This window comes from Cinclus cinclus, chromosome 10, assembly GCF_963662255.1.
Source record: "Cinclus cinclus chromosome 10, bCinCin1.1, whole genome shotgun sequence".
NCBI classification, from domain to species: domain Eukaryota; kingdom Metazoa; phylum Chordata; class Aves; order Passeriformes; family Cinclidae; genus Cinclus; species Cinclus cinclus.
This window is the reverse complement of record NC_085055.1, coordinates 3,371,676-3,501,731: the sequence shown is the minus strand read 5'-3', so window position 1 is coordinate 3,501,731 and position 130,056 is coordinate 3,371,676. Positions and strand designations below refer to the sequence as shown.

Sequence of the window (130,056 nt, the reverse complement as noted above, 5' to 3'; positions counted from 1 at the left end):
TTTTTTCCTTTTTTTTTTTATTTTTTTTTTTTTAATAATGATGCATAGCAATGTTTTTAGTTCAAATTTTATATGAATGTAATTTAATTCATTTTTCTACTAACTTGATTATATTATGTTTTATAGTTGGTTTCCATTCATTGCAATTTTCCTAATTGTCCCAGATCCAGTGCTTATGTTTCATAGGAAGATTTTTGTCCGTGAGTATTTTGGGTTTTCTAGTTACCATAAATCAAATTTACCTTATGTATAAAAAAAAAGTTTACATGAGACTGTAAAATGTATAATATGTACATAATCTTCAGAATACAATTATTTTGGTAAATTGGCCTGTATTTTTAATGTCATGGTTGCAGTATTTAATTATTTGAGGCATAATAAAATTTGACTGCAGTCAATAAACTGGAATGTAGTTACTGATCTTTCACAGGCATGAGGGTTTGTGTCAGTTTTCCTAATGAGGTGTTTGGATTTCATTTTAACTCAGGAATCGGGGACAGGCAGGGGAAGGGATGGAGCCCTGGCAGCATTTTCAGGGAAGTGGAATATTTTTGTTAGTTATTTTACCCCTGTGCCTGACGAGGGTCAGAGTGCCAGACCCAGGGGGACTGTGGGGGAGCTGAGCTGCTCCTTATTGCTATAGGATCCCTGAATTCAGGGAATGCCAAATACTTGGCTAAATCAAGAATTTAATGAGTTTCTGTGACCTAAAAACAAGTGGAGCTGAGCCACAGCCCTAGCCTTGGAGCAAAGGATGAACAGCAAGGGGAATGCTGAGTTTTCCAGCTCCCAGAGCGTGATCCCAGCATGCTGCTCTGGTTTAGGACTAACAGAGGGGAAGTCAGAATTCCAAGGAAAATGTTCCATCCCTTTGGGATTTGGCAGCAGCAGAGCAGCCATGGGCATCGCATGCCTGGATGTGGCAGGGACTCATCAAAATACTGGAGACACTTCAGGGAGCAGAGGGAGAGTCCTGGGAAAACTGCTGCTGGAAGGAAAATCCACACTACAGCCAGCTCTGGAGAGCAAAGTCCTGAGCTTTGATGAGAATACACAGGGAAACACCCAGTGAGGCAGGAGCCCTCAGCCTCCCACTGGAACATGAAACAAAGCCCCACCATAAAATTCCAACCACAAACAGTGTGTTTGCTCACTGAGTTAATTAGCCAGTCCAGCGATTAATTTAAAAGCTGTGATGAATTTTTGATCGCGAGGTGTCTGAAAAGCCTCTCTGGTTCAGCCTCAGCTTGGGCATCACGAGAGAAATCTGCCCACCACAAGTTGAAAGGTCAGTCAAGAGGATGATAAGAGCTGCTCTAGCCATGACCACATGAAAAAATACCACAATGCAAAAAATAAACCCGGTGGAATTCATTGCAGAACTCACCTCGGTGAGGCTGCTCTGTGAAAAGCAAACCGGGAATGCAGTGGTTGGGAGCACAGCCTGTCAATCCATTTGTCACCGAAGCACAAACTGGGGGCTGACTTGTCCTACCCACCTCTGCTCAGCTTTCCAGGGGAAGGAGCTGCAGGGCGCTCCCAGCTCCAGACGACCTTGCCTGAGCTTTGCAAGTCTGAGCACGTAAATTCGGTGTTTACAGAGCTCCTGGAGCTGCTTGCTCTGCTGCACCAGGGATAAATGGGCACACGCAGCAACTGCAGGGTGAGGCCGGGAGAAACCAAAGCTCTGCATCCAGAGCAAGGTAAAAAGTTGCCTTTGGTACATCTGGCACAGCAGGAGCCCCCAGATTTCCCTTCTTGCCGGCTCAAATACAGAACTTTTCATTATCATCATCATCACAACCAAAGAGAATAAAAACCCAAATAATTTTGCTGTGTCTGCTAGTAAAGTTTGGGGTTTTTTTCCTTAGCAGTTCAGCACATTCCAGATATCCATCAGCTCTGTTAGAGTCAGCTGATGAGAAGAGCAAGAGCATCACTTGTTCCTGTGTGCTCAAACACACCCCAGAGAAATCCACAGGCATTCTGGTATCAATAACTTATCATTCCTTGAAACACAGTCACTGGACTTGCATGCATGTTTTGTTCTCAAACCATTTTAAGGAAGAGCTAAACCCTGCAGCAAGAGGTGCAGAGAGAAGCAGCACAGGGATTTGGATAAGGATTTTTGAGAGGAAACGTCCGGACTGGGCCCAAGTTTTGTCTGAGTTCTGCTGAACCTTCTTATAACATAAAACTGGATTTTCTGTAGTTTTCAACCAACCACACAGCAAATGGTTTTGTCAGTTAAAAAAATATTTTGCAGCAGAGTTTTGACCTGGGGTGATCCCTCATTGTTTTAGTCCCCATCCCTTGCATGTACAATCTCCTGGCCTTTCCTCGCCTCCCCTCTGCTTCCAGCTGTGTTTTCTCAGCTCCACATCTGCATTTCCACTGCACGAATTTAACGTTCCACCCAACTGTCAGGACAGTTTTTCCATCATAAATGCTCCATTTGTCAGCCACGTACGTGACCGCAACACCCCAAAAATATCTGGAACGTGCTCCTGGTGCCCTGGGAACTGCAGGAGCAGCCCCTCCAGGGAATGGCCATCCCTGGATCCACAGGATCAGAGAGCTGCCTTTGGTGCAGCCATGGGGGTAACTGTGAGTTGAAGTAGATACTCAAGTATTAAAGTGAACTTTAATGAAAGGTTAAGTCTCTCAGGGAGTTTTATCCACGGTCTTGTACCAAGAGAACAAAAAATAGTCCTGGATGGCACTTCGGAAAAGGCAGCAGCTTTAATTAATGAACAAATGCTACTGCTGGGTGCTAAGCAGAACGAAGTGATCAGGTCTGTGAAAAGGAGGTTATGGAATTAATTCCCAGACTGTGTGGGATCCATTATCCACTGGTGTCAGAGAGAAGGGCAAGACCTGCAGGTTCTTCCCAAGCTGTGGAAAAGCCAAGCTCAATGTTTCCCAGCAGGGGATGCAAAGTGCCCCTGGAAAGCTGCAGTTGTGGTGAGGGGCCCAGGGCAGCCCTGGCCAGGACGCTCCTGGCTGCAGAATCCACGAGCTGTTTGTGTACAGCAGACATTCCAGTGGAATTCCTGCATTTCAGGCAGCCAATTTTCCAGTCAGTTGTGACAGGTGAGGAATGTGGCAGCTCCCATGCATGAAGCTGAGATGGTTTAATATACATATATATACACTCATACAAATATATATTGGGCACAAACTGGTAGAGGGAAAATTTAGGCTGGTTATTAAAATAAATTCTTCACTGTGAAGAATTAGAAAAGAGTTAGAAACAGGAACAGGTTTCCCAGGGAAGCTGTAGACTCCCCATCCCTGGAAGTGTCCAAAGCCAGGTTGGATAAGACCTTGAGCACCCTGGGACAATGGAAGGTGTCCCTGCCCATGGCAGGGAGTGGAACTGGAGGAGCTCTGAGGTCTCTTCCAACCCAAACCATCCTGGAATTCTACATCTCTGAATATACAGCTATATAGAAATATCTATTACATGAAGTAATTTGTGCAGAGTTGTGTTTACCTGAGCCTTGTGCAAAAGGCTGTTGTAGATGAGCTCAGTTCTGAGTTTCCAGACTCTCCTACAACCTTTTATGAATATCTGTATCCCACTGACCTCTTTCCCTGAGGAACATGAGCATTATTATGTGGCACAGAAGAGCCAACTGCACTCCTTGGGCTGCCAAATGCTTTAGGAGACAAAGGCAAATTGGAAATGGCTCCTCTCCCTGTTTCATGCCATGCCAGATGGCCCTGCTAATGGATAGATTTGGTTGTAAAATGAAGGGATGTGGTGCAATAATGAAAAATGTTGAGATGCTTCCAGCCTCAAAATCAATATTTTGATGAGTTTTAAAATAAATTTGTTGAAAATAATGATGTGATTTGAAGAAAGTCTTTGTGGAAGTGTTATAATTCAGAGTGACAGATCTGCAAAGCCTCAATCCGTGGTGTCCCTGAAGAGACATTGAGATTCATTCTGGAGAAAGTTTAAAATTAGAATACTGGAAAACTCATCATCGGTTTCAAAACTGGGAAGTTGTTCAGAATGGAGTTTCTCACCGGTGTTTTTATATAAAGCCTCAGGAACCCAACCAGGGGATCTCCAAAGCCCAAAAACCTGAGTTCCTGTGGATTATTTGGGGGCAGTGTTGCAAAGCAAGGAAAAGAGCAGCCATGACTTTTATCCTGCTTCACTTTCCAGGTGGGTTTGGGCTGTGCTGTATTTAGCAGCTCTCCAGGTTATTCTGCATAGTGTTTCCACACTGCCAGAGATCCCCCTCAGGGCTTGTCCTCACAGCAAACATCACCACATCTGCAACTGGCAACTCACCTCAGTGCCTGCTGCATTCCCCATCCAAAGCTCCCTGTCAGATTGCCCCAAGGAAACCTCTGCTCTAGCACTGCCTGAATGCAGCACAAAGCCCAGTTCTAGCCTCCCTCACCCCGTTTCATTCCTCCTGTTCAGCTTTCCTGCCTCCAGCAGCTGTTCTGGCTTTCCAGTGCTCCACGTGGATCCCCATGAATGGCATCGACTCCCCGGTCATTCCCCTTATCACTAAAAACTGCTTTATTGAGCCTCGTGGTTTGGAGGCTTTGCAGGTGACATCCCCATTAAATTAACCCCAGCTCCACACCTGAGCTGCCCCCTGTTCTGAGGGGACATCTGCACCCCAGGAACTGCAGTCACTGTGGTGAGGAGAGAAGGAAGGAGGCATTTCCATCTTGCTGGGCAGCAAAGGTTACACAGCTCAAGCTATTGAATGTTACAGTGTGGAAAAAGAAGAGGAGATTATTTGACATTCCTCTGTATCTTAGCAAACTGCTAAAGATTCATGAATATTTCAAAGAGCTCTGGCTTTTTGAAAGGTGCCTTAAATCTCTTTGGTGTGCAACAGATGTGGTGGTTTCCATTCCAGGTAGAGCATCACAGATTGAGCTCTAGCTTGAGTTGCTGGTAATTTAAGCAGCAGAGGAGAAAAAAAAAATCAGTTTTTTTTTTTCCCCTGACAGGGCAATCCCACAACTGCCAATTCTGAATAAGGTGATCTGTGATTTGCTTATCCCACATCATCTCTTCCTGCTCCCAGTAGCTGCACTTTGCTGAAAGTGCCTCCTGGAGAAAGCAGCATCCAGCTTGGCTAAAAGTACAGAGTCAGCTCCCAGTTTTGTTTCCTTGCCTCCACAAAGCTGCATTTTCCCTTCTGATGCTGTTTTCTTGGGATAATGGTGCTCAGACCCAAAGGAGCTGCCACCAGGTCAGGTTCCAGGGGGATGCAGATGTCGCCTGTGTGTGCTGATCCCTCAGCCACACATTGACCCCTCTGGTGTGGGCAGTGGGCTTTGGAACCTCCAAAACCCACAGACTTCATCTCAGAGAATGTGGGCCAGGAAAATACAGAAAAAAACCCCAAGGAATCGATGGCTCAGGAATGGCAGGAAGAGCTTGGTTTGTTTGGTCCCTTGAGGGTAAGGAGGGAAATTCTCGTTTTGTGTTGTCAGCGTGAACTCAGCAGTGAGCAAAGCGCATCCATCCTCTGCAGGGCAGGACACCCATCCCACTGCCTGGGGTGGGGAATGGCAAACCTTCCATGAATTGTCCCCATTCCTCACAGCTTTGGGCACATCTGGGTATCCCCTCCTGCCCAGCACCCACACGAAAGGATTGCTGGACCATCCCTTTGTGTCCAGGCCATTTAAATGTGCTCAGAGGGGGACAGCTCCTGCCTGCCTCGCCCTCCCCACCAGGCAGCCAACTCTGACAGCACAAGAAATGCAATACCTAATAAGAGGATTAAGTAGAGAGGAATTCTGTTTAATATTGTATTAGCAATGGCAGATCCTTTCCCTGCCCAGTTCCAGCTCCCTCACAGGATAAAATGTCCGTGCTTGTAAGGGAAGCTTATTGACATCTGATCAGCCAATAATCTGTTCTTGTTTTTTAATGACCCCAAGAGCTGTTTCCACACGCTCACATCATCTTACCAACAATTTACCCTCGTAAATTAATTATTTCCTTTAGGGCCTTCTAAACCCTAGGACCTGTTTTAGCTCCTTTGCAACAATTCTCATTTAATTGTAAACCGAGGCTCAGGGCAGAGCAGGGTTAAATGTCACCAGCCCAGACAGGGCTGTGCAGAACCAGTAACAGAGAGGCAGAGACACCAGGCTGCTCCTGGGCACAAAAACTCTAGCACAGACAGCAACAAAAACCTCCTCAAAGGATCCAGGAGCCAGCTCAGAGGGATGGAGCACGGCTGCTGTGAGGAAAGGCTGGGAGAACTGGGGTTGTACAGCCTGGAAAAGAGTTTGGGGTGGCCCAGTTGTGACCTTCCAGGACCTCAGGGGAGCTTCAAGAAAGATGGACAGGGACTGCTTTAGGAGTGACAGGACAATGGGAATGGCTTCAAACTGCCAGAGGGCAGGGTTAGATGGGATTTTGGGAAGGGATTGTTCCCTGTGAGGGTGGGCAGGCCCTGGCACAGGGTGCCCAGAGGAGCTGTGGCTGCCCCTGGATCCCTGGCAGTGTCCAAGGCTGGACAGGGCTTGGAGCAGCCTGGGACTGTGGAAGGTGTTGGAACTGGATGATCCTGAAGCTCCCTTCCAACCCAAACCATTCTGTGATTCTACAATTTAGAATAAGTGGGTTTGAGTCCTCTGTCGGTAAATCCTGCACGTGACTTTTACAATAATTTTCCTTTCTGTACCTGAGTTTTCTGCCTGTGTAAGTGGGGAGGACAGTTCTCTGTTGTCATAGAAGGACTTGATCAATAAGAGTGTATTAAAGATTCATATATAGGTGTGTGTTAAAGCATCCATGCTATGCTAATGTCTCCCATTTAAATACTATAAAAAGCTCAGTGGGCTCTTGACTGGGCCATTAAGTGAACGATGGGCAAATTGGAAATGTCCAAGAAAAAAGGAGCAGAATTACACTCTGCTATGAAACACCAGGCAGCTCCCATAAAAATCAATGGCACTGCATAGCAGTAAATTGCAGGGGAGATGAGCTTTATTTCATGGCTCATAAGTGAACGTGAATCTCTAACAACCTGTCAGCCCTGAGAGCTGTGCCTCTGCAAGGATCTGGATTTTTGGGAGCTGCCTCCATCCCCCGGACCTGCTCCTGTGGGCAGCACTCCTCTCCAACAGGGAGAATCATTCAGGGGAAGGAATATTCCCCTCCAGGTTTCATTCCGTGCACTCAGCTGGCAGAAAGCCTCTCAAGGCTCATCCCCTGAAACCTGAACATTGCTGGAGTGGCTTAGTTGTGCCAAAACTCCTTTAAAATGTTGAGTTCGTTTCTGTGTGTTCTGCTCTCCAAGCACCTTCTCCTTCAGGCAGAAAAGTTATTCCCTAATAATGTTATGGCCGCACCTTAGGGAGGGGCAGCCTGCCTGAAAAGTGACACAAAAACCTGTGGCAAGGCTACAGAGGGAACCAGGAGAGGGGGTTCCACACACCTTGGTGTTTTGTCCTGCTCCAGGATAATCCAGAGCAGGAGGCTGCAGTGTTTGCACCTGGGTTCATGGCAAGGAAATTGCTCACACATGGCAGGCACCAAATCAGGCTGGCAGCAGCTGTGGTGATAAAAACTCACCAGGGCAGGAGCAGAGGCGTTTCAGAGGTGGGTTTTGGTGAGGTGGAGGTGAGCTGTGCTTGCTGGAGTGGGATGGCTGAGGGCACTGCAGGTTAAAATGCAGGATGGAGCAGCTTTGCTTCTCCCAGAGCTCCCTGGCAGAGCTTTTCCCCAGCCACAAACACAGCAAGTGCTAAAAAGTTCTCTCCTTTTGTATTTCCACACGCACAGAGAACTTGTTTTGATGCTGGCTGGGCACTCGGGGAGCACGGTGCCAGCTCCAGAGTCAACAAGAGAAGCCAGCAGGGGATCTGCACAAACCAGCACCTTGTGGCCTTACCTGGAGATAAAGATAAACATAAAAATCAAGTAAGTGACATAAATCCCTGAGGTTGTGGAGAAACCCCCTCAGATTTAACCATTGCCCCCTACTTCATCACACACCTTTTCATCTGATGCTGAAAAGCAGGAGCTGTCAAAACACTGAGAGGACAAACCAACCTAAAAAACTTTATTTTCCCTCAAGCCAGGCTCTTCCCCTTATCCTCTCCCCAGACACTGCTCTTGCCTTCAGATCCCCCTTCAAGCTGCCAATTTCCTCACACAACCCATGCCAGGGGGGCACTTCCAGCTCTCTCAGCTTCATCTTTCCACTATTTTCCTTTTCTATAGTGTTTTAGTTCCCCTGATGATTTCTTATTATCCTCCAAAAGGTGTTTGAACCAGTTTTCCCAACCCATCCAGCACAATAAATTATCAGGAACTAAATTAGCTATCAAAGGGCGAATAGATTTGTTCCTTCAGGGGCTAAATTAGTTATTGCAAACTTTATCTGGAAGGGGGAAGGTTTAAAAATGTGTTCTTCCAACAGGTTTTAGTCCTTATTGTCCACTCTGAAGCCTATCTATGGCAGCCACTCGAGGGACCACAAGAATCAGCTGCTCAGCACAGATGGCCTTGCACTAAAGGTCAAAGAAAAGAGCATGAAAAACGTGAAAATACTTTAAAACCACTCCTGCAGGCAGTGGTTGCTGGCTGGAGTTACTTTTGTGGAGAGGTTTCACTGCCTTTGAAATTCTTCCTCAGTGTTACTCATGTAATTTCATTGTACAAGAATTTTGTTCTTGTTGTTTGGCTTTGCTTTGTGTTTTAAGCAGGATTTCTGTTATCTCTCAAGAAGGGAAAATATATTTGCTTTATTGTAAAAGGATTAGGAGCTGAGACATTGTGTAATGTTAAAGCACCATAGACTCTCCATCATATAACAGCAACTTAGCAACAAAAGCCCTCAAAAACTGATTATGAGAACAATTTTCCTCTGTATATAACAGCCTGATTCTCACTGGCAGCTGAGGGTCTGAAAAAGCTGTACTGGACATTATTCCACCTGGGGAAAATGCTGGGTAAATAAATACCTGTTGACTGAGTGAAAATATCCATTGGGCTTCATCCGAAGGTGAAATTATAGGTGGGAAAACCTTGAATTTCTTAATTCTTAGGAAGAAATGGTTAAACAGTGCCCAGCAGAAACAGCCTGGGAGAGATCTGTGGGGTGCTCTGAGTGTGCTCAGCCCCACAGAGGGTTCTGGAAGTCTCTGTGCACAGAACCAGCACATTGTGACTCCAAAAAAGACCTTCCACATGGACATCTAGGTAATTTAAGGAGCCCCATAATGAGGGGATGTTATCCTTTTAGGAATCCTATGAAATGGAATTCTTTGAGGCGCTGGAGAGTAATTTGCACAACCCCAAAACTTAGCACAAAGATCTGAAAAGGCACTTTAAAACCAGCACCTGGTGCCAGGTTCCCCCAGGTGGGCTCTTTCAGCCATGCTGGGTACAATTTTCAGCAGAAACTCAACAACCAAGAGACCCAGAATGGCTTAAGGAAGAAAGAGTGGCAAATTGCAGCTGGTTATTATTGTCCAAAAGTTCAGCATTTCTCTGTGAAATCTGTTTCTTTTGGCTGTAGTTCATTCCACTGAATAAAACATTTTTTTTATTTTTTTTTTTTGTCCCCCCCAATTAATTTGAACTTCTGGCAGCTGCACTTCAGTTCACTGGCCAGGGTTTCATGGCTGCTCTCCTCTCTCCAGTTCTCATTGTTGGATAGCTCAGGTCAGGTTATTCACCTGGGCCAGCATAAATGGCTGTGACAGCTCCCAGTGCTCAGACAGGCATTTATCAAATAGATGAGCCCCTAATTCTGTGAATATCTTCCAATAATGGGGTTTGTTCAAACAGGATTATACAGTGAAATGAAGAAAAGGAGAGTAGGGAGTAGCTAAAATTGGTACTGAGGGAGCTGCAAAGCCCCGTGGCTCAGAATGAGCCTTGTCCCAGCTGGTGACAGCAGAGTTCACCTCTAGGAAAGGACAAGAGCTGAGGATGGCTGGAAGTGATTCCTCCTCTCTGGAACTGCACCTTGGCTGTCCTGCAAGCAGCACAAATTACAGGATGCACCTCCAGGTGAGTGAGGTTGGCTTGTTTGAAAGAAAGAGATGAATTGCAACTTAATTAAAACAACATAAGGAGGCTGGAGGGGGAAGGCTGGATTCAGCTCAGTCCTGAGGGAGCTCCACAGTCCTTGCAGGAAGACATTTGGGTACCATACATCCACAGCAGATATTGCCAGGGGGCACAGCTCTCCTCAGCCTTCACAAAGACACCTTTTCCCCACAGCACACAGAATTCACTCACTCCAAAGCCAGATGTATCAGAAACAAAACAAAAATAAAATAAAAAATAAAAAGAAAAGGGGAGGAGGTGTTGGATGGGAACAGAACAGCAACAGCTCTTGGGACATTTCAGTGGCAGCAGAGGGAATTCTTACAGGGGAAGAAAGGCACCCCTGACCAGGGATAAATCCTGGCACAAGGTCCATGCTGGAAGCAGACAGAGCTCCTGGAAAGTGGATAAAAGCAAGGAAAGTGTCAGCCTTCAGCAAGTCTCTCAAAGAACTTGGTTAGCAGCTGCTTCTCCACAACAAAGTCACATTCAGTAATTAATAACCCAATGTTTATGGCCTACAGAAAGGGAGTAATAATCAAATTGCCTTGTTCTGCATCTCTCCTGCAAGGAAAGGCTGAGAGAATTGTCTTTGTCCAGGCTGGAATAGAAAGGCTTTGGGGCATTCTGGTACCTGAATGGAGCTACAAGGGAGATGGAGAGGGACTTTGGAGTGACAGGACAAGGAGAGCTGGATTCCAGCTGAAAGAGAGCAGGTTTGGATATTCAGGTATCAGGAGGAAGTGAAGGTGGTGAGGCCCTGGCACAGGCTGCCAGATTTGTTGTGGACTCCCCATCCCTGAAATTGTTCAAGGCCAGGTTGGATGCACCTGGGCTGGTGCAAGGTGCCCCTGGAACTCGATGATCTTTAAGGTCTGCTCCAACCCAGGCCATTCCATTATTTTATGATTCCACACTCCCCAGAGAGTGCTGCACAGGACTTTGCAGAGCCAGAAAATTGTTCTGGATCTCGGACAAACTTGGACACAATTCCTCCAGTAAACTGCTCCCTCCAGGTGAGTGCTGCATCCAGCACCAAAACTGCTTCAGCCACCCAGGCATGGCACTAAACCAGGATGTGGAGGTTCAGAATTAAAGGCAGGGTTAAGGAAGACTGAATTAGGGCCTCCTCAAAAACTTTCAGACATCTGTGGTGTAAATAAACCCAGCTAGAATAAATAGGATTATATCTGCAGATAATTAAATCCTGGATTTATTCTGGCACGTTCCAGCTGACAAGTATTAGGCACCAAATATAATAATTAGGCACTCTGATACTGTGAGGTTTTTGGTTCAGAGTGCTTGAGTGTGATACTGTCACAGTAAAAAGCTTGGGACATTTGTGACACGGGATGTGGCAAGAAATTCTGCAGAATTTACATTATATTCCATCTTTTCCTCAGGCATTCATCTACCCTTTGGAACTTCTGCTCTGATCTTATGGTTGTGTTTGCTGCAATACTTAAAGGAAGACAATAAAATAAAACAAAATAGCAGAGGAGAGCAAACTGCTGGAGCCAGTGGTAAAATACTGAATTGTGTGTAGCAAAAATGCACCAGGGTTGAGCAACTTGTTCTTTGTCTTTTAGATTCCAAATATCCCCTGAGCTGAACACGTTGCTGTAGAATGTGCCCTGCTTGAGACACCTGTCCTCACCTGGAATTCTGCCCTTGGAAGGTAAACAGGGGTAGCTTGTACAGACAGGATGGTGTTTGACTGATTTGTTTAATCCCACAGAACTTCCTCCACCACCGATTTCCTTCTGTCCACGCAGCACCAGACATCCCAAATGCTGTGGTGGCCCTGGAGGGAGCTGCAGGCAAGACCAGGGAAGGGACAAGGAGAGAACAGCCTGATCTGGAGGAAATGCTGGTCCTGCAGCAGCCAGAGCCGGCCTGGGATGGAGTTTGAGGCTCGTGGGAAGCATCAGCCCAATGTGAGGAAGGGCTTTGCACCCACAGGAGCCACTGAGCTGGCACAGAAACAGCAGCAGGACAAAAGCTGGGAGGGCAGAGCTCAAAGGTGTGTGATGCTCAGAGAAGGTGAGAGCCAAGGACTGGCTGAGGAAGGGCTGGGAGCCCTGAGAACAGGTGCAGACCCTTGTCCGAGTGTCCTTGGGCTCACAAAAATGGAGAGTTGTACATTTTATACAGAAAATTAAGTTTGCATCAAAGAAACTGACTTCAACATCATCCACATGTCTTAATAGGAGCATCCTTGAATTAGTTCAGTGCTCAGGTTGTAAAGAGTAATTACAGCAACCTACTAGGAAAAAATATAGATTTTGTGTAGAGTAGCAATGGGAAATATCACATAGTAAAAAAAATAAAATAATCAGTATGAAAAAGAATCAGGAAAAAAGCCCAAAATCCTGGCTAGGATTTTACTCCCCAAGGCTGACTAGACTATTTCCTGCAGCTTGATTTATCATGAACCTTCTGGTCATTCCCAGTTTATTACTATCCAAGATTCTCTCATCCCTGTTCAGGTTATCACATTTATTTTTAAGGGTGTTTTTATTTAAAGTGTTTGTTGTTCATGGACTTCATGGACCTTCAGGGCTTTCAATTGCATAATGTAGTGTGTACCTGGCAATTCCAAACCAAATCTGCCTGGAACGATAGATCACAAGTGAAAAATGAGTGATCTGGGATATCTTAATAGATTTTTTTTCCACCATGCTTCCTGCCGTGTGCCTCTGCATGTCCCATACATGTATCCAAGTGGATCAAAGTGTCAGTCAGCATATTCAACAAATGCATTTTTCCTTTTGGTGTTGATAGCAAGGAAATCATTAAAAATGCTGAAAATGCTTTGTTGAACAGCAAAAATTAAGTGATGATGATTGAAAGCTGCCTTACACAGACCAGGAGGTGTTTGATTTTAATCAGTCAGGAAGGAAATGGTGAAATGAATGGGGAAATGAATGAACAGAGTCTGATATATTCAGACTACAGGTTCTCTGGGGAAAGGGGAGAGTGTTCTGCTTCTCCAAGGTTAACAGCCTCACAGTGCCCTTGTTGGTGACCTGGTTCCTGCTTTGGGAGTGCTTTCCTCCCTTCCATCCCTGCAGCAGAATGGAGATGTGCTCCAGCAGCTCTGAAATCCCTGGAAGCTGTGCTGCTGAATCCAGCCTGGGCAGGAGCTGGGTCCTCACTCGTGCTGGGTCAGGAGGAAAAAACAACCCCAAGTGCCCCCTGTGCTGGCATTGCCATGGACAGGAGCCAGGGCAGGACAAGGGCAGGAGGGAGCCCCTTCCTGGCCATGGGAATGTGCAGGTGGCCCCTGGGGGACAGCTGGGCTGTGGCTCCTGCCAGGACTGACCACAGCACCCCCAGCACATCCCAAGGGTGTGCCAGCCACACTCCTCACGGACACACCAACCTGAGAGTGGACGGGGACCTCAGGCAGTCTCTGGTGATGTCCTTGGAACTGCTCTGTGCCCCAGCACTACCAGGCTGAACCCAAGGGGCTCACTGACAAGTTATTTAATCCCTAGCACTGTGGAAATGTGGGGTGGGATGATTTGCACGGGAATTCCTCAGGATGAATTACAGGCTGAGCTGATCAGCTCTGCTTTGCCTCTGGTGCATTCTCCAGCCTCTGAAGCCCAGTGTGAAGCACTAAAAAACTCAATTCTCTTGGGAGCCCCCTGCTTTCCTCTTTGCTGTGCTCACACCCTGTCAGGGCTGCAGGGGAGGGTCATTGCCTCAAAGCCTTTCTTTCCTGAGCGATTTAAATAATTTGGACCTGTAGGACCGCTGGGTGTTTGTCCTTCATGTTCTGCAAGGTGAGGTGAGTGTGAGCAGATGGTTTTTGAAATGCTTATCAGTACTTGATGGTTTCTTCTCTGGTACAACTTTGCTTCCATGACCCGTGAACTGGAATAATTACAGATCTTTTAAGCCCTGCTCTGAAACTCCTGGGATCATAATAAATGATTGAATGAAAAATCTTATTTTCTTTCTATTCATTTAGCTAATCTCTTTTTTTTATTATTATTTGATATTGCTCAAATTTTTCTATTCATTCTAATTTTTACTGAGAGATTTAGACATAATGAGAAGTGAAGAGACAGCTAAATGAGACAGTTTTGGGATCATCAACCCTGGACCTGCCCTAGGATGTTAAGCAAGACTTTGGGAGCACTTTGCTAAGTTTTCATGAAATGTCAGGTTCAAAGGAATCTTTGTAAGTAATTGGAAATTGATTTCATGCCACTTTGATACTGAGCTCACTGGTGGCTGCTGTTACTTCACATTTCAGAATGGTTGGAGGAAATTCTTCCTTCTGAGGATGGGGAGGCCCTGGCACAGGTTTGCTTGTGAAGAGAAGCTGTGGCTGCCCCTGGATCCCTGGAAATGTCCAAGGCCAGGTTGGATGGGGCTTTGAGTAACCCATGGCAGGGGTTTGAATTAGATGGGCTTTTCTGTCCCTTCCCACCTAAACCATTCTGTGGTTTTGTGATTTCCTTCAAATCCCTCTGCAACAAAATGACTCAAACATCACCAGCACATTCTTGCTCCTGGATGCACTTTAAATAAAATCAAAAAGGTTCCCCAGAATTACCTCATATTTCCCTGGGATCTTAGAGCCAGAGCATTAAAAAAATGAAACAAGAAATTATGAGAGCAGAACCAACTTCCTGCTTGGAAAGAATAAATCAGTGTCTGTGCCTTTGTCTCGTGACTGTCCCAGCACTCAGGTCTAAGCAGCAGAACCCTCGTTCCCAGGAGAGACTCGAGCCTCCCCTAATTACATCTGCAAGAGGTGGGTGGTGACTTTACCAGGAGCTGCTAAATGAAACATCTGCCCCGGCACAGCAGTAATTTCCCATCTCAGCCTCCCTTTCTGATGCTGATTTCTGGGAAGAGAGCCTAGTCCTGGAGTGCTTCATGCTGTGATTTCAGCAGCGCTGGTTTGAATGCCCCTTGGGTCTGGTACTTTGGGATAAGTTTGTTCCCCTTTCCTATTTCCAGCCACTGACCCACAGCAGTGTCCAGCTGCTCTCTGCTCTTGGCTTGGCCAGGTAAGGGTCAGTAAGGTGGTCAGTGAGGTGGTCAGTGAGGATGGGGTGGTCAGTGAGGATGAGGTGGTCAGTGAGGATGGGGTGGTCAGTGAGGTTGGGGTGGTCAGTGAGGTGGTCAGTGAGGATGGGGTGGTCAGTGAGGATGAGGTGGTCAGTGAGGATAGGGTGGTCAGTGAGGTGGTCAGTGAGGATAGGGTGGTCAGTGAGGATAGGGTGGTCAGTGAGGTTGGGGTGGTCAGTGAGGATAAGGTGGTCAGTGAGGTTGGGGTGGTCAGTGAGGTTGGGGTGGTCAGTGAGGTTGGGGTGGTCAGTGAGGATAGGGTGGTCAGTGAGGATAAGGTGGTCAGTGAGGTGGTCAGTGAGGTTGGGGTGGTCAGTGAGGATAAGGTGGTCAGTGAGGATGAGGTGGTCAGTGAGGATAAGGTGGTCAGTGAGGTTGGGGTGGTCAGTGAGGATAGGGTGGTCAGTGAGGTGGTCAGTGAGGTTGGGGTGGTCAGTGAGGATAAGGTGGTCAGTGAGGTGGTCAGTGAGGTTGGGGTGGTCAGTGAGGATAAGGTGGTCAGTGAGGATGAGGTGGTCAGTGAGGTTGGGGTGGTCAGTGAGGATGAGGTGGTCAGTGAGGTTGGGGTGGTCAGTGAGGATGGGGTGGTCAGTGAGGATAAGGTGGTCAGTGAGGTTGGGGTGGTCAGTGAGGATAAGGTGGTCAGTGAGGTGGTCAGTGAGGTTGGGGTGGTCAGTGAGGATGAGGTGGTCAGTGAGGTTGGGGTGGTCAGTGAGGTGGTCAGTGAGGATGGGGTGGTCAGTGAGGATGAGGTGGTCAGTGAGGATAGGGTGGTCAGTGAGGTGGTCAGTGATGTTGGGGTGGTCAGTGAGGATAAGGTGGTCAGTGAGGTTGGGGTGGTCAGTGAGGATAAGGTGGTCAGTGAGGATGGGGTGGTCAGTGAGGTGGTCAGTGAGGTTGGGGTGGTCAGTGAGGATGGGGTGGTCAGTGAGGATAAGGTGGTCAGTGAGGTGGTCAGTGAGGTTGGGGTGGTCAGTGAGGATGGGGTGGTCAGTGAGGGTAAGGTGGTCTGTAAAGCTGGTTCCCTCAGGCTCTGTTTCCCCCCTGCTCTAGCTCCCCCTCCCAAGAACACAGCGTTTTCTCACACATATCCTTAGCTGAAAAAATATATGTTTAATGCTTTGTGTTCAACCTTCCACTCCCAGGCACAACAGTTCTTTACAATGATAATGTGTTCTAGGGTATCTGGATTCATTTCTGGACCTGAGGTAGACCACTATCCTCTAGAAAACCTTCATGTTTTCTGTTCCTATCCCCTCCACAGCAAAGATTCCTGCTCTCTGGACCAGTTTGCTATGTACAGCACATGATGTCCTGTTTCCCTGTTTCAATGCTCTCCTTGTGTTGCTGTTTCTGTGTAAACCATCTCTCTGAACCTGTAAAAGCTCTTTGCAGTGTGTTGTTGAATTTCCCTCCTGATCCTGAGGTGTGTTTATGGAGGAGTTTGTCACAGTCTGCTCTGTTCCCAGTGCTGGGGTGGATTCTGTGAGCATGTGAATACTGCTCTGCTGCTCCCAATTTCAAGACTATTTCCTGAGGGTGACCGTCAAGCTGACATCTCTTTGCAGTGCTACACTGCCTTTTCCTGTCAAAGCTGTAGAAAATCCTCTGAGCCAGATCCTGCAATACATTCAAATACATTCATGATTTCATTAGTGCAGTATTTTAATCGCCTGTTTTGGCTGCTAAGCTGTGGAAGAGGCAAGGACAACCCTAAGGGAGAGCCTGGAAACTTCCCAAGCTGGTGATTTCTCTTGCCTGGATGCAGTACAGATGTTGAACAGAGCTGCTGTGACCTTTGAGCTGCTGAGCCATGGCACTGCAGAGCCCTGCAGGGCTGAGCTCTCACTCCTCCTCCCTGCAGCCGAGCCCCCTGCAGCCAGCACACAGCAGAGAATTCATTGACTGGCTCTGGAACTGGGCAATTCCCTTAACTGGCTTCACTTCCAGGACTCTGTCGTTGCCCCCTGCTCTGATGGTGGCACAGCTCTTTGTGTGCTGCTTGGGATAAAAACCCCTAAGATTGGACAGCAGATCAATCAAAGCCAAGGAGGATACCTCTCAAAGGTAATTGCAGCCAGAGATCCTGAGAGCCTTTACAATTCCCTTGTCAGCTCCCACAGGTCTCTGCCTCCTGTGGCTTTGCTTTGAGGAGCCTCTATTAAGCAACAGGACATCCCCAAATAATGCCAGCAGAGAGATAAAAGACTCCTTTCCTTTTCATGATTTACCTTCCCAGTGCTCTCTGGCCACATCAAATTCCAGAGCAAGATCTATTTATTTTAATTTTATTTTATTTTATTTTATTTTAAAGGATCAAAATTATTTGGGTGGCTCAACTTTTCCTATGTACAAAGCTCATTAAAGAGCACTTGGACATTGGTGAGGCTTTTTATTCAGCTGTGGGATTTGTTTTCCTTTTCTTTGGATGTTCATCCGTTTGTCATTTCCCATAATGATCTTGGGGTCTGAGTTTGGGTATGTTTTAATTAAATGCAGAGGGAGTCAATAATTATGAGTTGTTGTGACACAGAGTTCCTAGATGAGAAAATCACACATTCTTTTTAATACACCAAACTCATGATATTCAGTATAACATTGTCTTATTTATGTACCCATATCCATACTTGCTATCACAAATGCACTCAAAAATGTTTTATTTCTGTTTCAAAGTCTCTTTGACCAGTAAAGAAAAAAAAAAAAGAACTTCCATAAGCAGGATTTACTGTCTCTTTTAAGGAAGGTGGTTGTAGCACAGTTGTGATCCTACAAAAACACAGTGCTAGAGTATAGTGCAGACTCTGTAAAAAAACCTGACATCAGGGGGTGAACAGTCCTCTGGCAGTTTTGGGATACCATCCAGTATTTTCAGGTTTGGCAAATTGGAGAACACACTTGAAGAGAGACAAAAGAAAGAACAGAAATTGAGAAAAAAAAATCTTGGGAAATGTTGAGAGCAAAACTGATAAAAAAAGTAACAGTGAATTCAAATATATCTAAAATAGATTTTGGTTTTTAGAAATCTTGATTTTTCATTTGTTGCAGAATTTATCTGATAAAGAGCTAATTAAAACTCTCAGATTTCACTCTACTGTACCACTTTGATATCATCAGACTCAATAAAGCACTTCAAGAGTCTGTCTTCCAACACTAAGAAAGAACATAATACCACAGTTACACCAAAAAGTACCAATATTTAATTGCCCTAAGAACTGGCAGATTGAGAGCAGAAACACAATTTGGAATTGTTAAAAGCTGGTTTTCTGCTTTTGTTCTCCTGGACTTGTAGATATGCAAATAAAATGTGAAATCCATAGTTCAAGGTTTGCTTTTCCCCTTCCATGCTGATATCTGCCTCCCTGCCTCTAGAAAGCACCAGCACCACAGTTCCAAAGGGATGCCCACAAGACTAAAGGGAAAACATACTGGAAACTCAGAAAGGTTTTCATTAAACACTTCTTTGACATTTCTTTTTTTTTTTTTCCCCTTCCAGGAAGTGATGGGAGGAGATGTGTCCCATTTGCAGACACACTCTGCAAGGTTTATCTTTAAAATATCAACACCTGGCTGTGTTTGTAGTGGGGGAAAACATGCAAACATGCAGATTTTCTGGGAGTGAGACTTAGAATAGAATAGATTCTCCTGGGTTTTCTTGGATTGTAATGTCTTGGATTAGAATTTCCATTTCCAGTGTCTGGGGCTGCTCTGTTAAATCTCCAGCACATCCCAAAGCCTGCATCACAACTTTCACTGAGGGGCTGCTCAAGGCAGTGCAGCTTCCACAGCCCTACCACAGGGACAGGGAGAATCCAGAAAAATCAAATGAAGGGAACTTAATTTTCCCCTGCTTTTGCTCCTGTCTTTCAAGACATCCTGCTGATTCCATCTCTGACATGTAATGCAATTTGGGCTCCTTGCAGAGCCCACCAAGGATACAATGAGACTGAAGAGAGATTGAGTAATAGGTAGCTTCTATTAATGAAAGGGAATCTAATTTCTCTGCCCTGCTTGCTGTCTCCAAGCCTGATCCATGGGCTTAGTTCAGCTCCAGAACTGCCAGTCATGCCATTAAAAACCATCACAGGCAGTTTCTGAATATTTGGGGTCTTTCATCACATAGTAGCTCACTAACCCACATTCCTGGAGCATTTCAGAGCATTGAAACTGTGGGAAAATGAAAAGCTTCTTCAGAGAGCTTGTTTGATTTGAGATGCTGTTCCTTTGAAACTCTCACAAACATTTTTTTTGTGTGTGTTTATCACTTTTGTTAGGCACGAGAGGCTCAGACTTACAGTTGTCTGTATCTTTCCTGGAACTCACAGGGATTCCTCTTGAGGATGAGGGATTCAAGTGGAGTGTGTCTGAAGTCTGAAATCCCACTTAGGGTCGTGATGTTATTTTCAGCAAGAGATAAGTGCTGAATCTGAGGGATCTTTGGCAGCTGTTTGAAGGATGTAAAGTGGTTTTTATTTGCATTTAGCTCTCTGCATCTGCAAAGTACAAAGTGTATGGCATCACTGTCACATCTGGGACAGAATCCCTATAACAGGGATGGGTTTTACATGCTGGTTTTACATTTGTGCTGTTTTTGCCTAGTCATGGACTACCAGATCAGATTCCCACATTTTATACTGATTGCTTCATTGCTTTCTATTGCATCTAATAGATGCATGATTATTTCTGTTCTCAATGCTACAACTCTCCATACACCTAAACACACAACAGCAGACTAGCAACAGGTGGATGGTAAAATAAATTCATAGTTGTCATGGTCATGCTTGGCCTCTCTGCTTGGGTTATGTTCCACCATCTTTTCACAGAAATTCCTTCTGTGTTCAATAATTTCCCCTTTTGGCACAGATCTCCCTGAAGCTGACAAGACTCATTAATTACTCCCCAGGAAAAACGGGGACATCATCTGATCTCCTCCCTGGATATTTGCAGCCTGGGGATGGTGACATGAACCCAGAACAGCAATAAACTGATGGATTCTCAATCCAACACCCCCCAGAGAGCAGGTCTGGCAGCTCTCAAGAGCCTGCTCTAGCTGCCACTTCAGGAAAATTTTGATTTCTGTGACATTACATAAATATGGAACGTGAAATGGGACATTCTGTCTACCTTGGCAACCTTATGGCACTTAGGTCTGTCAAAGAATTGTCCACCAACCAAAGCTTTTCCACCCGAATTAATCTTCGGAGGATTCTTTTGAAGTTTTCCACCTGGTAAAGATCACCCAGGTCCTGGAAGGAAAGGTTCAACTCCTGGGAAGGGAAAAATAAGAGAAATCACTTTTTTCCCCCCTTGCTTTCTAATAGCTGTATCATTGAATATAGAACTAGTCAGAGGTAGTTAAAATGAGGATACTCCTTATGCTGCTGCTCTTATAACACTTGGTAGTACCAAGTGCCAAAATCAAATCAGAATCATAGTGATGGACTCCTTGATTCTCTGAAAGGAAGAAAGAAACCACCTTTCAAGCATGAATTTTAGTGTCCATCTCCTCCTTCCTCCATGAGTGGGGTTACCAGGGTGTGGGGAGGGAGCAGGACTAGCTGATCCTGGCCTATTGGTTTGGCTCCTAAACTCATCTGGCACCACAGTGCTGTGCAGCAGCCAGATATAAATATTCATGGAGTCCTCACAGAATGGTCTGGGTTGGCAGGGAATTTAAAATTCACCCAATTCCACCCCCTGCCATAGCCAGGGACACCTTCCTTGTAACAGGTTTAAACCTATTAAATGCAGTGAGCAGCACATCATTATTTAGCTCCTTTACAACTACAGACCAAAGTGTTAATGAGAAAGTTTTACAGCACAGTTTTCCCAGTTCTCTTGCAGCCTCTTTTCCCATTTCTCTGTGTCAGTTACTTGTTTTCTTTTTTTCAGAGTGTGTTCTTCTTTTCTGAAAAACAGCTCTTCTTCTGAGGGCCCTGGTCAGAGAAAAAGATTTACAGTTGAGGATGTGATACAGAACTGGCACTTAGTCATTTGCTGGAAGAATATATATACATATTGCTGGGAAGATTCTGTAATGAAGAAATATATATAATATTATAGGTGTGTAAGTTTCCAGGCTTCTGAGATATAAATTAATGGGAAGATTCTTCTACCATTTCCAGGCCCATAATTCAGCCACCAATCTACAGTTGTGATGATTTTGTGCATGGCTGATAGATGACAGATCTGCTACAGCTCAGAATGAAAACTATTTCTGAAGGGCTGTTCATAAGGACTGAGCTCTAAAATCCTTCTCATTCCTTGCCCTGCTGTGAGTTAGCTTTCGACTGTCCTGACAAACAAAAATGTTTGCAGCTCCCAGAGCAGTGACAAGGACCAACACCCCACTCCAAACCTCATTTATGCTGGGACGGACACACACAGGAGACTTAAAGCCTCAATGAAATGTTTAGAGCTATGGACACCTTCAAATTCTTGATTAAAGCAAGGACAAGCTGGAAATTTTCCACGGTTTGCTCCCAAACATGCAAATACTGGATTTAAAAACCCATCTGCTCTTGAGTGTGTCTATAGATTGTAATTGAGCCAATCCTGTCTTAAAATACAATACATGTGCCACTGTTTGCAGGACTGGGTTTCCCTCTTGCTTTCTTGTTTGGCTGTTTGGCACATGACTACTGCATTCTGAACAGTCAAATGTTAATGAACTTTTGAGAAAAGTAATCAGCACCACATTAATACTAAAAATTATTAATTTGCAGTTCAGGCGGTTGTTTTTCATTTTGGAAATTTCAAAGGGTAATTTCCTAATGATTAAAAAAAAAAAAAAAGCATGGGCACTATGAGATGAAATCCTGCCTATTTTCAAAAGAATGGCAAACTCCATGATTTAAGCTCATCCCTTTTAAGGATGTACTCCCTGACTCTATTGAGCTGGGGCTGAAATGTCAAAGTGTCTTTTTTGATCTTTACCTTCCCTCACTCTGGGGCAGCGGAGCTGATTTCCTTGGACACCGTGTTCCTCTATGTCACACCAGCCAAGGTACTTGAAGGAGTCAGAAGGAAGCTTAAAAAAAGGCAAAATAAAGACATAAAAGTATCAGTAAAAGCTCTTGAGGTTTTGACATTGTACTTTCTCTTATTTCTGCCCTTATTACAGCAGAAACCCCTCCAGTCAGAGCCATATTCAGGAGCTGGGAAATGCTCTGGGAATTCACATTTAAGTGGAGTTTGTCACAGCTCATCCTGGTTAACTGCAATAAATTGGCTCAAATATTGGGGAGAGCCTTTTTAGGGCTCATTATCCACCTGCCCATGGCTTCAGTTTGGTGCTCAGGGCTCAAAGGCTGAGGCTGGCCCCAGAGAACAGAACTTTGTTTATATTCCACCCCAGTTTTGGAGGATAAAAGGAGGTAAACAAAATCCACTTCAATGCTGAGGAAGAGATTTCTGCCTTAGGTCCTCTTTGCCAATCTGTCCTCTTTTCTACAAACCTGCAATCACACTGGAGAACCCAACACTTACTGGGAAAGGCAGCCTGGAGTCCCAGTTCTGCCCGAGGATTCCTCTGTTTTGGGGTAAAACTGGTGGAATGGTGTGTGCATCACTAAGGATGGAGCAGCAGGAGGAATAGGATTTAAAAAACTTTGGGTTGCTTGTAGTCAGACCTGAGGAACTAGAGAGGAGATGTTAAGCCACTGTAGATTCTGTCTAGAGAAATGTGAATTTTATCGTTTTTGTTTTATAATTGCAGAAAATGCAGAATAGCTCAGGGTAGGACTTGGCAGCAGGCAACAGCCACACCTTGAGGCCAAACCATGGGCAACCCCCTCACCTCTCACCTGAGCTGCATTTCACAGATGCTGAGCCTTTCACAGATGTGTCCAAACATTGGAAAGAGGAATTCACTGGAGTTTGTTAGAAAAACTGAGTCTTGGAGAAAATTGAGAGCTGAACTTGTTCAGCAGCATGGTGTGTTTGTTCCCTTCTACCCAGGAGAGCCCTGCTTTTATGGATCCGGGTTGGATGAACAGATAACTCAGTTATTTATTTTATTCCATTGTACCTGTGTTTTAACTCATTATCTTACTAATATTAGTATATTTGTTTTAACCTCTTGGATATGTTCTAGGGGATTCTCAGAGACGTGGAGAAAAGCTGAACTTTGTTCAGTAGGTTTCAAATCACAGAATCATTAGTGCTGGAAAAGACCTCCGAGGTTATCAAGTCCAACCTTTAAGCTTGAAGTTGTGTGTTCATGTGCTCTCTTAGTCCCTTGCCTAAGAATACTTCCAAAAGTCACATTTTATAGACCCCAAATGGGGCAATTTCTCCAATTGTACTTCAGAGGGATTGATGAATTCCCAGGCTGGCAGCTGCAATTTAGGAATTTGCCACAGAATAGCTGAAAACAATGATTTAATTTAGTCAGGGTGTGCATCCAGCACTGTAATTTGACGTTTACTCTACAGGCTTAGGGAGCTTTGCCAGGGAGCCTCAGCTGTCAGTCAGCATCACAAAACAAGTCAGGAGCAGGAATACAGAATAAAAACGCAGCTTAAAATGGTTTGGGGAGGAAGGCAAACGAGGTCTCACACTGGGAGAGGCAGACAGGCTAAGTAGAACATGGGTTAAAATGGAAATTACAGATTATTGAAGAGTCGTGTCCTGGTGACCTCAGAGAGCAGGAGCAGCTCAGACAAAGAGCTCTCCCTCCTCCTGCCTCCTTCACCTCTTTGTGGTGGGGTTTTAATGGGGTCAGAGCAGCCCCAAGGACCTGTAGGTGACTCCCAGGAAGCTGTGTGAGCTCAGCATTTTGGAAAACAGCAGCTATTTACTGAGACACTTCTTGAGGTCACCTCGAGGCAAGCAGCCCCGTGTGGGGTGTGCATGCTGCAGAGCAGCAGGGGTTCACACACAGCAACCTTGTGAAAAGAGGATTTACATTGGGTAAACGGTAAAAAAAACCCAGAAAATAATAAAAATGTGCTGGGAATTCCTGTTTAGATTTATCTTGGTGTTTATTCTGCTTTTACCTCGTTATATGCTAAATGAGATCAGATCAAAGAAACTTGTAGAAATTCTTTTGTGTTTAAGAAAAAGATCTTATTTTTCTCAGTTTGGAAGTGATCTTTTAGGATGTATTCAAATGACTATTTATAACTGCAAGACTTTTCAAAACCTACCTTCCTCTCAGCTAGATACTACCTCCTCTGCCCAGACAGGAATATACACTCCCAGTCCCTGGAAATGTGGGATAGAACATTTTAGCTGAACCATTTAACATGGTATCTATTCTGATCTCCTGGCAGGAAACCCACTCACAAAATTCTGTATCGGTGATGGCAAATAAAACATAAAGTTCCAGAAAAAAAAAAAAAAAAGAAAAATGTGATGGATACAACTTCCCCAATCAGGTGGGTAGTGAGATTTCCATGGGAGAGAGTGACAGAAAGAAACATTTTTCATCTCAAAACTGGCTGAGTTTAATAAGCACCAGCTGGACCCCCACATTATGTCACAGAAGATTTTTCTGGAGGAGCAAGTGCCACACAGCTTTTCTCTCCCTTCCTTTGTTTACCTTCCCATTTTGCTGCAGAATTGATGCAACAGGAGTAGCAATGAGCAAGGCAGGATGCAATTCCAAGCAATTACAGATCACACAATACATGAAAGGAACAAAATTTCCTGCCTTGATTGTGAGGCCCTTTGGCTGGATATGAATCTCCAATGACACCTCTGGGAGCAGCACACTAGATTATGTCAAGCATTAAGGGAAAAAAAAATTAGATTCATGATGTCTGTCCAGGCTGAGTCATTTCCTCTCACTTCGCCTGCAGTGAGAAATTGGTGGTTATCATAAATCATGGACCTAAATTCTTATGAGAGAAGAATTAATTTCACTAATGGAAACCCTCTGTGGCAATTGCATTCCTCCATTCTCCCTCTTTTTAGGGGGTGTGGGGGAGTATTTATGATGTCTTTTAAGCAGAGGTACTTGACTGTATTTTAAGAATTCTATAATAGAGGTTTGGAAAGGAAACTTCAAAAGGTAATGGGGGGGGGGGAATCTTGTGTGTGACCAGCTTCTAATTTCTGAGGCTGCCCCTCAGTCCAGTTCCTATCATGGCTACAGCTTTGCTGCTGACACCAAATCAAGATACATTTTTTTTCCCATCTCAGTTATAAGCAAAACCCCACAAAATTGAAAGCACTCATGGCCAACCCCTTGTATTTTACATTATTCTCCTCAGTGGAAGCCCCAGCGAGGAATTCAATGCCTGAAGCTTTTTGCAAAGTGTCAGGAATGAGAACAGAGCAGCTCCTGCATTTTTCAGAACATGGCTGAGGAGACATCAGGCTATACCTTGGAAAATCATGCTGAGCTCCCTGATCAAAGTCCCACCTCATCAAGATGTCAGTGTCAGCTGTGTGGCTGGGAAAGCTTCTCCTCTCTCTCACACCTTGGCCAGCTTTCCAGAGAGCCCAGAGTGCTCCAAATTTCCTGACTGCAGTGCAAGTCCATGTGAGTCCAGCTGCCTTTAAGTGTGGGATGCATTAAAATCCCACAAAAGACTTTGAAGAGCTAAAGCTGAGCTACTTCTGAAACTACACCAGTGAAAGATATCGAGTGAGAAACAGAGTGAAAAGTCCCTCCTGTGTATATTTGAGATATTTAGCTGTTAAAAAAAGGAGTGTCAGTCAAAAGACTCCTTTCTCCTGTTAAAACAGCAGCTCGACAAACAAACACCTGAGACTTTACAGCACAGGTTCACAGGTGGGATTGTTTGAATTCACAGGTGGAATTGGATGAATTTCAAATTCCCAGCCAACCCAGACCATTTTGTCAGGGTTCCATGAATATTTATATCTGGCTCTGCTGCACAGAAAATAGGAAGCTCAGTTAAAGAGGAGTAAAGATAAAGGAGGTTATGAGCTAACTCTTGCATTTGGGATTTGAAAGGCTTTTTGGCCCAGCCTTTTGAGCAGTTTTGGGGTCTGGTCTAACTTCCCACAGCCTTATCCCCAGCTACTCTTCAGGAATCAGCATCCTTGAGCAGGCTTAGCTTTCATTGAACCGTGGCTGCATTCCCCTTAAATGTGAAATGATCTGGATAAAAGGTTTGGGAACAAGTAGTGGGGCTATTTATACTAACTCTTCACATATCCAGTGTCAGAATTCCTGTGGTGCTTGCTGCATCCCACTAAATCACAGCCAGATCTGATGGAAAGGCCCCTGCTCCTGTGAGGCTGATCTCAGGGAGGTCTGGTCAGGTTCTTATTTAGCAGCAAAGTGCTCTCAGTGCATTCAGTCCTGATAATATGGAAGTGAAAAATGTGGACCATTCTAAAGGAAGGAACCAAATCAAATGTGTTTTAAGATCATCTTTAGGGAAAAAAAAAAAATCCATACTAGAGAAACTAAGAAAAGAGCAATAAATCCTCCCAAACCAAACAGTTTGTATCACTGGGTGAGAGCTGCTGATTTTGCAGGCTCTAAGAGAGCTGTTCTGGATGTGCCCAAACCACCTGCACAAATGAGTGCTTGCTCCCAGGTTCCAAACACCCAATTATTTCTGTTGTCCCAGTCAATGGCAAATGCCAAAGCCATCCACATAAACGACCTGCAGGGATAACTTACCAACACAATTTGTGGAAGTATTTAAAAGATGGCAAACTCAGAACTCAGGCTGTGCTTCATTTCAAATGCACACAATTTACTGCTCCAGAGCAGCTCTGCTTGTTTGCAAACATTTATTATGAGGACTCTCTGAACTTAGGAGAGTAGAAGATATGGGCATTGTGTTTGCATGCTCTATTACCTTTCAATTATTTTTGTAGGAGTTTTATGAGACATGATGCGACATTTTGAAGCAGTTCTTTTGAGTGTAATTTAGTGACAAACACACCTGTAAGTTATGGCTACAAAGCATCCTTGCTGATAGCTGCAGCATCAATTATCTTGCTTTATGCTTCATAAAACTGACCCCCCAAAGATATGATTAACTTAATTAGGTCCTATCACCATAATGATACACTCTTAGCATATTAACTAACATTTTCCTCATGGATCCAACCTGCACCAATACATAGCCCACATCTCCATCCACGTTCCTTTCACACATTTCCATAACAAACCCAACTTTTTTTCTTGGGACAGCTTTTTCTTTCAGCAATCAGGCAATGACACCAAGAAAAACAACTCTGAATTCCTGTTTCCCCTGCACAGAAGTCTCTGTTAGCAATACAGGCTGGTACATTTTAAAAAGACACTCAATCCTGTAACTCTATCTTTGTTGTCAAAGCATGTCAAGCAATGACTACAGGCTCGTGTCTCCTTTGCACCCTCCTACCTTTCAGACATGTCTGGCTGCTGCATAAAATCCTCACATCTTGCACAGGGCTATTTGTCTACAGGCAGAGTTTATCTTCCCATCTCTGCCCCTGCTCAGGGAGGGAGTTCCACGGCCTCTGGAGAGGGGGAACCTGCCGGGATCCTGGATGGATTCGCTGTCTCCAAGGGAACGCTGTCACCTCGCAACGCAGTCACGTTAGGAGCTATTGTTACCAATCTCTTAAGTACATCAAACAAATTCCTGGGCTGATCGAGCTGGTATCAGTGAGCTGTCTTTCCAGAAGGTGCCTAAAGATAGGTTGGTGATACCTGTAGCAAGATACGTGATCATCCAGCTGAATCCCTGGTCTGCTCGCTCTGGCGACTTCACTTTCACCAATTGCTGTCGCAGCTTTGCCCACTTGAGTTCGAATTTTTGTTGCCTAAAAGATGTCCTGCTTCATTAATGGCTTGTTAAATGCCTTATGAATGTATCTATTGGATGAAGAGGAAACACTTAAAAGAGGCTCACATTTTATGTAATGTTCAGGAAAGTTCTTTGTGAGCACCTCTTCGCTCTGTTGGGCGTTCTTGCCTCATTTGAATGTTCTCAGACATTTTAGGAAAATCTTCCAGGCTTCCTTCTTCGAGTCTGCAGCTGAGAATGAAAACAAGAGATTCTTCTCTTGGTGGGAACCAAGAGGTCAGGTTTGTGTCTGTTTTTATATTGTATTTTTCTTAAAGCATTAAAGCTGTAGGTTCTGAGAACCAGCCCAGTGAATTATTACCTTCAAAATGAGTTTGATTTTTGTTTCTTCACCCAGACAAAGTGCAGATGCTGGCAGGGTTCCAGGGTGGAATTGCAGCAGCCCAGTATGGCTGTGGGCACTGGTTAGTCCCTGCTGAAGTTCACAGATGCCTTTTAAACTCCAGCAGTAATGATGGGGCCCAGGTTTTTGGGGAAGGCTGTAATGGAGCTGTAAATCGTGCCCTATTGATCAGCAACTCCCACTCCACAGGCACAACCTCTTCCTCACTTGAGCTCTGCACTGAAAAAAAGAGGGGATTAATGTAAAAAAAGTACACAGTCCCCTCTGCCCAGGGATATTCAACTGGAAATGCCATATAGTCAAAACCTCTGTGGCTTAGACTTCCACCTTTCAGCTTCTTCACAGAAAAATTATTCCTTATCGTCCTTTTTCCTCCCATTCTCTTTTCTCTTTTTGGTCATTACAAAGGCTGATCATTGTAGATTCTTTCTGTATAGAAAGGTCTGTGCTTTCCCCAATGGTTGCTGAAAGCTCCAAAACCTTCTCCCAGAAATTCTGCTGGAAATTTCACCATGCCAGTAAAGCTGAGGGGAATAATGGTAATTAGAGAATTTCAGCTCCATGCAAAGGCATTCTGTGGTTACAGATGTTGAATTGACAGATCGTTATGTGAAATTTAACAAAGTAGTCATTCCACACAGGTTACATTAAAACTTTATGTGCTAAGGACTGCGTTTATTACAGGGTGGGTGAGGATGGGGCATTAAGAGATTCATCAGGTCGCTCGAGCGAATCATTTCTCTGTCTGCTAAGAATAAAGAAATTAATATCTAAATCAAACAAGATTGTAATTTGGGGCCTTTCTACTTACCATTTTTCCTCTGTCTATAAAATGAAAGCTATTGGTCCCCATCACAGCCTAATGGGCTTCAGATCTTTTATGGCAAATGCATTCCTCATAAAGCCCATGAAAAATTATCTCTGTGCTATTTCAGAGGAACGGCATATTTTACATGGTGTCGGCCTTTCCATTATAAACACTATATTTCAGATCTTTACAACCTGCCCATAAAAATGTGCTTCTGACAAGAAATTCAGCAGCATGCCCCAGCTCTGCAAGAAAGAAATAGTTTTTCCCCCTTCAACTAATTTTGACCAGTAGTTTTGTCTTTGAATTGAGTAAATACAGGGTGGGCATCAGTCTCAACCCTGTGTCTCTCGCATCTTTTTTTGCCCCGTTGGATTCTTCCCTGCATGTCCATGAAATATGTAGGAACTGGGTAGAATCCAGCTCATCCTGAGGTCTGATTAATGACAGAAACAATCCCAATTATTCTCACTGCTGTAGGCCACCGGAGGCCCCATTGTTCTGGGCACCACAGAAAGTCAGGAAAACAGAGTTTGCTTCAGAGGGTTTGTGCTTTAATTGAACAGAGCAGACAGACAAAGAGTAGGAAGAAAGGAAATAATATTATCCCTCCTCCTTTTATACAGAAATAACTGAGATGCTCAGACCATGAAATCCTGGCACTGTGGTAGCAGAAATTCTGTTCCTGTGCCCAGGGTCAGCATTCACACAGGATTCCCAGCCACGGACTTCGTTAAGACCAGACTGGATGAACAGTCTGGCTTTAAAGTCTGCATTTACTGACTGAGTTTCTGAGCTGACATTTTGTCAATTGTCATTAAAGAATATTTAAAAGACATTTCTCTGTTATAACATTTTTCTGATTCAGGATTAAATGAGTTTGTTAATAGAATTTTATGTTCTTTATGTAAAATCCTTTTTTTTTTGGTGTAAACTTGATACATTTGGTAATATCAAACCATTAGGTTGATGGCAGCAGTAAAATCAGACCTAAACACCTAACAGCACTTCATCACCAGCAGAAAGTTAACCTTTATTGATCTTACCTGGTGTGAACATATCCAGGAATCCAGGGCATTCGTGTTGGATGAGTCAGTCAGAATTTCTTGGTCTGGTGTGCGTGGCCCTAGAAAAGGAACACACTTTTTATTTTTTGATGCACAAATGCTCATTTGTGCCTCAGCAGATAAGCAGGCACACTCACTCACACTCACTGGTTATTTTGCTGAGTTACCCAGGCAACAACACATTTCTTTTTGTCCTGCCCCTTCAGGATTGCAAGAAAGTATTTGATTCCCTCTGGTAGGACTTGGAGAGCATTCCCAGGGAAAAGCCAAGGACAACAGAATAAAGCCTTGGATGGGAGGAGAGCAGAGTTAGTGAAACATTTCATCGGGGTCACCAGACAAAAAGGAATCAACAACTAGCTGCATAAATAATTGAAGTGAAAACTATATATGTCTGCTTTTCGAAGGTGTTACAAACCCATGGATTCCAAGAGGGCTGGAGGGGATGTAACCAAGCAACAAGGACTGAAATTTGGTTCTCTCTTCTGGAAAAACAATGGGCTTGCAAGTCATGATGACAATGTCTGGCACTGAAGAGTGAGCCTTTCCTTGATTTAATAGACTTTGGATGAAGCTATAAGAAAAGATGTTTATGGGATGAAGAAAGCATTTTTATTTGATTGAGGAGAGGCCTATTCCAGTACCAAACCTGTCTTTCCTAACAAAATGAAGGTCAACAACTTCTGGATGAATTAAACTTTTTCTAACACTGAGGAAGGACAGCAACTAAGTTACATTTCAATAATTTCTTTCTCAAAACTTTCTTTTCAAAAGAAAAGAATGGATGTAACTCACTGTCTCTTCATTTGCCTTTATGAAAGAGAAAACATAATTGTATCCCAAGTGGAGTTGGTGGCACACAACACCCCTGATGGATGATTTCTCCCATTATTTACCTTCCTGAAATGAGGAATATCTTCCCTTTTACCTCAAAACATGACTTCTATATTGATTGAAGTCACTTCATCCCTTACTCACAGATGCACACAGGATCCCCATTAACCTTGTAGCCCTCAGGAGCAAAGCCATGGAATCCAGCTGGAGGAGAACCAAACCCGTGTGTGAGTGTGGAAAAATCCCAAAGGTACCTGCCAGGTACCTGCCAGACCTCTCAAGGAGGCTGAGCCTCACCCAGGTCATGGTTTGGGGATCCCTGGAGCTGAGTGACAAACAGCCACACATTTTCATGAGATTCCTGTCACTCTCCACTTCCCCAGCTGCCATCCCTGTCTAATCCTCAAAATTCCAAACGTCTCATCCGGAGCTGCCAGAACAAACAAATCAGGGATTTGATGGAACCACCCAGGGATGGAACCTCCAGTGTGAGGTCAGTCTCATTTCCTCCATCCACATCTTTATTGTGAATATCATGTTTCATCTTTTCACGAGTTAATTGTTAAAAATTCCCCATGGAGTGCAAGATTCATTAAGTACTTCCTAATTTATCAAGCATAAGTCTCATCAGGTAATTTTAATCATATGAAAATCATTCTAAATTCATTTTGATAGACAATTTCCTGTTGCAGCCCAGTAAGCCTCCTTTTCCCCTGTGTTGCTGGAAGCAGCATCTCTGGTTATTCTCCTCTCTAACTTCCATCATTGCAGATACCATTACACTTCCATCATTTTCTTGTATTTATCTGAAACTGCTGCCAGCTGCTAAACAGATATGTTTCCTTTTTTTTTTGTTTGTTTTTTTTTGTTTTGTTTTTTAAAAAATATAATTGATTACCGGAAATATATTTTAAAAATTGGTGTATTTCATCCATTAAACCCCTGCCTTCCTGAAAATTGTATCCTGCAAATTCAGGAATACTTGCGAGTCACCAGAGCACCTCTTTAATAAAGTGGCTTTGCCAGGTTGTCGTATATGAGATATTTGAGACAAATAGACATAATCTCTTTAAGTATGGGATGGGAAAACAATTGTATTGCTGAGCCAATGTGGTAAAAATTACCCAGTTCTACATGAGCTTAGAAAGGAGGGAAAGGACAGGAAAATATGGAAAAAACAATGCAGTTGAATGACAAACATAACTCAGTTGTTTAAAATTCAGAGCTGCCTGTCCCCATTCCAATCAAAGAAGGAGCTGAGAACTCTGAACGTGTATTTACAGGCAGAACTTGTTCCTGACATCTCCCATTTTTTTATCCCTATTCTTTCCCTGATTCTTATTGCCAAAAAAAATTACGTTCAAATGAATGCCTTGTTATTCACTGTCTGCAAGGATAATAAAGATGTTCTCTAGCTGAAGGCAGCAAGCAGGGCCTCCTGTGATCATGGGGAGAAGAGAAGAGGAGCATTATGAGAAGAATCAACTTTTTGTTAAAGGTGTTGTGTTCATGCAGCTTTTGTCAGAAAATCCAAATAATTTACTCCCACTTGCTTTCATTTTGAGCAAATGGTAGCCTTGTGTTACATAAAAAAAGAATGAGCCCTGCTTCTCTCCAGTTCTTCTTTAATGGGCAGGAGACAGACACGCTGTAGCTGTCCACAATTCCTGCATTTAAAGTTAGGAGCTGGCACGGCCTGCCAAAAGAAATTAAATGTAATGAAAACATGTTCCTGCTCAAAGTCAGGGGCTGCATTTGCTGTATGCCATCGTTGTGTCCTGAGGGCTGCACCACCTTCTCCTCCCAGCACTGCTGGGGGACCTGAGCCATTCCTGGGCTGATTTTCCACTGCTTTGTCCCACAGCTGAGGAGCTGCACCTGCCAAGCAGGGGCTTCCTCAGCTACAAGCATTTCCCATGCAAAGGCACAGCTATAAATATCTATTTTAAACCAGGTCCACCGATCTCAGTGCAGAAGGGATTGTGGACTGGGATATATTCAAAAGCCAAGAAGACCTTGAAGCATCTTCATCTGAATGATTCACCTTGGCCTTGCCCTCCACAGCAGCTCTGGCACTGCAGGACACCAGAGCTGCTGCTGGCACTTCCCAGAGCCCAGGCTGCACCCCCTGGCAAGGGCAGGGCTCCATCCAGGTGATGGATGAACCTGGCTCCATCCAGCTGTTCCTGGGTTTCAGTCAGGGCCCAGGGAAGGCAAACCACGGGCTGGACGTGGAATGACTTCACCCAGTGCCTCAGTCTGCTTTGGCTCTTTTCAGCCCCAAATCCCCTCTGCAGACAAATCCCTGTTTTTCACAGGTCATGCCCCACTTCATGTTTTTGCTTTAATAGAGATGAGGTGATAGGAGAAGCAGCTTTTCTTTAAGGGAAAATGAAAAGGATTAAACCCCACACACTTCACATTCATCCTGCTCCTTGGACTTCAAAGAGGCTCCAAGCCCACTGCTGGCCTGGAGGGGTATGAAGGTGCTGTTAAACTACTTTATGTCACTATATTCTCCAGTCACAGGCCTGCCAGGTCACTGAACCAGTCTCAACCATTAACTACATCATCTTTCAGCTGCTCCACTTTGCTGCCAGCTCCATGCTGTATTCCCAGCTGGGAAATTAGAATTCTCTTTTTGCCTTGCACTTGGGGGAGAAGAGATCCATGTCTTCATTTATTAAATGACTGAGTGACCAGGTGTTCTTTTCTTGATTAAGGCAGTTTAATACTTCTGCTGATACCTGTACTTTAAAGTCTCCTTTCAGACCTCGTATTTTTTGCAGTTGAGTTGTGAAAGATCAGCAGCTGAGCTTCAGTCATGTTCCTCCTCATTTTTCATGCTGCCTTCACTGTTTTGGAGAGCTGCTGAATACAAAATGAAGCTGCAAGAGCGTGTTTGCTCTACAGCCAGCAAGGCATGAAGCCTTTTTTTCTCCAGCTGTGGAGTACAGCCAGAGCATTGCTAACAGAGTCGCTGGGGATGTGACTCAGAGGGTGACATTTCCTACTCCACTGTGTGACACCAGATGATGAATGCTCACAGCAAAACACGGGGCTGGTTTAAATAAACAAAATTAAATATATTTCTGTGATTATAGGCATCGTGTTACATCTCTGAGGGAGCATCAGCTGCTGCTCCTGAGTGCTGCAGATTTGTCAGCTTGCTTTGAAACGCTCTGCTTGTTCACTGGATTTTCCTGCTGCATAAATCCATTGGCACGTCGGCCCAAGCAGGCCAGGGGTGATTTGGCCAGTGGGTGATTAGGCCAGCAGGTTGGGACAGGGCCTGCCCTGCACATCAGCCTTAATCTTGTTTTACAGTCAGCAATTTACAGCAGCTTATTGTTCCCAGTTTTAGAGGGACACCATGGGAGTGTATGGGAGCAGGGACCTTAGCCCAGAGCCAGACCAGAGGGGATTCTCCCATTCCTGGATTCTCCCATTCCTGGATTCTCCCATTCCTGACACCAGGGCATCAGTGGGGGTCACCCCCTGTGTTCCAGCAGGTGTTCCATGCTGTCTTCTGAGGATGGGTGGCTTGGGATGCAGCCAAAGGGGCAGAGCAGAGCCCAGTTCTGAGCCCTGGCACTGCCCCAGCTGCACCTGGGGCCAAACCCCACATCCACATCCCCTTCCCTCTGCAGTGCCCCACCACAGGAAGGAAATGCAGGCAGGCAAAGCCCTGGATTGTCCCAAATTCCAGCCAGGGATTGCAGAGGCTGGAGCACAGGCTGAGCCATCACCTACCTTTGGCTCCCAGATGTGACCAGCTGGGAAAAGAGCATTTCCCTTCACCCCACTGAAGGAAAACTTTAACAGCAAGGTGCTGGTTAAGTTCTGAGATGGAGACCAGGAATAAATACTGGTTTTATCTGCTCTGGCAGCTGTGTTGGGTGGGAATGAGCTTTAGCTGCTGTGTCTGTGCGGGTTCAGATAGTGTTACAGCAGCTGAAGTCACCACTGCCATGACACACAAAAGCACAAGGCTGTCACAGATACCCCTTGGTTTATCAGATGGTGTCTTCAGATGTCTGTGCTGAATGTGAACACACTTGCAAAATTAATACTCCCCAAGCTCTGGCAAAAAAAATAAAAAAATAAAAAGGCTTTGTACAGAAACCCTAAGAAATAATCCAGGCTTTGCAACAGTGAGGGAGATAGAAATGTAAAACAACCTTTCCACTTGAAAACCTTTCTCCGTGGAGTCATCAGGATGCATTTGCTGGGAAAACAGCAGAGACTTTGATCAGCTTCGTTCCTGAATGCTGTTCAGATTATCATGCTTGCCATGAAGGCTGGAAAACAGGATGCCAGCTGGTTAATGGCCCTTCTGAAAAATAGCCTTCTATGTTGCTTTTTGAAGTCACTTGTCATGGAACTATCAAAATATAATCTCTGTACCCTTGTCATCCATAGGAGGAAGCACATTTTAAGCAAGTGTCATCAAGGCTAAGAGAGCCTGAATTAACTTGTGCTCAAGACACTTAGTGCACTGCCAATAAATCTACTAGAAAGTTGTTCTATCTAGAAAATACGAAGCAACACCAAAGCAATTCTACCAATTCTATCAGGAGAGCTCCTCCCACAGGGGTTGTGGCTCCTCTTCAGGGCCCTCAGTGTTGCCATGGCTGGGCAGCTTTGCCACTGCCCCTCGTGTTAAACACTGATATCCCTTTATTTCCCCAGGGCCCTCTGTCTCCATCTGTCTATTCCTATTAACTTGGTGAATTCCCTATGCAGTGGTTGCAGGCAGAGGAATTTGCTGCCATCAGTTTCAAGAGGCCAGAATTTATCATTTAACTCGGGGCACTGAAAGAGGGGAACCCAGCCAAGGTAGTGACTGAGATAGGGAGGGGGGAAAGAACCTTTTTATTCCCTTACAGGCTTCCTGCACCAAGGAAAAGTCCTCCAGCCTCTAAAGCAAGAGGCACAGAGTGGCTTCATTATTTTATATTGCATTATCTCATGGTTTCATGAAGTAATAGTTTAGCAAAATAATAACAGGGTTTGTGGATCCCATAATACATCCACATTTAATGAGTGCATGTGTACAGAGAAAAAATGCAATTTTCTAAATTCTACATCATGCATGTGTACAGTGTTCACATTGTTTTTCTGTAGAAACCCTGTGATTAGAAGCCCATTTCAGATTTTCAGGTAAGTGTCCTAAAGTTATTTTTGCAAACTGGGCAAAATTGGGCAAAATTTTTCTAGTCGTGAAAAATCCTGGGTGTGTCAGTTCCCAGCCAGTCCTTTGAACTCAGGCTTCAGGACACAGCCTGAGAGAAACCTGCCCAGGGTCCAGAACTGACTGAAAGTAATGGCAATCTTTTTATGATGGACCACAGAGGGGTTTGGAACAGGCTGCAGATGACAATGTAGCTTTTTCTGATGATGCTTTTGCCCCGAGTTCTTTGGACGCTACAAGATTGTCTGCTCACTTGAAGCATTTAAGGTTATGGAACCAGACATTCCCTAATTTCTGTACGGAGCTCACTGCATCTCTCCCTTAGGATGATGTGCCTGGATGTGCTCATCAGAGCTGGTGACATCCCTGCCTTCCTGTAAGGCTGACACAAGGCTGTTCTACTCATGGCTCCAAACTCTCTGTCCCACATGTGTCATGATTCAAAAGCTCACTGATTAGTAGATCCCCTCCTCAGAACACTTTTATCTATAAGTATATGCACATTAAATGTGGAATGACACTGGAAAATAAATGAATTAAAATCACTCCAGTCAGCCTGGTCACCTTGCCCCCCATGGAACTGCAGCTGTAAAATTTGCACTGAAATACTGGGATGATTTGTAAATTATTTCTGACCAAAAAACCTGAAGTAAGCTTATAAACTGGAGCACACTGCCTCTGATTTTCTTTTTCTATAGACCAAGGAGAAAATTCTGTGAAGGAAAAAGCAATGGAGACAGATGTAAACCAGGCAGCAGCAGCAGAACTGGCCTCTTTTACCTCTCTGGATTTTGCTGAGGGCTTTAATAGAATCACAGAATCATGGTTTGGGTTGGAAGAGCCCTTGAAGCTCAGCTCATTCCAAGTGTCCTGCCAAAAGCAGCTCAGCTGATGAAGATGTATCCTTGGCTTGGAGTTGGCAGGAGAGATTTATGTGGTCCTGCTCCTGGAAAATGACAGTAGGCTGTCACTACACACTGCTGATTCCAGCCTGACCCAAGGAGAACATTTCCCAGCAGAGCCAAAGAATTTTGAGACCTGTATTTGTCTTGTAATAAACTTCAGAAATGTTATTATTACTGTGTCAAGCTATGCTGACTTTTTGGCTGTTGCCTTTAGAAATACGAATTTACAAAATACACTGACCATGACCAAAGCCTCAAATAAACAGACTTAGTGCCACACTGTCGGTGACCAGTGACATTTGGCTTTGCCCAGAGCATGATCCTTACAGTTCTCAGGACAAGAGGGACTTCCTAATATCTTTTATTTCTTATCATGATTTAACATATTTCATTCTCCCTGTTCAGGCAAAATTGTCACCCAGTTAGCACTCACAAGGATTCCAGCTGGGGTTTGAAGCATGACTTTTAACAAATACCTGTAAACAAAGTAAAAATTCATGACTGGCTTCAAACTATTTTGGTAGTATTAGAATACTTGAAGGAATGGTTGAAGCTTACCTCTTTCCATGGGCAATTCCAATCCCTTAATGAGAACATTAAAAACACAATTTAGACACAATCCAGATTTTCCTCTGTATATTTTTCCTTCCTTTCTTTAAAAGCATTTCTACACAAACACAGAATAATTTCTTTTCTTTCTGTAGGAACTTTGCCTCAGTTTGTCCAAAAAGATGACTCTTTCACAGGGAGGATGTGTGTTTATGTGAGAGACAGTAAAACAACTTGTTATCAGTAAAGCCTGGGTCATACCTGAGACATCATTCCTACTGTGATTCAGTGTGGCTGAAAAGATAAAAACCCAGGCAATGAGCTCAATTCCAGAGCTGCAGGAGCAATTCCAATTCTTTCCTTCAGCCAGCTCCTAGTAGACCTAGAATTTTACAATCGGTATCTGTATCTGGGCTCGTAAATTTATTTTTTCCACCTTTCCCCATTTACCTGCCTGCCAGAGTGACCGTCTGAGCCTGGCATCCTTCATCAGCTGTCAGCCTGAACTGCTGCACTGTGCTATTGTCTGTAAACTGCAATTCCAGCTGCATTTTAATCCCTTACTTCTGCCTAGCTTTTCATTCCGTTTGCTAATGCCTACAGCAACTGGCCCATGACTTGGGCTTCTAATTAGTGCTGCAAAATGAAAAAATCTTCCGTGGATGCTGTTGGAAGGCAGCGCTGTATAAAAATAATGACATTTGAGAAGCTCTTGTGGAGTGGGGGGACAGATACAGAGTGTTAATGAGCTTCAAAGGATCACCGATGTGCATTGAGGACGGTCTCCCATGTGGAACTTTGTGTCACAGCCCAGCTGGAAGCCCAAGGAGCTGCTGAAGCTGTTAACAGAGGTCCCAGCGAGCAGTCGGAGCCTTCTGTCTGACTGCACCCCTGAAACTGCAGCAGCCTGATCCAAACCCCCTGGGAACTGCAGACAGCTTTCCAAGAGAAATGAATCCACAGCTCCTCCCCAGCTGTGCTGGGAGATGCAGAGCAGCTCACCAGGGAAGTCAACCTTGCAGGTATTACCTGAGTTAGCAAGGCACTGCTTTCCTCCTCCCTGGCACTGGGGTTTGGGGATAGCTCATCCATCTCCGTCTAATCCATGTATTCCTGTTTCCCACTGCAGGGACAGGAACAAGAAGCAAGGATTGCCCAATAAAAGGGACAGGAACAACTCAAGAATGAGCTTGTAAACACCACTTGTTGTGTTAAAAAAATCCCTATAGGAACAACACTGCCTCCTCCCCAGGCAGGGAGATGCCCTGACAGTGGTGAAACCTCCGTGCGCCAGGGAATCTGCTTGTGCAGGAATTCCAGCGACTGTGTAAGGGAAAGGGGAAGGAAATCTGAGAGACAATCAAAAGAGAACAGCACATCAACGAGTAAATCCCAGTTATTTCCCTCTTGTAGAAAAGAAATCCTGGGTCCTGTGCAGCAGCGGCTCCCTGAAACAACCCCAGTGCAGCTCCGGGGCCATTCCTGGGGACAGCTTAAAGAACAAACCATTCCTGCTGCTTCACCCCACACCAAGCACACGAGGCATCATGCAGGACAAAAATTCCCCTGGGAGCAACGACCCTCCTCCAGCAATCCCTTACCAAGATTCAGAGTGAGGTTTGCAACACAAACCAGGTATCTGGGGGTTTGTTCCCCCCCAGTCTGTGATTATTAATCCCAGGAATCTGGGGCTAGCTATGCTCCAAACTCAGCGTCTCTCATTAACTCTGCTCAGACCTACCTGCACTTCAGCTCTGCTCGGGATATCCAGCTTTGCAACACTCCCACAGGATTCCTGTCAAAAGGAAAGTCCTTCTCAGCTCCTTAGGATAGAGTGACATCTTGTGGTTTCTTCTTTTGTCCACCACTGACAAATAAAAATTAGCCAAAAGAGCTTGACTAAGTTTGGGTTTGTTTGTCTCTGGCATTAACACCAAGATCTTATTTCTTTGAGGAATCTCATGTCCTTGATTCCCACACACTGATACAAAAGTTCACTCTGCCACTATCAAGGCTTGTGGAAGGAGAGTGAAAATTCATGCTTGGAACAGCAGCAAACCCATTCCAACCCACACATGGTTTGGTTGAATAGACTCTGCAAAAACCCTCAGGTGCTCAAGGTCATGTACAAGTGGGATCCTAGCAGCCAAATAAATCCATCTTAGCAGCACCACTACTGAAGGGAATCTTGGGGAAACCTTTCCAAGTGCAGCTCTGAAAGCTGTTACAGGACATGTGTGGAAGGAGGAGATGATTCCATCAGGAAACTGCACCTCAGGCTTCAGCTGCATCCCAGCAGGACCTCAGCACTGTCACACCATGGGTCACTTAATCAGCACAATTAGAGAAGCCCCATTGACTTATTTTCTGATAGAACCTCCAACACAAAACAGTTTTAAATTGAAGACTACACATCTAAACTCACAGATGGGCTACAACTGACAAATTCCCCATACTAAAAAAAAAAAAAAAAAAAAGTTAAAAAAGACAAAGTTATTTTGCTAGTTTTGTGGTGAAAAAGCAGTAGCATCTTTGAAAGGAACATTATATAAAATCTGGAGTAAAAACCATCAAGGAACAGCATTCATATACCTATTAACTGGCAATAATACTTAAGATATCATTGCTACTGAAGACTATGGAAATAAATCAATTCGTGTTGTTGTAAACCAGGTAATTCTCAATTTTCATGAAACAAAAAAAAAGTTATTTTTCATCTGTAAGACCTGGGAGAGCAGCAAGTGAAACCACAAGTGTTTGCATTTCTGTTTCTGCTGGTTCTCCTGTGCGCCCACTCAGGCAATTGAGGGAATTTGATTTGGAATTTGTGATTCTGCATCATTCCATTGTACTTCTGCTCAATCCAGCTGCAGGGAATTCTGTGCATTTGCCTGATATCCTCTATGAACACTTCTGCCTGGCAGCTGGCTTTCCAAAATTCAAAGCTTTAGCTGAAATCCGTTTTCAGCCCTTCCCTTAGGAAAGGAATATATAAGCTTCAAGGAACTGATACAATGAAAAGACAAAATTGGTCAGGAAGAACTTTTTGGATGGACTGAAAATAAACATGACTGAAAATGAACACGACATTTCTCAGAATGAACACAAAAATTAGCCTGAAAAAAAAAGTCAGAAGTGTTCAAAAGCTTAAAAACCAGGCTCCCCTAAGATTAACCCCACAGGAGATCCTCAGCATAGGGCGACTTTTACAGACATGAGGGGATGTCCTCAGAAGTATTTAAATGTGAAGAACCAGCCCTTGTGTAACCCACATCAAAGCTCATTTTACCTGCAGTGAGACAATTCTTGTCTTGGTAAAATTAGCCCCTGTTCCTTCCAAGCAGCACTCCCTTTTCCCTCCCCAGCATAACATTTTTAGCTACACAAAGCTAAAATTACCATTTTCATCTAAATTTGAATACAAAAGCTGCCTTACCAAGTCCAGACTATAATACAGGAAGGTAATAAGCACCAGAAACACTTTAGGAACCCCATTTGTGAAACAGTTCAAGGAGGTAGGGCTGGAAATGGGTTCAAAAAAGCCTTTTGTCCGAGGGAGCCCAGGCAGCCTGCACAGAGAACATCCCTCAAGGGCTGGTCTGACCTGCAGGAGCTGCACCAACAGCAGAAAAACAGTGAACAATGTGTCCGATTTTGGAAGTTCTCCTTGCACAAATAACTCTGGGAGCAATATCTCTGCTGTTCTGAAGGGAGTTAAAGCCAGGGAAGCCAATAACTGCACTTCAGCCAAGATGCATTTGTTCCCATAGAATTCCAAAGAGAAAACTCCTGTTGACTGAGAAAAGCTCATTTGTTACCCAAAGGTTTATATTTATGATCTGCTCCAAAGGAGCTCCTCCCTCCATTTCTCCTACTCTCTCTCACCTTTTTCATAACCTCTGTCCTTTCTGTATTTTGTAAAATGAGGGAGGAAATAATGATATGTGTTTCTGCTGACAGTGGGTACTACTCCTCCTCTTCCACATGGAAACGGCAACTAATTCCCCTGCTAGTATTTCCTGTGCTATGCATCATTCTCCTCTCTGTCTACGCTCAAGAAAAAATTAGGAAATGAAAATTGATTATGTTGTTCCTTTACATATTTATTTATGAACATTCTTAGGCACTTTAAATGAAGTTGTTTGTGTTGTTGTTGGTTTTTCTATTTTTTTGAGAAAGAACATTCTAGAGCCCTGAAATGAGATACTGAAGAGTAGAATTGCTGTGGGGGAGAAAAAATATGTCCACACGAATGCCATTACTACTGAACTCCTTTACTTCAGTCACACACAGAGCCTTCTACACTGACAGGTCTCAGATATTCATGCGATCACGTTTTATTGGCATCAACACTTAGGGGAGGTCAGTGGCAGAGTCACATGCAGGAGCATCCAGAAAAGCAGCACTTGAGAATCACGTGGGACAGTTCACACAAAGTCTACCACAGCCAGAGAATCAAACCCACTCGGCTCACTTTGTTCCAGTTTCTGTGCTCAAGCAGTGCATCACAGGCTGTGATGGCCCTGCTCTGCCAGGGACAGGATGAGATCACAGAGTCCACATGTGCTTCTTCAGCTCTACAAATGCCCACCAAGCTTTGCCATTTGCATTATTCAGAGCTGCACACGTTCTGCTCCTGTCTCATTGATCAAGTCAGTCTTTGGACTGTAAAAAAATCACAAATAATGGATTTGCAGTTTTCTGCTTTACAACTCACTAGAACAAGAAACAATTGTTGACATGTACACAACTTTATTTTAAGGACACAGCAATCACAATGACAGAAACAGAACCGTTACTTTAATACTGTAAGCTTTCCTCTGGGAACTGACTTGCACACAGTTAGATCCAAAAGCGTTTTGAAACAGTATCTTGGGGGAAACACAGCAAACCTTAAATATATTAACTTCAAACTTTATGTGCTTATCTCCTCCTTTTGGTAGCTGGTGGCAGTTAAAGCTTTTCAAAGTCGTGGCCACTCGAATTCATTGCCTCAGGGTGCATCACCCTTCCCATGAATAACACGGTACCTGTGGAGAAAGTGGGAAAGGAGGAAGGGAGGGAAAGGCATCAGAAGCAGGAGGAGAAGCTGAGGATTTAGGATGATGAATACCAACAATAACCTCTAGGACAGTGTTGTGTGATTGTTACAGGAACAAATGCCTCAGAACTTGGTACAGGAAATGGCTCAAGAGCCCTGTTTGAAGACAGAACCATGCTGAGCACTTGGGCTTGTCTGGAGAAGGGCAACCAACAACCTCAGGAGGTTTCCAACCTCAGATTTCTGGATTAATAACAAGCTTTGAGGCTTTAGCTACAGTCCTTGGCAACCCCTCTTTCTACACACAACAAGGGCTCTGCAATTTTAAGAACTGCTCCAAAGTACCCAAGTTTCACTCTGTCCTGATTTCAACTTTTCTTTCTGGGGAGATTTTTGGATACTGAGTAGCAATAAAGGCCAGGCACCTTCCTCCAGATATATTTTCTGTATAATGTGTCTACAACAGTAAGAATATTCAATTTTATTATGGTTAAGAAACCCCTAAGAGTTGATATCCTGCCTTTCTAGCCTGGTTTCAGCTGGGATGGAGTTTATTCTCTTCTCAGTGTCTCATTCAGTGCTGTGCCTGAATGAAGTCCCACAGGTGACTGTACCTAACCAGATAAACATCACAATGGTTTAGTAAACACTGATCCTGTGGTGGGAGCACAAACACAGACCCAAAAAAACTCTGTGGTTGCCCAGCAATGTTTTATCACCCAGTCACATCCACATCATTACAGCAAATTACAAATACCAGACTCAGGAATTACTTAATCCTTGCCCCTTTTTGCAGGTGAGTGCTGCTCTCATCCCTCACCTGCCACAGATCACTTGGAGAGCACAACAAAATTATTCACAGCTGTAATGTCCCTCCATTATGCAAATCATTTGGTACTGGGAACATATTTCACTAGTCTGACTGCAGCCAAGCTCTCAGGCAGTGCAATGATAATGAATACTCAGGGCAGTAACACCCTGTTGTCATAACAGAAATGGTAATTTATTTTTTTTTTCTGTGACCATTTTTCAGTGTTATGTCAGATGTTGGTGTTTTATTTGGAAAAAGACTCAGGGCCATGGAAAAAGTGAGTCTTTCAATACTGGGGATTTTAAAAGAAACTAAGGGAAATTCATAATACAAGCCCAGTGCATTGGCCAAAACATGCAATTTTCTTTTGACCGCTTGAGGATGTGCTGTGAAAAACTCAGAAATCTGCAATATTCTCACCTGTTCTTCTATTTCTGACCAAAAAGAAGAAGGGATGGTCCACTATGACTTGGGGATAGAGCACTGCCATTCTGCTGATGGCAATCATTCCTAGAGGAAACAGAACACAGGCAACTTTGTCAAACAGCTCTGCCCCTTCTGCCCTTCAGCAGAGACCTCTGCACAGCCACTGGAGTCCTACACTCAACACCAAAAAATAGCAGGAAAGTATTCACTGAAAAGGAAAGAAACCTGCAGAGTAATTGCCTATTCTGGCTTTGAGAATGATTAACAATGCAGAGTGCTGCAATTTCCCAGGCTGAGGGAGCAGCATATAAATTTTAAGATCCAGAACCTTCAGAGGAGCTCTGAGTCCTGCTCACTCACAGAGGGAAGGGCACTGCATTAACCAGCACTGCTGACCTGGTTTACTCTGTGGACAGGGAAAGGGAACTCTTAGTAATCAGGGGATATGCAAACATTAAATAGGCTGATCCTGCAGCTTTTGGCTGGTGTTTTTCAATAATGCAGAGCTGAAGGTAAAATTAACTGTGAATCAGGCAGAACTTGGCCCTCTGTTATTTTTATTTGGAGGTGTATGGATTTCTCCAGGATATTGTTATTAACTCCTAGTATTTCATTTACTTCTAATTTTTCACTCCACTGTTCATAAAGACTGGAGCATGACCATAAAGACAGTCAGGCACAATTCAACCCAGATCTGGCGAGTAATTTTTCCTTTCCTCAAAGACTGGCAAAGTAGAGGCAATTAGGAATCACCTAGTGATACATATGGGCAACAAATGTAACATTTTCAGGTGACAATCATGTAACCCAAGCATCTGCCCCCAGCATTAACAGGGGACAGCTATGGGTGTGCATTCAGCACTTCCCATCTTGTGTCTCTGATTATGAACTTAATAAAATGCAGCTGCCACAACAACCCTCGTCTCCTTCTAACTCTCCTGGATCAAATGCCTCTGACCATCTCAATTAGCAGGTGAAAAATGATGAATGCTCAAGTTCCATAAATGAAACATAAAGTGCAGTCTGTAATCAGAAAGAAAATAAAGAAGTTTTTCACAGGATGATCAAAATTCTTTGTAGAACATGTTACAAAAATGCCAGCACTTCTGATTTGCAGAATTCTCTTCTGCAAGCAGCACACTTGCTATGCTGTGCCTCCATGTTGCTATTTAGCTTTCCTGGCTGTACAGCATATCAGTTGTAAAAAATTAATTAGCACAGAATACCCAGACATTTGATTTAATTCTGCTTTTCAGTCAGGTACCTGAGGCAGCAGCAGCTTCTGATCCTTCCTCATTAACTTCTAGAAATGCCTTGTGAAATGCCTTTGCAAGGTAAAGTTCCTTGTTATCTGCAGAGGAAAGGGGAACGTATTTCAAGTGGTTCAACAGTAAGATTGAAGCATTTAAAGAACCCACCCCAAACACTGTCAAAAACCCAACACTATTAACCACCTCCTACACCAGGCAGGGAAGGAGAAGAGCTTTCTTGCATTAAAACACCTTCTGCAAATTCCTTTTAACAGCACCATTTACCTCACTCAGATTTGTAGTGCTCTCCTCCACCATGGATATTAAAATAGCTCAGGACTGCCCAGAGCCCAGTATAGCAGAGGGTAAAAACAGCCCTTGGACACAAGATTTTAAATACAATTAGTGGGGGAAAATGATTATGACATTATAGGCAAATACTTAGACCAAAAAAAAATAATTTCTGCACTAGGTACAACACTGGAAAATGAGGTCTCCTCTTTCTTCTTCTATTTATAAGAAGCTGAAGATAAATATTTATTGCAAGAACCACCACAGAGCTAGCTTTTTTCTGTCTTGTTTGCTTTCCATCCTTTGTCAGTGTTTCCATTTCAGCCCCAGCGTGCTCCTGGTGAAGGCAGTGAATGTTTCACTGGTTTTTGGGGGATGCTGAAGGATCAGCTCTATTGGAATACTCACTAGCTGTAATACCAAAGCAAGCCAAAGCCAGGAGGAGCAGCAGTTGGAAAAGTCTTTCCCCAGCAGATCTCATTTGCTGCTCTGTACACTCAGCACTGAATTAAACCTCCCAGTTCAGCTGCTGCACTTCAATCACACCAACAAAAGCCTCAAATCATCTCCTCTGCGACTGTGTGCAATAAAACACAGACAAGGCTGCTAAAACTGGCACCAGTTCTAGACTTCAGTCCCAAGCCTTCAGCACTGCTGTCCTGAAAGCTGGGATTCCACTCTGTTCCTTTAAAACATGGGACATGCAGCACCCACTTGCCTTTACCATGAGGCAAAAATCTTAAACCTAAATACATTTTTATGTTCAATAACAAGGAAATGCCCACATAGCCTAATCACATATTTCTATCACTTCTTTATTACTGCAGCACTGAAGCCTGATCCTGTAATAATAAGCTCAGAAATATTCACAGAATATTCACTAATATTCACAGAAATATTCCACATTTTTGCTCCCAGTGCTTTATTTTGCATAGTTTGCTGGTGCTTATGAACTCCAAGGTGTATTCCTGATGAGAAATAGCACCTCAGAAGATTGGTCTCCACCTGGTGGGCTCAGAGCCCCTAATTCTGAGAGCACAGACACTGCTAACATGTGTCATCAGGTATAAAAGGTTGCCTACTTGTGAATGCTTTCAGGACCTGAGTATTATAACCAACATTTTATGTTGACAGGAACACAAAAGGTGTCACTGCAGATGAGACCAGTACACCCAGTTCGCCCAGCCCACTGCACCAGTTATGGAATTGTTACTTCAGAAGATACAAAAAGCCCATTTAATTTGTAGATGAAAGCTGCAGCACAACTTACAAAAGAAAAATATCCTCTCACCCAGCATATACTTTATACCCTAACCCAAGTTTCTATACACAGAGTGCCTTTATTCAATGTAGTATAGAGAGTTCTGATTGCTCTGGAGCAATTTCATTTTTTTTTCCAGTCCTGCCAATCCCAAAGACCACCCAGCAAAAGATCCCTGCGGTTAAGTTTTTTACGAGAGAAGCACTTTTTATTTATTTTCCATTTGTTGCCTTTCACTTCATTGGATATCTTTGTCCTTGGATGATGAAAAGAGCAATTCCACATTCCCAAATTACCTTCTCTAGATTCTTCTCTTTACATTGCTACTGTCACATCCTTCTCATTGATCTCTCCCCGCAGTGAATGAATATTTTCCTGTGAAAGCATAATGCTGTCCCTGAGAGTTCAGGCAGCCTTTCCTTCCATCCAGGTTGTGACTGTCACATTCCTGGCTGCAATCTCACACCATCTCCTCAGGATTACCCACCTTCCCTTACAGCTTTCACAGAGGACCAGGTGGAGCTCACCTGAGCATCTCCCACCACTTCCTTTCCCTCCAGGAGCTTCTCTGAATGTGGATTTCCATAACAACCAACCTGACTTGGTTGTGAACATCTCAGGGAAGTCCCCTGGGGATCTGATGCCAAAGTTTCAACTTTGTGCAGGCCTAAGGGTGACCCGTGGGGAGTGGGAGGGTGCTGGAGCTGCCCCCTAATGAACACGACTCTGCTGGCAGCACACTTCATTTGTCACTACTCTCCATATGTCTGCAAACTCCCACTCAGCTCCCAACTGGCTGCTCTGCAAGTCTCATTTTTAAAAAATACCATGTGGGTTTATTGGCTCTTTTTGCTTAGGCTGTCCTAGAAAAATTATATGGATGTCAGTCAAGACTTCCAAGAGTTATTTACTGGACTGATGCTCTTCTAACTACTTTGTGTTGTGAAAGGAGTCATTGAGATCTCTTCATTGCTCACTGTCACCCAGCTCACCTTGCATTAAAAGCAGCTGCTTTTAAGGCTCTATAAAACAGCCAGAAATACTATAATCATTTGAAGGAGAAGGGGAGTTTTAGCATTGAAATTTTTAAGTACTGAAATTGCTTCAATCCTAAGTCTTGAGAGGTGTTAAAACACTCAAGAAGCAAATTTATGTGATATGATAAAATCACAATGATAATATCTCAAATAGCAGAAGTTGTTTCAAGATTATTTTGGACACCTGGTGGAACCAGATGCAAGTAAATACTGTCAAAGTCTTTCCTGAAAGTGAGAGTCAGAACACAGAGGAGTTGACAGTCCAACAGGAATGTCCTCCTACTCACCTGCAGCAATTGTCAAAGAACTTAACTTCTGCAAGGGAGTAGCATTTGAAAAGTGCATTTGGGTTAACACTTTCTCTTTGGCTGCTCAGAATCCAGACATTCCAGAAGGCAAAGCTGGTCCCTCTGGTTCCATTTTTCAGATTGAGGGGAAACAGCAAAAAAATCCTGAATATTGAAAAATAATCTTGCAATTTGGTTTATATCCACTAAAGCCACACAGAATTTTGCTGAGCTCACCAATCTGCCTGCATCTGATGACAGGATTAGGGTTGCTGCTGAAATTGCAGGAGACCTTCCCTGGCAGCCAGAGCAGCAGCACAGGAGGAAGAGAGGATTTTGAAACCCAACCACATTTCTCAAAAATCTCTTTAGATTTAATTTGATTTATATCTTCCTAAATTAAGTGTCCAGTTCAAGATTTTGTTGAAATATCTGCATTTAATGCCTCATGAAGTGGCAGATTTTCCAAAGGGCTGACCCAGAGATGCACATACCCTGCTACCTGATGTCTCATTCAGGTGTCTGTAAAAGGCAACTTCAAATAATTTGTCTTCATGACTTATTTTCCCTTCCTCTGTCCATCTTTTAAATTATGAAAATTAGAAAGAAAGAAAAATTATTCTGTATTTTAATTACCTAAAACTTCATTCAACAGCATCAATAACTCTAGAGGTTTTCATTAAAGACATTACTTCAAAACCCTTTTTTCACTCTTAATTTACAAATAACCTTCTCGTGCCCAGGTGGAACAACCTCTTTTCAGTGAAAAGTAGGAAAGCTACAGTAGAACTTATGAATTTTCTCTATAGACTGCTCTATACTTAAATAACAAGTTAATCTTTAAATGGCAGAGGAGTTAATTCAGTCATGCAGAATGTGGTGTTTTGATTTTGTGCAGTACCATTGTCAGAAATATAAAACTTTAAACAAATCATTCAAGTCACATGGAATGAGACACAAGCATGTGATTCTCTCTGCCAACCTCTTGATAAAGAGATGTCCCTGATATATAAATGAATTTTACATGGAAATAAATAAAAGCCAGGTGCTGCCTTTGTGGCTCCCTGTGCATTTTCCATCCTCCTTGGAGCTTTTTCTAAAGTAAATAATTGCCTATAAATAGACTGGAATTTAGTGGGAAGCTGACTTTTCTTTGAGCTAGCAGAAAAACTGAAGGTGTTTTTCTTCAGAAGAACATTATTTCTTTGAAAAAGGGGCTTTTCCTTTATTTCTACTCTTCTCATATTAGCTAAAACCAGCTTTCCCCCAGTTTCACTGCTAAAGTGAAAGTGGCAAACCAGTAGAATAAGCTACATGACACACTATAAAGAGTATTTCAAACTTAGCAAAAATGAAAGGATGTGAACTTCACAAATGTTCCTGTGTGAATGTGGGAGGAAGGTTTTTTATTACCAGAGTTCTGCCTCAGGCTCTCGGGTGAGACTGTCCCAGGGTCAGACAATGGAGAACTGGGATTTCCCACCTGCTAAGGACCTACCTGGATGGCTGGTGGAGTAACACATGGAGCTAAAAAAAATCCCAAAAATCATACAGGTGGCAGAGAAGCTGGGGCTGCCCCTGGATCCCTGGAAGTGTGCAAGGCCAGGTTGGACAGGGCTTGGATAGCAAACGCTGTCCCTGCCCATGGCAGGGGGTGGAATGAGATGCTCTTCAAGGTCTCTTCCAACCCAAACCATTCTGTGACTCTATGAACAGCTTTAGGAGGTACTAAAAGCATAAATATCTCATTTCCTGGATTTTTAAAGGTATTGGATATTTTAGCTTCTCTTGAATGCAGGTGGCATTTGTGACTAAATTGCTTTTCTCTCCAAACTCTTCCTTCCTGTGCTGCTTCCAGGTATCCCAGGAGAGGAATTAATTGTGCAACAGCTTAATGCTGCTCCTGCTGGGAACAAAGAGCACTGGAGACACAGGGTGACCCCCTGGGCTGTGGATCCCATCTCCCACCCAGGAACTGCAGCCATGCACTGCTCCAGTGTGCATCTGCCTCTTGCAGGGGATCACCCTTTGTCTCCATTTCTAATGAGACACTCTGAAACACTCAGAGTGAACTCTCCCAGGTGAAAAATGTATTTCCTCATCTACTTTGAGAGACAAGAAGTTCTTACCAGACATGGCAGTGAGGTCAGCACTGCTGCTGAACAGCTCTGTAATTCCCAGACCTCTCCAGACATCCTTCAGATCAATTTCCTGTTCTACTGTGAACCTGGAGAATGGAAGAGAAAATTACAAAAAGCCAGATGTAAGCACTACTTACTGTTATTAGAAGATTAATTTTTTCTAGGTGAAAACACCACGATAAATAATGCAAAGTAGGAAATCCAGAGCCAGTGACATCTTCCAGAAAACGCTTATAAACAAATGAGTTTACTCACAGCTGGATTTTTTTCTAATACAGAAGCAATCAAAAACATGCTAATGGTATGTGCGGCCCCTGCTCATAAAACTGCAATGCAAAATTATGCAGCAGCTAATAGAAATGCTTACTTTTTACACAAGAGGTTTTCTCAAAAACCTGAATTTAATTGTGCAGATACTAGAACAGAATATCAAATGAGGCAAAGGACAGCAGAACTTCCCAGAGAGCTGCTGGCAAAGGAGGAGTAAGAAAGATACTCCATTTTAACTTTGATAGCATAAGAAAAACCAGCTATGAATAGGAATATAAAGCATTTCTGATTCAGCTTCTAATTCGTGTGGTGGCACAATTGTAATTGGGTTTTGATTGTGAGTAAAGAGCAGGGAAAACAAATAGCTGTTAGTAAAAATGCACTGAGTGTAACCTGGCAAAAGCCCTGCTCTAGGCTGGGTTAGTGTGTTGGAAGGACAAACTGAGATCTAAAGTTTTGAGCAACCTGGGACAGTGGAAAATAAGCAAAAGCTCATTCCATTTACAGACTGATTTTCAAGCATTGTAAATGCTATGCCTGGTGTCAGTAAAATAAAAAAGACCTTTATGCATGGCCAGAAAGAGACTGGACAGCTGGAGAAACAGAGAAATACGGCAGAAAAATAATAGTCATGGCAGCTCCAACCAGAAAATACCAGATGTCTACAAACACGAGGGTGACTATAACTGCCTGTGAGGGGTGAGCTGCGGGTGCTCTGGAGAATGAATAAATAAATTATTAGTGATTTACAATATGCTGGCAGTGGCTGGCTGTAACTGTCCTACACAAAGCATGGTCTGTAGGATGCTGTTCTGCCTTCTGCAGCCACTGAGTCAGACACAGCCACAGCTCAGTGCTTGGTGATGGGGCAAAGAAGGGCTAGAACCAAATAAATGTGCTTCTGTGCAATCTCCTTTTTTGGGATTAAACTCCTCAGCTCCAAGGAAGAACAACATGTTCTTTTCAGGTCAAAGTCTGGCCCAGAGATGTGGGCAGGGCACAGCTGCTGAAGAGCTGACATGTCCAACACCTCGGCAAGAACCAGCCTTGGCAACTTGAAAAAGAATCATCTGGACATCAAACAGAACTGGGTAAGAGCCAAGTGCATCTTCCTCACTCACACAAACCTGAAAAAAATCCAGTACATAATCTACTTTCATAATGAACTTAAAAATGCCACTAGAAGCCAAGAATCTGGGGTGGAATGGATATCATCCAGAATTATCATTATCCAGAGAAGAATTTTAGGACTTAAAATGGGATCTGGAGATAGCTCAGGACTGATAAATCACTGGTGGCAGCAGCAGTGTTCATATGCACACTGTCCAGGCCAATTCCAGGGCATGCATGGAACAAAACCACAGGAAATTGTTCTTGTGGTTTTATTGCCTTGGAAGCTCTCAAAAGAATAAGAAGAAACCAACAAAAATGCAAGTACTGAGGAAACTTCTCATGGTGCTCTGGCAGATTCTGCATCAGTTACTGTGGTAACAAGGCTGCAAGTTGCTCATTCAATCAAATTTCCCTGACCTTTAGCCTCCAAAACTAAAACCACTTCTACTCTCACAGCACACTTGTAAAACATGTCTAGAGCTACTTTAGACACTTTGGTAAAAGCCCTAAAAAAGATTAATTGAGGCTTGATTCCCAATGCTAGTTAGTACAGTCCAGTCCAGTCCAGAGGTCCTGTCTGTGCCCATTAAAGAAGTCCACAGAAAATAAACTCAGAAATATTTCCTTCTATATTGTATTTACATTAAAACATTTTGAAAACCACTTCCAATTGTATCTACTTTACAGAGAACGGAAATGAATGTTAAAATGCATTTTATAAAAATTGTAGTGCTGTCTGTTTCCCTTTTTGTTTTTTATTTCACCCCAACATTAAATGCATCAAGCCTTCAACATGACTTAGGTAGCAGCCAGCAGTGTCAAATTCCTAAGGAGTATCGGGATAAGAAAGCAGCAAGTAAAGTCTTGGAGCAAGTAAAGCAAACTTGGAGGCAAAAAATAAGAAAAGCAACTGCAAAAAAGCATCTTTTTCCAACTGCAGAGCATCAGAGTTAAGACAGAAATGGAAATCAGGTGGGTTTAAGTCTCTGGACCATCAGGCAGCAAACACACATCTGCTCAGCCATGCAGAGTGACCCAGAAAGCAGCTGGGGCACAGGATGCTCCAGCACACTGAGCAAGGGGGAGGTTTGGGGAGAAGATAAACCTGGAAAGCCTCACTGAAGGTGGAGCTGAGGAAAAGGAAGGCAAACAGAGTGGTTACAATGCCAAAGGATGCCTGGGGGAGGGACAACAGCAGTCACTGGAGACAGAGGCTCCATCCCTGCCCAGAACCTCTGGAAAGGCAAATCCTGAGCAGGAGGATGAGTGAAGGGGCTGCCCATTATCTACAGAGATCAGTTCCTGCTTTTTATGACCAACAAGACAAAAAAATACCACATCAGCTGTACAAATATCAAATGATGCCTTGAGGAAAATAAACCTAATCATTTCCGTTCTTGGAGTTTTGTCTTGTGGTAAAACCTCACTCCAAACAGAGCTCTGAAAAGCCATGAGAGGTCCAGAGCAGTTATTAATGAGATTTCCAATGCTTTAGCTGACATCAGAACCAGCTTTTTCTCCGAAGTTACAGGCCAGCTTCCACACTCTGAAATTTAATTTCAGGCTCTGCAGTTCGACATAAACATTCAGCAGGAGTTAGCCCTCAGTCAGATCTGGATTTCTGTGCACTCTTACAGGCAGTGAGGATGGCATTCAAAATCAAAGCTGACAACCTGGAGCACAGAACTGCCATTCCATCTCACTGCCCAGACTTTGGGAATGTTGATACCACCCCTGACACTCGGTTATTTGCACTGCTTGTTGTACATAATGAAACAGATGGTCATTTTTGATTTTCCCCACAATCTTTTAGGTGCTCCTGATGCTAAAAATACTCCGAAAAACTGATTCAAATACTTCACTATCAAAAATCATGGAAGAGCAACAACTGAGAGCTTTAAAAACCACAAAAGGAAATCTGAGAAACAGAGACTGAAGAGAAGATTAGGTTGAGAAACCAGCAATTCTCTGGAGATCTTAGCAGAGAAGCAGGACATTTTAATGAAATTTAAAACTTGCACAAGCATTAGAACAGAACAATACATTTATGTTGCTGACATTCTGTAGTTATGCATTAACACTCCACATCAGGCCATCTTTCTTCTATTTTAGAGCCTTTTAAGACAGAAAAAAGAGAAGTGTTCATCTCCTACGGTGTCATGCAACCCTTAAAACACTGAATTTTCTGTGATTTTTAGATTTAGATTTTTAGAAGTCCAGGATCCACGGAGCCAAGGAGGATGAGGGTACAGGGTCTACTCATCCAGGAGAGGGGAACTGCAGCCTGGAGTGATTCATCCCAAATGCCATCATTTCAAAAATTCCTAAGGGTTCTGAGAGAGCCAGAGCAAGGAAATTCCAGGTTTTCAGACTGGTTCTAATGGATGAAATCCTGCAGAAGGACAGGCAAACAGAGGAATGGCTGCATTGTCTGCCATCAATATTCCTGCTTGGAGAACAGACCCTGGGGACTGAAGCACTGTTTGCACCCAGGCTCCAGTGCCCAGCTGCCAGCTGCTATCAGTTCCAGCATCCTGGCTGAAATTTCAGCCAGGTTGTCTCTAGGTGCTAGAAGCAGCCTCCAGGATTTAATGCTCTGAAAACAAACAAGGAAGAAAGAAGGAAAAAAACCAAAAAAAACCAACAAACCCACACAAAAAAAACAAAAAACAAAACAAAAACACCAAACCAAACCAACCCAAAAATACAACACCAAAAAAAAAAAAAAAAACCAAAAAAACAAACAAAAAAAAAACCAACAAAACAAAAACAAACCAAAAAACCACTAACAGCAAAACCAGGCAAAAAACCCATTCAGCTGCTCTGGGCAGGGGAAGCAAAGCAGCTGTGGCTCCTTCTCTGGCAGGATCCTGCCATCCAGGGCTAAATCTGCAGGAGTTAGGTGGGAATGTGTTCCACTGGACAGTTTTGTGCCTCTTCTGTGGTTGCATCTTAAAGACAATCAGCACTGGCCCATCCCTCATCAAAACAGGAGTTGAGACATCAGGTTAAAAAGTAAAACCAGAAAGATCAAGGATTTTTTTTTTTTTCATTTTGGTTTGGATTTTTTATTGGGTTTTGTGGGGTGTTTTTAGTGCTTGCTGTTTTTTTTCTTTAAAAAAATACAACCTTCAGCTAACACCGCATATCATTTTGGCACCAACTAAAGATTTTAAAGCTATTTTAAATGCACAAAAAAAGCAAGAAGGTTGTTACAGAGACTTGGGCACACTGGAACAATCCTTAAGAGAGATCTGCAAACTGTAGCACCACTATTAGGTACCAGTTCCTCCCATGCTCTTCAAGTAATTTATGTTGGAGAGACAGCTTTGTAAATTAGATTCATGGTCTGTTTCACTGCTATGCAAAAAGTGGATCAAAATGTTGATCATTTAAGCCTGGGTTAAGCTGGAAACAATGATTTGGAAATGAAAATGAGGAAGTATAATTTAACAATTCTGTACAAATCTCTCCTTTGCCATTAAGAGGAATAATACACAATTTCATTTGCACACAGATAATGCAGACAGAAGCTGCAAAGTTGTGATTAACTCTGCTTTGGCAAGTCATTCAGTCCCATTACAAATGTATAAGTTTAAAAAATGTTCAGTCTATAATTGGATAGCATCTTTCAAGATATAAAAATTTAATTTTATTCCACTGTTGCTTTCAATTTCTCAGTGGACAGAGCCTGGAGGCCACATTTCATAACATGCCTTTCTGAGTCACAGCATCAAATATGTATGAAGTATTTATTTAGAGCATTGACAAAATCCTGTAGATCACCACTGAATCCCTAATGGAAATCCAACACCTTGGGAGCATGCAATTAATCTCTGGATTTTTTTGTAAGGAGACCTCAGAATTCCTACACAGAATTCCAAGCTCAGGATAGTTATCTTTTGTAATCTGCAAACACTGAAGGTGATTAGCATATGTTTCTACCTGGTTTGCCTCTGTATAGCCTGAATTTGCAGGTGTTTATCCCATTCTTTGAGGTTCTTAGATAAGAACCAAGCAGCCTGAGGGCAGAATAAATAAAGACATTTTATGATCACACAAACCCCAAACTGCCATCTGAGAACCTGGCTCCAGAGAACCCTGGAGTCTTTGCACACAAAACCCCAAATCACCAATATGAACTGAATCCAAGACATAAACACATTAATTATGTTTTCAATGCCATTCGTGTGCTTAGATACCCAAGACACTTAAATATAGAAACCGGTTTTTCACAGATTTTCTCCATAATCAATGGAGGATCTCCATTATCTGTTGTGGATCTCCCACCTCAGAAATTCTTGGAGAGAAGACGCCCAACTTCAGCACTTATTGCACAGGCTGCTGTCCCAGGTACAAAGGGAAAGCTGAGTGATGGAAGAATCCTCAGATTTCTTATTTAACATCTAACCTTGCCCAAGCCTGCAGGAAAAGCAGCCTAAGAGAAAACTCCCCTCCCACTTGTCTTAGTGGACTTCGTGAGACCTCTGGGACTTGAAGCTCCAAGAGAAAACAAACAAGAAACAAATCCCAGGAACAGAGCACAGCAGGTTCAGTCTGTATAAAACCTGCAGTGCAGCTCTCTGCTGCTCTTCCTGCTGCTTCAAAGGAACTGGGACAGAGAAACTCTTACTATGGGGAGTGAAACACAGCCCCAAAACCAGCTGGACCCTCAGCACTCTGCCTTTAAGCTCTACAGAGAAGTGGATTCCACCTCAGTCTGGATCAGGGCATGCTGACAGCACCAGTCCCATCACAACCTAATTCGTCCTGGCTGGCCTGGGTTGTTGTGTTCAGCTCCTGGACAGCTGCAGGTAGCTCCTGGACAGTGGTCTCTGCTTTGGAAAGGGAGTGATGGACTGCAGGGAGTCTGAACCTGTGGAATGGAACAAGCTCAGATCTCCAAGTCACCTGAAATCAAAGAACTGGTTTAATGATTAAAGGATTCACTTGAGTTTATTTTTTCTGCAGCCACGTACCCACTGCACAGTGCCACAAAAATAGAATAAGTGGAAGTGACTCCTTTCAGAGATGGGCTCTGTTGTTACATAAACACTTCCATGAAATCATCATGAATCACTTGAAGGACAATGTGATCCAGCTGTACATTAGTAGTGACATTTAGTAGTAAACAACTCTGCTACCAAGCCAGGCAGAGCACAGGCACGAGAAATATCTGAAGGTGGATGAAGCAGGATTCCAGGAAAGATCCTAATGGTGTATGTGGGCAAATCTGCATTGAGCACACAGCCTGTGTCTGCAAATGGACTGACAGGAATTTCAGCCCGTCTGGTAGTGATGTCTCATCATTCTTTGCTGCTCTAAGGAGAAAAGGCAGCACTTCTTACTGGGAAATAAAAAAGCCAACCCAAAATTGACTGGAATTACCCCTCAACACCCAACCATTTGTGCCTGCAGATAGAAATGATATCTACAGATATCGACAGACACACACCACTAGAACTTCTTAAAATAGCAGCACGTAGAAACCTAATTAGCACCTAAATGAAACATTTGGTAGTTCAGACTTCCAATATTTCTGTGGCTCCTGTCTAAATGGAACCCATCCATAATGAGTTCTGCACTACTCTGAGCATCATTCTGGGTGGATGTACTCCTGATGAGGGAACTTTTCTTTCTGGAGAGCTCTCTGCAAGGGATGCAAACACAGTGCTGGTGTGTTGCTGAAATAACCATAACTGTGCACTGCACCCCCAGGCCTTGCTGCCAAAACCACCCTGCTGTGGGTGCTGCATCACTCCAGGCTTGAGCAAGATGAGTTCAAGTTTTCCCCTACTCTGCTCCTCCATCCATCTGGATGCAATTCCTCTTTCCAGTGACACAGGAGCATGCTCTTACCTCGGCAAATACACTTCCACTTTTTGCTTCTTCACAGAATTAGCCCATTCATTAATCAAGGAGGCCTTGACCAGGGGTTCCAGTGTGGCCAGGGGAACCTCCTGCCTGGAAAGGACAATCATCATGCTGATTTCATCCCCCTCATAGGGTATTTCCAGGACCTGGTAGATGCCTCCTGCTTCATTGGAGCCATCACTGAACTCTCCTACAGGAGGAAAACAACAAAAACCCTGTTACAACTGTTTTCTTTTGCCTTTAGTTTAAATAGGTCTAATCCTAGGCAGTATTTACTAGACACTGGAACTAAAAATGACCCTCTTTAGTCTATATAGAATTTATATTGGTTTCTTCATCACAGAATTTGAGGCTTACATTTGATTTCTTAAAGAATACAAGCTTAAGCTATCACACAGTTTGTGCATAATCACTGTTCTGGGACATAACTTTCAGTGGTTAGGCAGAGAAGAGCCTAAAATTTAAGGCTGCTGAGACTTTCAGGGACACGGGCAGAGTTTCTTATTCAGGAGAGAGGATTTTTTTTCAGTGATGAGATTGAGCAAAATGCTGCCAGTGCCAGACATTTTAGAACCCACTTGGAGCTAAAGCTCCACCTAAAAATGATCATTAGTTCTGTTGTTCAAAGAACCTCTATTTTACCAGTCCAACATTAATGAGCAAACATTATTCATTTGAATGTTTAGCACAGCACAAGAAAAATATTTCTGTGATAAGCAGGACTGGCTCAAGAATTGCAAAGAGCTTAAATCCAATGGATAAACATTCTGAAATCCATCCTGTGGCACCAAGCAAGTCATTATAAATGTTGCTACCAGCTATAATACATGCATTAGCGGGGGGAAAAGCCCAAACACTGAGTTCCTTCTTTGGACAAACAGCACGTTAAAAATTCTAGGTGGAAGAAGAGACAACGATACAAATGGATATTACTGCAACAAACCCATTAAGTGAAGATTTAGTAGCTCTAAATTGCTAAAGGTCTAACTCACCGTAGTAGAACTCTCCCTGTTGGTACATCATTGGAATTTGCACTTCACTTTCATCATCTTTAGTGAAAGAAAAAGTTCTGGTGTTTTCAGGCCTGAACTGTGACTTCCAGTTGCCTTTAAAGTAGATTGCATTGATGAGAGCCAAATGAGTTAGAGCACCAAAATCTCTTGAAGACACAAAATCTTTGATCATACCTAAAAAGAAACCCAGCTGTCAGTCTGCATGTCAAAGTGAGCATTAAATCCAAACTTAAGGCAGCTTGAAAAATGCAAGAAAATAAAAAGCAGTGTTAACATGTAATTTCCAATTCAGATGTTTCATTAAATCTCCAATTAAAGTGCCAGTGTTTTGTAAACCTAAATCACAGTGTAGGTGTGGAAACCCTTCCATCAAGTACGTGTTAGGCAACTGTTTCTTGATCACTACTAAACATACCCTAGAAGGAAGCCATGTGGAAAAAGGGTCACATTTGGAATGTTTACCCTGCTGCTGTGTAACAGTTCAGCCCTTCCATCTTAAGGTCAGAACTTGTACAAACTTTGGCTCCAATCCAGAGAAGCACTTAAATTGCTTGATTTCAAGGGGCTAAATGCACCCATTGCAGCTTCACCTGGGCCTTTCTCTTCTGAAAGAGCTTCAGTGATGTTCTGTTGAATTCAAAGCCAGGACTAAGCAAGAAAAAGGCACATAAATTCCCAGCATTTGTTCCAGTGGCATCAGCTCTTGAACAGCAAAAGAGGAAAACCATCTAGCATCTGCTCTATTCATGGGAAGTACAGCAGCTGATTATGGCAGCTGCTTTCTCCTACTCCTGAATAAGTCATTTGCAGCAGAATGCAGTCTGGTACCTGCTGTAGCTCATCTCAAACACCTTGCATTTCACCAAAATCATTCCCAGTTTGGTAAACTGGGTGCACTGACCACATCTGTCACTGTTCTTCAGGAATAACAACCTCCTTCAGATTGATTTCTTGCTCACTTCTATTTTTAGCTGACATTGCAATGCAAAGTGTTAAAATAAACACATTCCTCCATCTGATTATTACTCCTTAATCCATGGTTTAAAAAACAAATTAAATCTGCTTTCTGGAGCATATGATCCTGACTAACTGGTGTGAAATTTGTGTATCACAGGGCTGGATTTCTTCCGGGTTGCTGTTTGCACTTCATTTTATCTCAAATGTTCTAAGGAGGTAGGTGTGACCAATACTCACTTGGAGTTGGAAAAAAACAAAAGGGAAACTAAGAAGGAAAGCATTTCCAGATTTCTATTTGGCAATCATATTTCTTTGTTTTTTCAGCCATATCTTGCTAATACATTAATGAAATGTTAATAATTTTGCTACCCAGAGAAGCCTTTGATGGTTCTGTTTTCTGCTCTGAGCCTCCCATCCTGCTGAACATGCTGGAACTGGAAACCTACCTGTACTGTGCCCCTTTCCTAAGGGGAAATCAGAGAGAAGGAGATGGAGTGGGCAGGGACCAGCTGAGGGACTGGAACCACCCCAACCTGACACCAAGAGCTGCCCCAGTGGGCCCTGCTTTTCCTTTTCCCTCTGACAGACACCACATCCATGGAAACACTCTGCAATCTGCTGCATCACTTACACCCAGCTATTTCTGCAGCCTGAGAGACAGGGCACTTTGTTAGGAACAGAATGGCTGCTGTGTTCCCTTGGAACAAACCAGACCATTTTCAAAATGGAACAGAAGCACTACAGAAGGTGCTTTTCCATAAAGCATTATGGATTGTTAAGTGCTCAGACTACATGGGGATGTATTAATTCCTTCCAGGTGATTCCAATCCCTTCAAATTCCTGATGCTACAACTGTGTCAGAGCCAGACCTCCAGGAATTACTCTCAAAATATCAACCTGCAGAGTGGGCCAGAAGAACCAGCATGAGAACATGCTTTGACCCCTGCGACTGGAGACTCCCAGATATTGGGATTCTGCACAGATCCAGAAAATGCCACCTCTCTGGGAGCTGCCAAGTCAAGCCAGCATCCCGCAGCTCCCAATGTGCATATTTACAACAGTAATTTTGTGCTTAACTCCCCTGCTGAAAATTTGTGTTGTGAAACTGTTGACAGCGTTCCTAAAATCAACTACCCTCTCAACATGCTCTCTCATTTCCTCACATTGCAAAAATATTACATTACACACTCCAATTCTGTGGCTCAAAATTATCTTTTTATTCCCTACTATTCTATTTCTCAGTACCTTGTGAGTATAAGTTCCTCACAGGAGGAGTGATACTCCACACATCCAAAGCACAAGCCAATAACCCCTGTATGGACAGCTTTTCAGCCATTAGCAATAATACCATTTCTAAAAGAGTTTAAAATACTATTAAAATGCCTACCATTAAAACAGTCCCATTCAATAAACGTTACAGATGACAAGACCAGAGAACAAATATTCAAATAGATGCCACATGATTAACAATGACTAATACTACTTATGACAGATCATTCCTACACAGGAAAAAATAGAAATACTAGAATTCTTTTCCTGGGAGGAGAAACTTCAGTCTCAGACAGAACAGATAAAAGCCAAAGCACCAACCCAACATCACTGCACAAGCCTGGAAGCAAAAACACTTCCTGCAGGAAGCGCACAAAAGGATCACATGAACTTACTATTTGTGTGATTCTCCACCCATTTATTGATCTGAGTAGCAACAGCTGCACTTTGGCTGAAATCTACATTCTCTACTTCAGCTTTAAAGTATTTTTTCACCAGCTGCAGGAATTTGTCACTGACATGAAACCCATTCTGCACGTAGAGGGAGTTGGCGATGTCCAGCACGTAGTGACTTTCTTCAGCAGTTGCCATGTCAGAAAGGTCCTTCAGGAAGGCAAACTCCTCACCTGGGGAAGGAAAAAACAGCTTCAGTGGTTCAGCAAGGAAAATTATTCCATGGCTTTTCTGCTGAAAACTCATGAAAATGTTTTATGCAAAGGAAAGTCACCTTTTTTAAACAAACTTGTTTCTAAACCTACACACACCTTCAGATCTGAAGGAATAATCTACAAAAACATTACTTACAGCCTGTTTTTCCTACATGCTATAATTAGTCTAATTAATGAGACATCTGAGTCCCACCAGAGGCAAAGCTATCAAGGGAAATCCTTTCTACACCAAAAGAGGAATTAAAAAAAATTCTTACAAGTCCCACTTCTAAGACTTGCCACCACAAATTCTTAACAGAACTTCTATTCCATCCTAAATTCCAGCTGCTAAAGGCAAAATGAACTTCAAGTCTTGAAGCTAAGGACCTTTCACAGCTTTTTCTATGCCAAAAGCAGGTCTAGAAATTCCCAGAATCCTTGGTGGGTAATGAGGAATCCTGGATAGGATTAAAGCAGTCTGCTTTAAAATAGGAAGCTTGTACTACTGCATCATATGCCTGAAGGTGAAATTTTAAATTAAAACCCACCAAAATAAACTTTAAAAACTGATTGCAATGGTGTATTCCAAGCAGAAATCATGGGAACACTTTCACTGAATGCCACTCATATCCCAGAACAGTGAACAGCCCAGAAAAAAAAAAATCAACTGCACAACTCCCTCCATTACAGCTAAGGGATAATTTATTATTGTTTTAGAGACAAAATGCAGACCTCAATTGGTGCTGCAGCCTCCACAGAGAGGCATCAGCTCTGCAGTGGTTCTGACAAACACAGTTCGATGTCTGTGTTCAGAAATCCTTCCCCAAGATCTTTTCACTGAAGACTCCAAAGTCCAGCACATTGCACAAGTCAGAAACTTCATTCAGGTTTCAAACCAGTTACTTGGATATCAATAGAAGCAATTTTTCTGAAACTACTGCTCTCCTTACCAGCTCTCACTATAATCCCTAAAAAGGATTGCTCCTAAAAAGGATGGTCCTAAAAAAAATCTCTTCCTAGAGGCCAAGGCAAGTTTATTTTGCAGCAGAAACCAAAACGAGCAGGGTGAGCTGCAATTGTTGAAGATTCAGGTACCCCAGCCAGGGTTTTATGTCAGCATCTCTCAGCTCATGCAGAACCCACATTTGAGGCTGCCCAGGCCATCAAGGACACCAAGAAATCCAGTGATCAATAACCCATGGACATGAGCAGCCCACTCCCACCCTCGCTCCTGATTCCCTGAGACACAAAGCAAGACATGATGGAAAAGCCTCACCATTTTTCAAGCTGTCAAACCCCAAGGAATGGCGGATTTCCTTCAAGGTGGTTCCATGGGCTCCCAGCTCCACCATTCCCATGGCTATGGCAATGCTCAGAGGGGAGAACAGGATGTTCTCATCCTCCCTCGTGGCTCGCAGCTGGTTGTAAACGTTCACAGAGAGCTCAGCAATGGTTTCATCAGGAAAATTGGTCTTGAAGGCTTCGCTTTGCAAAGCAAGCAAAGACAGCAGTCCAAGGAAATACATGTCTTGAGATTTTTAGGTCTGCAAGAAATTTTAGACAAAATAAGATTGTTTGAATAATATAAAATTCAACTTGAGAGAAAGAGGAACAGTCAACTTTTTAATCTTGAATCTGTGGGGTAAGAAAATCCCTAGAGTTCAATGCACAATGCAGTTATTTGGAGGAGACACTATTAAAATATAAATAATTATGTATTTTCACACAAAAATAACCTCCTCCTTTACATAACAGCATGTTTGTGAAATCTTGCAGCCCCAGACCAACAAAACACTCGCGTCTTCTACAGAAAAAGACTCCAAAGACAGCAACCCCTTCCCTACTTCCCTTTGGAATTGTGGTTGTTTAGCAGTGCTGACCTGGAATTGGTTTGTGTTTCTGCACTTGTCCACCAAGAAGACTCAAACCAGCTATTTCTTTCATTTGACTTCCTAGTAAGATGCAACTTAGTTATCTAGGTGACTCAGCCTCCAACAGGTGAAACTGTCTCAAGCACTGTAAGAGAATTCACTGACACCCATGACAAAGTTACTGTTCCGTGATGTTGCTCAGTTGCAAAACACATGGGAAGCAGCCAGAAATTCTTTGAAAGAAAAAAAAAGAAAAAAATCAATCATGGCTTAGTTACCAAATAAACCCCCTTTTGTTAGTAAATAACAGGAGAAGTTGGGTAGCTCTGCTAGCTGGGAGTCAACCCCCGCTCAGAGAGCCCCAGAGGACAAAGGTACTGTACACTGAGAAAGGAAACTAAATTTAAAAAAGGGCTAGCACCGATGCCTCTGACTAATCCATCCTCCAAGCTTTGCTGAAATGCTCTGTGGTAAGCAACAGTTCTCACTCTACCCCAGTTTAGCTCACACAACTACTGATAGTAGAATTCCAGCTCCTGGAACAGGGAATGTGTAACTTCATCCTTCCATTTTTATTTTCCTTTAAACTCTGTGCTACCTTGGCACGCGACCCACTACTGCTGCAAGTCTTGGGTGAGAAACAGCAAGCACCAGAGCTCCCATTTCAATCCCTCGCCTCTGCCACAGTCTCCAAGACACAACAGAGCCAATCCTCCTGAAGCAGGGGTTGGACAGACAAGGCTCAGAGCTTTATCCACAAGTGTTTACAAGTTGCTGTGCCAGGCTGCAGGGCTCTCAGCACAGCCCAGATCTGTGTGAGTGCTGCTGCTCCACCGAATCAATTTGCATGCAGCCAGCCCAAGTGCCTCTCCTTATGCTTCCCAGCAATCCTGGGGCTGCATTACCCGGGCTTTTACAGACACCATACAAAGTAAGCTTTATACAACATTTATATTCCGCATTTCATCTTCAAAGGCCTATGTAGCATTATCTAATTCACTCACACGGCACTGAATGATCCATAATTTAAGTGTTATTACTCGCATTTTATAACTGAGAAAATACAAAGAACAACAGGGTACACACACGTGCCTTGGCAGCCACTGGTGCCAGCACTAGTTAAGATTCCTCCTGTCCCCCAGCCTCCAGCAGCCTTTTGTTCACTCCTGAACTGCGAAAATTGAAGAGATGAGCCAGTGCAGCAATCCCACATGGTTCAGGGGAAAAGGAGAGCTGGCCTCTCCCCTGCCCCTCATCTCCTTTCCCCTGATTCTATCCACATATGTAAGAAATGCTCCCTTTTCTAAATCTCCATTAAATTATCGATGGTGCCATCACTTCATCAATCTTCCTCTGATTCTTAGTAAGATGGCAAAAATGTCCACTGAAGGCCCTAATTCTCTTTAGAAGCAGCACAGATCAGTCACAGAAGCCTAAAGCAAGAGCTTTAATCCTGTCTGCATGTTCCAGTGCACTGACAGAACTACCCAAAACTTCACTGCTGCCCAGTGCAAAACACCAGTCTGACCATCACTGTTTATTTCAGAAACACTATTTATAACCCCAAACATTATCAACACACCACAAACTTCCCCAACAACTCCTTTCTTTTTTTTTTTTAACCTCCTCATTTATAAATTATTGATTTCAGGATATTAAGATTTCTGTTATAGAAAATAACTGGATTTCTCTGTTATCATGAGCATTGTAGATTTCTTTATTTCAAAGCCCTGAAGCATGCCTCTGCCAGTGTTACATAAGACTTCAGCCAGCAAATCACCATGATAGAATGAACCCAGGTACTATTCTCTTATCCTAAAAGCTGCACAAGGCAAGAAAAGCTTAACAAACCTCCATCACACAGGTCTATAGCAGCACCAAAAAGGTATTCAGGAAATAGGTAAGCAGGAGCTCATCTTTCTTTTGTTGAGGATGAGCCCAAATTTGGGAGCTCTCCCACCTTAATCTATACAAATATGTTGTGCAGCTCAGTGTAGATGCAATTACACAGAGAGCTAAAGCTTCCCACTCCTGGATCAAGAACAGCTTGAGCTCACTTGGAGACCTGACATGGCTAAAACAGATGTGAAATAATCTCCAATTTCCAAAAGGGAAGTTCCCCAGCCTTGCAGTGGCAGAGGCAGCTGTTCAGTACTCCATCACTGATCCCTGTCCTATGCACTACTGCCAGACAGCCTTAAATAATTGCCATGGAGAAGAGGTGAGAAATTTATACATCTTAATTAAGTGTTTAACATGCAGATCAGACTGTCTGAAAGCTAATATAAGATTTGTTATTAGACAGTGCTGGAACCCCAACATTATATACAAATCAAAATCATATTTCTTTGTGGCCACTCACTAAAAGCTCCTCATGTGGAATAACTAAATTGTATTAATTTTCCTTATTTAGTTGGACAGAAAATAGAGTAATTACATAGATGGAGACAAAGTTTATACTGAAATGCTCTTAAAAAGACAAAGTACCAAACTTAGGTTCTTAACTACAAGCCAAATCCCGCTGATGGCAACTCAAGAGGCTGAACTGCACAGAACAGAACAGAAGTTCCCAGTAGGAATGAATTAAAACCAAACAATTCAGATTTCCTTCCCTGCCCTTCCACATCATTTTAGTCCAGAGAGGTTTTCTAATGAAGTTCACAGTGAAGCTCCCCATATGGACACGGAGGGGAAAGGAAGATAGGGAGGCAGGAATGAACACATGGATACAGGCAGACAGTGTATCAGCTCCTTTGCTGCCAATGCTCTCTGAAGTGAAAACACAAAAATAAATGAGCGAGTCCAGTGCAAGGGAAGGTGCTTTAAAGCAAACTGAAGATCTGGTGGGTGCTGGTCAGTGAGGAGGAATCCCTAAAACACCACAGACACCTGGTCAATCCTTGCCAGCCAGTGTGAAAGTGGTCTCATCTCATCTCATCCATCTAATGGGAAACGTCCGTGGTAAATTCCTCAGTTCAATTCCTCTCACACCTCTGGTTCATGCACACACTGCTCTGCTGACAACTGGGAATCCAGCTCTTAATTATCATTCCAGCCAGAGCAGTTCCTGCTCCTCTGATCCTGCCTCACTTCAGGCTGGATTACTTTAGGGTTTGAACTTCCTTAGGCAGGAGGGCTGGATCCAACCAAGAGCTGAGACTGATTCAGCTGCAGCATCTTCTCAGCATCTCTCCAGTCAGAGCCCAGGGCACCCTCGATTGCCACTGCAGCAGCACTGAGAGCATCTTTAAATTACCTGGACCCTACTGACAAAAAACACTTCAGGTAAAGGAAATAAAGTTGAACATTATGTAAAGCACATCCAGGAACAGTACAAGTCTGTCACTGCTGATTTGCATCAATGCAATCTGGTTAAATAATCCTGCAGCAGCAGGAAAGGAGTCAACGTCCCCACTGAACAATGTTTAAAAATCAAGAATCATCAGTTTCAAATGTTACTGTGTATATTTTGCTTTCATTGGCTAAATATAATAATATAAAAAGCTGTAAAAATGCTTTCACTCCTCAGCCATACAGTTATTAAGGCCAAAGGTATGAACTTCTCATTTGAGGATGTGTCAGACGGATTCTGGGTTTTGTTTGATTTCATCAATTGATGCATGAACACCTCTCTCCTACTAGTCAATCAAGCAATCAGTGCAAACAAATCCTTTGCTACAGCCCCTTCTTGAAAAACAGCTGTGTATCACAAATCCTCACTTGCTCCAGAGGTTTGTCAGAGTGTATCAGTTTTGTTCTGGCTTGCAAGTGTTCTCAGGGTAAAAAAAAAGTAGTGATGGAACACTAAACCCAACAAGATTCCAGCTATCCATCCTTCAGTAGGTTGAAGTTATCCTTCCGTAGGTATTGGCATTGAGGTCACACCTGGTTCAATTCCCAGGAAACTTTTTTATTCAGCATTTCAGAAGACACCTGGCAAGATACCATCAGTCCCAAAATTCAGCCTTCCATTTCCCCAAGTGGCCACAACCAGCTCAGTGCTGCTGCTCAGCAGCCCAGATGTGCTCCTGTGCATGGGCACGAGGGACACCCATTCTTGGGATGTCTGAAGAAAAGCATTCATCTGATAAATACAGGACTGCTTATCCAGCTCTTGCCTCCCCCCAGCAGAAGGCTGGGATGACTAAGAGGAAGCAGAACAAATTCGCCCCCTCACACCCACAAACCCTGAACTATTCGGTTCCAGTAACACGCAGAAGGGGCAGGTGCTCTCTGTAAGCAGAGATATTTTGAGATATCCTATCAACAAACTCCAACTGAGTTCACAGACATGAGGTACCACAAATTTTGAAACAGCGAGACCTGGACTGGGCGTAGGAAGGTGCCAAAAATTCAATTAAAGGTTGAATTCTAGTACCTTGTACTTGTCAGACTGGTTGAAAAAAATGGGTTATAATTTCCTTTTCTTTTACACCTTTACAGAGGGTTTTATAAAGAAACTAATTTATGGCTTTAAAAACCTAGAAAATAAAGCTGTGATACATTGCCTTGGTTCCTCAGCACACAGACTAAACTAAGATTAGTTGCCTTCAAGATTACTCTTGGCTACCTGCAAGCTAAACACCAAAGGTGTGGGAAGTACAAATGAGAAGAACTGCTGATTCCTGATCAGTATGTTAAAAAAAAAAAAAGAAAACAACCCTGGGAGGAAAACAAGTGTGGTAACAGCACTGATTACATTGTCTCCTGTAAAGAGCAGCTGCAGGAGCAGACAGAAGTCTGGCAGAACAATTTGATAAAGCAACAGATGGATTTGCTCAGGGAACAAGACCTGCTGGGTCGGGGGAAAAACCCACTGTGGATCCAGGGAGGAACTGGAGGATTCTCCTTCCTCCCAAACCCAACCAGAAGAGTATCATGCTTGTGGCAGGTGAATCATGGAAGGATGTAAGTTTGGTGAAATTCAGCCACTGCTCCTTTGCCAGCTGGTAAATACAACAATTGCTGCAGGAACCTTTACTCTGAATGATTTCTTGTTGGCAATCACATCTACCAATAAACATCAGAGAGAGGCACCACCTAACTAATAATAACACCTTAGAAAATGAACATTGCTTAGAGAAGGAGCCCAAGATCCCCTCCACAAAGAAGCCCCTGAGTCCCAGCCGAGCACAGGGGATGCAGGAGCAGCCCGAGATCCTCAGCTGTTCCCCAGACCAGGAATGGTTGTCATGGCTACCCTGAAGGATGCTGAAGGATGTGCAGAGGAGGCTCCCAGTGAAGTCCACGATTTGCTCCCAGCTAGTTCAGGCTTGCCTGAGGCCCTACAGCAACAGGGGAATGTGGCTGCTACCAAAAACCTCAAGCTGCTCACAAACCCACCCGGATCCACGGCAAGAACGGCCTTTTCAGTCCCTTCTGCTCTGTCCACCAACACAATCTGTCAGATTTTTATTTGAAGATTGGGCAAAAATTCCACTGCCAGCCAGCACTACTGGAGCAGAAGCATTCTCATCTCCAGAACGCTGTGGTTTTAGCACAGGAAAGCCCCACAGAAGGAATGTGACGCTTCCTCCCATCAGCTGCTCACTGTGTTCATCTCCCTTTTCCTCCCCAGCACTCAGCCCCTCTCTCCCTCCAGCACAGGGAATGCCAAATAGAACTCGAACCTGAGTTGGCTTCACCTGAGAAATAATTTATTTTGCACAGCCAGGAAAACAGGCAGGTGTCCCGGAGCTGAGAGCAGGCAAATCAAATACCAATCCTCACAGCAACAGATACACAATTCAGGAGGTGCTATTGCTTAGCCAAGGAAATGGGAAAATAACTAAACATCCATTAAATGCTTTAAGCTACAACTTAACAGATAACTGGCTACTGAGGGCAAGCAGCACATGAATGGATCTACAAAGTACTTTGGGTATTAGCAATGCAGTCCCTGGAAGTGACAACCCTGGGAAATTCTTCATTTCTTGGGCAGCAGGCAGACACATCACTGCTCACTATGATGTGTTCCCTTTAGCCAGCAAGGCAGCTCCTTCACGTTAGGGGATGCACTTACATTTTCTGTGCTGCAAAAAAAATGTTTGTCCCTAAAAAATGTTTACCCTTAGCCTATGTGAGCATCTGACCTTGTCAAGCAGAGATTCCACAGACACACGTGGAACCACTGAGCTGGCTGGAATCAGTTTGTCTCAGTGCAATGACATCTCTATCTCAAACACCACAAACATTTATTAATAAATTAAAGGATTTTATCACCATCTGTCAATTATGGTGTCATTGCCTTCTGGAGCAGGAAACCTTGAGGTTAATTTCATTAGAAAGCAGCACAATAATGATACAGGAAATAGTGGGGCATTTAAACCTCCAGTAGAGAGTGACTAAGACAAGGAAGAGTAATTCCATAGGAAGTGTTTGGATCACACTAGAACCTTGCTCTCCAACACACAGCCAAATCATGCCCTTCAGGATTCTTTATTTCTGTTTTTTAAATGACTCGGTGGCACCAGGAACATTGAGAAAACCTGAAAGGCAAATGGTACACTGAAAAATTTCATATTGACAATTTTCTCCATTGAATCCCAAATGTTTTTAAACTTTCATGGAGCTTGGCACTGAGTCACTAACCTGCTGAGGCAATTATGCAAGCCAAAGTTGTCTTAATTGCGCTTCCTCAAGCATATTCCCTCAGCTCTAATTAAAAAATAAAAAGAGATGCTGAGAAGCCATGTCCAAAATACTTAAATTTGAATAGCCTAAAGCGAACATCTAAATACATGTCTAGACAATTAAAAAAGGTGGTCTTATTTCCAAATCTACAGCTGTAAGGCCTGCAACTGGGAGGACTCATGCAATTTCTCTGTTTGTTCCCTCTGTCTAGGAGAAACAAATTTTTTTAAATACTTTGGCAGAGTGCCTTACTTTTGACAGCTCCAGTGTGCCCCACAAAATAAGAGCTATAAATAAGAAAACACAAAACCCACAAGTTCTGTGAAGGAGAAAATTTGAAGCATTATGGAACCTGGGGATTCTAAAAGGTTCAGAACTGGGGGTGTGCCTGTGGCTCATCTGGGAAAGTCAACACCGTCTGACTGGGGAGAGCTTCACTACAAAAACACTACACAGGATCTGCTCTCAGCAGACCAAAGGGGGGGGTCTACCTGGCAAGTTCCATAGAAGCATCTTAGTTAGGCCCAGACTGTTTGGTTTGGGTGGTTTTTCCCCATCCATTCCTGTCCCAGTGAGGGCTGTCAGTCCTGCACAGCTCTCTGAACGAGCTCTCTCCTATACATTGGTCTGGTGGGGAAGACCTTGACCTGACTGTGGAAGGAGGGACAATGCCCAGACACAGCAGGGGAAGTTGGGTCTCAGCAGACCTCCAAAACCATTTCTGACACATTCTACCTCTGCAATGACTTTTCAGTGAAAAGGCTAATGCAGTACTCCACTCAGGGTGCGACCATCTAGGGAAGAAACTCCAAATGAGACAGCAGCATTCCTTTTTCTCCTTCAGATTTCCTTAGGGTTATCTGGGAAAGGAAGGGTGAGATCTAATTCTGTAACAGTCTCTTTCCATCACAAGCAGCAGAGACAGAACACTGCAATCAGTTATTTTAGACACAAGAACAACTTCTTGCCTGCTCTTGCACGTACCACAAATTTCCTTACTTACAGTAAGTCCCATTTCTGTTATTTCCCTCAGTTGATCATCAAGTTCCCAGTAGCAAGCTCCCACTATAACTTAATTAAAAGGGCAGTAGCTAAGTTTCACCATATGCAGCTGCCAGATGCAATCAGTGCAGTTGGAGTCTAAAGGCGAGATGCCTGCATGTACTGGAGCGTAGTTTTATAAGTGATGAAAGCTGTCACTTATGTCACAGATACTGCTGTAATGCACAATGATATTACAGTTTCAGCAGCACCAAAATATATTAATAATACATCCTGTGGAAGCATTTACAGCAAGTGAGTTTGGAATACAGTGTTTCAAGCATTTTTCTTGCAACTCCCTATTTATACATTAAGTCACTTCGGATACATTACATTAGTCTGTGTACTTTGCCTGGCATTATACAAGCTCTCACAGCCAATTTTAAACCTTCCAAAGTAGGAGGACTAAAAGACACAACTAATTAAGGAGAAATAAAAACAGAACAGGAACCCTTCACTACTTAGGGGTAGGAGTAGGGAAAACTGCATGAAAAGTACCTAGAAATTGTGCATCTCTGGAGAAGACTTTGCTGAATGCCTTTCAAAAGCCCATCAAACAACACAGGAAAATTTTCAAATATCCTTAACAAAACACAGTGAACAACGACAATCTTTAAATCATCCCAGAATAACTAAACAGATAAAGTATATGGTGTGAAACACTATTTCAAAATATCAAAGCAGAAGTTAATTTCTCCATACCTTGTCCAGCTTCACAATCCCTTCACAAGGATTTCAGAAGAAAAGAGATCAGGCCATGGTATAGCTATGTCAAGATGATGAAGAAAGTTAATTAAAATGCAACAGGATTTCAGAAGAGGAGTCTGTCAGTGCATGAACTGAAAGCAAGCATGACATACAAACCAGCTTGTTTTCCTACAAAATAATATTTGCTTCGGCCTTGCAATCAGCACTGGGCTCCATTTACATTTAGGTAACGTTCCTCTTGGCAGGAGAGTATTATTCACTTCTGGTAACACTTCTGAGATCAGAATTACTTTCTTACAGTACAGTAATAAGACAGAGATTGCTTTAGAAAAAAAAAAAAAACCTAAAACAATTAAGCCCAGCATCCAAAGTAGATGTTATACCCTGATTAATTACCAGCAGCAATTAATCATTACCAGGACTGCTGCTTCTAACGCATGGACACCACACATTCCTCCAACACCCCTCTGCTGCACGGTCCCTTTCTCCATGGACAACTCAGGACTGCAGCAGCAGCCACTGCTGAGCTTCCAGCCAGCCCCAGTCACTGCTGGGAGCAGCAGCACATCTCAGAGAGCCCGTCCTGACAGCAGCACCAGCTCAGTGCTGAGCCCCCCAGCAGCCCTGGCAGCAGTGCCCAGGGCATGGCCACCAGCCGATGGAGCTTGGAGCCAGGCAGGGCCTAGGAAAGGCCAGGTTTAAAAGAAAGAGCAGTCTTGGCAAGTGTGTCCAGCCTGACCAGCAGAGCCACAGCTGAGGCACAAAATGAAAAGGGAAAAAAGGCTCTAAAGCTGCTCTAGCACAAAGTCTACAGACACAAAAGGGTGAGAAAGAACAGTCGCTCAGAGGGGGATCAGTTCTGAACCAGCAAAAAGGAGTCACTGAGCAAGGACATTTCAGCAAAGTCAGTAACTGAGGGAAAAATTTAGCATTAAGCCTCTCCACTTGAAATATTTCTCTAACATAGCAGAATAACATCTGTTACAAAGTACAGACTTTTTTTTTCCCTAAAAACTACAGAATAATCTCGATGCCAAATCCAGCCAGTAGCAGGGTTTTTTCATTCTACATTTTTCACAGTGGAAAACCTCCAACAAGGCATTCCATAAGAATTTATTTTTGATCTGAAGGACGTTGATCACTGATTTTCTCAAAGGAGTAAGAAGCATGGGAATTCCACATGGACAAGAAAATTAAACTCCTCTTTCCTCCTACCCTGAGGCCAGTTCTAATCCTTGCCTCTCAGGCCTCAGCATCACTGCTATTTACTTTGCTGGTATTTTTCATATATTCTCAAATATTTTCAATTGTCTCTTACCTCCATGGTTTCTACAACTCCACAACTCTGGTTTTATATTGCTTGCATTTGAGAGCAGCTCTGCAAATATCTAAAAAAGCAAGCAACCAGGAGATCTGCCCCATCACAGACAAGTTAGATCTAGATAGGAGGAATGAATCACCCAGTATGGCACAGTGGACAGAACTGCCACTAAAATCCTCACTCTTTTATCTCCACATCATCATTCACGTCCTTCTCTCTCTTGTTTCCTCACAAGCATCCATGAACTTATCAACTCAAGGAAAAAACCCCAAAAGCCAATAAATGGGGCAGTAGCAGTCTCTTGCTGTTCCAACTGGGAGAGCTGGCAGGGCATGAAAACAAGAAGTAAGCTTGGTGCCCTGCGTGTGTTTCTGAATTGCTCAGAGAGAATATCTGGAACAACAGCAGCTTTAAGGGATAAACTGGAAAGTTAGAAACAGAAAGGCAAGGAAGAAAAACTACTTCCTGCTGCTCAGGCATCTTACCCACAACAGAAGATGTACAACAACCAAATAGTTTTTTCAGTGAGAGGCAAAAACAAGCCTCACTTTACTGGGGGGGGGGGAATAAAATATTGGCATTTTTGTTCTGAGAGTTTCGTTTATCCTGGCCTTGGAGGCTTGTGGCTATTGAAACATCACTCTTGGCTCACCATGGACAGAACAGCTCAGTTCAGAGTCCAGCACTCAAGCTGTGCCTGGAAGGTGGAATCTGGCCTTGGAGCTCACTTCTGTGCTCACTGTTCAAGCCTCATTGGTTTGTGTTTATGGGAACTGAGGCTGTTCCAAGTACCCACTCCATGATGAGCCATTTAAACACCACATGGAGGGAGCTGAATTTGTCTTAATCTTGCTTATTCTCCCACATAGAGGAGTTTGCATCACATTAGACCTGACTGTAAATGCTGCAGCAATTCCCATGAACAAGAGCAATCACAAAGCACTGCAGGAACAGACCACTGTGCTGTGCTCTGCTGGCTCACACCTACACACCCTCCCTGAGGCTCCAGGAACACGCTCGTGCTGTGTTGTTCAGAGGATGTCTGGGTTTGTTGTTTTCGTTTTTTTTTTTCTTGAGTGGTTTGGTTTTGTTTTCCTTTAAAACTTTTATAATTGGAAAACTCCAATTATCTTAAAGGAAATGCAGATTTTCCAACACCCAGAATGAAAACTGAAGGTTGAAACCTCATTGCCTCCCCTCCCCAAACCAAAGTGTTCGTTTTCCAGCAAATCTCAGATGTTTTCTTATGGCAAGTTAATATTAATTCTACCTTTTGCTAGAAAGGCTGTGACACTACTCCCAGTTTTTTTTATGACGAGCTATGATTCATGTGTGTCCAATATTTTCCATTGGTGGGTAACATACATAATTATTTAAAATTAGGTTAATCTTTTTAATTAGCGTGGCTTTCAAAACTAAGTAGGTTAACCTGAATTCTTGCGCCTATATACAAGATCCCAATTTTCAAGTTTGACATGGGTTATCTGATTTTTATGTCTAGATTAAGTTGTCAAATAGGCAAGGTGGACTGCTGCACCTCCAAGCAAGGAATTCAGACCCAGTTTGTACCAAGCAGTTCCATCAACATAGTCACAGAAGAAAAATACTTGAATTTTCAGTCAATCTGTCTCAGCAGCAACCTCATCAGGCAATAAGCAGGCAGAACACCTTGCCTCACACAGACCTCCTGGAGCTGGTGCAGCTGGATGAGAAGCAGTGCCCAAATTACACACACTTCTTTAGTTAGTCACCACAGGACAGCTATTCCACTGGATCCACATACACCCCCAGGTGTAAATGGGCAACAGCTCATCTCTCACTGCTCTGCTAATCCCTGACTAACCAAGACTCTGCTAATCCTTGAGGCAGCACACAAAGATCAGCTGTGCGCCTTGTACACAGCCACCTCTGTCTCAAAGTTCATCAAAGGACACATGAGATGCTAAAATTACAGCAGCCCCACTTCAGAGCATGAAATCATGCACCTAAAGTTACTTCTAGGACTACTTCCTCTTTGTTCAAATTCATCCTTGGCAGAATATACAGAATTACTCTCCCTTGAAGTGAAGGGCAACACTGAGATTTGCAGTTTGAAGCAGTAACATGCCTGTGCAGGGGGACAGCAGCTCCACTGGATCAAGTGTCCAAACCTATGGGACATTCAGTGGCACGAATTTCTGCACTTAAAGAGCAACCAGCTAAGAAATCAGTGCTTGTTTCCACAAATACCTAGGGAAACCAACAGCAGAGGACATCCAGCCTTCACCAGGAAACATCTCTTTTCCAGCTCCCAAAGCCCACAGCAACCAAGGTTACTAATAATGGATCACAAGTTCACTACACTTTTCCCCCCAGTGCTACATTAAAAAGCTTGACTTTAAACAGTCCAGTCTCCACCACCCAGAGTTGTAATATTTGTGTGCTCCCAAATACAGAATCAGTGATGTCAGACGTGGCCATGCACTTGCCCAGGCAAGACTCAAGTGTATGTCTCTACAGAGTGAGAAATTAATAGCCTAACACTTGTTTTCCCATGATTCAGAAGTTTTCAGGAATTGTTACAATGTACTAGGAGGAGCAACGAAAGGCTCAGTAAAATAATGGATTAAGAAAACTCTTAGTACAGCAAGACTTGAAAACACACTTATCACAGCTGTAATTACAAGCCTGAATGGCCACAGCTGATCCCAAACCTCAAACACTTTTGTACTCCCATTCAGTGAGTTTGCATTAAGGAGAAAAAAAAAAAAAAAATCTTGACTAGGGCCTTATTAAACAAACATTTCCTTGTTCTCATTTTAAAGGTCCTTCTCCTTTAACCTGTCTTATATAGAAAGAGTCAAGTCATGACATTACAAAATTAGAGCTTAACTATCTCAAAGTCCTCAGATTTTCAGAGGTCTTTTTGCTGAATTGTTTCAGGGAGAGAAATATTTACCTCCTATTTAACACTGGCAACTCCCCACTCACTCCCTCCAGGAGCTGTTGAGATTACTTTATCCAGAAACCCAGACTAGAAAATTTCTCCTGTAATGCCCTGATCAAACTGGGGATTTTGTTGAATTCATTTGGTTTATGACACTGTCAAAGAGGTCACAATGGTTACTGTGGGGAAAAAAAGCTTACATCTGGCAGGCACTCAAGCAGTGCCTTTCAAAAACCAGGGGTATTCCCTGTGCTAAGTAATTTTCCCCTAGGACTGAGTGTGACACAGCCTGCCTGCAAATTCTTTAGGGCGGGTGTTTATTTTTTAATTGGACTAACAATGATGCCAGCTGAGGTAGCCAAGTATGAAATTAATATGGATTTAAAAGCTCAAACTTGGTCGGTTTGGGGATGTTTTATTTCAGTCCTTCTCTTTGATATCAATCATAGAGAGAGAAGAAAAAGGGCATTAAAATATTGTTCTGATTGTGTACACACAGTGGATGGGACAAGCAGAGTTTCAAACTGTACTAAGAAAACATCAGGCTCGACTTAAACAATAGAATTTTTCTGGCAAACACAAGAAAGCTGTGGAAAAGGTTGCCTGGGGAGGTCTCTACCCATAGCCACCACATGCCATGGTTTTGGTTCAATGATTTTGGAATTCTTTGCCAAAGCAGGCCAAGATGGTTCAAAACTCTGCTCTGTGTCAGGGATGGGAACACAGAAGTCACCCCTGGTTTAAGAGTTTTATGGCTGGCATAGAAACCTCCTCAGGACCCCGGTTCTGTTCACTGTCCAGCTCTGATTTTATTTAAAAAACCTGAAAAATTAGAATTTTTTCCCATGGTGTAAACTAATACGACAAAAATAATTTAAGCTGCTCGGAAAATGTTGTGTGTTTAGCTGCTTGATCCGTAAGTGGAAAAAAGCTAATTACACAACCCATTTAGGCATTTAATGTCCCAGGGCCAAGTCACTCTATGTCCACAGAAAGCATTAATAAACATGGCTTATCTCACTTTATGAAAGTTGTGATTACCATTTTTCAATAACTGCATCTATCAGCAGCATTTCACCTCTCCTGCCTTATGAAACTGAACCCAAACAGCAAAACCTATTTCAATTCAGCTCAAATGCAAATTCATTAGGACAATGTTCTCTTTTTGCTCCTGTGTAAAATGTCGAAATTCAGGGCTGGGTTTCAAAGTGGAGCATATCAGGGCTCAGCTGGGAACAAACAGGAGCAGCCAAGCACATGAGATCAAATAAGCCTCTAGTCTGATGCCTAAATGGGAAGTAAATATTCAAGGGGGGAAAAAAATGTTCACAAAATAAGTCTGCCTTCTCATTTTCAGAATTGTTACATTTTAAATTTATCTGTAGAAATGGTCCACTTTGCATTTCAGCTACAGAACACACAAGAAACATTTAGGAAGTTTCCTCTATGGAATAAAAATCATCATAGTACTATGTAGTTATAGTCCAAACCCCGTTACCATCAATGGAAAGACTTTATAATATTTTGCATTTGTGACATTATTATATAATGTACATATGCTTTAAGTCATATATGGGTTCTTGATATCCCACTTTTGAAATGCCACCAAGCTGTTGGCTCCCATTCAACACCAACCAAGTGCCTCTTCCTCATTCTGAAGGCAGACAAAATAACTGTAAATTGGTAGCAAACCCTCATATTTCAATTATGAGTGAGAGTGAAGAGATTCCCAGAAAGGAAACAAAATGAGTAATTTTTCATGCCACAGAGACATCATGGTTACAGTATAATGTAACATACAGGTGAGCTTTATGAATTAAATAGAGAATTATCTTCAAATGTACATTTTCCAACAAAATTTTTATATATATTCCAGCAATATATATATTCCAACAAATATACACCTCATCAGCCTTTTATATGCTTAGTTTGATACATGCTGGAAACTCAGGGTAATACAGGAAGGTCTAAATACCAATTTTCCCAGTAGGTAGTGCTTGCAATCCCTGTTTGCATTACCAGATTATGACAGGGATTTTTAAAGGAATTTTTACCACATTAAAGCCACTGCTAAGACCATCATGCCAGGTCCTTTTCCTGGAAACTTCCAAAACTTAAAGTGGTTCATCCAATGTGTAAACACAAGATTAGCTCAAAGTTAAGTCTTATGATTTAAAGTTTTACAGATGAAAAACATTCAGATTTGTACTCAAACCCAAGAAAGAGATCCCAGTCCCACAGGAACATTAATCTCAGGTGAATCCATTTCAGAATCCACACTACTCAGGCCTAGAAATATTCCAAAGCACATAAAAAATTAAAAAAAAGGAACTAACAAGAAAAAAATAAGCAATTTCCCTAAGCATTTCCATAGCTTGCATAAAGACATCAATTACCATAGCTTGTCTTCTAAATTAATGATTCACAGTGATGGATTATTCATGCAAGTCGGCCAGCTGAACATTATACTTTGACTCTGGGGAGAAAGTATAGCATGTCTTAATTAACTAGATTTTGTATATGCCAAAAGATACCCAGAAAAAAAACTTTTTTTTTCTAGTCAACCAGGTAAAATGTGAGCAAACAGAACTAAGGGTAATTGAAATATGCAAAAATCTTCCTTAGTCTCAGAATCCACATTTTAAGTGAACTAGCAAGAGCACATTGCCTCAAGTGAGCTCTGTAAAATAGATCCAAATTGCCATTTTGTTGAATGAACTGACTTTAGATCTGCTCCATTTAAGCATGAAAAAGATGGAAATTTCACATTAATATGCTGCTTCTTGCCTCTGCACAACCTTGCAAGGCTTCAGTGATGGCACAATTTCTTGTTTCTAAAGGATATCGAGTATTTTCTAGACTGAAGCGCAACTGAAAACTGAAATTTTCTGAGTGAATGACATTATTCCAAATATTTTCCAAATTAATTCTGTGTTCTGATGGCCTGTTTAAAAATACATAACATTTATGTGTTGTGCAGGTCCGTTGCTGCTATTTGTTACTTGGATCAGGATGGTGCAAAATACCCTTACAAGCCCAGCAATATTTGGGATTCGCACTTATTGGCTTCCAAAGCGTTCTTCAATCATGGTATTGAAAGATTAACAAAATAAAAATGGGAATGCCATGATAAATGTTGCAATTTATCCTTCAAGTAAGTAATAGGAACGATCCAGTGTCTCTAAAAATCTATAGCAAGCTGCTGTGAGGCAGCAAAGATCACCATGCCTGATGAATGGCACGGCCAGACAGTCACTCACATGGTTTATACACACTGAGGCTGTTTTCAGCATTAATCACAGACAAATAGACCTTTACCTTTAACAAATTAACCCCAGATGTTTCACAGCCATTCCTAGCTTTTATGAGTAGGAAGAGCCCGTTTTCATTTTAGACTGGACAAGTGTAGGTTAAGTAAAGACTCAGTGACTTGTCCACTACCAAAAGTTCTAAAAACAATTAAGTTTTCTCCTTTCTTCCCTTAAAACTATCCAATCAATTGGTCTTACCTTCCCTGAGCTCCTGGGATAATCTCAGAGCCTTTGAAAGCAAAAAATTAATTTTGCCATTGCTCTCTCAGCACTTCAGCAGTATTTCCAGGGATTCTTCCAAAGCCCTACACTTCCTAAGGAATTAAGAAATAACTCCAGGACAGCATAGCTACATGGATAAGGATTAGGAAAGGACGGTGCAAATCAATTTCATTAGTCTCCAACAATGCTGGGATGACAAACAGAGGGAACGTATTTTCATACCTCTGTCTCCATAGGGCTTTCACTAAAGGTAACAAAGATCCTTATGAGACCCAGCTCCTTGTAACAACTCTTAGAGGCAGATTTGAATTCCTGCTGCTTTTCTTCCCTTCTTCTTGGGAAATATGCTTCCATCATTTCAAGAACTTGTTTGCATTGTGACTGAGTGAAAGCTTGTCCCCTTGAAGCTGAAGGGTATTTTGCTGTCACTTCATATATGGGGACCTGCTATCTGTTCTGTCAAATCCACAAGTGCACTGCATTCTAATACTGCATGCACATTTTCCTCCCTCACATTTCTATATGATAAACTACTAATGGCATTTTTTGCTTCATGCATATCATCCCCTCAAAATAGATCTACTTACAGTCAATTTGATTCTTACTCACTGCCATGGGTATCTTATATGCCCTGCTGCTCCATATCCCCTGTAATTAAATATTTCTGCTTGCTTTTTTTCTGGTATTTGTTTTCCTTGGTATCTTCCCCTGCATGTAATATCCTGGTTTCTTCAGTATTTTAACAGAGGCACGGTAGGAAGAGCAGATGGGAACTGTCAGCTGCAGATGATGCCAAGTAGCTTCTGAGCAAGTGGGGACTCCTACAGCTCCAAAATCCCCGTGGGGTTTGGTGACACCAGGACATCCCCCGTGCCTCAGAGATGTGGGGAGGACTAATCCAAGGCACTGTCCTGCAGCCAACTCAGAGCAGCAGAGCTGGTCCTGCAGTGGCCACACAGGTGACAGTGAACCGGGGAGCTGCAGCCAGGCACGCACGGCACAGGACACCAGGTAGAACAGGAATAATTACAGCTACACAGCACCCCAAACACAGTTCTGGGCCCCTGCACTGGCAGAAGTCGGGAGCCTTGGGGGTTAAAAGCAGCAGAGATTTGTGAGCACACACTGCAGGAGCAGAGAGCACTGTGGGCACAGCAGAGGAAAGCAGAGCATGGCAAGGGACATCCCTTGGACAGCCTGGGCATGCAGGGAGGTGGAGAGAGCAGCCAGGGGATCAAGAGGGAAGGCCCAGTTCAGAGGCAGAGGAATGACCCGAGGCAAAGGCAAAAGAGCCCTTCCAGACTTTCACTATTACCAGTTGGGCACATTAAGCATTAATCTAAAACTCTTCTGTCATCTTCAACTCAACCATCAGCTTTGTCAAGTGTTATCTAAACCCTTAATTTAGAAGTGTGGAGTCAGCTTTGGTTTTTCTTTTTTTTTTTTTTTTAATCAAAACCCCACCTTCTGCCTGTAATGTTACTGTGAATAAATAATGTTACTTTACTAAAGAGGTTTTTATTTACCATATGCAATTGCACATGTTCTAAAGATAAAACAGAATTACTACAGTGTTTTAAAAGTCCTTATCCAGTTTAATAAGAGACTAGTTTATTCCTCTTTAGTACTTGTAAGTGTCATTAGACATCTTTCAACTCCCACTAATTACTTTGGTTTTGGCAGACATTAGTGTTTCCTCCTCCTGCTTTTTTGAATAAATCTGAAATTAACAAGTCAATAAACTGACATATTTATAGTAAAAATAACTCTGCTCCCCTGTCTTCTTCCTCCCACTTCCCATATTTCTTAGCAGATGAAAAGGTCATCGTTCACCTACAGGCTTTACACACACTTGTGGGGACTTGGGCACTTTCCCCTTGCATCAACCTCATCTCAAGTGGAAGACCTGATATTACAGAAGCTGCTTCTGTCATCTTAGGTTTTGATTAATTGCTTTAAATAGTTTAGAAACTGGAGCAAATGCCTCTTTTGAGAAAAAGATATCTGAGAGAGAAAACATGAGTTGCTTCAGTGAACTCCAATTGCTGTGTGAAGTACACAGTCATTAAATGCTCCAGGAGCTGCTTTAATTTAAACGTGGGGGGGAAAAAAAAAATAAAAAAAGCAGCATTGGAAAAGGGCAGTTTTGGTGTACCAATTAAAAAATGATGTCTTAAATCTTTAGACCTTCCTTTCCAACTCCAACTTACATAACTGAGATGTATGGGGAAAACTAGGGCAGCAAGCATCACCTCAGCCATGGAGCCAGTCCCCAAAGCCTGGCACTGTGCTGCTCTGCCAGGGAAGGAGGCAATCTCCAGGGGCTGAGTGATGCTGAGCAGTTCCGACAGGCTGTCTTTGGCAAAGCACCCATGCTCTTAACACTACCTTGACATGCCAAGGGCAGTTAAAAAAACCACAGTGAAAAGTAGATGTCCAAGTCCTCCAGCTCACTCCAAACTTCCACAAGAGAATCAAGGCTGGAATAGCACTGCTGCTCCAACAGTACCAGAGGCAAACTGCAGCTGGTGAGCAGCGTTTGGGCATTTTGTCTTACTGCAAAGGGAATTAAAGCCATGGCTTTCCGTGGTATCCGAGCAGAATTCTCAGAACTGCAAAAGCAAAACAAAGCCTTTAGTGTGTTGTGCAGAAAGGTTAAAAAGGAAATGAGAGTTCTCTTTTCTGAGATGAGGAAATCCACCCCAAACTTACTGCACACGCAGAAACCTGCGCGACAAAAATAGAGGGAAAGAGAACAACGACAGGAACTGCAGCTCTTCCACGGTCTGAGGAGATCACTGCTGGCTAACAAGTGTTTGGTTTGTACAGCTGACATCCCCCTGCACATACGACACAGCTTCAGTTTTGATTCAGACAGAATAGATCTTTCTAGAAGCAGCAGATTGTCCGTTAGGCCCATCAAGCCATCACGAGGTTGGAACTGTCAGACTCACACAGCAGAGCAGGAACAGAGAGCATTATTAAGCAATTATTTCTTTAGCTGTAATGATGAAAGACTTCAGGGCTGAAGTACACAAAGTACATAAATTAGTGCAACGACAGCCGGCCTGTAAATTGGAAGCTAGTTGGATAAAACTAAATACAACCACATTGTTTTGACTTTCTTCTTCTAGACAGTAAATTACTTGTCATTATTGATTCTTCCTGAAAGAAGAGTCTCAAGGTCCGCAAAAATATTTCTTAAGAATTAGCATAATATTTAAACACTGAACTAAACCAAAAAAATCCTTCACAACACACGAGGTCAAATCTCATTAACCCAAAAGCCATACACACATTTAACTCATTAGCTTGTATGAATAAGAAATTTCCTCTTTTCCCATCTCACTGCTACAGCCGCTCCGCAATAACTCCAAAAGCCCAAAAAGGACATGGAGAACTCACACAGCTTTTATCCCATTAGCCACGGTCTGCAGTTCTCATAATCATTAGCTTTGAAGTGTATTAAACAAACCAGAACACGACCTCAGAGATGATGTTTTAATCACACCACATAAGAACAATTCTTTATCACAAATACTTCATTATGGCCACCAAATGAGATGCTGTTGAGAACTACCCAAGCCACAAACAGGCAAGAAACTGCTCTTACATTACTTTATAGCTTCAGATCTCCTCCAACACAACCTTTGCAGTGATGGCACTGAGATACTTGCACCAGAAATAAACCCATTCTTAATGGGATCAATGCATTCTTACATCCCTGGAATTTTGTACTGCTTTAAATGCCAAGTACAGAGGGAAAGCAAGTACAAAAACCTTCACATTTGTTACTGAACTATGGGATTCATCTGTCTTGAAGTAGTTACAGCTTGATGTCCAGGACTATTTCACAAAGAGGTTTATCGAAAATGCATCCTTCTGTCAATTGAATAATTCAAGATGCAGAAAGCATTTCCCTTCCTCCTGCAGGAATACATTATATCCCCCACCTCTAAGTTCTGCTAATGTTTAGTCATCCAGTTCACAAGACCATGCTGGGAAGACACAAATTAAAACCAAAAATTTTTAAGGGATTTCCAAGTTTAACTACTCTGCTTTTTCATACATACAAAGTATGTACATATTCATAAAGACACATTTATCACTAATTACAGCTGACTATACAGACATCTTTCCCCACCATCTGCCCATTATACCGTATCAGAGATATGCAAGTGTATATTAAATAGAGAAAACCAAACATTAACTTTGAAAACCATGCTTACACACCAATTTTTAACATTATTTTGAACACACAGCTTCATTCAGATAACGACAGCCTGAAAACTGAGTATAGGGCAGATGTACCCTGTATTAATTCATCCTGTGCTTTACACAGACAGAATAATGTACTGCCCACACAGAACACAAACTGCTAGAAATTATTTTAAAAGGTATTCAGGCATGCCAACAACGTGTCTTCACTGATGATGAGAAAATAAATTTTCAACAAATGTTTTACTTCTCAAAATTTCAAGAGCCTTTAAAGAGCAGGGAGTATTCAGATCTTGCTGTGAAGAATTCTGCCAGCACTAACCCATCTTCTTTGCTACATGTTGATATAGGCAAGGTTATAAACTGAACTAAGCTACTACACTTAAATACAACATTTACATCAAGAGAACAAATTTCAAGAGAGTTTTTACAACAACAGTATTCCTAGAACTGTTCACCCTCGAATATGAAAGATGACAGACATGTTCATGAATAACTTCCATCTACACGTGAGCAAATTGCTGACAGCGGCAGATGAGGAGACAAACTCAAAGCAAATTTTAAAATCCCAACTCAGATTGGACTAGAAGATCTGAAAACACAGGACAGACAACCTCATTAGGTTAAATTTTGCAACTCAAGTGGGAAACTACACTGCCACAAGCCTTCACACTGTATTACATCTTCGGCTGCCCTGTGTGATTCCGTAGGCAACCCACACCTTAAAAAGAAAAACCATCAACCGTTCCTGCTCCCTCCCTTCCCTTGGCAATTATTCCTCATCACACTTAACCAAGCCAGAGTAACTGTAAAAAAATACAATGGGTATAAAATAACAAAGTGTGAATCTGGTCCAAGCCCAAAAATTCCAACCAACACCGGACAGGATCTGGAAAAGTATCACAAATTGATAGAAGATGTAACTATCTTAAGTTGCAGCAGCTCTACAACTGCAGCTTTATTTAAAGCATACTAATTTCACTCAAAGGATAAAATACCATTAAACACACATTTAGCTCAATCTACGCTACAACATTTTGGCAAACACCTCTCTCCTACAAAGAAGGGCGTAATTTTCCATTAGACTAAGTCACCAGATCACGTCAAAAATGAGGGGAAAATCGAAGAATCGGAGCTCAAAGGTGATTAACAGCACAGAACTCACACACACAATGCAGGTTTCAAGCAGCCCTTTAATACCAGGATGCGCAGAGCATTTGATACTTGAGAGATCATCCATCGATCTGATTAAAACAAAACAAGGTGGCGTGGGGAAGGGGAAAATTCACACGTGTAATAATGTGTAACAATCCAGGTGCCTTTTTTCCTTATTCTTCCGCCACCCAGTGCCCTCGCCCACCCTTAAGGAGGAGATGTGGATGGGTAACACACACGGACACCTGCACATCGTCCCTCTGTTCCCGCAGGCATCCAACTCTTTCCACCAGCACTGCCAGAAGTTACAACCAATGCCTGCCAAGTTTAATGCTCTAGCTGTTCAATCCCGTGTCCACACCGGGGAATTCGTCCGCCTTAACGTTAGGTGACAGCGATCAGCGCTTTAAAAGAGCGAGCGTTAACAGCCACACTTCAGAAACGCAAATTCTCATCTAGAACCTAGTTGATGCTTTAACATCAGTAGCAAATTTTAATCACCGAGCTCCTCCTGCAATGCAATTCTAAACTTCAAAGCTTGCTAGGAGCAGAATCACCTCGGCAGACAACGCACAACTTTAGTTCTCTTAATGGCCAGCGCTCGGGGCGTACAGACGGTGCGGGGCGCGCTCAGGAAGCCGCCAGGACGGGGAGCAGCTCCTCACCGGCGGCTCTGGAAGCCAAGCTGCGGGCTGGGAACGGCCGGAACGGCCGCAGGGACCCGCAGGACACCGCAGGAGGGTTCTGGGGCAGGGCACCGCGACACTTCGTCCACCCGAGCACAACTCCGGCTGAAGCGCTCCCGCCGGGGCGCGGGCTGAGGGCGCCTCGGCTCCGCGGGGCCGGGGGCAGAGCGCGTCCCTCCGCCGGCCGCCCGCGGGAGCCGAGCGAGCACCGGAGCGGCTTCTGGGCTCCCCTGCCGCTCCCCGCCGGGTATCCCGCGTCGGAGAAGCAGCTCGGATCCCGATCCCCTCCACTCCCGCCGCAGCCCGTCCTCCCCTCCCTCCCTCCCTCAGGCACAGAGGGAACGCCGGCGACCCCCGCACGGGCATCGGTCCTCCGCACCGCCGCTACTCCAGCACGGAGCTTCGCTCGCCGTAAGAAACACGCCGGAGCCGCCCGGTTTATCTGGTCACAGAACCCCGCGAAGAGACGGGCGCACTCACCGCACTCCCGCTGCCCCGGCGCTGCTGCCGCCGCTCCGCGCTCCGCCGCGGCTCTGCCGTGCAGGGCTGGGCTGGGCTCGGCTCCTCTGAGCCCGCTCGGCTCCGCCCGGGCACTGTCCCCGCCCCGCCGGGCGCTCCCGCCCCTGCTCCGCTCGGCATTGTGGGGCTTGTGGTCGCGGAGGGCGGACTACGAGCCCCAGGGCCCCGCGCGCGGTTCCGGACAACGCCTGGTGTGTGGTAACGCCGCGGATCTTCCTCCTTCTCCTCCTCCTCCTCCTGCTCCTGCTCCTCGCGGGCGCTTCCGGCGCGGCGGCGGCGGCGAAGCCCCTCGGGAGCAGCGGGGGCCCGCGGGCCGGGGCAGGTGAGGTGCCGAGCCCTGCCCTGCCCGGCTCTCCGCGGGCTGGACGCGGGGCCCGCCGCGCCCTCCAGGCTACGAGAAGGGCGGTCGAGCCGCCCCCGGCACCGCGGCCGGGCTGAGGAAGCGGCTGAGGGCGGCCTGGCCTTGCGGAGAAGGTGTGCGGGGTGTCCCTTCCCCTCCCGGCCGGGCGGTGACCTCTTTGCTCCGGCCCCGAGGCACCGCCGAGGGCTTGTCCTTCTCCCCGCCCTTCCCGCGGCCGCGAGGGCTGGGGCCTGGCCCCGCTCGGGGGTTCCCGGCCTGGTGCTGGTTCGCTCGGCCCGGGCCCGGCAGGCGCAGGCCCGGATGTGTTTTATTTTTGTGTGTATTATTTTTAGCTCGTCCTCTCGGAGCGGAACGCTGTCAGGTGGCTGCGGCGGGCAGGGAGGAAAGGGCGCCTGGGCTCTTTCCCCGTTCCTGCGCCAGGGGAGGTGTAGTTGAACATTTGGGAGAAATTATTCACAGGAGGGGTGATTAGACATCGGAATGGGCTGCCCTGGGAGGTGGTGGAGACACCGTTGCTGAAGGTGTTTAAGGAGAGGCTGGACGTGGCCGTGGTCTGGTTGGCAAGGTGGTGGTTGTTGAAAGGTCGGCCTCGTTGATTTGGAGGTGTTTTCCAGCACGATTGATTCTGTGATTCCTTCTCCGCAGGGTCCCCCGGGCTGCTGTGCCCCCTTCGGGACTGAGCAGTCAGGGCAGTGTTCAGGGCTGGGGTGTCCCATTAAGTTGCTCACTGAACTGGTGAGTTGGGTTGGTGTTTTTCCTGTAGCTCGCACATACTGGGTGGCTGCTGTTCCTGTTATCAGAGGAACTAATTCTCCTCTGGTATTTGTTTACATGCTGGAATGTATTTTTGTCCCTTTGGAGCTGTGTCATACCCGTTTTGATAAAATAATGGCTTCACTTTCACATTCCTGAAGAGGTGAACGAGAAGCGGGGATATGTTGTTGTGGTTATTTATTCCGACATTCATGACCTGTTTCAGTTCTGCTGTGTAACAGTTTTGGTGTTGCTGACTGGTGGAACTGGAGTACAGGCTTTAGGATCTCATGTGAGACACAGACTGGTGTATTAGGACAGATTAAATCACTTCCATTTTCGAGTCCAGCAAAAGAACACGGATTAATTATAAGCCTGACATCAGGCTAGGCTTTTTATTTTTTAAGTTGATGCAGTTCTAAAAATAATCATCTTGGATTTATCACAGGTCTGTGTCATTTCTGAATTAGTCATAGAACTGCTCTTACAGTAATCAAATGCGTGAGCAGCTCTGCTTTGCCAGAGTGAATTTCACTGCAGGTGACTGCTACACATGTGTGGAGATGTTTGAAAACTATTTCTGTTCTAGTGAGAGGCATTTGAAGACACTTTCAAAACTTCAGTGCTATTTGCTGGTGACATTTCTTTTATTAACTCTTAAGTGAAACTATTTGGTGTAAAAATCAGTAGGATATGGAATCAGTTCAGAAGGCTGCCTTTTAAGTATCTTTTTATTGTTGCTAATTTTAAAATACAGATTGTTATCCTAATACTTGATCTGTATGCTAATCCCAGTGAATCCACCCAGACTCAGTTTTAAAAAGAAGGAAAGTAACTCTGTATCTGAAACACGAAGCTTTGCATCAAATAATCTGAGTTGCAGATACAATGGGAAATAATAGCAATTGATAATTAAAGTACAGGGGCAGGTAAAGTAGCATCTGACAAAAAAAATGTGTGGGATAGGGTTCTTTTTTTGTTTTTGTTTTAATTAAAATAATCATTAATGACAGAAACAAAGTTACCTGGAGAGGTGTGGGGTGTGTATATAGTTAAAAGAGCATGTTCTGCAATTTTTTTTACTTCCATAAACTTTACAGCAGCAATAGTAAATTACCTACATTCCCTCCTCCCATGCACATTGGGCTTACATTTTGATTCAAGCTCTGCCTCTGAATTCAGATGGAATTTATGCTGTTATTTCCCTTCCCCCACTCTTTCTTCCTGGACTTGAATGAGTTTTTCTGATAACTCAGGGATCACAGATCAGGTTAAAGGTGAAACCTCTTGAAGTCTCGCTGCAAAAAGTGGAGCAGAACCTCTTGGCAGTAACGTAATCTTTTCTAGCAGGATTGGGGCTGTGATTTTTGCTAGAAGCCAACCATTGAAATAATAATATTTGTAATCACTGCCTTGGGCCCTGTTCCTCTGTAGTACTTTTCTAAAAAAGAATATTAATGTCTAAGCACTTAGCAGATCTAGGCTAGATGGGGCCTGGAGAAGGGAATAGAGGCAGCATCAAGTGCAGAGGTAGATCTGCTGATGACAGAGCTGAAACCCTGCCAATTGATACCAAATGTTTCTGTTGGTTTAAAACCTGGAAAGTTGAGATCATGAGAGTCTGCTCTCTTTGCTTTAAGCACTGCTTCAGAAGACTGTGTTACACAAACACCTATCTTTGCTGGAAACCTCACTCATCTTCAGCCTGGCCTAGGAGCAGGGGTGGATTTGGGGAAGATCTGCCTGCTGTAGTTACAGGGTTGTGTTCTTATTAAGCAGCTCTGCTGTTCAGCTTGATTGAAGTGTCCAAAAGTCTGTCAGTAAATGGCACACATTAGAGAAAGCAAATTGTCACCTTAGACATGGACAATGGTGGTTGTACATTTAGGAAGTGTGATGGTTTGTGCTCTTCACCCTTTTTGGCAGGGGTTGGGTTTTGGGGTTTTTTTTTCTGCTAAAGTTCAGTTGAATAATTTAAAATGTCATTGGGTGGCTGTGGGGAGCTAGGTCTGTCAAAGAACCTTTCCAAATCTATTCCTCATCTAAAATATACCAGCTCCCTCCGTGTTTGCTGACTGGCTGGGATCATATTTTAGTGCTGACACTTAAAGGTTGGGATGTAAGGTTTATCCTGACAGTGAAAGCAGGTGTTCCATGTCAGTGCATCTCTTGGAATCCAGCCTGATGTGTTTGATGGGTCAGGACTGAGTAGTCGGGGTTGTATTAACTGGTATTTTAGCACAGTGGACAAATCTAGAATCTCTTTAAGTTCCCTGTATCATTCTGGACGTTCTCTCCCAGGATTCTCATTGCACCCATATTTACCATATATTCATGGATTTGGATCTGTGGAGTCACTGTAACAAAAAGGAAGATCAGGCTGGCACTCAGTTCAGTATTTGGCAGTGTCCTGCTGTCTTCTCCTTGTCTGCCCCCTCAGACCAATTAACAACTTTTACACATCTTACACTTTTCCAGGATTTTCTCAACTCTACCACTCCACCGTGCTGTCCTAATAAATCACCTTCTCATGGAATCTTATTCCACCTTTTTTGACAATGTGAAAAAAAAAAAAAAACAGATGACAGATGAAACTAGGGTAAACTCCTCCCAAAGAAAAGGCTCTTTTGAGATTGGAGGAACTGAAGTTAAGCTGTTGCAAGACACTGTCATGAAGTCTGGCAGCTGTGCAGAGCTGCTTTTGATCACATCCTAAAGGAAATGCTGAAAGCTCCTCCTTGCTGCGTGATAATGTGCATTAAACTTGGGCTTGAGTCAGGCTCTTTTGAAGGTTAGTGGACTTGCTGATAGTTGATCTAAATAGAAGAGAAGCTTTGGTTTTCATGAGGATTTGGTCCCTAATCAGGATTGAGACCTTCTTCAAGGATATTTGGATGTGGTTTAATGCAGCTATGACATGCTGACTTTCACTAACACAATGAACACAGAGTTTTTTGAAGATAATTATTCTTTCTGTTTAACACTAGCAAAGACTGAAGTTGAATAAGTTACATCCGAAAGATTTGAAGTTGATTCCTAACTGTAAAGATAAATAGTTCAAGAATTTTAGCAGTCAGGTACTTCATGACACTGTGATGTTTCCTAGTGTATCTTCTGGAAAACAGGAAGATTTCTGAAATAGTGAACAAGCAGTGTGATAAATTGAATATATTTCTTTCCATACCTTGGCAACAAAAGAATTTGATGGTTTTAAATATTTCTTGTGTGCATGTTTTTATATATATATATATGTATATATATAAACCCGCCTCTCAGTTGCAAAATTGATGTCCGTTGTGTTAATATAAATCCAAGTGTTGTGTTTTTTTTTCAGGAGTGTCAGTGTCTGGCAGAGGGGTAATAGATAATGTATAATTGTTTTTATGTGAAGGGTTTAACTGTACCATGGATTAGTAACAGTAGCTTATGGTTCTTCAGGAGAAAATGAGTTCCTCATGGTAGCTCACGGTGTAATGGGTTTTCATCATCATAAAAATCCATCATTTCACTTAGTATTTCCTTTTGTGTGTGTGTGGATACTGCTAACCCATAAAAACAAAGTAATTATATCTAATGGCAATTTTGTCCTTTTTTGCCCTTCTTCCTGTGATAAAAATCTTTTGGGTAGAATAGAACAATGTTCAGTGACCTGATTTAAAATTTAAAAAATTTACTCTGAGAATACAGATAAAAACTTGCTATAAATTAATCTCTGAATGCGGGTGGTGCTTGTCAGATGTGTGAGTGGATGTTTACTGAACTTCCAGAAAGGAGGAATTAAACAGCAAAACAAGCAGATCTCCATCCTGCAGGGAGTACACATGGGTAATAAATGGGACAGCTTGTACCTGCAGAAGGGAGTGAAAACTTGTTCAGACAAGTTCCCTCCCCCCTGTGAGCAGACCTTGCATGAATTTATGTAACTGAAACAAGTTCTTGGGAAAACACTCAATTTTCTGAGGAATGATGAATATTCACTTGTAGTCTTCCCTGTTTTTGACAGCTGTAAAATACCAGGGGTGGGTGATGAAGTTGTGAGACCCCTGATTATTTAGTTCCATCTGTGTGCATGGATTTCATCCATCCGGACCCCTTCCTGAAGTCTGATTCTGAATCTGGAAGGATTCCTGAAGGAATCCTTTTCTGGGGCTGGAGGATCAGCTCCTCTGTAGGACTTTGAGGTTGGAGCAGCAGGAGAAGCACAGTGAGGTTTTGCAATAAGCAGTCCATGTTAGAAAGTATTTTACTGTATAAAGTTTTTACTGTAGTCATGTTTCATTTTTCTTCAGCTTCTACTGTTCACAAGCTCAGATGAGATACAATATTTGTAGTCATCCGGTGCTGACTGTAATCAGTAACAAATTTCACTTGTATAATTATAGTTAAACAATTATATATCTGCTCTTGGACAAAAAATACCTGTTCTCCTATTTAAGCAGCCTGAAGATCTTTAGGCAGTTCAGAGCATAATGAAGAATATGGCTTGAAGAAATGTCCTGGCATGTTTTTAACCTGTTCATACTCTCAGGAAGTGATATTGATTGCTGGGGTAGTTTCTGCTGTTTCTTATCATTTCACTCTTTTCACTTCTTACTAAAATGTCACTAAATTACAGAGACATGCAAATGCCTGGTGTCTGGAGCTTGCTACGAGGAAAAATTCCCTCCTCTAGTGCATTAAATACTCCAAGCAAATCTAAAAATTAAAACCCTTAATATCTTTCTTTTTCTCTTTATTTCTGACTTGGACTTCAGGACTTTAAACTCAATTATGTAATGTAAAATATTTTAAAAGAATCTGATGAATAAAAAATCCAGCAGGCTGGAACAAAGGGTTTTTATCAGCTGTAAGGTGGCCTTTTTTTCTTTTGCATGTAATTTCAGGGGCTGAGCAGTGATCCTTCCATGTTGGGTGTGATGAGCTGGGCTGGGTGGAGAACTTCCAAAATAGAGGTTCAGTTACTGGAACAATAATTTTCCATTGAGTTAACGTAGCTGGTGACACACCCTGAGTGGAAACATGACTTCAGCTTATATAAAACCAAAGATGTAGTGTTCACATTCAGATGGGTGGAAAGTAGGCACTGATCTCCAGCAGAATCACAGCCTGATGCATGTACAAAAATCTGGAGTATTTAGAGGTACTTTTAATAGTCACAGTGCATCTGGATGAGGTTTGGGGTTGCAGCATGTAGTGCTTCCCAAGCTTTTTCTGTATGGGAGTTGTCAGGAACCTTATTCTGCTGCCTATGAGTAGTGGCGAGGTTTTTGTAAATATCACATAAAATCCCTGCTTTCAGGAGAATTGGTTCCATAATAACTCGAAGGGAAAAACACATGTGGTAGCACCTTTGCTTTAAAATATTCACTTAATAGATTTCAGCCAAGGTTTTGAAGTTACACCAAGTGATCATTTCATGCTTACTTGACTCATGTAATAAGAAATCCCTGGTTTCTAGGCAGTGAAACTCAGGTTGATCTGTGCCATGTCATTTTTAGAACCTGTCCCTCACAAGCATTTGTAATTGTGTGTTTGCTTTCTCTTTTCTCACATACCCTAAGGACAATAGATTTTCCAAGTTCTTCAAGTATTCTTGCACAACGAGGAAAAAGAAGAGACATTTCAGTGAATGAGGAGTTTTTTGCTTCTATAGTGTTTTCCTTGAGAAGTGGCTCTTTGAATGAGGATGACAATGGAAGAGATGAAGAATGAAGCAGAGACCACTTCTATGGTTTCCATGCCTCTCTATGCTGTTATGTACCCTGTCTTTAATGAGGTGAGCTCCAGTTTAGCTTGGAATGGAATAATCCCCTTGATTTTGAGAAATGTGGCCGCAGTAACATCTTGTGAAAGCTTTGTCTAACACATCTTCTCTCTCTGCAATGTTTCACCCTTCTTGCTGTGAATAGTTTCATGCTCATCAAAGGTTGCTGGGTGTCTTGGTCCTGAGCTTTTCTCTTACCTTTAACAGAGGATTTTCACAAAAATGTCAGCTCTGGTATTCTCTGGCAGGAAACAGCACAGTCGAACCTGTGAACAGCTTGATGCATTTTCATTTTACAGATAATGGTTGTAATTTAATAGGATATTTGGTTTTCTCTGAGTGTCAGAGATTGCCAAGATTTTCTCAAAATCTTCTGTCGGGCTTTTGCTGCAAAAAACATACAGTGATTTTTGTTTTCATTTGTAGGGGGTGGATCTCTTTCTTTTGGGATTAAATTTATAGTATCTCTGAAGTGAGACCAGCAATTTGAAAGCTTCTGTCAATCTCCCTTTCCATTCTGCTTTATAGGGCAAAGTGTGATTACTTGACTTGTTTTGCTCTGATAACAACAGAATGCTAATCATTAATTCTAAACTTCTGTTGCAGCTAGAAAGAGTAAATCTGTCTGCAGCTCAAACGCTGAGAGCAGCTTTTATTAAGGTGAGAAGTAACTTGCACTGAAAAATGGTTGTTTCAAAAGTAAGCTGTGTGTGATGAAACGAAAAGGTCAGCTCTCTTGTTTCCTTGTCTTTTTATCTAAGACTTCATCCTTGATCCAGTAGTCTAAAAATAAAGTGGACAGTTGCATGAACTGGAAGTTTGGGATGTCTGCAGATGTCATGAGTAGAAATCCGAATTAACAATTTTAAACAGACTCTTCTCTTGTCCATATAGAACAAAAGCTTCAGTGAGGGAGCAGTTGGTGAATAAATAATAAACTTAATCTAAAATCCACAAGATTTGTAGAGCAGGTGCTCGTGAGCAATTGGCACGTAGCAGACTTTGGAATTAGTTTACAAAGTGAGTGGTAATGGGATTTTTTTGTGGATGAAGTTCAAGGTTTGTGTAGAAAGCCAGCAGTAAATAGAAAAAAAGATTCTTCTGAATTTCCCAGTGTATTCCTAAAGAGTGAGAATACAGATATTCCTTTACACTGCTTTATTGAAGTGGTGATCTTTTGAAATATTGAAACAAAATAATGGCAGGCATGACAACTCTGAGCTGTGCAACTCTGGAAAACTTCCCTGCTCCTGCACTTAATTCTAAACGTACCTTGATAGTCTGAAGCCTCAAACTGAGCTCCTACAAGTGTGGCTTGGTTTTGTGTGTTTTCACAACTGGTGGTAAGGAGCTGAGCTTGATGCAAATAATGTTAAACTGAGGTGCTGGTAAAAATGGTAGTGCCAGCTAAAAAACCCAGCCAGGCCCATTTTTCTTCCACACTGAGCAGTTTTTTTGGTAGCAGCACAGGTGATATGAACAGCTCCAGCGTTAATCCAGCTCTGTACTTAGATATGTCATCAATCAAAAGCTGGGTTTGTTCTGAAAGAGCAATTCCCAGACAATGTCTGAGCATATGATATGATTCATGAGAGGCACATTTATTAATGTCATGGGGAAGGTGGGGGAGCAGCACCTGTGTTGGAGTGAATTAAATTCCAGGGGATACAATATCTTTGTCTCAAAGCTTGGTGTTTATGAAAATATAACAGGATAGAGACATTTATTGAAACCTTTCTTACTCAAATTAAAATGAATGCAAGGGCTTATTGGAAAAGTTACTTATACAAAATCAGTGATGTAGTCCAAGAAAAATGGATTTTGTAGTGGAAAAATGTTTTTAATGTAATCTACCGGTCTAAAGCCATCAGACTTTCAAAGTTCCTAGCAAACTCCTGCAGTATCTGAAGCAATTGACATGAAAATTTTTGTGCTTGTCCAGGTCTTGCATATTTAAGAATATAAATTTCTCTGCTATACAGGCTGAAAAAGAAAATCCAGGTCTTACACAGGACATCATCATGAAAATTCTGGAGAAAAAAAGTGTGGATGTGAATTTCACAGAGTCTCTTCTGCGTATGGCAGCTGATGATGTAGAAGGTAAGAAATCCTGTGTTGAATAACTGCATTTCTAGTTACACTGTTAACTAGGAGCACACAGTTCTCTATTTCTTCTTCTTTTCAGAAGAGAGTATTTGTTTCTTAGTGGACGGACAGTATGGTAGAAGAAAATTTGTATTTTTGTATACCACTGTTGGCGAAATTAAATCTCCCTGAAAGCATGCTTGACTAATAAGAAAAGGAAAGAAAGAAAATGAATGTTTAGAACTGTGTTTTTATGGGTGCATAGTTCACCTTTTGCAGTGCTAACAACCAGGAAAAGGCAAATATGGAGTATAACATCCTCTTTTTTTTTTTTTTTTTCCCTGCTTCACATTAAAAGCAGCAGTTACACTGTCACAGAAGGAGAATATACTGCAGGCTTTAAGTTATTTTAATACTGAATTTGATGACTTTAATGTCTCAAATAAAGTAAGATGGGCTCATTTTCTGCCATGCAATAATACAGGTGATTGTTGCACTGTCCTGATTCACACAGGGGTTATTCCCTGCAATTCTCTGCCCATGGCTGTTGCTGTGCTGTTCACCTTCAAATTCACCCTGGCAATCCTGGTGCATTTTGTGTCGTGTTTTTAGCTGTCACTACAGACTTGAGGACAATCTAATGATGGGTTTGAATATGTTCTTTTTGCCAGAGTATATGATTGAAAGACCTGAACCTGAATTCCAAGATCTTAATGAAAAGGCACGAGCACTTAAACAGATTCTTAGTAAGATTCCAGATGAGATCAATGACAGAGTGAGGTTTCTTCAGACAATCAAGTAAGTACAACATGATGGATTTTGCTGCAAATGGAGAGGTCAAACTCCTTGTATTTAGGCCTGATTGTTGAAATTCTGTAGATGCAGCAGCATTGTTCCCATTGCAAGAGAGCCTGATCCCACTCAGAAATGATGAGGATGTTACTTGACCAGACTTGCTGGTTCCAAGGCTGAATCCCCAGGATGCTGCTCTGCATTTGGTCTCCTACATCATGTCTGACACTTCCTCTGTAGAGACTGCCCTGAGAAATACTTGCCTGCTAGAAAGGGATTAAATTCCAGCATTTCATGGGATCTCCTGAGGATGTTGAAATTCTCTTTTTCTTGCCCAACAGGGACATTGCAAGTGCAATAAAGGAGCTTCTTGACACAGTAAATAATGTCTTCAAGAAATACCAGTACCAGAACCGGCGGGTACGTGCACCAGCTCTTCATCCAATATTTCTGATAGCAGAGGAGGAGGCATCCTTTGGATCAAAGGATGAATAGGAGAGCTTAGCTGGTCAATGACACCATGCTTCAACTACAAAATTATGAGTCTCAGTAGTTTTAGAGAAAAAAAATAATTTATCTTTGTTTCTTTTAAAGAAAAAAAACCACAAAAATTTTTTACTTCCAATGTAACATTAATTAATTTTCTGATCAGTTTAACCTCAAGGTTCTCACTGTACCCAGAAATATGTGAACTAAGACTCTGCTCCTGGTGTTTTTGTTTTTGTAGGCACTTGAGCACCAAAAGAAAGAGTTTGTAAAATACTCCAAAAGTTTCAGTGATACTCTGAAAACCTATTTTAAAGATGGAAAGTAAGTATGCTTTTGTCCTGTTGGTTTTGTCCTGTTTTGGCAATTTAGATAATGAAAGGCTTTGTTGACTAACAGGAAAATAGGCCAAGCTTTGGGGTGTAAGGTGCCGTTTTTAGGAGTCACCTGATTATTTCCTTACCTATGTCCTCTCATTACCATGGCTGCTTTAAAATGCTGTTCCTTTTGTAATGCCTTTGAGGCAAAGGAAACTTGTTAAATGCACCACCATGTAACACCCATGTGCGGTGTTAGTTTTGAATTTGAATATGAGAAATTAAATTTCCTGGTCCTGCGTGGATTTTCTCAGTGCATATACAAGGGCAAAGAAATTATGGATTTTTTTTATTGAGGAAAAATAATGTACCTATTTGAAATGTCATTTACAAATACAAAACATCTGTGCAAGCTTCTCTTTGATTTACATTTTTATTGGCCTTTCTTTATAGACCCTCACAGTGCTCTGCAGTATCTGGAATGATTCAGCTGAATTTTTTTCTAGCTGAACATTTTAGCCTTCAAGCTGAGGCTTTTTCCAGGTCTTCACCTTGGGTTTTGAAGTCACTATTCCTGTGTAATTCACTGTAGTGATTCTTTTGGTGGATGAGTGGATCCCCCTCAGATTCTGACAGTGCCGAAGCGTTCTGTGTTAAAGATGGAGCCAACTTTGATGTCAGCTCTTGTTGAGCTTGGCAGAGGCTGAGAGCACCCAGGAAATGATGCATTACTAAAGGAGAAAAAAAGTCTTGAAACCAGCTGGGAGTACAATCCTGCTCCCATCAAAGCATTCTTGTTTTTACTCTCCTTTTCCTGAAACTGGGGCTAAATTTGGTAGCTTTGATTCCTGGGCAGAAATACCGTGTGTCGTGAGCTTAAATTTAAAGTGTGTTAATTATTTACAGTAGTGTAAGAAATTCCGTAAGGCCTGTATTTCCTATCCTTGGGTAGTCAGGAGAGATTTCAGTCTGAGCTGCACACTGAGTGAGATCCCTGCTCCCCCCGGGGAGCAACAGCACTAAACACGAGCCATGGTCAGATGTCATTACTGAGCTGAAAAATTCCATGACCCCACACCTTGCACGGCAGAAAGGTAACTAAAATAGTGTGTTGCTGGCACGTGTGTGCACGTTTAGTATTCCTTGAGGGAAGAGTTGCCAATTCTGGAATTCCTGGGGGGGGCGAAGAACTCAGCTTTGGAAAGGTGTTTAACAATCCCAGAGTCAGAAAATGGCTGTGACCTTAAAGATCGTCTGGTTCCAAGCCCCAGTCATCTGCTCCACGCTTTTCTCTTGGTTATGTGAATCCCAGAACGACAGGATTGAGATGTCAGTGATGATAGAGAGCCAAATTCTTTTTAAATTCCTGCCAAATCAACACAGCCTTTCTGGGATTAGCTATGCAAATGAAGCTGGCTGGCTGCCAGCAGGTCAGCACAGGGTGGAACATCCCTGGGCTTCCAATTCTCAAAGCCTAGATGCCAATAATGCTGGCTTTCTCCAATGCTGTGTTTCTAGAAGTGTCTGAAGCAATATTCTTCTCTTTCCACAGGGCAATAAATGTGTTCGTAAGTGCCAACCGACTAATTCATCAAACCAACTTGATACTCCAGACCTTCAAAACTGTGGCCTGAAAACTGTATATGTTGAGAGTTGTACTTTTCAATGGTGGATAGGGTACCTTTATATGTAAATTTTAAAGTTTTGACTGTATAAATTATCAGCCCCCCCTCAAGGGGCCTAATGCAGGATTTTGAATGGGATTATTGCCATCTTACACCATATTTTTGTAAAACATTGTAGCTTAATCATAATCTCACAGGAAAGATTTTGCATCACTTTTTGCTATTATCATTCTTTTCAGAATTATAAGCCAAAAGAATTTACGCCTTAATGTGTCATTATGTAACATTCCTTACAAGAATTGTAAATATTTGGTGTTCTGTTTCTGACATTTTAACTTGAAAGCGGAAAACTGCAAGATTATGTATTTAACAATATTGGTGGCAAATATTCAATAAATAGTTTACATCTGTTAGACTGTCTTTTTGTATGTGAACAAAAGTGCATAACTCATCTTTCTAGAACTGCAGAACATTCATTCAGTAGAAGAAAACATTAAAATTATTTGGGTGCTTAAAGCTACCGGGAGTTCAAATCAGTGTAAAATGAGGGGTTTTCCTTAAAACTGAGATTTTGGCCCTTACCTAGACCAGAATATCAGAACAATTATATTAAAATCTCTTACAGAAAGTAATAAATAAACCCAGAAGTGAGATGTGCTTTTGTTTTTGATAGAAACTAGATCTCATTTCTTTCTTAGTCTTCTGTTAGTGGTGAGTTAACAGGGTTTTTTTTCTCCTAGTCTATTCCAAGGTTTGGAGCACAGGATTATTTGAAATATATGCAGCAAAGATTGCATTTAAACTATTCAAATCAGTGGGTTTGAATTAGTCCCCTTTGGGAGGGAGGAGGATTGGAGCTAGAACTCCTCCAGGTAGCACTAGTGATATCTATACTATGCATGCCATAAGGCAAACTTTGTTTTTTCAGGGAATTGAAATCACATGAGACCTCGACTGACAAACCTTGGCTGTGTAGGTGGTTAAGAGCTGCTGCTGGACAGGTGGAAATTTTCTCTTTGTGATTTCCTGGTGGTGTTTCACAAGTTCTGACGAATCCCTTGAAAGTGCACCTCGAGCTGATTTGGAAATAGAATAAACCTCTGGAAGTTTGCAAAATCTGTGGCCATTGCTAGGAAGTTTAGGGAAGAATGTGAAGCAGTTTCTGGAGCTGCACAAGCTGTTGCAGGAGGAGCACACCAGGCTGAAAGATCACAATTGCTACAGAGCTATTCCTTGTTCTAAATGGTGAAGGAAAGGTCCCTCCAGACTGTCTGGCACACTGGCCTGGTGCTGTACTGCTCATCTGGGGCAAGTGCCTTATCCCAGGTACAACAGCTGGGTCCTTGCATTTGCTGATCTGAAAGGATCCAAAGGGGGGAAAATGCAAACTGCAGCCTCCCAAATAGCACTGGATGTTCTGCTGTCTATTTGTGCATGGAATTGTTTCCTCGATGAGAGCACTGACTGTAGTGAAATAGAGCAATGTGAAGGAGAGTATTGTGTACAAATGAGTTCTTTGGGAATGTATGTTGTGCAATTTTTGGTTACACATAGAGCTGTAAGCAGGATGTGGTCCTTAAAGCTTCTGTTCTGCCAGTGGTGTCTTGTGTCCTTAGCAAAGTAAGCCTACTAAAGGGATGCTGAATCAATTTATAGTTCAAACTTTCTGCTGTTTCTTAAAGCTTGACCTGCTGAACTGTCATTCTTTTTGGCAAGTGGTAGAAGAACAGCAATGTTAGAGCTGGTGAAATTAGAGTAATATTTAATTTGCATCTTTGCATTCTGTGAGTGGAAGTGTTGAGTAGTCTCCTTGTGGATGATGCTCACTTAAGTCATAGCTCCAAAGGGCTGCATGAAGATCCATGAGTCAGGGAGAAGGAAGGGAAAGGCCCCTGGAGTTTGTGATAACTTCATCTGCCTTGGAGAGAGTGTTTGGTACTGGAGAGGCTGCAGCAGTGGCTGTAGGGAGAGAGAAACACAGAAGATTGGGTTATGTTTGATGAACTTGGCCTGATTCCCATAATATTCTGAGATTTCTCTGTTTTTTTGGGTTGAGCAGGACAGTCATTAGTGCTGGCAATCATTAGTTGAATTGACACCATGTTTATGTGTATGGGTGGTAAAAATTACATATAGAAAATCCATTTATGACTTGTGTCCCAAGCAAACTGCTGTGTTATGTCCTGCCAGTTGATTCCTTGTCAAATCAGAGGCTATTTCAATCAAGAAATGAGCTGTTCCTGTTCACCAGTTCTTCCCAAAACCTTTATTGGGTAAAAGGTACCAAATACAGGGCTAAGCTTCAGGTTGTCTGGCCAATGTGTTTTGTTTTATTTATAACCTCATTGTGATTTCTATATGTTACCCTTAAAAGTAATGGAAAATTATTCATTGTAATCAATGTCTGGTAATGGGAAAACTTGAAAACTGGTGTCTTCAGGTCACACTCTTCTGTTGTGTGCAGTGAATTCATATCTAGTGGTCTTATAAACCTTTATTTTTCACTGAATATGAGCTGGGACATATGTCTGTCAAATTTTATTGTGGTTTTGCACTTTATTATTCAAGTTACCTGAGTAGCTAAAAGATAAGTTTCTCTTAAGGATTTCTGATACAGCAGTTAGTGTTGCAAAATGCTCTTAGAAAATTTCTGCTGTGAATGTGGGTTATAACTGCTATGATAATGTTAACATACAGAAAACCAATCTAATAAACAAAATAAAACTTTGTATATTTGTTAATGAAGCAAAGAACCGTCTTAATCACTTGTTTTGATTTTCCTCAGCCTGTAAAGAAGTGAAGAAAAACTTAGGCTGGCTTGTTTCTGGCTGGAAGCTTTAATACTGATCACAGATTTGTGTCCAAGTCTGTGAGATGTGCCAGGTGCCCAGCTCAGAGCAAGGTTTATCTTGGGCTGACAGGAAGTGGTGAGTATGAAATCTCACGGTGTCCTGGTGTCAGACCTTCCTTGTCTCCAGCCTGCAGGAGCAGATAGTGCCAGTCTGGATTAAACATTATCTTTTCTAAAGATTTTATCTAGATTACCACCAAAGTGCTTCTTCTTAATGTGCTTTTCAGATCTCACACTGCATGTCCAGGGAAGCCTTCTTTGTTCTGCAGGTGTTATCTCTTCATTTCACAGAGGCTCTGCCTCTCTCAGTTGGGTGGGGAAGGAAAAGAAGGTTGTCCAGTCAAACTTGCCACAAACCTAAGCTTTAGATTGCTACATTTATTTGATTTCCCCTTCAGGCTGGAGTAAGGTGTGCAGTAGTAATAACTGGATTGGGCACAGCAGTGATTATCCCTTGCCTTTGGAGGAGCCCTGGCAGTTCTGCCTGAGAATCTTGCTTTGCCATGCCCAGCCTGGCTCATCTTCCCCCAGGACTCCCCTTCTGGGGAAGCGTTTGTGCTGGGAGGTGTGGGAACTCCCTGAGCTGTGCATGATCATCCTGGGCATTGCTGCACTTGGCCATTTTTCACTCCAGTCCTTTGCTTGTCCTCATACACATCTGGGCAGATGTTGCTTTTGAAAGAGAGCAGTAGGGGACATGGTTCAGGAACAGAGCCACGGCCAAGCAGCAGCCTTAGTGCTAAAAAATAGGACTGGAAAGAGACTCCTGAGTCATTTGGCTTCTCCTGCAGAAGTCAAAAGGTACTGTAGAATGTTGGCCCTAAATCTGCCCAGTTCTATTTTAAAACCAGCTTCTTTGTCCCCGTTCCTCTTGTTAGATGCCATTTTAGAACAGTCTGAAAGAACAGTTAAAAAAAATTCAAATATTGAAGTTTAATATGCTGCATAAATTTAATTTATGATGAAGAATTCACTAACCTTGGCTACAACCAACTGTTCTTTTTCCCTTTTCTCCACTGGGATGAATTTTGAACCATCATGGGCTTCACTTTTTACAGAGGCACAATCCCAAGGGTTTGGACCTCTAAACAGAACGAGGTGTCAGGCAGTGCTAAATTTGCTCCTTTGAGGCTGAGACAAAATAATTTTTTTCCTCATGCTGTAACACAAGCTTGAATTTTGCTACAGAACTCATTGGTGCTGGTGTCTCCACAGCAGAGGAGGAGGGTTTGGCTCACCTGGAGATGTCTGTGGAGAGGATGTCCCTTGGCTTCTCTGTCCCTCTCCTGCCCCACAGCCTGGCTGTGATGTCTGAGACAATGCAGGATGTTTCCCCCTAGCTTTGCTTGCTGGATTGCCTGAGCATGTTCTCCCTGACTTCTTATTTTGCACCTCGTCCCCCTTGCCCCATCCAGACCTGGCTGCTGTGACAGCTCGGGAAGCAGAAGGGGCTGGGGCAGCACACTGTCACACCAAGGACTCCTGCAGGGCAGGGGACAGCACCAGGACTGAGTCCTTGGTGGCTACCTGGGATCTCTTCCTCAGTCTAGCATGGCATCCTCACAATTATTTTTACCAGATTTGGGCAAGTTCATGGCTTTAGTGTTCATTTAAGGGCCAGGAGTGGAGCTCAGCAGCATTTGAGGTGCAAGGCTGTGAATTGGGGCTGCACTGCCACACCTGGGCACTGCCAGAGTCTGTGATTGTACGATAAAGGGGGTTATCTCTTCCCTCTCCTTGCCACCTTGCAGTGCTGCTTATCACCACATGAAGATCAGAAAGGCTTTCCCTGGCAGCAGAGCAGCCAGAATTTGCAGTTCCAGGAGCTGACAGTCCCAGAGAATGTTGTGTTGTTGGGTAAAGATCACTTTGCTCAGACAACTTCAGTGGAAAGTTAGGTTACACTCTGCTGTTGCTGTTCCTTTGGAATGGGTTTCTTGCTATTAAAGGTTTATAAATCATGAGGATGTCTTTGCTGAGCAGTAACCAGAGTGGCCTGGGGGGGGGGGGGGGGGGGGCTGAGTTGTTTTTGTGGGGACTGTCAGTGACCCTTCAAGTGTGAGAGGAAGAGACATTAAATTCCTCCAAGAACCAATAGGAAGGGAAGTTGAGTTCTTCTCACTCTAGAGACAGAAGTGTTCCTCGTAGTGTATCCAAGAAGGAAAAGTGTTTCTAGTGCTGTAATTCCATTATTGGTGACAAGGTAAGCAAAACAGATTTTCAATTGCTGATTTCTAATGCATACGCAGATCTGCTGCATAAACACTTGTGAATTTGCATTTGGTATCACTGTCAGAGGAGTGATTCCACCTGATGGATAGAAAAATTTCAGAGAATAGTTTGTACTGTTTAACTAAGCTAAAAAGTATAAAACCCTGTATCTAAATTAGATGTGTCTTTGACATTTTATTATTTCATAATTGTAACTCCTGGACTTTCCATAGTAGGTAATTGCTTTTTTCCCTGAAGCTGCCTTAGTCTCCAAGGATAAATGATGGGTGAAATAGATGCCTGAGTTCCTGAAGTCTTAAAGTAAAGAGAATAAAGTACGAGCTAAAAGTATAATTCACTTAGTCCCCCTTCTTGCTGCTGTGTATCTAATCTCCAATAGAGCCACAGTGAAAAATGCTGTGAAAAAAATAATTGAGCTCAAAAGACTGAGCTTCAACCTTTAAGAAAATGCAGATGCTGTCATGGTGAGTGAAATTCTTAACTAAAATGTTAATTGGAAGGATTTTGCCTTGCTTGTTGAGGAAAATGTGGTAACCAACTTTTTGCCTGCTGTTTGCACAGCCGTGTGGTATTAATAATTTTGTGTGGTTCTCTACAGCTGCTTAATGAGTGACAAACAGAATTTTCTTAAGTGGTTTGGAATGGGAGAGCAGAAATTCCTTGTGAGGCTGTAATGCAGTAAGGATAATAAATATTGCTTGTGAAGGTTAAGAAGAAAACCTCTCAGAATAACAGAGGTGATGCAGTTGGAAAAGAACCCCAAGATGGGACTCAATCTTTGACTGATCCCCACCAGCCCAGGGCACTGAGTGCTACTTCCAGGGATGGGGACTCCCCTCAATCCTCTGGATCTGGACCCTCTCTGCAATAGCCATATCTAAGTAAAATTCCCCTGGGATCCTTTAGCCCAGCCCTAGTATTTAAGAAGCCTGGGTAGAGTCTTGTCAGACACAAATTGAATGCTCTCTGAAGCCCCACAAAGAGCCGTGGTTGCTGCAGGTAATGGGGTAAAAAAAGAAAAGAATTCCCACCTTATTTCGTTCAGTAAGAATTACAAAGTGTAAGGGGCAAAGAAAGTGTAATTGCAGCTGAGTTTTACCTGCCTTTTAAACATGACTTTAAATATAAAACCCAAAGCAAACTTTTAACAGTAAGGACTTGCGCAAGTCAGTATTTTTTATTTGAATGAGAACTGAGCTGCTCTTTTCAAAACCAAATGTCTGCATTAACAAGACATAAAAGCAAAGTATGGGTTTGTTTTTTTTTCCTTCCAGCGTAAGGAGAGACTTTTTTTTTTTTTTTATCATGAAATAGGAGCAATACCAACTGCTGACGGTGCCAAAGTAAGTGAAGTTCAACCTGCTGACCTCTTGCTATCTGGAGCTTTTTCTCATGAACGTGCAATAATGGTTCAGTAATTCCCTGCCAATAGAAGGCAGCAACTTGCATTAGCAGAGCAAGGCATGAGGAAAATCGAGCTGAGGTGTGAAAGCACCTGTTGTACTCGTGTCTGGCAGACAGGAATTAAACAGCAAGGCTGGCACGCTGCAGTAAATAAGGATCAAAGCTGCCCCTTGGCCAGTTCTCATTCCCTGAGGTGTCAGGTGTGATGTGTGACCTTGTCCCAGGGATGTGGAGCCCAGGGGGACATTCCTGCTGTCCCTTGCTGTCTCCAGTGAGGGAGGGAAGCAAAACCCCCCAGATGAGCTGGTGTTGCTTTGTTTACCCAGTTATTGGACCAAAACAACACCATCCACATCCTCCTCCACGTTATGTGGGCTGCAATTCCACTGAGGGTGCAAAAAACCCTCCTGACAGTTCATTCAATGACACTGGTACAAATCACCCTTTATTTCTACAGGCTCTGAACTTGTCTCTGAATAAAGCTCTGGGGTCGCTGGGTTTGGGGAGTGCCCTGTGTCCCTGCTCTGCCTTCAGCCTGAGCTCAGGGGAGAACTTCCAGCCCAGACTTTGTGCTTATTTCCAAACCCTCCTGCTGCAGCCTTTGAGGCTGCTGGGAATGGATGGGGCTGGTTTGCACAGGAACACCTCCACACACATTTATTTCCAGTGCAGCAGCCGCTGGGCTGTGCTCCGTGCTCTGCCAGCTCCAATTCCAGCTCTTCCCCAAGCTCTCCGTCACCGTCCTTCGAGCCCAGCTTCAGGAGCAAGTGGAAAAGTTCATCATCAACAATGCCTAAAGTACATGGGTTTTGCTAGGAACGGTTCAGCTGTGAGCTGCTGTTACTCCTGCTCATCTCTAGATTGTTTGTCTCTCTGAATTGAGGACCTGGAATTAAATTTTACCAGCTGGCAGCTTTGTGGGTTTTCTGACTTCTTAAAAGCCAATTCAAAACCTTGTACCTCCTGCTGCTTGTGTGCCTCACAGGCAAGACTTGTTACTTCTCTCTTTCCAGAATCCATTTGGAGGAGAATTATGTGGTAGAAATTAATGAGAAACATGGAGTTAACATTTATTTTCTTGACCTCTGAAAACGATCCCAAATGGCGAGTGTTAGTCTTGTGGGGTTTATTTCTTGGTGGAGGGCCAGGGAATGATGATTACAAATTACTTAAACCTGTAAATAATGTCTCGAGATGTTCCCATATTAATTCATGAGGGTGGGGTCACTCACCACAGTGGAAGCTGGATAAGAATTTTGGTTTTATACAGATTATGTGTTGTTCCCGTTGGGATGATACTGCTGCCCTTCTCACTGCAACACTGTCACTGCTTTGCTGAAATCTCCCCTTCCCATGAAGCAAAGGAGTTGTAAAAGCTCTTGCATCCCTCAGATTTTTGTAGCTGAATTAGCAGCAGAAAGCAGAGAGATGATTTTGTATGAATTTTCTCCCTGAGCTGTTAGAGCTGGAGAAGCCAACATTCAATCTACATCTCTCACACAATACTACACCTACAATTCTCTTTCAGTCTCCATGGTAAAAAGCTGCTTTTAGTCTGATTTATCGCCGTGAAATAACTTAAAACTGGACACAAGAAGTCACACTACGGGGAATGGAGCATTAGAAAATGAAAACTAGAAGGACAATGTTGGAAAATATGTAATTAAGCACTGAAAAAAGGTTTGAAATATTCCTTAGACCGAGTGTGGCACTGGAAGATCATTCCTGAGAGCTGCTGCTGTTGTGAAAAGATTTCCAGCTGTGGCAGGGCTAGAGGCTGGTGTGTGGAGAAATCTGCTCTGGCTGTGGTGGGACTGAACCTGCTGCTCTTCCTGGCCCAAAATTCCTTCCTAGGAAGGAGTTCATTGAGCATTGATTTGCCTGTGGTACCTAAAGCTGTGTCTTTGCTCTGTCAGCACTGTGTCCACCCCTTCCCAATGTGTAGAACATCCCTCAACAGGCAACTCTGCACTGGAAGAAAAAAAAAAATCAAATAATTTTGTAATCTGCAGTTTCAGAGTGGATTCATTTTCCTTTTCTCATGGATTACCTTATTGTGAAAAAAAATCTATCCTCTGTGCTCCAATGTTCATTAGTGTGGCACTTCAGAAATAAATACCCAGCCCCTTTCATATGTGTTATCCCCCACTGGCAGAGGACAGAGGTGGGCTTGTCCCAAACAGAAGCATGGTTCCAGCCATCCCAAACTTCACCTGACCTCCATCAGCCTGCTGGATTTTCTGTTTGTTCAGAAAAACTGCTCCTCATTTAAGGACTGCACTCAACAGGGCCCTGATTTCAATCAATTATATTGATTTATTACTATTATTATTATTATTATTGTTGTTATTATTATTATTTAATAACATTCCCCAAGCACAAAGGAAAGCTTTGTAGGCAGGCAACGTCATGCTTTAGAGTGCTGCAGTGTTTAGAATGAGAAACATTTAACGTGAGCAAAGGGAAATCACTTAGAGTGGGAACATGCCAAAATTAGATGGTATCCTCTAAATATTTCAGAATTGAGATAAAATAAATAAGTCAGTGTCTTTTTAGCTAAAGAGCTCGGATAATGTTCTGCATTAATTATATTGCCAGGAGAAAGAGCAGCAAATACTGGAGGGAAAGTCATAATTTGCAGAAAATGGTCGTGTGAAAGGTGAAAATATTACATGTTTCACTCATCTGACTGCTGAATGTTTTCTCCCTGGAGCAGGAAAATGCTCAGCTACCTCAAACTGCTCCTTCCTCTCCTGGGCCAGAGCAGTGGCATCCTTACCTGGACACAAATCCTCCTCCCAGGCAACGCTGGCTCAGGTGCTGCTTTTTTTCCAGGTGCTCTGTGATGTTTTAGCTCCTTTTTGCCAGAAAGAGGAATGGAAACCCAAAATGGGTCTTGCCCAACCTCTCTGTATGGTTAAATAAGTTTTATTTACCTCAGAAATAGAATTTCTGAGCTTTGTGGGTTTTTTCTAAAGATCAGGTGTTTGAACAACATTCTTTAGCATATTTCTTGATTTAAAGGCCTGTTTATGGAACACAAAAAATGAAACCGTGGTGCTTATCTTGGCAAATCATTGCCCTAATATGTAATAATTAGCAATTATTGTATTTTTCTCTTTGCTACAGGCACTCCTAAGCAACACTCCTAAAGCAGCGTGACCACGGAGCACCTCAAGATGAGGCTTTGAGAGTCCCATGATGGAAAAGTGGCTGATTTTTTCCCACACCTGGTTGGGTCCACCAGAACATCTCAGGGATGTATCGGTCAAAGAACAATTGTGGTCACTGGTGTGAGAGCTGTGAGAAAGCTTCCCGTGGTTGTCTTCTGAAACAGAGCAGATGAAGGCTCCTCAGCAGAGTTAGGGGAGTGTTTTGTGGCTCCAAGGGATGGGTTGGGAAAGTGGATGTGTGGTTCAGGCTGGCTCTGCTCAGAGCATTGTCGTGACTGGAGCTGGAACCAGAGAAGCGCTGCAAAGGAGATCAAGGGCAATGATTAATCTTTTTGTGATGAGAGATTAAGTCTTTGGCTCGTTCAAAACCTATTCGAGGTCAGAAGAGAGATGATGAATCTCTCCTTCAGTATCTGGGATAGACAAGAGGAGAATCGCTGGGGCCAGGAGCTGCTGGCATTGCGGGATGGAGCTGCGGTGGCCAGGTGATGTTCGCAGCTGGCTCCTGGCACAGGGACATCCTCCTTCCCCGCGAGGAATTCCGTGCTCTGCTGGACACCTGCAGGGAAAAGAGCCCAAATGGCCTTAAGGTGGAATGCGAGTCCCTGGGAAACGTTGTGTAACACACTCGGGACAGGAAATGAGATCAAGTCTATAAATACCTGGGGTTTATCTCCACCTGGGGGAAGAGGTTTAAAAGCTGCTGAGCCACTGCAAACATTTTCACTGTGCTCATCGCACGCCTTGGCTGGGCACCGGTTGGGGCCAGGAATCTGCTTCTTCCCTCCTTGACGGCTGTAATTGATTTTTTTTATTTATTTGAGGGGTGTGTATGTGTCAGGGGGGATGTCTGGGCTTCTCTCACCTCCTGGGCGACAGATTTGGCTGCAGGAGCCAGGGCTGGGGGGGGGGGGCAAGTGGAGCAAATCCTTAAGCACCTGGGTAAAATAAACTCATTTTTTGAGTGTACAGGATGCTCTGAGACAGCAGCAGCTCCCTTCATCCCCTACAGAGGTCCTGGAAATTGTAAACTGCTCAGAAGGGGGCTGGCACCTGGGGGAGTGCTGATATAATGTGGGAATCAATTGAAGCTCCATTCTGGTACAGAGCTAAGTGAGCTTCTTCAGCACAAAATGCTTTTGGAATAAAAAATGTCACTTTGGACAGATTGCATCTAGATCTAAAAATGGATCAAAGCTTGTAGTTAACTAGAAAAATAGAAGTGTGTATACAGGGAGAAAATTATTTAAAAGTCAGGATTACTTAACATTTGCAAAAGGAAGTTATATCCTTTTTAAAAAGCAATTACACTTTGGGTATTGGTTTTTATTTCTTTAAATCTGAATTAAAACATCTTTAGTAGAAGAAAACTCCTGATTCAGCTTGAAGATTTTTTATACATTGTGATGAGAAAAGGGATTTTGATCTGTTTCCTTCTGACTCAGAGTTGTTCCCTCTGCTCTTACAGTGAGCAAAAGCATTTAGCAGAGATTGCTCAGCACCTTCAAAAATCAGGGTGTACTACATTTTATAAAGCAGAGAGAGATCCTCAGTGTTATGAGTGAAAAGAAAATTATTCTTAAAATATATCATTTGCAGTCCAAACTAACATAATAATGTAAAACACAGACTGGCAGAAACAACAATAAGAAAATATTAATGGATTGATACAGGAATTAGCTGTGGTTTTTCCAGACAAGTATTAGGAAGCTGAATTTCGCTTTATTTCTCATTGTTATTTAGCAGAAAAATGAGCCAGCATTTAAGAGGATAGGCAGGAAGTTGTCCTGAAGAGCTGGGATTGTGTTCCTGACTTCATTCCCCACTGCCACCCCTTGTCCTCCACCCAAAGCAAGCACTCACAAAAATTGCTGGTAAAGAAAAACTGCGGGAGTTGAGGTCAGATGTGTGCAGAAGAACCATACAATAATATATAATTCTCTAAGAAATAACCCTTAGGACATTCCTGGCAGTTTCCAGGCAGTCTCAGCAGATCAGGACGGACCAAGGCTCTGAACCTCGTTGCAATCCCTGGCTGCTCAGTGGATTGGCTGAAATGAGTTTGTGCCCAAAGCTCAAAACAAAACCCAACCCCTTTTGTTAGAACTGGAAATAATATTGACACCTTTTAGAGTGATTGTCCCACAGAGGAGGCAATAACTACTGTGTGTTCCCCAGGGAACTGAAAGTGCTGGAATTACCCTTTTCTGAGCTAAATAGAATGCATGAAATTCCCTCTTGCCACTACAGCTGTAGGTTCCAGTGAGCAGTGCCAGATCTGCTTCATCCCTCAAAGTCAGGAACAGCCCCAGAACTGGCAGTTCTACCTAAAATTCTAAATATTTATGCGCCTCCTGATTTTTTTCCCAATACTGATCTTATTGCACCGTTATTACATGTTGTCTTACAGTGAAATCAGGACTGGTCTTCTGTGTCTAAACCCCTCTCTGCCAACTTCAAAGCTCTCTCTCTCTCCCTGGATTTAAAACCTGACGATAACGATGATTTCAATTTAGTTTATTTTGTGCTGGTAATTAAAAACAATAGATGGGTGTTTTCAAAACATGATAAAAATCAAGATAATTTTAAGGTCTTTAAGAACTGATGGTGTGGGTGCAACTCCTAGTGAAGCTGGTTTGGCTCCTTGGTAAATGCAATTTTAGCTTTGCGAGCAGCAGAAGAGAAGCTGTAGTTACTTTCTTACCCTTTTTTCTTGTGTTATTTGTAAACATAAAGGTTTTTTGGTAAGTCTTTCCTAGGCTGAGGGAGGTTATGATGGCAATCGTTTATATTTTTGGATAATAAAGGGTGTGGGGAAAATGCAGTCAGGTAAATGTCCAGTACTAGTACAGTTACATATATAAATATAAATTGGCTCTGAATAATTTAGATATGCAATTCTTATTAGAGCATCTTGTGAGTGGTACAGCAGTCCAGTGGGAACTGTGAGAAGAACATAGAAATTACCAAACAGCAAGAAAATACCCAATTGATGCAGGAGCAAAGTGAGAGATTATTAACTTTTGGGCAAGACTCTCTGTATTTTGTTGCTCACAGCATCAGAAGCTTCAGTGGCATTGGAGGTTTGCTGTATCTGTGCATGACCTGAATGAAATGCAGAGGCAGGAAGCGAATTTATCACAGAATCATGAGGTGATGGGAATTACAGGAGGAAAAGGAACTCTCTCATGTCATTAGTCCTTTCCCCTGGCACACAGAACATGAATTCAGTCTCGCTGTTCGAGCTGTTTCTAATATTCAGGATAAATTGCCCTCATCCTTGCTGCATACCATTCCTCACATTTATAATCATTGTACTACACTAAACAGGTTTTTTTCTATTTGTGCTGGCTGCCTTCAATGACTCCCACACTTTGTCACCCCCTTGTTTGTCACACCCAAGCTGGACACACTGAGGTCTTTCAGTCTCCTGTAAGAAACCCCTTCTGTCTCATTAGGGAAAACAACCACAGCAGTGATATTAAAATATTTAAACGCAAAAATCTGCTGGGTGAGGACTGGTAATAGGATGGGATCTCTGTGCTGCAGTTGGTACAACTGCCTTGATAAATGCCCTGATGGGAAATTCCAAGTTCTGTTTCTCCTCTTCAAGCCCAAAGCAGCGTGGGCAGAAGGTGAGGGAGGGGATTCTGCTCAGGTGAGATCCCACCTGGGAGACCCCACCTGCCTCCAGCTCTGGGTCCCCAGACACCAGAGAGACCTGGGGCTGCTGGAATGAGTCCAGAGGAGGTCATGGACATGCTCCTGGAGCTGGAGCCCCTCTGCTCTGGAGCCAGGCTGGGAGAGCTGGGGGTGCTCACCTGGAGAGGAGAAGGCTCCAGGGAGAGCTCAGAGCCCCTGGCAGGGTCTAAAGGGGCTCCAGGAGAGCTGGAGAGGGACTGGGGACAAGGGATGGAGGGACAGGACACAGGGGATGGCTTCCACTGCCAGAGGGTAGGGATGGATAAATGGGATATTGGGCAGGAATTTTTCCCTGGGAGGGTGAGGAGGTCCTGGAATAGAATTCCCAGAGAAGCTGTGACTGCTCCTGGATCCCTGGAAGTGCCCAAAGCCAGGTTGGACATTGGGATTGGAACAGCCTGGGACAGTGGGGGTGTCCCTGCCCATAGCAGGGGTGGCACTGGATGGGATTTAAGTTCTCTTCCAGCCCAAACCATCCCAGAATTCTAAATCAGCTCTTTCTGTGTCAGGTCTGAGCTGTGCCCACTGCTGTGTTTCCTTCTTGGATGACAGCTGGCTCTCCTGGAGAACAATGCTGCCCTGGATCAAATGCTCCTTCCCCCCAGAAATTCCCCTTGCTCAGGAGCAGCTGTGCTTGCTGGAGCCCTTGCAGATTCAGTCCTTTACTGAGATTTGCTTTTTGCCTTGTTCAGGATGAGAAAGCTTCGGGGGCAGATCCTAGAGCAGGGAAATTCCAGAGCAGTGGCTGAGCTGCTGTCCCTGCCAGCAGTCTCCTCCTTGGAGAAGGCTTTGCAGGGTGCCTGGATGGTTTGAAAAATGGTTTCAAGATGAACTCAGTCACTGTCAAACAGCTGAAAACCCAAGGCTGTGCTTGTTTTCAAGAAGCATTAGCACTGTAGTTTTCACAGCATTTTCTGAGCTCTCCCTATTCTGAGCACTACCAGGAAGAAATCTGTTCCTTCTCAGCTCCTGCTCCTTTCCCCCACTTTTCTCCTCTACGAAGTTTATAATTTGTCTCATAGTTTGATGCTATGGAAATTACTTTAACATCACCTTTTAGTCAGATGTTCCCCGAGGAGCCTGACTTACAATACAATTTAGTCAGAAACGAATTTGTCTTTGTAACAAACTGCAAATTACCAAGCTCATGAAACACCACTTCTCATAAATGCCTCTTACAGCCTCGAAGATTTGAGTCCTAGAGCAACAATCAGGCTTCAACCCTTCCTTATTTGTCCATCTGTACAGGCTGCAGAGCAAAAATTACAAAGGCATTTGGGCTTTAAGTGGAAAGCTGTGCATTTTGTACCTGTCGTGATCATACACAGAAGAACTGTGCATTTCTGGGAGAATAAGAAGTGTATTTGCAAAAATAGGTGCCAGGTTTGCTGCGCTGAGGGAAGTTTGCAGTAGCATGGACAAAATTCAGGCCATTGAGGAGAAATCCCCCCAGAGCTGTATTTATCAGAAATGGGAATGGTATTAATCAAGAATGGTTTGAAGTGGTGCTTCCCCGACCTTCACCCTTTATCCCAGCTCCAGAAGCTGTGTCCTACATGGCAGGGCAGTGTTTCCCCTCGCTGGTTCCCTTCTTGGTCCCTTCTGGAACAGAGGAGCTCCCATGCCTTGGAGTGTTGATGCCACTGGACTCCTCCAGGACTGAGCATCCATTACCCAGTGCATTGGCAGGTTCCTGTCCTTGCCCTGTGCCAAGTCACCCAACACATCAAAAATCCCTGGCAGGTCTCCAGGAACTCACTTCAGCATGTGAGAAGCCTGGAATTGAGGCACGAGCACAGGGCAACTCACAGGATCCAACATCTCCAGGTCTAATTCCCACTGGATGCTGTTCATCATGGGGAAATTCCTTAATGGCCTTGCTACCAGCCTGCAGGTGAAGTTTAATATCTTTTAAAATTATGTGCCTGCTTCTGTATGAATCAATTTCTTGAATTGCTTTGCAGTTGCATGTAGTTCTTCCTTAAATGCCTTTATTCCAAGTGCAGCCAGAGGTATTAATGTACTCGTACTGGCGTGGAGAGAGTCTTGTTTACAAGGATTGTTTTTCAGGATTGCCCAAGGAGTTTCACAGAATCACAGAACGGTTTGGGTTGGAAAAGACTTAAATATCACCTAATTTCACCCCTCCCATGGACAGGGACACCTTTCACCGGACCAGGTTGTTCCGAGCTCCATCCAACCCAGCCCTGAGCTCTTCCTTTCCACTCTCATCTTAATTGTTCTGCTAAAAGCTTGAAAATGAGTTTCCCCTACTAATTTACCATGATTTATTAAGATGACTTTTTGTATTGTGCCAATATTTTTTCACCTGTGTGTGTGTCACCCATCAGAGTGAATTATTACATCAGTTAGAGGGTGGCTGTGATTTCATCTGATAAATCACCTTGAAGGAAAGAGAAGATGGAGTTTGGAAAATAAGCTGGGTGAAATTACACAGAATTGAAGGTGGAATTAAAAGAAAAAAAAACATATATTATTATCACCACTGTAAAAGATGGCTACATTTATACTACAGATGAAAGATGTCATCTACTCCTTTCCTGGGAAATGGGATATTTCATGAGGTTAAAATCTCTGTCTCCTCTGGACTGCAGTATGTGATCCAGGAAAGGTGTGTGGCAAACCCTGCTGGATTTCTTTGATTACAGGTTCATTCCTTGTCTGCATGCAGGTATTGATCCCTGCCAGCCCTGTGTTCCAGGAATGCTGCAGAGATCCAACCCCAGCCCCTCCAGAACAGGATATTTCCTCTGATCCATCAGCTCATGGAGAGCTCATCACAACACAACACAACAGTAAATATTGGTTTAGAGCCTGCTTGCTCACTTATGTGCAGTGCAGACCATGATATTCCCACCTCAGCCTCCTGCATCAGCCCCTGGATGATCCCACAGGGATTTTTAGGATTTTTACTGGATCTCTTCCTAATGGGCATCAGTGGCTGCACAGCTCCTGCCTGATATTCCCAGGTTGTTGGAGACCCTTGATAAATGCAGGTCTGCCAGTGCAGATGTTCCAGCTTCTCTCTGCTAATTCTGATTTCCTTATGAGTGTACGAACCAGAGACTTCAGACACAAAGGCTTTGCTGCCTCTCAGGCACCTGATTATAAAACAAATAGGTTTTAATGCAGACACATCACATGAGAAAGGCACAGACTGTGGGGAAGGAAAGGAGAGTGATTGATGAGCTGAGATACACGAGCACAAGTGCTGCAAGCCACAAACCTCTCTGCAGCTCCCTTCTCCTTTTGTAAGGGAACGTGAAAGCCGGAGAATAAAATGTGCTGGAGTAGGAGCAGGATACTGCTGGAATAAATGGGTGTTTATGCAATGAATAATAGTACAGCAGGACCCCGGCTGTTGACACAAAACAAATAACAACTCTTTATAGAGACTACCAAAATGTGCTCAGTTGCAAATGAGGAAAATAATAAGCAAGGCAGACCTTCTGCTGTGTGAGCTATTTGTTCCTGAATCCCATTCTGAGGCAAAAACCTGAAGATAATTGGTGATTTCTTCATTATGTTCACAGGTGTTGAGGATCAGGGGCGTTCAGCATCAGCTGTGCACCCAGAAGATCGCTGGTCTCTTCCCAGAGATCTGAAACCCCATTCTTCTCTCTATCCTAATGAAGTTCAGAGGTGCCCCTTTATCTCCCCTAATAATGAACTGATGTTCCCACAAATGGAGCAGGAAACTTGCAGCAGGGTCAGAGGCACAGCTGTGCTTGGATCCTGAGCAGGTCGGTCTTGAAGCAGGTGAGGGAAAAAGACAAACTCATTTTTCTGCATTTTCCTGGGGGGAAAAAAAAAATAGAAAAAGAGTGTGAAAGTGTGTCGCTGGGAAGGATTTCAGAGATATCAGAAGGCTGGAAAGAAACGAGCCCTTACTTTAAATGGAAATTATCTCATAATCGTAAGTCATAGAATGGATTGGGTTCAGAAGGACTTTAAAGCCCACCCAGTGCCACCCCCTGCCATGGCAGGGACCCCTTCCACTGTCCCAGACTGCTCCAGCCCCATCCAGCCTGGCCCTGGACACTGCCAGGGATGCAGGGGCAGCCACAGCTCCTCTGCAGCCTAATTGTGATGTTTTGGGGGCACTCCCTGAAGAAGAACGTGGGTACTTCACTTCCCCTGTCCCAGTGGAATTAACACCTCAGCTGGGTTCCTACAGCCTTTCCTACCTGAGAGTGGCTTAATTCTGAGTAAGCTTCGATGCTTCAGAGCCACCCAAAACCTCCGTGTGCCCCGGTAGAAAAAAAAAAAAAAAAACAGACAAAAAAACAAACAACAAAAAAAAACCCCAACAACCCTAATGGGAGGCGTTCGGGTTATCCCTGAGGAGCGCCAGCCTCCACGTGGCTGCCAGGTATGAAATCCCAGGTATGAAATTGCTGTTCCTGCCCCCTCCCCGCAGCTCTCCGAGCCCCTGGGCAAGCCCCTGTCCTGGGAACACGCCTGCAGGCTGTGTGAGCCCCGAGCTCTGCTCCCTCTGGGAATGCAGCGCGGCTCCGGTTTGTCGCGCCGGGCTGGAGCGATGCTCCGGGATGCGCGTCCCAGTGATGCTGCTCGGGGAATGCTCGCACCAGGCTGCTGCAGCTCCTGTCCCCTCCCTGAGAGGCAAACCTGGCCTGCTGGCACGGGGCATCGCGGCTTTGCTGTCCTTTTCTGGCGCAAAGGGGGCTTGGCAGCAGCGCCACGGTCGGATTAAAACGGGGGGAAAGAGCAGCAGGTGATGGAGTTTGCTGTCCAAGCATCCGTGTCCTCCTGGCTGAGAGCACAGCTGGGAATCTGCTCCCTCTGGACAGAGGGTTCTCAGGGTGGAGAAACAAACGGTTCTTGGATAGGTGTCCTAAAACTTTAAGGTTACTTCAAACGCTGATGGTGAGGAGTTGTGTTATTGTTTCATTAATGGGGAACACAGGGCTGGAGCTCCTCTGCTCTGGAGCCAGGCTGGGAGAGCTGGGGGTGCTCACCTGGAGAGGAGAAGGCTCCAGGGAGAGCTCAGAGCCCCTGGCAGGGTCTAAAGGGGCTCCAGGAGAGCTGGAGAGGGACTGGGGACAAGGGATGGAGGGACAGGACACAGGGAATGGCTTCCACTGCCAGAGGGCAGGGCTGGATAAATGGGATATTGGGCAGGAATTGTTCCCTGGGAGGGTGGGGAGGTCCTGGAATAGAACTCCCAGAGCTGCCCCTGGATCCCTGGCAGTGTCCCAGGCCAGGTTGGACATTGGGCTTGGAGCAGCCTGGGACAGTGGGAGGTGTCATCATGGCAGGGCCAACCCTGGGTGATCTTTAAGGTCCCTCCCAACCCAAACCATTCCATGATCCCACGATTCACAGGGAACAAGGTGAGATGTTGCTTCATGATGCTTTGGGAAGAGATGCTTAAATGCCACAGCTAATCCTGACTGGAATGAACATCCTGGGTTTGACATGAAATGTTGGGCTTCCAGTTCATTTTTCTGAAATGAAATATTGCTCTGAGAAAGCTGGTAATAAAGTAATACCCATGTGAAGGAGAACAGAGTCATCTCAGTAGAGCTGTAAATACAAGCCTGGTAGTTTATTTAGATGAATCAGCTCCTTCTATAGAGCAAATCTGTCTCCCATCTATAAATGGATGTGATTTAGATTACAGATTTATTTCCCTCGGAGGTTTAGAGTTCTTAGTATCTAGATTTAAACCTATTTTCTTGCCCTGTGGCCTGTGTTTTTTATTACTAAAGCTATTTTTGCTTTTTAGTATCTGGAACCATGGCTGCGAAGATGATAAATACATCTAGGGGAGGTACCTGTGAAACGTGTGTTTTCTGGGCTGCAAATGTGTGTTTTTCACTCTCACTTGTCTATTGGTCTTTGCTATTCCCTGTCCTGTGTTTTATTTTCCCCTGTGCTATTTAATATTCCAATTTTAAATGCTGATTTTCTTGAACTGAGCGGTGTCTGTTGTCCATCTATTGAGTTCAACACCACCCATTGTTAGACACAGAGTTGGATTTTATCCAAGTTCACTTCTGGGAATGCCACCACACTCAGAGCTCAGCCAGAGCTGGGTGATGTGCTCCCTTCCCACAGAAAGGTCCCACAACATCAGAGTTTCTCACTTGGGATACTCCCTGCAAAGTTTTAAAGGCAAGTTTAACTGTGCAGCTGGACACTGAAGATGGGTGGCAATTACCAGTAAAATGTGCTACTAAAAACACCTCTTTGAGTTTGCTTAAAACGGGGGAGGAAAGCCTTGTGTAACCTCTCATCCAGAAAACTGGTGTTTGCACAAGCTGGGAAGAGAAGTTTGGAGTTTAGTACTCAAATCAAAAATCTAATCAAAGTTTAGTGCTCAAATCAAAATCAGCATCCAGAGTGTGAGCTTGGGTAGAACAACCTTCACAGGAGTCATCAGCCTGGTACCTTGGCCATGAATTGCTTCTTAGGGCAAGAAAATCTTGAGGTTTTCTGCTTTGCTAATTAAAATCTCGCCAGAGCAATAATGACACTTTAGTTTCTAGAAGTTTTCCAGAGCTGTGACCATAGCTGTCCATTCCTTAATAAATTTCCTCACCTTTCTACTTTTATATTGTGGTGCAACCACATTTTCTGGCTGTTGTACAATTTACCTGCAACAGCAATTTACATTTTTCAATGTCAGCTCTTAAAATTTATATTTTCACTTATTTTCCCCCCATTTCTTCCTCACCAGATATGAACTTCCCTCTCACACTGCTTGTTCAGATTACCTTGGGTGAGTTGCTCCTCAGCCTCTGGATGCTGGCCACAGAGGACAAGTGGCTCTCAGGAGGCAGCCCTGGGCCACTAAAAGTTGTTGTGACATATAAAAACCTTCAGGTAATAGAGACTTTATTAATTCCTCAGATAATTTCTTCTAGACTTCTCTCCTTAAAATAAATAAATAAAAGGTTTTAAAAAGCTTCTTCTGGTGTCTAAGTAGAATTTTCCTTCCTGCAGTTCGAGGTACCCAGAGTTTTCCTGGACACAGATAATGGGTAATTCCCTCCTTGCAGTGCAGGAGGTACTTGGGGATTGTTGACACAGCTTCCCTCAGTCCCCTCTGGACCAAAAAACCCACACAGATCTCCCCTGTTTTCTCGTTGATCCACAGATTTTCTGGACCTCTTTCCAGCTTCACCTTTTTCCACTGTAAATATGAATGTTTGTGTGTACATATTTAGTGTAATATTTATGTTTATCTATTTAAAGATATCCTTAAGTCCTGTGTTTTGTGAAAGAACAGCATTTTAAACAATTCTGATCTCTAACTTTGTCTCTGCTGGCAGGTGGTGCCTCCCAAATCCATGCCATCAGATCCTGTCCATGACCCAGGTGGCACCTGGGGCCACCAGAGGGACCTGCCTGGCATGAGGATGCCGAGCTCCCCCTCCCCTTGGGGCTAAACCAAACCATCCACATCCTGACAGAGTTGAATCTTGGGAACGATGAGGAGAATGCCTGTCTGGAGCCCAGATTTATGAAATGCCCAGTGCTGCTCTGTTCTTTCTGACGGTGTCCTGGCCACTGCTCCCCTCCCATCCCCTCTGCTGGCAGCCCACTAACATCATCATTATTACTGATTTATTTTTTTTTTTTGGATGGAAATAATGCTGTCATGTTCTTCTACCTTCTACCCTCCCTTTCTGGCAGGCATGGAGCACAATTGCCTTTCTCAATTTCCTGCTCCTGGGCTGTTTTCCACGATGCCTCTCTGGGAGCTGTTGGGGTTTGAGGTTCACTGCTCAGATCTGCAAACTTCCCTGTTCTCCACGATGATCCAGCCCATCCCAGGGACAGCCCTTACCCTCCTGGCCTTGGTGTTAACTCCCTGCTTGACATCCTTAATAAGACTAATTAAATAATGGATTGAACTTTCTGGCCATGGCGTTGCTGAAATCATTCTCCAAAGAACCAACATTTCCCCCCGGTTTTCCTCCTGTCTTTGGTCTCGCTTTGTTTTGACTTCGAATATATATTTTATTATTTTATAACTTAAAAAAATTTTTTATCCTTTCACGTTTGTGCAATTGTACTTTTCAATGCTCTTGATTCTGCTAGTTGCTCACAAAAATTTCTGTCTATATAGATGTATTAAAACTTCTGAAATTAGTGATATCATGATAGCTCCCATGATTTTTTTTAATAAGTTTTTTTCCAGTGTATGATTCCTTAGTGTATCAAATAATATTTTCTCTTTTTTTTTTTTAGCTCTTTCTTTCATTTCTGAGCACCCCGTGCCCTCTCAGTATCTTCCAATAATCAGCAGAGAGCTCAGAATGCATAAGAAAATACTAACATTTATGTAAAAAGGAAATTTAATTACAATCAGAGCTTAGTTTTGACTCTGCTTGAGATTGTTTCTAAGGGCAGAAGCAGACTTTGTAATTGGGGAAGTACGAAGTGTATTCCTTCTCAAATGGGCTTCAGTAATTAAATAAGAATTTCTAAAGGGCAGCATCATGCTGCCTCACTTCAATGAAGTTTTACAAGGACACAAGAAGAGGTTTCTGATGACTCTGGCCAGTTTTGGCTAGAATAGATCAGTGTTATATTAATGGCTTTAAATGATAAGAGCAAACGTTGGTTTGTGCTGTGAGGTTTCAGCAGTTTTGTTTTATGCGCCGGCTGCACAGCTCGGGATAAATTCTCAGGTTTGACTGGCACTGGGAAGAAATACAGCATTTAAATTTGTTTTTTTCAAATCCCATGAAATAGTGAGAAGCTTTTGTGAAGGGAATTTGGAAGGTAATGACAGAAGCATGGAAGGTTTGGGCCGGAAGGGACCTTGAAGCCCACCCAGGGCCACCCCTGCCATGGGCAGGGACACCTCCCACGGTCCCAGGCTGCTCCAAGCCCTGCCCAGCCTGGATTTGGACACTTCCAGGGATGTTCCCGTGAATCAAGTGCCTGACAGTTTTAATTCATAAACACGGGGTCGTGGCTGTGACAGTGCAGTCAAAAATCACACGTTCTGATGGTGATCCCTTGGCTTTGGACTGCAGGAAAGCAGCAAGCACAGCTCTCATGGGAGCTTGCAGAAAACAACAGGAGGAGTTTGTTGTCCTTGTGCCAAAACACTGAAAAAACCCCAATGATGGTGGATTTTAAATGAAATGTCTCCCAAATTTTAACTGTGATCTTGTAAATTAATTCTCAGATCAGCTGCTGTCTTCTCAGCCTCCCTAAATTCCATTTTCCAGGGGCTGTACTTGTGGTACAAGTGGCTGCCCTGTTTTGTCCCTGCTGCTGTTCCAAAGGAGTGACCCAGCTGCCCCCTTGGAAGCTCCAACACTGTGGAATCAGAAATCTTTTCAATGAATTGCAAAGGTGGTGGGGGGGGGAGGGAAAAAATTCAAAAAACCCAATGCAGAGTGATGCGTGATTTGCATTTCAGCTTTTAGCCTTTCCCAGGTTCAGAGTACAAATGGATGAGACGATTTTAATGAAGATGTATAGAGCCAGAGTCTCTATTTCAGCAGTTCCTGCTGTCCCCCAGGTAATTAGCTCAGACACAGATCTGCTGCTGCTGCCTTTGCTGCCTGGCAGTGGGCAGGAAATCCGAGTTGTGGTCCTGGGGATGCTGAGGGTCAGCACCTCAGTGCCAGCAGGACCAGCACAGCTCAAGGTGTGGGAAAGCCCCAACCTTCTCCTTCAGCCTTGCAAGGTATTTTCCTGTCTCACAGTTTCATCCACACTGGTCCAAAATGGCCAAACCACAGGGTTTTGTTTTTCCCCTGCCTTGCTCAGGAGAATGTTGAAGCTGTAATGCTGTTGGGGAAATGGAGTTTGATTTTTATCGCTCACCTAAACCCCAAGTCACTCACAAAAACCATGACCTGTGATCCTCAATTCAAGGGCTGGGTAACATATGGTAGAAATCCTGCTGATTTTAACTCAGTTATTTCCAGCTAAATGAGAGAGGCTGTGCCAGAAACCTTATAAAACCTCCATGGTTTTTGCTGCCCTTTTTGGCAGTCCCCACAAAACCCTGCATTGTCTGAGACTCCTGGAAACCCCAGCAGGAGATTTAGGGGGAGAATCCTCAGTTAGAGAGAGCTGGCATCAGCTGGTTCAGCCATTTATCCCTGCAGGATGAAGGTTTTGGAGTGGGTTCTGTGCCTCCCCTGCCAGTGTGCAACCAGGTGCTGGTGTGCTAAAAGGTAATGACAATTAACAGGTTTATAATGCATTTCTGGTTCTGGACATCCCTCGCAGGCAGAAACTTCTCTCCCTAATGAAAGCTCTTTTAAAATGTTCTGTTCTTGTTGCTTTGTTGTACAAAGATCCAGCCTGTGCCCCCTCTGCCTTTCCCCATTATTGAGGATGTTTGAGCTGAGGTTAATGTGAATTAAGCTCTTGGCTTTGTCTAATTAGAAGTGCTCTCAGAGGAAGGTTATTTCAGAGAAGCCCTAATAAATGGTAATAATAATATGCATTTCCTGGAAAAGAGGCTTCTCTTAGTGCTCCATTAAGGCTTGTCTAAATACAAAAGTTCTGCCTTAGAACATTAGGTCTCATCAGGTCTTCTGAGTATTGTACCTGCCTTCCATTTCCACTTTGAAAAAGCTCATTACAAAACCATAACCCTGCTTTAAATGATAATGAAAAAGCAGGTGCAATGGTGATGCTCTTCAAAGAATAATCTGGAAGTTCAAATTTTAAGAACAGTCAGAATTTTACATTTCTGTCCAGAGGCTGAGGTTGGTGAATCCAGCAGAGATGGTGCAGCAAGGGAATTCCTTATCTCAGTTTTCCTGTCCTGTAAATAAAACTTGAAGATGGAGCCTCCCTGAACCTCACAGACACAAAACAAACACACACAACACCTTTGAAATCGATTCACGCCATGAAATATGCATTTGTTGGAATTCCAGCAGGTGAAATGCATTCCAGCTTAAAATGGCAAACACTTCCTATCTCAACGTCCTGTCAATATAAATTATCACTTCATGAATTAGACTGCATTTAAATGAGATGAGCTACCAATGTTTCCCCCAGGAGCCAGCCTGTAAATTAACCAAAAACAGCCAAGGAAGAGGAAATATTGGTGCAGAGCAAGGTACAGACTTTGTTTTTATTGGGTTTTAGCTTGATGTTGGACTAGTCCAGAGAAAACTGTTATACAGATAAAATTCCATAATGAGAGGGGTGTGATGCAGCCACAGCAGCTGCTGATTCCTGCCACCTGATTTTCTTTGCCTATATCTCCTTTTTTGCTTTATTTTTTTTTTACTGTTTTATTGACCCTGAATGTCAGAGCATCTTTCTGCCCTGCCTATGCTAATTTCTCTCTCTTTTTTTTGTTTGTTTGTTTGTTTTGTTTTGCTTTGTTTTGTTTCCTAATTAGCAGTTTAATTTCACTTTCACCATAAAGTTGGTTGGTGCTGGAAAGAACAGAGCCAGTGGATCTAAAGCAGATAAAAAGTGTGACCTGCTGGTACAGGTACCATACATGTTATAAGAAAAAGCAGGGAAAGTCAGATTGATGAAATGCATTGTTTGTTGCAGGGGTTTTTTTTAAGATATAAAAATCTATCAAAGCCTGATTTCCTCTAAGCTGAGTAACTCCCTTGGCTGGTTGGCAACTTGGTGCAGGGAGATTTGGGGTCTGGCTGCACATCACTAAATTGCTTTAAAAGCTGCAGCACACTGAAGAAATGCCTTCCCAGATCTCTTGCAAATTAAGGCAGCAGTTGTCCTCAATAAATCCCTTTTCAAGCCATGGATCTGACCATGTTCAGGTGTTTACTGCACTGGATTGACTCAGTATTGACTTCCTAAGGCTTTGTTCTCTCTGCTTTGCAGTAGACAAGAAAGGGCATTTTAAAGTGGTTCGGGATCATCAAGGCACTGGAATAATAAAGGGCACTTCTCTGCTAGGTTTTTTATGTCATTCTTATGAAAAATATTGAGGGATAATTTCAAAGCATTATATTTGTAAAGTTAGGATTTCCAAGAATGCAGATGCTGCTGTGGCTGAGGGGAAGACTTGCACTGCAGTTGTTCAGTGTGAGACGAGGAATAAAAAGGGAAAAATTGCTTTTGGGTCCTTGTCTGTTTTCAAACTCTCCAGACAAATATCTTTGCCATTTAGGATTGAAATTCAGGAAGGAAAACACCCGGGCTCAACACCAGGTATTGGCAGTGCAGTGTGAGGGGACAGAAATGCCTTTAGTGCCAGAGGTGTGTGCTGCCTCTCTGTGTGTTGTGTAGTGTGTATTTAGAGCATTTACTGGTTTTATGGAATAACTCCCAGCTGCTCCCAGGGATGGGAACAAACTGCTGCTTCCACATGTGCCTGCACAGGAATTATGGCTCCTAAGTAGCCAAAACTCCCTCTGAACCTCTGGATCTGTGATGTTTGCAGTGAACCAAGAATAATGTTCATCATTAAATTGTTTTCAACAGAGGGCTGAGTCTAAACTTCACCTCATTCAAACTGCATCATCTGAATGCTTGTTTTGATATATTTTTTCTTTATTCTTTGGACTCCTAAAGTGAAGCTTTATTTTTGGCATGGTGAGTAGAAATGCAGTGATAATCTAAAACTCTGTTGCAGTCTGTAAAATATTGTTGTAGACAGACTAAATCCTGTTTGTATTCTGCACACAGAACAGGACTTAAAGGTCTCTATTTTGGTGAAGATCAGTGTATTTTTCTTCCTACCAAGCTATTGAACACTGTCACTTTTCAGCTGGGATCATTTCACTGACTCACCCTTTTTTCTCCCTAAAAGCAAATGGGGAAATTAAAGATAAGAGTTTTGTTAGTGATTATTTCTGCTTCCTATTTCTATCAGGCATTAAATTCCCATTGGTGAAAAGGCAGCCATCTGTTTTCCCTGATTGTAGCTGTGCCATGTCCACCTGTATCTGATATAATCCTGCTATTGGGACTCCTTGGGGAGATACAAATTTTGCTGTCTGGTTCAGTTTGTCTCTTTCCAATCAATAGATAAACAGGAGAGGAAAGAATTTTATCACTGAAAGGCTTCACTGGAGATTCCTTGGCTTTCTCAGAATTCTCTGTGAGTGCTGGCATCCTCCTGGGCATGGATCCCTGGGAAAGCACCCACACCTGTTCAGGTGAGAAGATTTCTGTCGCAGTGACATGGATCTGAGTCTCTGAGATCAGGGTGTCACTGTGCTTTGTTGGTAATAGCTGTTATGAGATATTGGTGTGATTTTTGTATCTGTTTGGGTCCCTGTAGCCGTGATCTGATTAGAACATGCAGGGGGCTTGTTCAGTGCTGGGATTGCAGCAGTTCCTGCTTTACCTCTGATTTCTCAGCAGGCAGCATTTTTATGGCAGCTCTGTTCAAAATTCAGCTCGACCTATTAGAAATAATAATCGTGTTTAAGCCAGTACAGAGAAAACAACTCCTGTGAAGTAGTAAGGTGTGACCGGATTAATTTGTTTGTGACTGGTTTATTTGTGCATCTTTTATGAGGGTAATTACAGCCTTCCACCTGAATAATGGGAAGCAATTGTCTGTCCAGGCCGGAGGAGGGGAAGGATCAGTGCTGTACCCTGGGTGCTGCATTTTGCTGCCACAGCTCCAGAGAGCAGGATGTCCCTTGCCCCAGGGATCAGTGGGAATCTGTCCCTGTTTTCACACGGGGCTGCATCCATCCCGAGCTCCTGGCTGGGGCTGAGGGCGGGACTGGCCAGGTGTGACCAAACCACAGAATCCCAGGATGGGTTCGTGTGGAAGGGACTTAAAGTTCATCCCATTCCACCTCCCACTGTCCCAGGGTGCTCCAAGTTCCATCCAAACTGGCCTTGAACCCTTCCAGGGCTGGAGCAGCCACAGCTTCTCTGGACACCCTGTGCCAGAGCATCCCCACCCTCACAGGGAACAATTTCTTTTCTAGATTTAGCCTGAATCTCTCCTCCTTTAGCTTAAAACAATTGCCCTTTGCCCTGTGGCCACAAGCCCTGATAAAAAGTCCCTCTCCAGCTCTCCTGGAGCACCTTTAGGCACTGGAAGGAGCTCTGGGGTCTCCCTGGAGCCTTCTCCTGTCCAGGTGAACAGTCCCAGCTCTGCCAGCTTTTCCTCCCAGCAGAGCTGCTCCCTCTGCTCATCCTGCTGCCTCCTCTGGGCTCTCTCCCGCATCTCCATCTCCTCCCTGTGCTGGGGCAGGGCTGGGGCAGCTCTGCAGGTGGGGTCTCACCTGAGCACTGGGACAGAACTCCCCTCCTTCACCTGCTGCCCACACTGGGGCTCAGCTCAGGGCAGGGGCTTTGGGCTGCCAGGCCATGTCATGGCCAGGTTTTCATCCACCTGCACCCCCGAATCCTTCTCCTTAGTGCCACTCCCCAGCCTGCATTGATCCTGGATCATTTTGAATATCAAGGACAAATGCACACTGATGCTGAGTTTGTGCACGGTGGATACACTGGGTTTTTCTTTCCCAATATGAGCATTTTTCCTCCAGAGCTGTGTGGGAGGCGTGGGATTTACAGTGCAGGGACTAACAGGGACAGTTGGTGCCTATCACTGTGCAGCCATCATCATTTTTGTGTAGCACGTTTTGCAGGAAAGTACAGTGTCCACAAACAAAACGTTTGAAGTATTTCAAAGTAGTGCTCCATGTAATCTTTCCCCCTCACTGATTTCCCTTTGAATGGGGGTGGTTTAGGTATTTCAGTGACCTCCTGGCTCACCTGGGGTGCCTCCTTAGCAGCTCCTTGTAGCACAGACAGCAGCTGAAGCATTCCAGCCTTTCACTCAGATGCTTTGTGATCCTGATGATTGCAAGTTCAATTTTGGTAATAGAGTTGGCAATTACACAGGCACTGAGAGGAGCCACAGCCAAAGCTGCTGTCCTGACTTTAAGGAGCCCTTGGAATTGTCCCTTGTTCCAGGTCTAACAGGGCAGTGAGAAATGGCATCCTCAGTGGGATTTGCTGGTGCTGTACAGGATGGCAAAGCCTTTAAGACCCGTTTCCCACTTCCTCAGAAAAATTTTAGCAATATTTTAATAATCTTATCTTTATAAAATCACATTTCCCACCTCTTTTTTGTTTTTCTGTCCTCGGTGATCAGCCTCAAACCCATCTAGATCTGCAAGTTCTGTTTGCCTTAAAAAGGGGAGCTTTCATAGAGCAAATGTATACGATAAGAATTTTATTTATTTATTTATTTATTTATTTATTTATTTATTTATTTATTTATTCTGTAATTTCAGCTCAAGATTGGCTGATTCATTTAAACTTCATGTTGCTCCAAGGATCTATGGTGGAAAAGCTGTTTGGAATAGCAGCCTGGAAAATGCCAACCTTTAAGCTGTGCTTCATCCCTCCAGAGCCTCTGCAACCCAAGCCAGGTGAGAAAGCAAACTCATGCCAGAGATTTTGTTGAGAACTCGAGGGCACTGCTGTGCTTTCATATGAATATCATAGCCTAGGTGCCACTGAATTACTGATAATTGAGTGTAGACTGTGGGGGGATTATTTACGACTTTGTCCTGTCAGAGTGACAAAAAGCAGCCTTGAGGTGCAGCTTGCTCTGCTCAGCTCCACACTTTCAATATTTCCTCAAGGCTATTGCTCCTGTCTGCTGTCACAGACCTACATCAGCATTTCCATACCATTTCCTTCAGCGAGGAGCATTCCCTTAATTCCTGCCTTGTTTAGTCCTAGACTATAAATAAAACTAACGGCTCAGGAAAGCCAGCCTTGCAGAGCCCTGCCCTGGGGGCTACTCAAAACCTGAAAATTTCACTGGTTTGACAGTCTTTACAGATGAACATCTAATCTATAATAACCATAATGCCAGTTGGAAATCCATAATTACGGCCCACTCTGAGCTGTGGCACAGCAGATGAGGAATAATGTCGAGCACTCTGCTGGAGGAAGTGCACCCAGAGTGTTTGTCAGGCCATTTTCTCTGTGTGATTCTTATGCTGGCTCTCTCTCTCTCTTTCTCCCTCCCCCCAACTCCCCAGGCAGTATGATGAGAAAATAAATACAGATATTTATGCCCATTTCTGGGAATGCAGTTGTCTCAGCACATACAGCACCCAGGAGGGCTGTAAGAAATAAATTAGTGATCTACGGTGTGGATGTGCCAGGCTGGATGCATGTCTGTTTGACTGCTGCTAAGGAGCTAAATATTTCAGATGAGGAAGGTTTATGGTGCTGTGAATGTCACTGACATATCAAAGGAACAATAAGCTTGTGGAGCTTTAAGGGGTTTATTCTTCACCCTGCTGCTGGGGGCTGGTGCAGAGGGGCTGCCAGTGCTGTGGGTTCTGCCGGCCCACAGAACCTCTCCAGAAGATATAAACACAACATTTAGGTGATAGGAATTTGTAGAATCCTGGAAAGTCAAAATTCAAAGCAGCGTGGGCAGCAAGTGAAGGAGGGAATTCTGCCCCTGCGCTCAGGTGAGACCCCACCTGCAGAGCTGCTCCAGCCCTGGGCCAGCACAGGGAGGAGCTGGAGCTGCTGGGGAGAGCCCAGAGGAGGCTGCAGGATGAGCAGAGGGATGGAACAGCTCTGCTGGGAGAGCTGGGATTGTTCACCTGGACAGGAGAAGCTTCAGGGTAACCTAATTGTGACCTTCCAGTGCTGCAGGGGCCAACAAGAAAGATGGACAGGACAAGGGGGAATGGCTTCACACTGACAAAATAGGTTTAGATGGGATATTGGGAAGGAATTGCTCCTTGGGAGGGTGGCAGGCCCTGGCACAGGTGCCAAGAGAAGCTGTAGCTGCCTCTGGATCCCTGAGAGTGCCCAAGGCCAGGCTGGGAAGGGCTTGGGGCAGCCTGGGACAGTGGAAAATGTCCCTGCCCATGGCAGGGGATGGAACTGGATGACCTTTAAATTGCCTTCCATGGTTCTGTGAACATTCAGAGCTGGAATGGACCTACAGGGTTCACAGGGTTGGCTGTGCAACCCCAGGCATCCCACCACATGCCTGGGAGTGTTTTCCAAGCACTCCTTGAATTCTCCATCTCTTCTCCAAAGGGAGGCAGGCCAGTTCGCAGGAGCTGGGATCCTGTACTTTGCAGCTGGTGAGAAAACAGCTCCTGGATGTGGTGGCTGGGATGTGCAAACGAGGCAGAGCGGGTGTTGTGCTCGTTAGAGAAGGGTCTGGAAGCCTCCCCTGGCCACCATCTGCTGCCTTGTTTGTGGAGTTTGATCATCTCTCAGTGAATGAAACTCCGTGATTAATCTCCGGGAACCGAGTCTCTTCAGCAGGATTTAGCTCATTAAAATAAAACCGTGTGAATGTGCAAATTCTCCTCAAAAGAGATTGGGATTCGTGAAGCAGCTCAGTATAAAAGTGGGGAAATGAGCTGTGGCTTTTTTGTGCTGCCTATTTACAAACACGAGCTCCTTGATAAAAGCTGGGAATATCTCCTGGAGATGAGCGGTGACTAAAGCAGCCCCGTGATCGTGCTTAGAGGACTTGTGGAAGGCACACAATGTCTGAAGATGATTTTAATGAGTGACACCAATTTCAGGGAGCTGTTAGGAGGCTTTTTTTTCTAGATGGTGGAAGGAATATTTCACTGACAGGTGTTTTAAAGTATTTCCTGTACAATGAGTCAGCTCAATTTGTCCGTAATGAATAAAATGAAATTTAGGGATCATTTAGGGGTTATTAATGGCCGTGATATATTAATTATGCCGCAAACTTTAATTGTCTCCTCCTTAAAAAACCAGTTCAATTAGAGTCCTTGGAGTTTTTAATAGTGTGTTGAAATAGTTTTTCAAACAACAAAGCATTAAGTCTTGTTACGGATCCATTTCTCTTTTTATGGGAAATGATTTGACCATAACTGATCCTGACAGGGAATTTAAATAGTCTAAACCCAGCCTGGCAACAAACATAGAATCCTAATGTGTGCAGGCTCCAGCCCATGGAATTGTCCTAAAGTCACTGAGGTTGCACAGGATCTATGTGACAGCACATTCTGGGTTTGTGCGGGATCTTCAGCTGATTTCTGTCTGGAGAAAGTGAAATATATCCTCTATTGTTTCTCCTGGACATTCTTTCAACCTGCACCCTGTGTCTGTAAAACAATTTGAAAACATGCAGATTTATTTACTATGCTCAAAGAAAACTATCCATTAGGCTGGTGATTTATAGTTTTTCCCCTTCCCCATCTACACTCAGTTTTACCAGGTACTTTCAGTCCTATAAAGAAAACAGTTTACAAAGTAAGATTTACTTTGGAGCACTGTATTCATGAATAGGAAATAAAGGTACGGTTCTGCAGGAAGCTTTTTTTTCCTGCTGTAACTCTCTCTCATTTTGCACTGTGCAGGGAAATGAATCCTTCCAGCAGCCACCTGCAGGATGTATTTCCTATGGAGGGAATTGATTTGCAGGTTTGTCCCAGTCAATGTTTAAGGAATGACTGGAACTGTGAGGCTGTGCACAGAAAAGGCAGAATTCAGAATTCTTCAGTGCAGAATTGCTTGGCCCATCTGGGGTTTGAGGGGAAATCTGGAGTGCTCCCATGGAAGCTGTGCAGTCCTGGGAGGGGGCTGAGGGCAGGGTGGGATGCTTGGGCTGGAGCTGGGTCTGGG

At 43.4% G+C, this 130,056-nt stretch overlaps 3 protein-coding genes and 1 long non-coding RNA gene across 17 annotated transcripts; 2 read left to right on the top strand and 2 right to left on the bottom strand.

Annotated features, from left to right (window-relative positions):
• Positions 1 to 17,737: 17,737 nt before the first annotated feature.
• Positions 17,738 to 38,725, bottom strand: LOC134047921 (uncharacterized). Its single transcript, XM_062499392.1, has 10 exons — positions 38,663 to 38,725; positions 37,643 to 37,667; positions 30,131 to 30,210; positions 27,777 to 27,889; positions 22,637 to 22,787; positions 22,085 to 22,178; positions 20,966 to 21,084; positions 20,273 to 20,415; positions 19,444 to 19,641; positions 17,738 to 18,045 (listed from the first exon to the last, which is right to left on the bottom strand). Exons 1-10 carry the CDS (start codon positions 38,723 to 38,725, stop codon positions 17,934 to 17,936), a joined length of 1,098 nt encoding a protein of 365 aa, XP_062355376.1. The 3' UTR covers positions 17,738 to 17,933.
• Positions 37,112 to 85,933, bottom strand: SERPINI1 (serpin family I member 1). Of its 7 annotated transcripts, none has more exons than XR_009933476.1 (10): positions 63,202 to 63,852; positions 62,598 to 62,865; positions 61,070 to 61,300; positions 58,428 to 58,622; positions 57,421 to 57,625; positions 50,167 to 50,264; positions 45,176 to 45,262; positions 43,906 to 43,995; positions 42,099 to 42,663; positions 37,112 to 37,125 (listed from the first exon to the last, which is right to left on the bottom strand). XR_009933476.1 is itself a non-coding variant. In XM_062499490.1 (9 exons), the coding sequence occupies exons 2-9, from the start codon at positions 62,845 to 62,847 to the stop codon at positions 42,587 to 42,589; spliced, it is 1,233 nt and encodes a 410-aa protein (XP_062355474.1). In that variant the 5' UTR covers positions 62,848 to 62,865; positions 85,894 to 85,933; the 3' UTR covers positions 41,955 to 42,586. The 7 variants fall into 7 exon arrangements, 5 of the variants coding, with proteins under 5 accessions (XP_062355474.1, XP_062355473.1, XP_062355475.1 ...); XR_009933477.1 differs by lacking the exon at positions 37,112 to 37,125 and having other exon boundaries at positions 41,955 to 42,298; positions 42,526 to 42,663; XM_062499490.1 differs by lacking the exons at positions 37,112 to 37,125; positions 63,202 to 63,852 and adding an exon at positions 85,894 to 85,933 and having other exon boundaries at positions 41,955 to 42,663.
• A 111-nt stretch (positions 85,934 to 86,044) lies between these two features.
• On the top strand, positions 86,045 to 98,528 carry PDCD10 (programmed cell death 10). Of its 6 annotated transcripts, none has more exons than XM_062499640.1 (8): positions 86,045 to 86,123; positions 92,616 to 92,822; positions 93,417 to 93,470; positions 94,793 to 94,910; positions 95,567 to 95,693; positions 96,029 to 96,107; positions 96,415 to 96,497; positions 98,043 to 98,528. In XM_062499640.1, exons 2-8 carry the CDS (start codon positions 92,727 to 92,729, stop codon positions 98,122 to 98,124), a joined length of 639 nt encoding a protein of 212 aa, XP_062355624.1. In that variant the 5' UTR covers positions 86,045 to 86,123; positions 92,616 to 92,726; the 3' UTR covers positions 98,125 to 98,528. The 6 variants fall into 6 exon arrangements, with proteins under 6 accessions (XP_062355624.1, XP_062355621.1, XP_062355625.1 ...); XM_062499637.1 differs by having other exon boundaries at positions 86,046 to 86,123; positions 92,608 to 92,822; XM_062499641.1 differs by lacking the exon at positions 86,045 to 86,123 and adding an exon at positions 86,134 to 86,254.
• Positions 98,529 to 111,693: 13,165 nt separating this feature from the next.
• On the top strand, positions 111,694 to 119,628 carry LOC134047640 (uncharacterized). 3 transcript variants are annotated; one of them, XR_009933461.1, is made up of 4 exons: positions 111,694 to 114,293; positions 115,032 to 115,257; positions 117,248 to 117,292; positions 118,202 to 119,628. It is a non-coding gene; the product is annotated as an uncharacterized LOC134047640 (long non-coding RNA). The 3 variants fall into 3 exon arrangements; XR_009933462.1 differs by having other exon boundaries at positions 111,694 to 115,257; positions 118,202 to 118,347; positions 118,797 to 119,628; XR_009933460.1 differs by having other exon boundaries at positions 111,694 to 115,257.
• Positions 119,629 to 130,056: the final 10,428 nt, after the last annotated feature.

What these genes read in the sequence shown, in the direction of transcription:
- LOC134047921 (XM_062499392.1), bottom strand. Translation starts at nt 38,725, where the DNA reads ATGGATGAGCTATCCCCAAACCCCAGTGCCAGGGAGGAGGAAAGCAGT. An exon ending in GGAATTGCCCATGGAAAGAG is followed by an intron (nt 30,211 to 37,642) that starts GTAAGCTTCAAC and finishes TTCCTTTTCTAG; the next exon opens with GGCCACGCACACCAGACCAA. An exon ending in AGAACTGGGAAAACTGTGCT is followed by an intron (nt 20,416 to 20,965) that starts GTAAAACTTTCT and finishes TTCCCTTCCCAG; the next exon opens with GAGTTGAACCTTTCCTTCCA.
- SERPINI1 (XM_062499490.1), bottom strand. Translation starts at nt 62,847, where the DNA reads ATGTATTTCCTTGGACTGCTGTCTTTGCTTGCTTTGCAAAGCGAAGCC. An exon ending in GTTTGACAGCTTGAAAAATG is followed by an intron (nt 61,301 to 62,597) that starts GTGAGGCTTTTC and finishes TTCCTTCCCCAG; the next exon opens with GTGAGGAGTTTGCCTTCCTG. An exon ending in AGAAGCTGCTGCTGCCTCAG is followed by an intron (nt 43,996 to 45,175) that starts GTACCTGACTGA and finishes TGTTTCCTCTAG; the next exon opens with GAATGATTGCCATCAGCAGA.
- PDCD10 (XM_062499640.1), top strand. Translation starts at nt 92,727, where the DNA reads ATGAGGATGACAATGGAAGAGATGAAGAATGAAGCAGAGACCACTTCT. An exon ending in TGTACCCTGTCTTTAATGAG is followed by an intron (nt 92,823 to 93,416) that starts GTGAGCTCCAGT and finishes CTTCTGTTGCAG; the next exon opens with CTAGAAAGAGTAAATCTGTC. An exon ending in AGGTTTCTTCAGACAATCAA is followed by an intron (nt 95,694 to 96,028) that starts GTAAGTACAACA and finishes CTTGCCCAACAG; the next exon opens with GGACATTGCAAGTGCAATAA.